Consider the following 144,179-nt stretch of genomic DNA (forward strand, 5'->3'; position numbering starts at 1 on the left):
GTTCGTGCTCTCTGCACCAATCTCCATAGTCGGAACGCAGACCTCTTATATGGTCAACCACAAACGCCAACAGTGCTTTCGTCTTGGTCACATCATTCTCCAAGTCAGTAATCACAGTCATATAACTCTCTAGACGACGCTTCAGCGACTCACACTCACAGATCAGGGCATTGTTCATTGACTCACATTCTTTCAGTTTCTCAGTGACTGCCTCCAGCTCGAACGATTGTGTATCCAGTGCACGCTGCAAATCCTCTCGCAACCCGTCTGATGTGCAACGGTCAGTCGACGAGCCTTCGTGTGCATAGTCGATGTCTTGCACTGGTGACGTGGATCGACCAACTGTTTCGCACAGGCGATGTGAAACCCGTTCGTACTCACTCATTCTGTTCGCCATTTCGGCGCGGTCAGCATTCGCCTCAGCATGTGCTGCACGCAATTCTCTCACCTGCTTCAACAAGAAACCCAGTGATCCTCTGACCTCATCCATCTCCATGCACACATCGTCCAACAGTGTCACGCGCTCTGAAATCTTACTTCGTAACAAGTCTACCTCTGTCATCAGCTCTTTGTTGTGCTTCGACAGTGCATCAGCTTCGTCCGTCACTTTCATCGACCGGTCAGGCACACGAGAACTAAGAGGCATCACATCCATTGGCTTATCTTCACACATCATAACGCCTTCCAGCTCACGCAGACGCACACTCAACTCTGTCTTGGCATTCTCAAGTTCGCAGATTCTGCTCATGGCCTCCTTCAATCGCGCTCTTAGGCTGTCTGTATTTAACAGGGCAAGTTCGGGATCGTCATTGTCTTGTTCACTCGGCGGTTTCGTCCAACTCTGAGTGGCGTGAATGGGCAAGACCACTTCCTCGTTCGAAACGCCCTCAACACACAAGTCCGTAGTTTGTCTGTCCATTCGATCAGGCACAATGCCTGACACTGAGTCGCTTGCAACAGTCTCCACCAGCTGCATGTCAGGAACTCCGGCAAACACGTCTGCCTCCACTCTGTCTGTGTCATCAACCTCTACCAACTCACGGACAACCACATCGGGCGCCTTTCTCACAGTCTCACAAGGAATCCACCAAGTTGTCTCGTTCACCATCATACGTGACTCCGGTTCCTGCACTTCGGTCTGTTTCATGCTCAACTCGAGCTGTGAACGCTCCAGAGCCGCCAACGTCGCCGCATTTTCCTCACGCAGATGGGCAACCTCGAGCTGCAACGTCGACACCAGGTCAAAAACTTCGTCGTCAATCTCCGTCTGCACACACTCCTCCTCCACAGCAGCAGCAGCAGCAGCAGCAACGTTCGGTCCACGACACTCCACGCACATCGTCGACACCTCTTCCTTGCTCTCCAACACATCCATATTTGCACGCATTATGTCCAAATCACGTCGTTCTGCCTCTACAGTCTCCCTCAACTCATTCACTTCGTCTCGTAAATGACGCTTCTCCTCTCTCAGATCCGCCACTTCACTCTCCTTCACAGTCAACAAACGCCGGACATCCATCAACGAAGCATCACTCTCCTCCACCGATCTAGACAGCTTCACTATCTGTTCATAACAAGACGTCAACTCTTCGCGCAGTTGACCAACCACATTCGACTCATCTTCACACAAACTTGAACTCACTAGCTTCTCTCTCGTCATCTCCACTGGACTCCTGGTCGACTGATCTACGGTCGACTGATCGGTAAATCCTGAAGTTGACAATGTGTCAGTTGCCAACCAAGACACGCTGTCTGTCGCTTGAGTCTCCACACTCACAAGTCTAGTCGGAGAACCAACCGACACACTGGGCTTGTGCTCGTCGTGTATGCATTCTGAGGAGTAGTCGCTCCAACCGTCAACAACCATGCAATTCGACTCGTCGTCCTCTGCATCTTTACCAACGCCCACGCTCACAGTCTCTCTCGTATCACTAGTGAACCCTGATGACAAAGCTATATCACGTTCAATCATACGATCTAGCACGTCAGTTCCCATGTCACTTCTGCACACTGTTTTTGCCAACCTGGCGTCCACATCGTCTGCCATATCCAACCTACTACGCAGTTCCAACAACTCTTTCATGGCTGTGTCGTGTTCTCTCACAATTTCGTTTACGCGCGACTCCCAGTCTCGACTGGCTATCGCCAACACTGTGTTGCAATGCTCTTCCATCGATGTCTCAAGCCGACACAATTGATCCCGTAGTGCAGAACACTCGTCACGAGAAGCAGACAGTTGACTCTCCAGATCTGACATTGCGCAAACCTTCTCATGTCTATAGGCCTCCAGTTCCTCTCGGGCAGTTGACGCCTGTTCGACTGCCTGACGAAGAGCTGTTTGCATCAACACCATCTCAAATGCCTGCTTATCACACAGGTCTCGACACTTGCAGAGCTCCTCAGACAGCTCACGGTTCCGGTCGCACAGTCTGCTCATCTCACTTACCGAATCCCAATCTTGTCCTCTCTGCATCGACGTCACTTCATGAGACTCTTGTAGTCGCACAAAGCTATCAAGCATAACAGTAGACTCCAAGTGTTCTGGCCATGTCATTGTCTCACACTCACGGTCCACGTGTTCAACCACACCATGGGACAACCCTGTTGTGACGGCATCTAAACACTCCTGCACTCGTTGTTCGTGCTCTCTGCACCAATCTCCATAGTCGGAACGCAGACCTCTTATATGGTCAACCACAAACGCCAACAGTGCTTTCGTCTTGGTCACATCATTCTCCAAGTCAGTAATCACAGTCATATAACTCTCTAGACGACGCTTCAGCGACTCACACTCACAGATCAGGGCATTGTTCATTGACTCACATTCTTTCAGTTTCTCAGTGACTGCCTCCAGCTCGAACGATTGTGTATCCAGTGCACGCTGCAAATCCTCTCGCAACCCGTCTGATGTGCAACGGTCAGTCGACGAGCCTTCGTGTGCATAGTCGATGTCTTGCACTGGTGACGTGGATCGACCAACTGTTTCGCACAGGCGATGTGAAACCCGTTCGTACTCACTCATTCTGTTCGCCATTTCGGCGCGGTCAGCATTCGCCTCAGCATGTGCTGCACGCAATTCTCTCACCTGCTTCAACAAGAAACCCAGTGATCCTCTGACCTCATCCATCTCCATGCACACATCGTCCAACAGTGTCACGCGCTCTGAAATCTTACTTCGTAACAAGTCTACCTCTGTCATCAGCTCTTTGTTGTGCTTCGACAGTGCATCAGCTTCGTCCGTCACTTTCATCGACCGGTCAGGCACACGAGAACTAAGAGGCATCACATCCATTGGCTTATCTTCACACATCATAACGCCTTCCAGCTCACGCAGACGCACACTCAACTCTGTCTTGGCATTCTCAAGTTCGCAGATTCTGCTCATGGCCTCCTTCAATCGCGCTCTTAGGCTGTCTGTATTTAACAGGGCAAGTTCGGGATCGTCATTGTCTTGTTCACTCGGCGGTTTCGTCCAACTCTGAGTGGCGTGAATGGGCAAGACCACTTCCTCGTTCGAAACGCCCTCAACACACAAGTCCGTAGTTTGTCTGTCCATTCGATCAGGCACAATGCCTGACACTGAGTCGCTTGCAACAGTCTCCACCAGCTGCATGTCAGGAACTCCGGCAAACACGTCTGCCTCCACTCTGTCTGTGTCATCAACCTCTACCAACTCACGGACAACCACATCGGGCGCCTTTCTCACAGTCTCACAAGGAATCCACCAAGTTGTCTCGTTCACCATCATACGTGACTCCGGTTCCTGCACTTCGGTCTGTTTCATGCTCAACTCGAGCTGTGAACGCTCCAGAGCCGCCAACGTCGCCGCATTTTCCTCACGCAGATGGGCAACCTCGAGCTGCAACGTCGACACCAGGTCAAAAACTTCGTCGTCAATCTCCGTCTGCACACACTCCTCCTCCACAGCAGCAGCAGCAGCAGCAGCAACGTTCGGTCCACGACACTCCACGCACATCGTCGACACCTCTTCCTTGCTCTCCAACACATCCATATTTGCACGCATTATGTCCAAATCACGTCGTTCTGCCTCTACAGTCTCCCTCAACTCATTCACTTCGTCTCGTAAATGACGCTTCTCCTCTCTCAGATCCGCCACTTCACTCTCCTTCACAGTCAACAAACGCCGGACATCCATCAACGAAGCATCACTCTCCTCCACCGATCTAGACAGCTTCACTATCTGTTCATAACAAGACGTCAACTCTTCGCGCAGTTGACCAACCACATTCGACTCATCTTCACACAAACTTGAACTCACTAGCTTCTCTCTCGTCATCTCCACTGGACTCCTGGTCGACTGATCTACGGTCGACTGATCGGTAAATCCTGAAGTTGACAATGTGTCAGTTGCCAACCAAGACACGCTGTCTGTCGCTTGAGTCTCCACACTCACAAGTCTAGTCGGAGAACCAACCGACACACTGGGCTTGTGCTCGTCGTGTATGCATTCTGAGGAGTAGTCGCTCCAACCGTCAACAACCATGCAATTCGACTCGTCGTCCTCTGCATCTTTACCAACGCCCACGCTCACAGTCTCTCTCGTATCACTAGTGAACCCTGATGACAAAGCTATATCACGTTCAATCATACGATCTAGCACGTCAGTTCCCATGTCACTTCTGCACACTGTTTTTGCCAACCTGGCGTCCACATCGTCTGCCATATCCAACCTACTACGCAGTTCCAACAACTCTTTCATGGCTGTGTCGCGTTCTCTCACAATTTCGTTTACGCGCGACTCCCAGTCTCGACTGGCTATCGCCAACACTGTGTTGCAATGCTCTTCCATCGATGTCTCAAGCCGACACAATTGATCCCGTAGTGCAGAACACTCGTCACGAGAAGCAGACAGTTGACTCTCCAGATCTGACATTGCGCAAACCTTCTCATGTCTATAGGCCTCCAGTTCCTCTCGGGCAGTTGACGCCTGTTCGACTGCCTGACGAAGAGCTGTTTGCATCAACACCATCTCAAATGCCTGCTTATCACACAGGTCTCGACACTTGCAGAGCTCCTCAGACAGCTCACGGTTCCGGTCGCACAGTCTGCTCATCTCACTTACCGAATCCCAATCTTGTCCTCTCTGCATCGACGTCACTTCATGAGACTCTTGTAGTCGCACAAAGCTATCAAGCATAACAGTAGACTCCAAGTGTTCTGGCCATGTCATTGTCTCACACTCACGGTCCACGTGTTCAACCACACCATGGGACAACCCTGTTGTGACGGCATCTAAACACTCCTGCACTCGTTGTTCGTGCTCTCTGCACCAATCTCCATAGTCGGAACGCAGACCTCTTATATGGTCAACCACAAACGCCAACAGTGCTTTCGTCTTGGTCACATCATTCTCCAAGTCAGTAATCACAGTCATATAACTCTCTAGACGACGCTTCAGCGACTCACACTCACAGATCAGGGCATTGTTCATTGACTCACATTCTTTCAGTTTCTCAGTGACTGCCTCCAGCTCGAACGATTGTGTATCCAGTGCACGCTGCAAATCCTCTCGCAACCCGTCTGATGTGCAACGGTCAGTCGACGAGCCTTCGTGTGCATAGTCGATGTCTTGCACTGGTGACGTGGATCGACCAACTGTTTCGCACAGGCGATGTGAAACCCGTTCGTACTCACTCATTCTGTTCGCCATTTCGGCGCGGTCAGCATTCGCCTCAGCATGTGCTGCACGCAATTCTCTCACCTGCTTCAACAAGAAACCCAGTGATCCTCTGACCTCATCCATCTCCATGCACACATCGTCCAACAGTGTCACGCGCTCTGAAATCTTACTTCGTAACAAGTCTACCTCTGTCATCAGCTCTTTGTTGTGCTTCGACAGTGCATCAGCTTCGTCCGTCACTTTCATCGACCGGTCAGGCACACGAGAACTAAGAGGCATCACATCCATTGGCTTATCTTCACACATCATAACGCCTTCCAGCTCACGCAGACGCACACTCAACTCTGTCTTGGCATTCTCAAGTTCGCAGATTCTGCTCATGGCCTCCTTCAATCGCGCTCTTAGGCTGTCTGTATTTAACAGGGCAAGTTCGGGATCGTCATTGTCTTGTTCACTCGGCGGTTTCGTCCAACTCTGAGTGGCGTGAATGGGCAAGACCACTTCCTCGTTCGAAACGCCCTCAACACACAAGTCCGTAGTTTGTCTGTCCATTCGATCAGGCACAATGCCTGACACTGAGTCGCTTGCAACAGTCTCCACCAGCTGCATGTCAGGAACTCCGGCAAACACGTCTGCCTCCACTCTGTCTGTGTCATCAACCTCTACCAACTCACGGACAACCACATCGGGCGCCTTTCTCACAGTCTCACAAGGAATCCACCAAGTTGTCTCGTTCACCATCATACGTGACTCCGGTTCCTGCACTTCGGTCTGTTTCATGCTCAACTCGAGCTGTGAACGCTCCAGAGCCGCCAACGTCGCCGCATTTTCCTCACGCAGATGGGCAACCTCGAGCTGCAACGTCGACACCAGGTCAAAAACTTCGTCGTCAATCTCCGTCTGCACACACTCCTCCTCCACAGCAGCAGCAGCAGCAACGTTCGGTCCACGACACTCCACGCACATCGTCGACACCTCTTCCTTGCTCTCCAACACATCCATATTTGCACGCATTATGTCCAAATCACGTCGTTCTGCCTCTACAGTCTCCCTCAACTCATTCACTTCGTCTCGTAAATGACGCTTCTCCTCTCTCAGATCCGCCACTTCACTCTCCTTCACAGTCAACAAACGCCGGACATCCATCAACGAAGCATCACTCTCCTCCACCGATCTAGACAGCTTCACTATCTGTTCATAACAAGACGTCAACTCTTCGCGCAGTTGACCAACCACATTCGACTCATCTTCACACAAACTTGAACTCACTAGCTTCTCTCTCGTCATCTCCACTGGACTCCTGGTCGACTGATCTACGGTCGACTGATCGGTAAATCCTGAAGTTGACAATGTGTCAGTTGCCAACCAAGACACGCTGTCTGTCGCTTGAGTCTCCACACTCACAAGTCTAGTCGGAGAACCAACCGACACACTGGGCTTGTGCTCGTCGTGTATGCATTCTGAGGAGTAGTCGCTCCAACCGTCAACAACCATGCAATTCGACTCGTCGTCCTCTGCATCTTTACCAACGCCCACGCTCACAGTCTCTCTCGTATCACTAGTGAACCCTGATGACAAAGCTATATCACGTTCAATCATACGATCTAGCACGTCAGTTCCCATGTCACTTCTGCACACTGTTTTTGCCAACCTGGCGTCCACATCGTCTGCCATATCCAACCTACTACGCAGTTCCAACAACTCTTTCATGGCTGTGTCGCGTTCTCTCACAATTTCGTTTACGCGCGACTCCCAGTCTCGACTGGCTATCGCCAACACTGTGTTGCAATGCTCTTCCATCGATGTCTCAAGCCGACACACTTGATCCCGTAGTGCAGAACACTCGTCACGAGAAGCAGACAGTTGACTCTCCAGATCTGACATTGCGCAAACCTTCTCATGTCTATAGGCCTCCAGTTCCTCTCGGGCAGTTGACGCCTGTTCGACTGCCTGACGAAGAGCTGTTTGCATCAACACCATCTCAAATGCCTGCTTATCACACAGGTCTCGACACTTGCAGAGCTCCTCAGACAGCTCACGGTTCCGGTCGCACAGTCTGCTCATCTCACTTACCGAATCCCAATCTTGTCCTCTCTGCATCGACGTCACTTCATGAGACTCTTGTAGTCGCACAAAGCTATCAAGCATAACAGTAGACTCCAAGTGTTCTGGCCATGTCATTGTCTCACACTCACGGTCCACGTGTTCAACCACACCATGGGACAACCCTGTTGTGACGGCATCTAAACACTCCTGCACTCGTTGTTCGTGCTCTCTGCACCAATCTCCATAGTCGGAACGCAGACCTCTTATATGGTCAACCACAAACGCCAACAGTGCTTTCGTCTTGGTCACATCATTCTCCAAGTCAGTAATCACAGTCATATAACTCTCTAGACGACGCTTCAGCGACTCACACTCACAGATCAGGGCATTGTTCATTGACTCACATTCTTTCAGTTTCTCAGTGACTGCCTCCAGCTCGAACGATTGTGTATCCAGTGCACGCTGCAAATCCTCTCGCAACCCGTCTGATGTGCAACGGTCAGTCGACGAGCCTTCGTGTGCATAGTCGATGTCTTGCACTGGTGACGTGGATCGACCAACTGTTTCGCACAGGCGATGTGAAACCCGTTCGTACTCACTCATTCTGTTCGCCATTTCGGCGCGGTCAGCATTCGCCTCAGCATGTGCTGCACGCAATTCTCTCACCTGCTTCAACAAGAAACCCAGTGATCCTCTGACCTCATCCATCTCCATGCACACATCGTCCAACAGTGTCACGCGCTCTGAAATCTTACTTCGTAACAAGTCTACCTCTGTCATCAGCTCTTTGTTGTGCTTCGACAGTGCATCAGCTTCGTCCGTCACTTTCATCGACCGGTCAGGCACACGAGAACTAAGAGGCATCACATCCACTGGCTTATCTTCACACATCATAACGCCTTCCAGCTCACGCAGACGCACACTCAACTCTGTCTTGGCATTCTCAAGTTCGCAGATTCTGCTCATGGCCTCCTTCAATCGCGCTCTTAGGCTGTCTGTATTTAACAGGGCAAGTTCGGGATCGTCATTGTCTTGTTCACTCGGCGGTTTCGTCCAACTCTGAGTGGCGTGAATGGGCAAGACCACTTCCTCGTTCGAAACGCCCTCAACACACAAGTCCGTAGTTTGTCTGTCCATTCGATCAGGCACAATGCCTGACACTGAGTCGCTTGCAACAGTCTCCACCAGCTGCATGTCAGGAACTCCGGCAAACACGTCTGCCTCCACTCTGTCTGTGTCATCAACCTCTGCCAACTCACGGACAACCACATCGGGCGCCTTTCTCACAGTCTCACAAGGAATCCACCAAGTTGTCTCGTTCACCATCATACGTGACTCCGGTTCCTGCACTTCGGTCTGTTTCATGCTCAACTCGAGCTGTGAACGCTCCAGAGCCGCCAACGTCGCCGCATTTTCCTCACGCAGATGGGCAACCTCGAGCTGCAACGTCGACACCAGGTCAAAAACTTCGTCGTCAATCTCCGTCTGCACACACTCCTCCTCCACAGCAGCAGCAGCAGCAACGTTCGGTCCACGACACTCCACGCACATCGTCGACACCTCTTCCTTGCTCTCCAACACATCCATATTTGCACGCATTATGTCCAAATCACGTCGTTCTGCCTCTACAGTCTCCCTCAACTCATTCACTTCGTCTCGTAAATGACGCTTCTCCTCTCTCAGATCCGCCACTTCACTCTCCTTCACAGTCAACAAACGCCGGACATCCATCAACGAAGCATCACTCTCCTCCACCGATCTAGACAGCTTCACTATCTGTTCATAACAAGACGTCAACTCTTCGCGCAGTTGACCAACCACATTCGACTCATCTTCACACAAACTTGAACTCACTAGCTTCTCTCTCGTCATCTCCACTGGACTCCTGGTCGACTGATCTACGGTCGACTGATCGGTAAATCCTGAAGTTGACAATGTGTCAGTTGCCAACCAAGACACGCTGTCTGTCGCTTGAGTCTCCACACTCACAAGTCTAGTCGGAGAACCAACCGACACACTGGGCTTGTGCTCGTCGTGTATGCATTCTGAGGAGTAGTCGCTCCAACCGTCAACAACCATGCAATTCGACTCGTCGTCCTCTGCATCTTTACCAACGCCCACGCTCACAGTCTCTCTCGTATCACTAGTGAACCCTGATGACAAAGCTATATCACGTTCAATCATACGATCTAGCACGTCAGTTCCCATGTCACTTCTGCACACTGTTTTTGCCAACCTGGCGTCCACATCGTCTGCCATATCCAACCTACTACGCAGTTCCAACAACTCTTTCATGGCTGTGTCGCGTTCTCTCACAATTTCGTTTACGCGCGACTCCCAGTCTCGACTGGCTATCGCCAACACTGTGTTGCAATGCTCTTCCATCGATGTCTCAAGCCGACACACTTGATCCCGTAGTGCAGAACACTCGTCACGAGAAGCAGACAGTTGACTCTCCAGATCTGACATTGCGCAAACCTTCTCATGTCTATAGGCCTCCAGTTCCTCTCGGGCAGTTGACGCCTGTTCGACTGCCTGACGAAGAGCTGTTTGCATCAACACCATCTCAAATGCCTGCTTATCACACAGGTCTCGACACTTGCAGAGCTCCTCAGACAGCTCACGGTTCCGGTCGCACAGTCTGCTCATCTCACTTACCGAATCCCAATCTTGTCCTCTCTGCATCGACGTCACTTCATGAGACTCTTGTAGTCGCACAAAGCTATCAAGCATAACAGTAGACTCCAAGTGTTCTGGCCATGTCATTGTCTCACACTCACGGTCCACGTGTTCAACCACACCATGGGACAACCCTGTTGTGACGGCATCTAAACACTCCTGCACTCGTTGTTCGTGCTCTCTGCACCAATCTCCATAGTCGGAACGCAGACCTCTTATATGGTCAACCACAAACGCCAACAGTGCTTTCGTCTTGGTCACATCATTCTCCAAGTCAGTAATCACAGTCATATAACTCTCTAGACGACGCTTCAGCGACTCACACTCACAGATCAGGGCATTGTTCATTGACTCACATTCTTTCAGTTTCTCAGTGACTGCCTCCAGCTCGAACGATTGTGTATCCAGTGCACGCTGCAAATCCTCTCGCAACCCGTCTGATGTGCAACGGTCAGTCGACGAGCCTTCGTGTGCATAGTCGATGTCTTGCACTGGTGACGTGGATCGACCAACTGTTTCGCACAGGCGATGTGAAACCCGTTCGTACTCACTCATTCTGTTCGCCATTTCGGCGCGGTCAGCATTCGCCTCAGCATGTGCTGCACGCAATTCTCTCACCTGCTTCAACAAGAAACCCAGTGATCCTCTGACCTCATCCATCTCCATGCACACATCGTCCAACAGTGTCACGCGCTCTGAAATCTTACTTCGTAACAAGTCTACCTCTGTCATCAGCTCTTTGTTGTGCTTCGACAGTGCATCAGCTTCGTCCGTCACTTTCATCGACCGGTCAGGCACACGAGAACTAAGAGGCATCACATCCACTGGCTTATCTTCACACATCATAACGCCTTCCAGCTCACGCAGACGCACACTCAACTCTGTCTTGGCATTCTCAAGTTCGCAGATTCTGCTCATGGCCTCCTTCAATCGCGCTCTTAGGCTGTCTGTATTTAACAGGGCAAGTTCGGGATCGTCATTGTCTTGTTCACTCGGCGGTTTCGTCCAACTCTGAGTGGCGTGAATGGGCAAGACCACTTCCTCGTTCGAAACGCCCTCAACACACAAGTCCGTAGTTTGTCTGTCCATTCGATCAGGCACAATGCCTGACACTGAGTCGCTTGCAACAGTCTCCACCAGCTGCATGTCAGGAACTCCGGCAAACACGTCTGCCTCCACTCTGTCTGTGTCATCAACCTCTGCCAACTCACGGACAACCACATCGGGCGCCTTTCTCACAGTCTCACAAGGAATCCACCAAGTTGTCTCGTTCACCATCATACGTGACTCCGGTTCCTGCACTTCGGTCTGTTTCATGCTCAACTCGAGCTGTGAACGCTCCAGAGCCGCCAACGTCGCCGCATTTTCCTCACGCAGATGGGCAACCTCGAGCTGCAACGTCGACACCAGGTCAAAAACTTCGTCGTCAATCTCCGTCTGCACACACTCCTCCTCCACAGCAGCAGCAGCAGCAACGTTCGGTCCACGACACTCCACGCACATCGTCGACACCTCTTCCTTGCTCTCCAACACATCCATATTTGCACGCATTATGTCCAAATCACGTCGTTCTGCCTCTACAGTCTCCCTCAACTCATTCACTTCGTCTCGTAAATGACGCTTCTCCTCTCTCAGATCCGCCACTTCACTCTCCTTCACAGTCAACAAACGCCGGACATCCATCAACGAAGCATCACTCTCCTCCACCGATCTAGACAGCTTCACTATCTGTTCATAACAAGACGTCAACTCTTCGCGCAGTTGACCAACCACATTCGACTCATCTTCACACAAACTTGAACTCACTAGCTTCTCTCTCGTCATCTCCACTGGACTCCTGGTCGACTGATCTACGGTCGACTGATCGGTAAATCCTGAAGTTGACAATGTGTCAGTTGCCAACCAAGACACGCTGTCTGTCGCTTGAGTCTCCACACTCACAAGTCTAGTCGGAGAACCAACCGACACACTGGGCTTGTGCTCGTCGTGTATGCATTCTGAGGAGTAGTCGCTCCAACCGTCAACAACCATGCAATTCGACTCGTCGTCCTCTGCATCTTTACCAACGCCCACGCTCACAGTCTCTCTCGTATCACTAGTGAACCCTGATGACAAAGCTATATCACGTTCAATCATACGATCTAGCACGTCAGTTCCCATGTCACTTCTGCACACTGTTTTTGCCAACCTGGCGTCCACATCGTCTGCCATATCCAACCTACTACGCAGTTCCAACAACTCTTTCATGGCTGTGTCGCGTTCTCTCACAATTTCGTTTACGCGCGACTCCCAGTCTCGACTGGCTATCGCCAACACTGTGTTGCAATGCTCTTCCATCGATGTCTCAAGCCGACACACTTGATCCCGTAGTGCAGAACACTCGTCACGAGAAGCAGACAGTTGACTCTCCAGATCTGACATTGCGCAAACCTTCTCATGTCTATAGGCCTCCAGTTCCTCTCGGGCAGTTGACGCCTGTTCGACTGCCTGACGAAGAGCTGTTTGCATCAACACCATCTCAAATGCCTGCTTATCACACAGGTCTCGACACTTGCAGAGCTCCTCAGACAGCTCACGGTTCCGGTCGCACAGTCTGCTCATCTCACTTACCGAATCCCAATCTTGTCCTCTCTGCATCGACGTCACTTCATGAGACTCTTGTAGTCGCACAAAGCTATCAAGCATAACAGTAGACTCCAAGTGTTCTGGCCATGTCATTGTCTCACACTCACGGTCCACGTGTTCAACCACACCATGGGACAACCCTGTTGTGACGGCATCTAAACACTCCTGCACTCGTTGTTCGTGCTCTCTGCACCAATCTCCATAGTCGGAACGCAGACCTCTTATATGGTCAACCACAAACGCCAACAGTGCTTTCGTCTTGGTCACATCATTCTCCAAGTCAGTAATCACAGTCATATAACTCTCTAGACGACGCTTCAGCGACTCACACTCACAGATCAGGGCATTGTTCATTGACTCACATTCTTTCAGTTTCTCAGTGACTGCCTCCAGCTCGAACGATTGTGTATCCAGTGCACGCTGCAAATCCTCTCGCAACCCGTCTGATGTGCAACGGTCAGTCGACGAGCCTTCGTGTGCATAGTCGATGTCTTGCACTGGTGACGTGGATCGACCAACTGTTTCGCACAGGCGATGTGAAACCCGTTCGTACTCACTCATTCTGTTCGCCATTTCGGCGCGGTCAGCATTCGCCTCAGCATGTGCTGCACGCAATTCTCTCACCTGCTTCAACAAGAAACCCAGTGATCCTCTGACCTCATCCATCTCCATGCACACATCGTCCAACAGTGTCACGTGCTCTGAAATCTTACTTCGTAACAAGTCTACCTCTGTCATCAGCTCTTTGTTGTGCTTCGACAGTGCATCAGCTTCGTCCGTCACTTTCATCGACCGGTCAGGCACACGAGAACTAAGAGGCATCACATCCACTGGCTTATCTTCACACATCATAACGCCTTCCAGCTCACGCAGACGCACACTCAACTCTGTCTTGGCATTCTCAAGTTCGCAGATTCTGCTCATGGCCTCCTTCAATCGCGCTCTTAGGCTGTCTGTATTTAACAGGGCAAGTTCGGGATCGTCATTGTCTTGTTCACTCGGCGGTTTCGTCCAACTCTGAGTGGCGTGAATGGGCAAGACCACTTCCTCGTTCGAAACGCCCTCAACACACAAGTCCGTAGTTTGTCTGTCCATTCGATCAGGCACAATGCCTGACACTGAGTCGCTTGCAACAGTCTCCACCAGCTGCATGTCAGGAACTCCGGCAAACACGTCTGCCTCCACTCTGTCTGTGTCATCAACCTCTGCCAACTCACGGACAACCACATCGGGCGCCTTTCTCACAGTCTCACAAGGAATCCACCAAGTTGTCTCGTTCACCATCATACGTGACTCCGGTTCCTGCACTTCGGTCTGTTTCATGCTCAACTCGAGCTGTGAACGCTCCAGAGCCGCCAACGTCGCCGCATTTTCCTCACGCAGATGGGCAACCTCGAGCTGCAACGTCGACACCAGGTCAAAAACTTCGTCGTCAATCTCCGTCTGCACACACTCCTCCTCCACAGCAGCAGCAGCAGCAACGTTCGGTCCACGACACTCCACGCACATCGTCGACACCTCTTCCTTGCTCTCCAACACATCCATATTTGCACGCATTATGTCCAAATCACGTCGTTCTGCCTCTACAGTCTCCCTCAACTCATTCACTTCGTCTCGTAAATGACGCTTCTCCTCTCTCAGATCCGCCACTTCACTCTCCTTCACAGTCAACAAACGCCGGACATCCATCAACGAAGCATCACTCTCCTCCACCGATCTAGACAGCTTCACTATCTGTTCATAACAAGACGTCAACTCTTCGCGCAGTTGACCAACCACATTCGACTCATCTTCACACAAACTTGAACTCACTAGCTTCTCTCTCGTCATCTCCACTGGACTCCTGGTCGACTGATCTACGGTCGACTGATCGGTAAATCCTGAAGTTGACAATGTGTCAGTTGCCAACCAAGACACGCTGTCTGTCGCTTGAGTCTCCACACTCACAAGTCTAGTCGGAGAACCAACCGACACACTGGGCTTGTGCTCGTCGTGTATGCATTCTGAGGAGTAGTCGCTCCAACCGTCAACAACCATGCAATTCGACTCGTCGTCCTCTGCATCTTTACCAACGCCCACGCTCACAGTCTCTCTCGTATCACTAGTGAACCCTGATGACAAAGCTATATCACGTTCAATCATACGATCTAGCACGTCAGTTCCCATGTCACTTCTGCACACTGTTTTTGCCAACCTGGCGTCCACATCGTCTGCCATATCCAACCTACTACGCAGTTCCAACAACTCTTTCATGGCTGTGTCGCGTTCTCTCACAATTTCGTTTACGCGCGACTCCCAGTCTCGACTGGCTATCGCCAACACTGTGTTGCAATGCTCTTCCATCGATGTCTCAAGCCGACACACTTGATCCCGTAGTGCAGAACACTCGTCACGAGAAGCAGACAGTTGACTCTCCAGATCTGACATTGCGCAAACCTTCTCATGTCTATAGGCCTCCAGTTCCTCTCGGGCAGTTGACGCCTGTTCGACTGCCTGACGAAGAGCTGTTTGCATCAACACCATCTCAAATGCCTGCTTATCACACAGGTCTCGACACTTGCAGAGCTCCTCAGACAGCTCACGGTTCCGGTCGCACAGTCTGCTCATCTCACTTACCGAATCCCAATCTTGTCCTCTCTGCATCGACGTCACTTCATGAGACTCTTGTAGTCGCACAAAGCTATCAAGCATAACAGTAGACTCCAAGTGTTCTGGCCATGTCATTGTCTCACACTCACGGTCCACGTGTTCAACCACACCATGGGACAACCCTGTTGTGACGGCATCTAAACACTCCTGCACTCGTTGTTCGTGCTCTCTGCACCAATCTCCATAGTCGGAACGCAGACCTCTTATATGGTCAACCACAAACGCCAACAGTGCTTTCGTCTTGGTCACATCATTCTCCAAGTCAGTAATCACAGTCATATAACTCTCTAGACGACGCTTCAGCGACTCACACTCACAGATCAGGGCATTGTTCATTGACTCACATTCTTTCAGTTTCTCAGTGACTGCCTCCAGCTCGAACGATTGTGTATCCAGTGCACGCTGCAAATCCTCTCGCAACCCGTCTGATGTGCAACGGTCAGTCGACGAGCCTTCGTGTGCATAGTCGATGTCTTGCACTGGTGACGTGGATCGACCAACTGTTTCGCACAGGCGATGTGAAACCCGTTCGTACTCACTCATTCTGTTCGCCATTTCGGCGCGGTCAGCATTCGCCTCAGCATGTGCTGCACGCAATTCTCTCACCTGCTTCAACAAGAAACCCAGTGATCCTCTGACCTCATCCATCTCCATGCACACATCGTCCAACAGTGTCACGCGCTCTGAAATCTTACTTCGTAACAAGTCTACCTCTGTCATCAGCTCTTTGTTGTGCTTCGACAGTGCATCAGCTTCGTCCGTCACTTTCATCGACCGGTCAGGCACACGAGAACTAAGAGGCATCACATCCATTGGCTTATCTTCACACATCATAACGCCTTCCAGCTCACGCAGACGCACACTCAACTCTGTCTTGGCATTCTCAAGTTCGCAGATTCTGCTCATGGCCTCCTTCAATCGCGCTCTTAGGCTGTCTGTATTTAACAGGGCAAGTTCGGGATCGTCATTGTCTTGTTCACTCGGCGGTTTCGTCCAACTCTGAGTGGCGTGAATGGGCAAGACCACTTCCTCGTTCGAAACGCCCTCAACACACAAGTCCGTAGTTTGTCTGTCCATTCGATCAGGCACAATGCCTGACACTGAGTCGCTTGCAACAGTCTCCACCAGCTGCATGTCAGGAACTCCGGCAAACACGTCTGCCTCCACTCTGTCTGTGTCATCAACCTCTGCCAACTCACGGACAACCACATCGGGCGCCTTTCTCACAGTCTCACAAGGAATCCACCAAGTTGTCTCGTTCACCATCATACGTGACTCCGGTTCCTGCACTTCGGTCTGTTTCATGCTCAACTCGAGCTGTGAACGCTCCAGAGCCGCCAACGTCGCCGCATTTTCCTCACGCAGATGGGCAACCTCGAGCTGCAACGTCGACACCAGGTCAAAAACTTCGTCGTCAATCTCCGTCTGCACACATTCCTCCTCCACAGCAGCAGCAGCAGCAGCAGCAACGTTCGGTCCACGACACTCCACGCACATCGTCGACACCTCTTCCTTGCTCTCCAACACATCCATATTTGCACGCATTATGTCCAAATCACGTCGTTCTGCCTCTACAGTCTCCCTCAACTCATTCACTTCGTCTCGTAAATGACGCTTCTCCTCTCTCAGATCCGCCACTTCACTCTCCTTCACAGTCAACAAACGCCGGACATCCATCAACGAAGCATCACTCTCCTCCACCGATCTAGACAGCTTCACTATCTGTTCATAACAAGACGTCAACTCTTCGCGCAGTTGACCAACCACATTCGACTCATCTTCACACAAACTTGAACTCACTAGCTTCTCTCTCGTCATCTCCACTGGACTCCTGGTCGACTGATCTACGGTCGACTGATCGGTAAATCCTGAAGTTGACAATGTGTCAGTTGCCAACCAAGACACGCTGTCTGTCGCTTGAGTCTCCACACTCACAAGTCTAGTCGGAGAACCAACCGACACACTAGGCTTGTGCTCGTCGTGTATGCATTCTGAGGAGTAGTCGCTCCAACCGTCAACAACCATGCAATTCGACTCGTCGTCCTCTGCATCTTTACCAACGCCCACGCTCACAGTCTCTCTCGTATCACTAGTGAACCCTGATGACAAAGCTATATCACGTTCAATCATACGATCTAGCACGTCAGTTCCCATGTCACTTCTGCACACTGTTTTTGCCAACCTGGCGTCCACATCGTCTGCCATATCCAACCTACTACGCAGTTCCAACAACTCTTTCATGGCTGTGTCGCGTTCTCTCACAATTTCGTTTACGCGCGACTCCCAGTCTCGACTGGCTATCGCCAACACTGTGTTGCAATGCTCTTCCATCGATGTCTCAAGCCGACACACTTGATCCCGTAGTGCAGAACACTCGTCACGAGAAGCAGACAGTTGACTCTCCAGATCTGACATTGCGCAAACCTTCTCATGTCTATAGGCCTCCAGTTCCTCTCGGGCAGGTGACGCCTGTTCGACTGCCTGACGAAGAGCTGTTTGCATCAACACCATCTCAAATGCCTGCTTATCACACAGGTCTCGACACTTGCAGAGCTCCTCAGACAGCTCACGGTTCCGGTCGCACAGTCTGCTCATCTCACTTACCGAATCCCAATCTTGTCCTCTCTGCATCGACGTCACTTCATGAGACTCTTGTAGTCGCACAAAGCTATCAAGCATAACAGTAGACTCCAAGTGTTCTGGCCATGTCATTGTCTCACACTCACGGTCCACGTGTTCAACCACACCATGGGACAACCCTGTTGTGACGGCATCTAAACACTCCTGCACTCGTTGTTCGTGCTCTCTGCACCAATCTCCATAGTCGGAACGCAGACCTCTTATATGGTCAACCACAAACGCCAACAGTGCTTTCGTCTTGGTCACATCATTCTCCAAGTCAGTAATCACAGTCATATAACTCTCTAGACGACGCTTCAGCGACTCACACTCACAGATCAGGGCATTGTTCATTGACTCACATTCTTTCAGTTTCTCAGTGACTGCCTCCAGCTCGAACGATTGTGTATCCAGTGCACGCTGCAAATCCTCTCGCAACCCGTCTGATGTGCAACGGTCAGTCGACGAGCCTTCGTGTGCATAGTCGATGTCTTGCACTGGTGACGTGGATCGACCAACTGTTTCGCACAGGCGATGTGAAACCCGTTCGTACTCACTCATTCTGTTCGCCATTTCGGCGCGGTCAGCATTCGCCTCAGCATGTGCTGCACGCAATTCTCTCACCTGCTTCAACAGGAGGCTAAGCGATCGTGTGTCGTCATTAGTGTGTGTGTTATTATTTCTTGAAATTATTCTGAATTGTGTATTTGTACTTTTTGTTGATTTTTTTATAGTTTTTTCATTGGCGTTATCCCGTTTTGACGCATCGGTCGGTTGATATTGCTGTTGTGAAAATTCGTTTTCTAATTTTTGATCGCACTCTATAATAATATCGTTTTGGTTTCTTTTAATGATGATTTCATCTTCTTTCTTGCTTTTCAGATTTTCTCCTTGGAATTTTTCCAGATGATTTCTCGTTTCTTCGTTAATTGTTATACTTGTTTCTTCTGAGTACCCTGTAACACTATATGCTTTTGTGTTCGAAGACCACTCCATATGCTTGTCTGTGTTGTTTACGCAGTCTTTCACAAGCCTTTCTGATTTTATACTATATGGTTCGACGGTTTCTAGTTCTTTACTTGATAAACTGCGCGACATTACGGGAATATCTGATGCTGATTCAGCGTATGTCATACTGCAGGGTTGTCTAGGTGGTGGTAGTATCAAAGAACTGATGAACATTTTTTCGTCTTTAATATCCGGAGGCATTCTCCAAATGTGCGAAATTTTATCTTGTGAGAAGTCATCATACGAAACTATGGTAACTTCTTCACAGTGACAAGCATGTGATTCACTGGCATCAATCCGGTTTTGTTGAAGTGACTTATCCATTTTTGAAGATGAATATGTGGCAAATGTAAACTTAGATTCATTTGCATTAGAATCAACCATCATCGGGTCGACAACGGATGGACTTAGCATCTTGAAACACGAAGCATCTAAAACTATCGACGATATGTATGACTTATTTCCATGAGCGAAGTTATCATTGAGTTTATTGCCTACCTCACTATCACTGGCTACAAGAAATTGGCCTGAATTAAGATCACTTTCGCAAGTCCCTTGGATTTCAGAGACCAGCGTACCACTTGAATAATTACGATCACTTTCTCTAAAATTAGAAAGATTACCAGAAGTTTCCACCAACATACTATTGACTTCTAAACGAGAATTGAAATGTCTAACAGGTGGAGGCAAATTAAAGCTCAAACGTTTCTTTGATGAATCACTCTCACAGATCAGGGCATTGTTCATTGACTCACATTCTTTCAGTTTCTCAGTGACTGCCTCCAGCTCGAACGATTGTGTATCCAGTGCACGCTGCAAATCCTCTCGCAACCCGTCTGATGTGCAACGGTCAGTCGACGAGCCTTCGTGTGCATAGTCGATGTCTTGCACTGGTGACGTGGATCGACCAACTGTTTCGCACAGGCGATGTGAAACCCGTTCGTACTCACTCATTCTGTTCGCCATTTCGGCGCGGTCAGCATTCGCCTCAGCATGTGCTGCACGCAATTCTCTCACCTGCTTCAACAAGAAACCCAGTGATCCTCTGACCTCATCCATCTCCATGCACACATCGTCCAACAGTGTCACGCGCTCTGAAATCTTACTTCGTAACAAGTCTACCTCTGTCATCAGCTCTTTGTTGTGCTTCGACAGTGCATCAGCTTCGTCCGTCACTTTCATCGACCGGTCAGGCACACGAGAACTAAGAGGCATCACATCCATTGGCTTATCTTCACACATCATAACGCCTTCCAGCTCACGCAGACGCACACTCAACTCTGTCTTGGCATTCTCAAGTTCGCAGATTCTGCTCATGGCCTCCTTCAATCGCGCTCTTAGGCTGTCTGTATTTAACAGGGCAAGTTCGGGATCGTCATTGTCTTGTTCACTCGGCGGTTTCGTCCAACTCTGAGTGGCGTGAATGGGCAAGACCACTTCCTCGTTCGAAACGCCCTCAACACACAAGTCCGTAGTTTGTCTGTCCATTCGATCAGGCACAATGCCTGACACTGAGTCGCTTGCAACAGTCTCCACCAGCTGCATGTCAGGAACTCCGGCAAACACGTCTGCCTCCACTCTGTCTGTGTCATCAACCTCTGCCAACTCACGGACAACCACATCGGGCGCCTTTCTCACAGTCTCACAGGGAATCCACCAAGTTGTCTCGTTCACCATCATACGTGACTCCGGTTCCTGCACTTCGGTCTGTTTCATGATCAACTCGAGCTGTGAACGCTCCAGAGCCGCCAACGTCGCCGCATTTTCCTCACGCAGATGGGCAACCTCGAGCTGCAACGTCGACACCAGGTCAAAAACTTCGTCGTCAATCTCCGTCTGCACACACTCCTCCTCCACAGCAGCAGCAGCAGCAGCAACGTTCGGTCCACGACACTCCACGCACATCGTCGACACCTCTTCCTTGCTCTCCAACACATCCATATTTGCACGCATTATGTCCAAATCACGTCGTTCTGCCTCTACAGTCTCCCTCAACTCATTCACTTCGTCTCGTAAATGACGCTTCTCCTCTCTCAGATCCGCCACTTCACTCTCCTTCACAGTCAACAAACGCCGGACATCCATCAACGAAGCATCACTCTCCTCCACCGATCTAGACAGCTTCACTATCTGTTCATAACAAGACGTCAACTCTTCGCGCAGTTGACCAACCACATTCGACTCATCTTCACACAAACTTGAACTCACTAGCTTCTCTCTCGTCATCTCCACGGTAAATTCTGAAGTTGTTAGTGTGTCTTTATCTAATGTGGATTTTGTTTCTTCAATTTTGGCTATTGTTAGATATTCTTTCTCTTCTTTTGACATTATAGTTGTTTGTTCAGTCTCTGTCTGATTAGTTAATTTTAGTTCGTTTATTATGTTTTTATTTGGATTTGTAGATGAATCAATAAGTGAATTTGGATATTGATTATGGTGATATATATAACATTCACTTTTTACCTTTTCATCATTTCTCTCGTAGCATTTATTTTCATACGTCTCGTCGCTATTATGTGGGACAATGTTATGTCCTGTTGAAATAGCTTTTAATTTATAGTCATAATCTCTTAATTCTTTGTTCAAATCTTCTATTTGTGATGCCTGCATAGCTATAAGTTTGCAGTGTTTTGTTTTTTCACTCAAGAGTTTATCTACTAGATGCTGACACAAAGATAGCTCTTCGTATATAACATGTAGAGCAGACTGAAGCTTTTCTGTCAAGTTCAAATCCGTGATTTCAGGTTTGTCATCTAATAATCTGTCAATTTCTTGGTTGAATGAATAATTATCCTGTTCAATTTGTTCAACAAAAGTATCTTGCTTTCTAATGATTTGTTGTTGTAGAATTTCCTGTAATTCAGTTAGGCGAATAAGAGATTGTTCAGCTGAATAAAGTGGATATTTCTGATCATATTCCTCTGTATTTACTAGTAAACGTTTTGCACTATGAATCGGAAAACTCTTATCATCAGTGAGGTAGTGATCAGGTGATTCATATTCAATTTGATTATCTTGATCAGGTATATATTGATTTAAATTTGATATAATTGTACTGACTTGATTTAAAAATGCTTTAGTCAAAGACTGTACATTGGATAATCCTCCATTATCTAGAATACATTGTAAACTAGTAAAATGATTATTAGATATAGCTAATTTAATATGATTTTCAATATCTAATAAATTGTTATGCAACATTTCTACTTCTCTTTCAGATTTCTGTAACTTTGATTGTAAAATTTCATAATCTTGTTTTAACTGAGATAATTCAAATGAACAGTTATCTGTTGTTAATTCAGTATTTAACATAGATTGATTATAAATTATGGTTTCATTTGATATCACTTCATTTGTTGGCCATAAACTATGACAGTATTCAACTTCATATAAATTTCTATAATCTAATGGTATTTGTCTATATGATGGATCAGTCAATCTAGGCAAATGATTAAAAGAATCAGTTTGTATAGATGAATCACAGACATTTTTATACTTATGAGAAATGTAAACAGATATATTAGATTTATATTCATCAAATGTTAAATTAACATATTTTAATTGTTTACATAATGTTTGATTAAAAGTTTGATATTGACTAACTAAATGATTATAAGAATCTTTTAAGTAATTAAACTTCCTTTGTAACTCACGTAAAGCTTCTTTTTCCAATGATGATGTTTGAATAAGATCATCTGTTGATATTATCTGATAAAAGAGAAGGAGAAAAAAAAACAATGTTATGATTACTATTCATGACAAGAGTATCCATAACTAGTTGTATATAAACTTAAGAACGTCATTCATTTTACAACAAGGAACAATTTCACACATTTAGTTACTGTGATCATTTCGAATCAATCAATAATTGGATATGTTAATGAATTATTTTTATAGTTGCCCCCAAATGCCCTGGTACGGCCGAGAGTGGGGTGAGTCCGCTCTCCCTCTCCAAATGCTCTCACATGGCCACGTGCATACAACCACTGACAGGGAATTCCTACTCACTACCTTCTCGTGGCATTACTGTTGTTTAGGAAATTGAGAGGACGAAAATTGAATGTCAGGCGCTTTAACCGGGTTGACGGATACGGAGGATTCACCTAAGGGAGTTGGAAAACCCTCATTCCAAACCAATGGTGCACACGGGCTGGCTCCAGGATCCTGAGGGAACAAATGGCGTATGAACCAATCATTGGTCGTCGGCTACCATGGGACTGCATCTCATTACGATGCTCCACTGTCTTGTGGATCAAACCTTTAGGTTGAAGGCTCCGGGTGTGGCACCCTCAGAAAACCACCTGTTTCGGTTTGGGCACTCGGGCAGCAACATAAGGAGATGCAGCCGCATGGCAGCCAGTCACCAACAATAGGTTCATACGCCATTTGTTCCCTCACGATCCTGGAGCCAGCCCGTGTGCACCATTGGTTTGGAATGAGGGTTTTCCAACTCCCTTAGGTGAATCCTCCGTATCCGTCAACCCGGTTAAAGCGCCTGACATTCAATTTTCGTCCTCTCAATTTCCTAAACAACAGTAATGCCACGAGAAGGTAGTGAGTAGGAATTCCCTGTCAGTGGTTGTATGCACGTGGCCATGTGAGAGCATTTGGAGAGGGAGAGCGGACTCACCCCACTCTCGGCCGTACCAGGGCATTTGGGGCAATACAAGAAACTTTTTAAAATAATTCGTGTTAGAAATTTATGAAACTGAATTACTCCATTGTTACGATTAGGAACGTGGAATCATGCAGTGAACCGTTCTTTGATTAGTTATTAATCTATGTTATGTTCGATTAGTGGAATTATTGATTACTTTTATAGCATAATTAGACTTGAATATACGTTTAATAATCACATAAGAAAACAGAAAGTATAAAATGTTAACTATAAAAAACAAAACAAACAAACATAAGGAGAAGTACTAATGGATTTATTTATTGTATAGGATAAATATATACAGTAATTCAGTTAAACTGAAATGTTTGTTTACTCTGAATCATTATTTAATATTACTAGACATTTCAAACAAAAAAATTATATGGTTAAGACAATCAAAATTGTATTTTACGATAGTCCTTTCTAGTGGATTGATATCATTTGGGAAACAACGAAACCTTGAATTGCTGACATGTTTCTACATATAGAGCTCTCGTTCAATAGATGTTCATGATGTAAAAAGCTAGTTCTTATTGACAGGAAATTATGCTAATTGTTCATGTTGAAACTAGAGATAATAAGTGTTTTTTGAATTAAAGTTAGATGGAGACTAACAATGAGATCCACAACACTCATTTCGTCGTATTTGAGACTAGTCAGCTGGATGTACTTGCGCCCTAGTCTAAATACTTACATTAAGACTCGAACTCAGTACATTTCGTTTCAAATTCCAAGGCATTTTATCCACTGGAATAAATTTGCATTCATCTGATGAGACCGGAACGCGAAGAGACGAGTATCCTGGATTTCAGTGTCAGCCACTATCCAACATCAATTTAAGCTTGAACCTAACTGGTATCAAGACCATCCGCACACGATGTACACATCCCTAAAGAGGCTAACTAGTCTCAGTGCTTAACAACTTCAAAATAACAGCAGTGGTTAAGTAGCGGCTAAACAAGTGATACACTAAAACCTAAAGGTTGATTAAAGTAAAGGAATATGGTTATTCATTTAGGATGGAACTCCCCAATTGACTCTAGACCTACACTTAGTGATAGCTAGCATTCTAGACTCCTCCGATGACTCAATTATAACCAGATAGTTGTGTCAATATTTTTAGCTGCGACTAAGTACTCTTTCTCTGTATCTTGAATTACAAGTATGCACAGTTGGAATGTAAAACTCAGATTTCATCCTGATTGAAAACATCGAAAAACAGTAAACAAACAGTTAACGTATTCTAAATTTGAAACCGTTATATATGCATCTTGTGAGGATCATCTCGATATAGTCATTATGGCACAAATTAATTTAGTAGTTTATGTATAACAGTGAAATCCAAGACGTACGTTTTGTCCTATTTGGTACTCATCAGCTAGATGCGTCTGTATCTAAGAGATAGTGTTCACTCTACTCAATAAAACAAAAAGTTTACATTTCCTTAACGATTTCTTTTGAAGTTTTATTGATTAAGATACAGGTTTGTGTACTAAACATAGTTTATCCTTTATAAATAACGATAATATAATAAAGGAAAAGAAACAAACTTACCTGATCATTCATTTGCTTAACCTGTTGTATATTCAACTGATGATTTTGATCTTTATTAATAAACAATGTTAACAGATCACTTGTAGATGTACACATATCTGTTAAGTAAATTGATTTTGTTGCATAATTTGTACAAGAAGATAACTCTTTCATTTTGAATGATTCCAAATTTACCTCTTCAATATCTTTTATTTTATGTTGATTAGAAGTTAAAGCAGTAATAGTCGACTGATCTGTAAGGCTAGTTATTGATGAAACTTCAACAGGTATAGACTTATCAGTTGCGGTTGTTCTATTGATTTCATTAGCAACTAATTCTGGTGCAAAATATGTTGCTGTTGTTGACAGTGAAGATTGTGACTCAACTAAACTAGATGATTTAAATGATGAAAGTTTATTATTTTGTATATACCATTGAAATTGTTCAATAATATTATATGCTTCATATAATGTATCATAATCCTCTTTATTACTAATCCATAATTTAGATTTATGTACATCTGTACTAAATAACTTTGATTCTTTCGATAACATTCCCCATAAACGTTGAAGTAAATTATTAATCGAATTATCAACCGGTATTGTTGTTGTTGTTGTTGTGGTGGTGGTGGTTGTTGAAATATCGATTGGCATTATTGTCGATTTTAATGGGAATATAGTTTGATCGTCTATTGATTTTATTTTTGGTATAGATTCATAAGTTTGAGAACTTGATCCTGGATCTAATAATAATAATGATGATGATGATGGTGATGATAATATACATTGAGTTTGATCTGTATCAGACAAATAAGTAATTATATTATTATTATTAGATGAAGAATTTGTTGATGATAAAAAATAATCACTAATCAATAAATGATGATTTGTTTCTTCTAATTGATTTTTTTGTAATTTTTCATTTAATTGATTTAATTGATATTGATATTGTTTGATTTCATTTGATAAATCAATAATTTGTTGTTCAGCATGATCTGCTTTCATTTGTAAATCTTTAATATTTGGATCAATAAATTGATTATTTAATTGATAAGAATTCATTGAAATAATACAAAAATTAAGTAATGCATTAAAAAATTGTTGACATACAATGGGATAATTCATTTGATGATTTTTTATTTCCCAATAATTTAATAAATTCTGTGTAGCTAAATTAAGATCTTGTAATTCAGATATGAATGATTGTTCTATTCTTTGAACTGGATTCATAGTAACTATGACATCGTTATCATTATTATTATTATTATTTATACCGGGATTTATGATTTTATCATTGATTTCTTTAGCAAAATGATGTAAAATAGAATCTGTGATATTAATATGAATATCTTGAGATATGGATTGAGTAATATGTGTTATGTAATCAGTATGAATAGAATTAGTATTATTAGTAGTATTATTATGAGTAGTATATTGTTGATTTAAATTAGAATTTGTTTCAGTTAAACGTGATCTTAATGAATGTAAATATTTAGTTAAATTAGCTTCTTGTAATTCATATTCAGCAAATATTCTATCATTATCTTGATATAATTTAAATAATTGTTCAGATAAATATTTGATCAATGTATCACGATGTGATAATTCAGCTTCTAAACAAGCAATCTAAATAAAGAGATTTGAGTGGATAGAATGATATAAATTCAGAAAAAAAAAGGATAGATGGACTATTTATTAGCTATAATAAAAAACGACTATATTCAGTTGTTATGTTCCGACAAGAATAATGAATGGTAACTTTTGGGATCCATTTCTGGACTAATACTACATATATTTTTATCATATAATTGTTATGTAACTAAACTATTCATATTCATATTCCTCTTATCACAAGCTTTATTTTGACCTATGAACTATTATGATACGATTTACTATTCTTGAGTTATACCCAGTATATTAATTACTACCTCCGACATTCACAGCCACATATGGCTAATTCTTGTACAAATGTTGTTTCATATTTTATTGGTACGTTGTGGTCTGTTTGATTGGTATATAAACTCAGTATGTTTGAAATATGAGGATTCATATTGTAGAGGCCCGGATTGGTGTTCTGGACTCAAGTGGCTGGGCTAGGTGGAAAGTAAGACTAATCAAGAATCTACGCTGCTCATACGGGTTTACGCGTCATTGATCCGATCGTTAATTTACTGCTTTCTAATCGGCGGTCACAAAATATAACATCAGTGTTCAACCCGAGGAAATAATGTATAGTGACTTAAGCTGAAAAGTAATTTAACAAGATGATGAAGGAATAAATGAAGTGTAAAGCTAACCATAGGAAAAGTCGTTTAAAAGAAATAAATGAGATTTAAAAAAAGGAAAATCAAAATTATGAAATGATATTAAATCGAAGATTTCAAGGAACATAACTATGCTACTTTGATCGATTTGGTTCACACTGATAAAGAGTGACCCCAAAGACTGATTTCATATCATGGTCAGAGTGTTCTTAGCCTTATTCAAATTATCTATCACGTTAGGTAGCATTGAGCAACAGATTAGCTAGTGGTTAAGTATACGTAACACAAATTACAAATATCTCTGTCGATAAAGATTGATGATATATTTAATCAGTTTTGCATTTTTACTCCTTCCGTGATGGTATCACATGTGATGAATGGTTCGGAGATACTGGATACATCTAGAAATTAGTTTCAATATTACAAATATACTAACTGAATATTTCCCTCTAAATCTTCAGGATAATTTTATCTTATAATTTGAACCTAATTATTTCATTTACTGTTTTTCAACTATATTTTTACCATTTAGCTTTCCATTAATACCGATACTTATTTGTTTTATGCTTTGTTAACTTCCGCTGTTGATTGAGAGCAGTAACAACTTAAATAAACATGCTTGTCCGCCAAATATTTCGTAAATCCTGAATTAGTAATCATCAGTCATGTAAGGAATAGTAGACATGTCAAGACATAAACAGTGTAATGTCACGATAAAGAAGGTTGATCAGACGACGATTATGTTTCAGCGTGAATGACTAGTTTATCAATTTAGGTTTTTACACTATTGAGAAAAAGGATATCAAGAAGACTGAAAAATTGAAATGAATTTCAAATGAGAAAATCAGAGAGATCCAAATATACAAGAACTAATTAGTGTTTGAATAATAATAATAACAGCTGAGACAATAGATACAAACCATAAGGTCAATTGTGGCAAGTGTTTACTAACTCGGAACAGATTAGATATGGTTTTGAAATGACGTACAACAAGATTATTTTCCGATGTAACAGTCACATAAGCAGAATAAAAGTAAAGATTTATATAGGTATCAGTATCAAGATTGGGACTTGATAGTTTCAAATAAATTGAGTATTGAGTAGAAAGTTAATAATAAATATATTTTTTGTGATATCTGCGAATTGCAGAGGTTCCTTCTTTCCAGTCTAAATGATAAGTGTTTTCAATATAACAATCAGCAACAACCAAAAATAACAAGTAGCGTTCATTACACAAGACATATCAGTGGCAACGGGGATTTCGGAAGAAATCGAAAAGACAAATCAATATCCTAATGAGTAGAAAAGTTATATTTCTAATGTTTCGTTACAATCTAAGCTGCTTTTTCAGAGCAAATAAATAACCAGACTAAATTGACACAAGTTTAAATATTACAATGAATTTATAGTGAATATCCACATAGAAACATGTGGTTTTGATTCACCATAACATATCATTGCTTTATTTATGAAAAAAAAAACAGGGTTCATTATTTTGAGAATCTTTATGATTAGCAACTAAATTTGATAACAAACCTAGCAACATTTGAATTTGAAAATTGAATCTAATCCAAAATACTAATTGTACACTTTAAAGATAACCAGTTAGTGATTAGAAAACTTATGAATGATGACATAAACCCGGTGCTTCAACTAGACAAAGGTTCTGGTATAATCCTTAAGAATATATACATAAAGTAAATCCGATTTCAGATAATTTTCAAAAATTTATTATTGGTAGATCTCATAAGGATATAACCAAGTTGATATACAGACAAATTATAAAGATGTTAAACGAAATTTTGAGAAACAGATGAATTTATAATTTCATTTATGATGAAATGGAATTAAAAGGATCCCCGTTAATTTTATTAATATCGCTGATTTGAGATACAGAAAATTAATGTTCCGATTAGATCGATATTATTATTCATGGTTGGCTCACTAGATGGTTAATAAAATATTTGAAACCCATTATTCATGGGAAACTAGGAATCTACAGCCTACAGGATTATCGTGAATTTACAATAAAGCTAGAAAGTTCGGATATTTTCGATATATTTACAGTATTATTTGATATGCCTTGACATTTGGCAAAGATTTCCTCCCACAAAGAGGAAACTTTTGATACTATAGATTAACATTATAATCTACCATTAAAAACTATGGGATTTAAATAGGTTCTGTTTAAATGTATTAAAGATGTAAAAATTCTGTTCCATAAAATTATGTGTCATTATACTTATGAGATCGTTATCAGTAGCCTGTTTAGCTAGATTTCAGCTGACATCTTTATGGAATACCTGCAACATAAAGCACATAATCGATGAGACAATATTTCTAATGTAGGCAGGTTGATAAAAAATACTTATACGCGTTACACCTAAAGTTACATTATGAGACATTTTATATGGGAAAATCAGAGCACACGAAATAAAATTAATTTAATTCTTCCCACGAAAGTTGGTATTCTTTCTTTGCAGAAGTTGATCAAAGAAAATAATTGAAGATGTGTTTTAACTATTTTAGATATCTACTTCATTTTTTTCAGCTAAGCCCATTATGTCATCAAAATTACTATGGAAAATTAATCTCGGAATTCAATGGACTCCAGATGGAAAATCACAATGATAACTTCATCACAAAACATTAGAAGTCGGTTTTATCTGAACTATCACAGTTAAGAATGCTTGTTTCCTATTGCCTGAATTTAAAAGTGATGATATCACTGACAAAAACCCTTAAACTAAACATTCATCCATTCAAGAAGTACGTATAAATATATCAGTCAGTCAGTTACAAAGTAGGATCGGGGACATATATGCATCGGTCCAAGTTGCCATACATCATTAATACAAGAGATGAACACCAAATTCATAGAAGCAGATACTTCAATGGCAATAAAAAAATTGCATACAATAGTATGAGACAAAGAGAAGGAATTAGTTTGTAGGAAGAATGGTATAAAGTAGTTTTAATCTCACAGTTTAAGGGGAAGACAGAGAGTGTATACACCTACGCCATTGCGATCGATTCTGAGTGATATCACACGAAATATGCAACGATTCGTTTCGATAGTCATGCGGACCCAAACCAGGTAGTCTACATCGGCCAACACGGCTCAGATCAGAGGTCAGTGACTTCAAGGACTGATGCCACGATTTGTTTGGCCCCTAACTTTCTTCCATTTGTCTCCGACACTAATCAGCATGGCGTTTCGTGGTAATTGGTGCTTGGGCATGCGTAACACATAGCCCAACCATCTCAGTCGATGAAGATTTACATCATCAACTGAGTTACCATTATTCCCTAATACCCTGCGTCCAACCACACTAAGACATCTGTCATCAATTACTAGTGACTTACGAGTACCTTCTACTATTAATGATTACGGTTCGCAGCCTTAAAGTAAAACAGAACAAACTGCAGCGCAGTATACTTGTTCCTTAGTTGATAGACGGATATTTCGCCTTCGCCATGGGTGACGTAAGTTGGCAAAAGCCCAACGAGCTTTTTGAATCCATGATGAGATTTCGGCAGACACCGACCCATTAGGGCTGGTCAGACTTCCAGGAAAAGTGAAGTTGTCGACGCGTTCGACTACTTTACTGCCTATCCTTAGTTCAGGTATTGAGGCAGACCAGTGCTGAAACAACAACTTGCATTCAAAGGGGAGAAACGCATCCCAAATATCCTGGTATTGATGCCCAGTGCTACCAAAAAACTGCATTTTATCAGCGTCTTCACTAATCAGGACTATGTCATATGCTTATTCTAAGCCACCAAGTGGTTCTCCTGATCGATCCCGTAAAATTCAGACGACGAGAACGTTGTTTCCATCAGTAGGTCGTCTATGATGGAATTGAACAAAAGTGGAGATAGTGAACAGTTTTGCCGGACACCACTTGAGGTCGCAAAATCAGATGAAAGTATGCCATAAGCTCTGACTCAACTGGCAGTGTTCGAGTAAAGAGCCCTTACAAGGCTTATGTACTTCTCAGGTACGCTCCCACAATAAATTGATATTTTTGATTGCTTCTCCAATAAGTAACATCAAGTTGTGCAACCTTCACTTGGTTATTTCATTGGCTATAACAAAACGCTTTTCCACTAAATATGTGATGAATGCTTGACCAATTTTTTTAGATTTATCTAGATTCTTACATTATTGTTACACGACTAAACGGACTTTTAAATTCTAGATAATCACTTCCATATTTCATGATATTTTCTAAATCTACACTTAATGACCTTAAGTATGGATTTTTATAACACCGATAATCTTTGTCACCTCATTTACTCAGTCGACGAATGTTCATTATCAAGTGTTATGTTATATTTCAGCACGAATGGTATTGTAAGACACCGATGAGAATATAAGGAAGATAGATTCAGATTACTTTTCTTCAGCTGTAACAGTTTGTTCGGGCTAATAAAGAGAAATAATTACGTGAAACACGTAAAAAGGTTTGAAAATATCCCTTTTAAACTTCACTTATTAAAACCAACTAAAACTGAGGGATAATTAATGTACAAATGACTTGAACGAATACACCTAAGCTGCACAAAACCATAAGTTTTGACTAAACTACTCTAAAGTAAGTGAAGGATGATAGATTTCTTCGATGAGGTTGGAACCGTTTCCAGTAGTGCTGAAGACAGTTAATGGGTCTACACTGGCTCTTTTTGGTGTAGAACCGCAAGAACAAATAATTAAATGAAAGCCGGCAAAAGTTAACCGTACCGATGAACATGTGTTACTCATCAAGTCCTCTTGATAAATGTTAAACCTCACTCATCCATTCAGAAAAAAAACAAAAAAACATCATTGAGTGGTTTATAACACAAAATAAGAATTTACAACGAATGTATTTTCATGGTACCGATAACAAACATTTTTCTGTTGCTTAGAAGTTCTTCATTCATCAATTTCATGTTGTTCGTACGCTGGAACTGGTTGTAAAATGTTATAATGATCAGTTTATGACAAGATAATGTGGTATAAAAGAAAGCTAAGTGGGACTGGGATCCATCAGTCTATTATGACTCCTTGGTTTGGGTATGAAAGATTGTTTTTGAGACGTAATTAAACGTAGCTTAAAATAGAAACCCAAGGCGATGCTGTTGTAATTTTCTTCTTCTTTTTTTAGAAATATGATAGAAAAGTTTTCTGGATGGAAGAATTTCGAATTTTTTTCGTTTGTATTGTTAACTGGACCGTCTCTACTATCATACGGTTTTCCTATTAATTATTTTTTTGTTAATTCTCTTCAAATGTGCTCTATTTTGCTCACAATGTCATCTATATTTTGTGTGGCGTACTCTGTTCTGCCGTGTTACGCCAAATTTTGTCCATGAATAAATGAATAATAGTTGCAAATAATTTGGAGCATATTGCATCTCCTAGAGGAATGAGAACTTTCTAGGAGATTTAATTTTCGACCAGTAGAATATAGGTTCGAACCACAATATATCAGTTTTGACAAGTAGTTGAGAAGTCTCACTGACCATTACAAGGTGTGTGTCATAATATTACCCGTATTAGCAACTGACAAGTAAAAACCACACGCTCATTAAACCGACTTCTAAGGAAATTCGCTGATATTTGGTTTAACCTTTCAGATGTCATATAAACTAAAAGTTTAAGAACTGAACCTATTATCTCAGGTAAACTTCCGTAATTCTGCTTCTTACGAATCTTCAACAAAAAGCCTTAAAAACCTGATATTACACAATCAAATATAAAAGTATTTATTTAAAGACACTGACAAAGTTACTCCCAAATATCCTATTACTGTGAAAACTAGGTAGAATCCATTCTATGTGCTCTCATACGACCACATGATTATAGTCACTTCTATGGACTTCTTACTAACTGCTTTACGATAGAGATATGGTAGAAATGAGAGTCTTATGAATCAACAAAGTTGATGGATGAGGAGGGTCCACAGAAAAACATTAACTCAAAATCGATTATGCATATAGCCTTTAGGATCATACGGATCCAAATAGCACACAAAACTAATCTGCTCACTGATTAACTTGAGGGCATAACCCTTTAATGAGCTGAACTACCTCCTTGATTAGACTTTACGGTTAAAAACTTAACAAAACAACCTAACTATTTTTAAAGGCTCGTTGTGTACTAGTTTACACGAATAATGATGATTTACAAAGCGAACAAAGATTATGGTTCACCCACCGCAAAAATCTTCAAGAACTAAACACAAAGTTGACGATTTTCATCCCAAAAAGGTTGATCTCACTTTAATTGAGAAGCAATAGGAAACTACAGCAGGTTTTCAAATCTCTTCTATTTTGAAATATGTCTAATAACGTCTCCAACCTCAAACTTGCAGAATTTTTAAGACCGCAACCAGTGATCAGTGTTGGACTGACGAACTGTCGTCCTACATATTTTTCATATAGCACCACTATATCACAAACTAACGACTTCTCCGTTTTCCCCAGCTTCTATCAGTGTCCGTAAATGATGTACTGTATGGGAGCTTCTGTGATGACATTCATACAACATGTTCAAGTTACTGAGGCAGGTTTCACAAAAAAAGTGACAATAAATAGCTGACTGTTACTTCATTTACTCTGTGCCATATCTGATAGCATCAGTGTAGTAAGTGTTATTTCTGACCGTAATTGAAGTCATAGTGGGTCGATAGAAGCCAGTCCTGTTAACCTTTCTTTTTTCTCCAGAGCCATCTCATAAACTGACCATTGCCCTTACTTTCTGAATTATTTGTCTATAAAGCCTTCAAGATATCAATAACAATCTCAGGCAACTCTTTGACAGCCATCCGACCACACGTAACATAGAACCTGACGCAGATGTGCATCGACTCAAGTTAATACACCACATCAGCACATCAAGAGAGAATTGTCAAGTCAAATCACAGAGTAGTAGTAATAGTGTCAGTTTTAATATACAAGACTGGATATAAAAAGAAAGCGTACAGGAATTAGGGACTCAGGGTTTAAGGAAAGACAGCGTGAATATATCTAAGCTATTTCGAACAATCTTAAAGCATAGTTTTGCAAGACGAATGAAAACCAATTTCGATCATTTCGTTCGAATTTTAGACAAACTTATTCACCGAGTATTTAAATAAGAGTTACTCTAAGAGTGGAAGCTGATGATACTACCCAATTTTCCGAACCGAAGTACGTGGAGCAGGATTCTAGTTTTCCACCTAGTGGCCCAAAGGCGAACGTTCTCGTCACTAAGTCACTTCTCCGACCCTTATGTAGCTTACTATTGCATTCTTTGTGGATGTGAGATGAATTGTCTCAAATGAAAGATATCTGCCTTGGTTGTAAAGCTCACAAGACCGTTTCTCTTCGTTAGATAATAATTTCGTTCAATTTTTAACCAAATATGCAACCTAATCCTCCTCCACTTCACTCCAATATTAGCATCCTATTTCATGTTCTGAATTTGCCATTTTCGATAATTGAACTAAATAACAGGTTTTCAAAATCACACAAAATTTTTCAAGCTTTTTTAATGATGCTGAAGATGGAAAGTTCTTTGTAGAACAGTGAACCAGAGGTTAAGACGTGAGGATTTCGACTACTGGGTTATACGTTTTATCTCCACATCTTTGGGCAGATGAGTAGTATGAACAGTCATTATACTGATTAGCAACCTACTAAGTAAACATTTACGTCATAAATGAGTAGTACTTGACCAAGATTTATAAACCAATTTTTTTTGACACCGACTCTGTAAACATCAAGATTTTACGTTAAGACCGTACAAACAAAGCGCTTAAAAATTAACGAAAAGCACCGATATAAATCATGTGCCCCAAAAGCGATACGGATTCCCCATATAATCAGTCAATATTTCAAGAACTCTTAATCAATTAAGAAACTCACCTCTGGGTTTGTAAAATCTTCTGAAGCCTGGACATTTTCAGTTTCCTGTTTTGAAGCTATAAAGGTATCATTTTTGACTGGAAATCTATATTTTGTTTCACGCTGAGAAAATATGTCTACACCCTTAGAATGTCCCGAATGCTTGGAACAGCAAGAGTTTTCAGTATCAATCACCGGATAAGGAGAAACTGAACGCTTGATTGGAGATTTTGACCTTTTAGTCAGTGATGTAGGACGTCTGACTGATTTGAGACTATGCCCCACCCTCACTGTTAAATTACGTTTATGGCTAATTGAATCATCATGGGTAGTACTTTTTGATCGCACTCTCATAGGAAAGCGGGACTGCATATCCTTAGTAGGTCTAATGTGATGACTAATTGGAGAGGTGTTTTGACGCTGAACAATAAAGGACCCAAGCTCTCTAACGGCATCCAACATTTTCTCACAAGCCTCCTGATTTCCTCTGAAATTCTAAAAGAAATAAATTCATTTCAACACTAACTCATACCTTTTTCGACTGATTTCTATATTTAGTAAGGCGGTCATTTTCCAAAATCTAACGGAAAATGTTCAAATATTTCACTAAAATTAGAGGTACCTTATTAACAGCAATATGTAATTTTTTCAAATGATGCTTAAAATTCTGTGACGATGAGTCCTGTTATGCAAAGAACTATAAGAATAAAACAGCAACTCACAACACATATGTTAGGAATATTTGTTTCAGATCTTTTATATAGAATAGGTCTTCTAACTAACTCTTTGCCCAACGTAACATCTGCAACACCTGGAGCATCAAAAGAAGTATCCCGGGTATTGCTTCCTCCTGGGGCTTTAGGTATTGAAGTTTCTGAATTAGTGTGGTATGTGTACTATAATTATTTTCGTTTGTTCAGAATATTTTGCTCACTTGTAAGTTTTCATCCCTAGATTCAGAGGAGCTCATGTTGCCACCATTCGAAAAAAGCAAGCTCAAACTTTTCTTCAGAGGATTAACCAAACCGAATCAAAGCTTTACAAACAACTTGACGCGTGGCTACTTCAGACTAATATATCAAATGAACCGCTCTACTAGTTTCCATGATCGTGAGATTTAATTAGCATAACTAAACACAAACTTGAGTAATGAGTACGGAAAATCTACCGGTCCATGCTATTGACCTTGATATCTGACACTCCAAAGATTTGTAGTGACCTACTTTCAATGGAAACGATTAATATTATTGTAACCAATTGCACCAGTGATTGTTTTACTGTACTTGCTTGTTCAACTGTACTAAAGACATACATTCTTTCTTCCGTTGATTGTGACCTTGCACGCACTTACGTTTGCTCAGTGATTCCGCTTGTACACCTTTGACACGATCTCGATATTCTTTCGATACCACGAGATCGCCAACAAATATTTCTCGCTACAACTTCCGATTGCTTTCTGATATCTGGTACGCAACCTTCTTGTAGTGGTGATCATAGTCAACCGCGACTCGACGCCAAACTACAATTTGTGAGCCAAAAAATATGGACACTTTTCAGTCGAGTCCAAATCTTCCAAAGAAGCCATTTGCGGTGAGTTTATTACTTATTTATCCACGTCTGTTGCACATTTTCAAATTGATATTTTCCAACGTTTATGATCGTCTCAAGAAGGCGGTCCTCAGACATTTCCTCCAATTGAGCGAGGAACGGTTGAGGACATTATTAGCACGTCACCCTTTGGGTGATGCTAACCCGAGCCACCTGCAAGCAATCTCTTGCAGGACTTACGGCAGCTGATTCCGAAATTTTTAAGGAATTGTGGCTCGAATCGTTACCAGCACACATCCAACCAACGATCACGGGCCTGCTCGAGGACGCATCACTCAACCTGGTGGTCCTCATGGCGGACAAAATATTGGCAAGGACCGACGACCGAGACACCTACATAGTTGCCTCAACATCACGTTCGAACGTGGATATCGAGGCTGGTCACTTCCCGGCCCAATGTGATAAAGGCGGTCGTACTCATACACGTCTTAACTTCCGAGACCGTTTCGACACACCCAAATCCTACGCCCCTCGAGCCACTTCACGCTCTCGGAAAGCCGCAACCACTCGCCCAACGATGACATCTTCCAAGCCACGCCGAAAGGCGGCTTCGGAAGCGAGTGGGGGTTGGTACTGGTTTCACCGCACCTTTGGGTCCGGTGCCCGACGTTGTCGTGACCCCTGCTCATACAAGGCGGGAAACTCCCGAACCGGCGAGTAAATGCAGCTGTGCTCGCTGGCCCTTCACCCCAGGTTGGCACGATTATCACGCTAACGCTAGGTACCTAGCAGATACTGGTGCCCAAGTTTCTGTCGTACCTCTTGATAACAGTAAGTCACAAGCTACGACACTTGTACTACGCGCTGCGAATGGCTCAGTCATTCCTACCTATGGTACACGACAACTCGCATTCAACCTGGGCGACCGACAACAGTATCTGTGGACGTCCATCATTGCCGATTTTCTCACAGCCATACTCGGTATTGATTTCCTACAGCATTACGAATTGCTAGTCGAATCACGTAGGCTGCAGCTAATTAATACCTCGTCGAACAGCAAATTCATGGGCCTCAATCCTCAAACAAACTGGTATCGAATCTTAGGTGTCTTTTATTCGCGTGACGATATATTCCACGCTTTATTCGAGAAATTCCCCAAATTAACTAAACCACTCGAGGAGATTCCATCGGTGGCCAGTCGTGTGGTACACCACATAGTCAACCGCAGGCCTCCAGCCACGGCAAAACCACGCCGACTGGCACTGGACAATTTGGCCTCCGCTAAACGTAGGTTTGACAATTTACTAGCTACTGGTATTATTCGTCCTTCTCACAGTCCCTGGGCCTCACCTCTTTACATGGTGCGCAAAAGGATGGGGGAACATGCAGCGACGACCGGGCACTAAACATTGTTACACGTTTTGATAGCTATCCCACCATCCATACACAAGACGTCGTGGCACAACTTTTTCTATGATCGATCTGGTACGAGCATATCATCAGATCCCAGTCGCTCTTGAAGATATCGAGAAAACCGCTATCACGACTCTTTTTGGTCTGTTTGAGTTCCTACGAATGCCATTTGGATTATGGAATCCTGCTCAAAATTTCCAAAGGCATATCGATAGCATAGTACGAAACTTAAATTTTGTTCACGTCTATATTGGTGACCTGCTAATCGCATCATAAAACGTAGATGAACATTATCAACATCTTAAGCTTATTCCAACGTCTTTCGGATAATGGCATAGTAGTCAACCCGGACAAGTGCTAATCGGGCAAACCACAAATAATGTTCTTGGGTCACACCATTAAGCAAGAGGGTATTTTACTCTGTGAAGACAAAGTACGTGCAATAAGGGAGTACAACGTGCCGTTCACACTCAAGGTACTGAAGGCACTTTTCGGTTTGGTTAACTTCTATCTACGTTTCATCCCACACGCGGCAGAACGGTCACGACCATTAACCAATTTGTTTCACGGCAATCCACGCAAATTAGAATTGAACGATTCCGCAAGTACTGCACTTTCAGAGGTCAAAACGGCTCTGGCTCAAGTCACACTCCCCGCTCATCCTGACCAATCAGCCACGCTTCGTATAGCGGTTGATGCATCGGATTTTGTTATGGGAACCGTTATGCAACAAAACATCTCCGGCAGTTGGCAACCTCGATAATTTTTCTCACGATGCCTTACTCCCACGGAGACGAGATATAACGCTTTTGGTCGAGAATTGCTAGCAGCCTATTGTGCCATCAAACATTTCCGGCACGCAGTAGAAGGTCGCAATTTCATCTTATTCACCGACCACAAGCCTTTAATGTATGTTCTGCATACCAAGTCTGACCGCTACCCACCACGAGAGTGCAGACATTTGGACTATATCTCTCAGTTCACGACAGACCTTCGTTACATTAAAGGCGAGTCGAACTATGTTGCTGATGCTCTGTCACGTATCCAAGTGAATGCAGTTACTTCACCGGTGCTCGAACTTCCTGCTATGACAGCCGCTCAAGCAAACGATCATTTTGTACAGGAGCACCACAATCTTCATCCCTTCAGTGTCAGGAAGAACCCCCAGCTACTAGCTCAGGTACCATCCTATGTGATAATTCAACCGGTCTTCCCCAACCCATCGTACACTCTGCTTAACGTCGTTCAGTCTTTGATTGCCTGCATGGACTGTCCCATCCAGGTATCGCAGCTACATTGCGTTTCATCTCTGCACGACCCGGCTGCTTGGTACGGAACGCATACGCACTACCGCTTACCACCCAGCATCGAATAATTTAGTTGAACGGTTTCATCGCCAACTCAAAAGTGCTCTTCTAGCACACGAAATCAACAACTGGTACAAAACCTTACCGCTTGTTCTCCTATGTATCAGAACGAGCTTGAAGGCAGATATTCAATGTTCTGCCGCTGAACTGGTATACGGCACGACAATGAGTCTGCCTGGGGACTTCTTCACACCGCTGAGCAGACACGATTTCGGTAAATCAGACTACGTCCAACGACTGTCTGCATTTATGCGAACGCTGCCTCCGGTGTCAACTCGAACACCACATCGACAGGTCGTTCATTCTCGAGAGTTATCTGCCTGTTCACATGTTTTCATACGAGTAGATTCGGTACGCAAACCTTTGCAACAACCTTACGAAGGCCCTTTTCGCCTGATCGCTCTTCACGAAACGACCTTCAAGGTTGATCAACATGGCCGCGTCGAGATCGTCAGTATTGATCGTCTCAAACCAGCACATGTCGATGACAGTGCCCTACCTGATAAGTTGAGACTCAATGCTGGGCCCATCAAACCTGCTGGCGGGATCACTATATCTACTTCAGATTCCGCGCTAGATGCATCAGAGACCTCACACTCACGTCCCGTTAAACAGCACGTATCATCTGCACCATCTACGGACGAGACGTCAGTCTCATGCCCAGATCAGCAGACAATGCCACCCTTGACTTCGGATGAGATTGCAGGCTCACAAAATACGAACGAGACTACCGTCTCACATTCCGGTCGCCGAGTACGGTTGCCCGTACGCTTCCGCGACTAGCTGCACAGTCAACAACCGATACGGTGTAGGGCTATTCCTATGCTACGTGCATGCCACATTCTTTTTTTGCTTTTTTTCTGTATCCTGAGCCCACGCCTCCGACCATCCCTGTTTGATTCCGTCGACTTCAGTCAACTTTGACGAAAGCTGGACTGGCCACCCACGCTGTTGTCAACGCACTCAGTCGATATTTTGGTCTCGAATGTTTGGCATACGCTTGGTCTCGAACTTTGTCGTTATGGTCGTTTCTGGTTCCTCGGCTCAACGTGGTTTCGTCCTGCGTCTGTAGCGCTTTCTGGTCCGGACCCCTACGGACGCAATCTTCAGATTCTGGATACAAACCAATCTGGTGTGGTACGCTAACTCGAGTGACAGATACAGCACGTTTCTCCTGGTACCGTTCTACGTAAATGACCTTCGGCGGCAACTCGAGGATCGAGGATAGCTTCCTGTTCCTCCAACCCTCTCGTCCTACAATCGGAGGGTTGCCGATCAATCCTACAAACAAAACGGCTACGTATCGAAAGTGTAAACCCTTTCTAGCGGGGTCCCCTGTAGTTACCTAGTTTTATCGAGAGAACGCGATTGGTTTAATGGAAACAATTAATAATATTATAACCAGTTCCACCAGTTGTAAGATCCAAACTACGGTTTGGAGTTAAGGACAGCTGTCTGGATGAATTAGATACGCGCCCTCGCCCGATTGAAACCAAAACAAGTAATTTGGTAAGATGATGGTTCTATAATTTATCATAAATTTAAGTGTACATTATTACCTAAACAAATATAACCACTCAGCTATCCAACCAATAATTGTTCAATTGACCAAATCTAAACTACAATAAATAAAAAAGTCGATAAAGGATGCAAGAAAATTACCAATCACCACAAATAAATGTTATTCTATCCTGTCTGGATAGATCACGTACAGATTCGTTCAAAAGGTAATAATTGGTCACTCTATAACACAGAGTGTTTTCAATTCTGGAAGAGTGCTTCAATTCACAACCAAAATGCACAATTCCAGTCAACACAGGTCAAGCAATCGAAAGCAGGAACAAACCAAAATGGCTGCCGCCCAGACTTAGTATAAAGTAAAACAACATAAGTGCAGTTCGGGAAGAAACACGGGGAATTAGTGAAAGTGTAGTAAAAACAAAAACTATAATAAAATACAAATATTAACAATTCAAATGTAGTCAAAAAGTTAACAATGTACAACTAAGAGGATCAATAGGACAAAGTGCAAAGTATATACATGGAGGGATTTTCACAAACACACAAAGCATTCAAAATGGATCTTACACCAGTGATTGTTTTACTGTACTTGCTTGTTCAACTGTACTAAAGACATACATTCTTTCTTCCGTTGATTGTGACCTTGCACGCACTTACGTTTGCTCAGTGATTCCGCTTGTACACCTTTGACACGATCTCGATATTCTTTCGATACCACGAGATCGCCAACAAATATTTCTCGCTACAACTTCCGATTGCTTTCTGATATCTGGTACGCAACCTTCTTGTAGTGGTGATCATAGTCAACCGCAACTCGACGTCACGCTGCAGACTCAGGCACTTTGTGCATGTATTATAATGACGTGTAAACTCAGTCACCTGCGATTAAATGTCGGATCTCATCTCATTGCGCATCGTTGAATATGAAACTAATACCTATTATTTATTTGCATCAATTTAGGAAAAACCTGTCTCGTAATAGATCGATAACTACGTTCAGTTCTGCATTTATCATTCCCTTTTCTCTTTTATTTGTAACGGCGTTTGATCTAATTGCGTCTCCAATACATTCGATGACTTTGTGATGATTTTGTAAAAGTCGATTGACAATTTTGCTTGCTTATTGCATTTTGTTGAGATTCTGAGGATTTGATAAAGCATAATGGGGAAAAGCCTAGTGTGGTGTTTGAACGGACTAATAATACGTTTGTACTTGTTGAATGCTAGATTTCGAATTCCAAATACATTACATTCGCTTGTGCTTGTGTCTTACTTCTTAATTCAATTGCGTTAATTCTAGGATTCCTAGTTCATAATACAGTTCAAATAATTCAAAACATTATACCTAGTCACTCAGCTGCACATGTAATGGTCCAAATGGTTCTTGACGGAAAATTGACTATGAACACCGCTACAGAAAAACACGTGCCAAATACATCCATAAAATCCCCGGGAAGCCAAATATTAGAAGGCATTTAATGGACCAAGTCGAGATATATTTGCTGGCGATCTTGTGGTATCGAAAGGATACCGAAATCGTGCCAGGATACAAGCTTGGTTACAGAACGTAACCGAATCCGCGCGAGTTCACAATCAAAGTGTAAGAATAATGTATGCTTTTTAGCACAGTTAAACAAAAGCACATTAAAAGTCACTGGTACAATTGGTTATAATAATAATTGTTTTCAATAAACCAATCGTGTTCTCGTGATAAAAGTGAGTCACTACATATCTGTGTTAAATGTTGAGTATCGATTTTCCTAGTTATCTGGTGTTCAGCTTTGAGGATTGTGCGGTTAAAATCAATAACATCACAGATTTGTCCGTCTTGTAGTTCGGGTGAGTGCTTTAGTCTCACATGAAAATGGATTCTGGATGCCAGCATCTATTATACTATCAAGTGGGTAATCTGTTGTTTGTGACGTCAAAAACAATGAGGAGAAAATTGTGGTCCTAAGACGAATAACGCGAAACTTAAGTAAACAAGTTTATTAATCAACAAACTAAGCGCTGAGAAGACGAAAGTGTAAGGATAAACCGATCGATGGATGTGGGTGTAAACGGTAGAATAGTAAGTCAGTGACTATGAGACCAGGTAATTTGCCAGGGAATTGTGGTCACTTGTGTTGAAAAGAACGATTTCTTTGTAGTTGATGACTGAGTTCGAATTCCGAATACAAAACATTCGTTCATGTTCACTTAGTACTTCTTGGTTAAATTGCGTTTTCTTCTGAGATACCTGCTTTGAATTATAAGTCAAATAAGTCTAATCATCACACTGGCGTCGCGATGGAGCCTGTGCTCGAACAGTCAGATATTCATTCAATTTCTGAGGCATATGAGGATTATTTGGAAAGGTTTGATATATTGCGCATGACCAAGAATGATGTGGAGGGTGATAAATTTGTGGCACATTTCCTTACACTTATTGGTGAAGTCTACAAATTATTAAAAATTTTAACATTTCCAGAAAAGGTATCTCACTTTCATATGAAAATCTTAAGGAACTACCACTAAATCATGTAAAGTTCACCAGTTTTGAACTTCGTGAGAGAGCGGACTTTCAAAAATTATTCGTCAGGACAACCAAAAGGTTCAGGAATCCATCCTTGAATTGCAAAGACAAACTACCAAATGCAGTTTTAGCACCCAACCTAATGTGCTGCTAAGGAATCGATTAATTGCAGGGATTAACATCCCACGTCTGTAAAGAGGGTTGTTGAGAATGCCGAACTGTTCCTTTCAAAATGCTAGAACTATATGTAGTAACTAAGAAACAGTGAATGAATTTGATATCCAGTCAACCAAAGTTTTTAATGCTCCGCTCAGTCGTCATGATGAAATACAATCTCAGTGTCCATCAAACTTGCGTCCGTTTAATGGTGATTCCTATTTTCATGAAAATATAAAAAATGATTCAACAATGACTTGGAAAGCAAACAACAAAGGTGAGATCAAGTTTGGTAAATGTTCATCCTGTGACAAATTTCATTCTCGTAATGCATGTGCATTTCGTAATGCTAAATGTTTTAAATATGGTAAGATAGAACACATTCAGTCAGCATGCGGGACTGCTGTTCATTTTGCTTCAAGTGGTACCAAACCTTGTAATTTAGATCCTATTAATTTGGATGTTCCTAATGATCATTAACCTTTACCCACCATTTCGAAAGGTAATGCTCACATTCAAAAGCGATTATATACATCCCTTGGTTTATTTCGTGACTATTGTGTACACAGGCAATATAGAGTTCATTACTTCATTCAAGAACTTGAAATCTTTAGATCCTAACGTTATTGTAAGACCCAGTGAAGTCTCAATATTGGGGATTACCGGACACAGACTGCCCATACCAGGATGCTGTGAATTGCAAATCAGAGATTATAATACTTCACAGATGTCTTGTGAATTTTTAGTTAGCGAAACAGAAGGGTCAGTACTAGGTTTTAAAATTTTTTTAGTTGCGTGTGCTAAGTGAAGTGAAGGTGTGTAAACTCAGCCTTTAAAACTTCAAGTACAGGGTGGTCTAGTGTACTTAAGAGACGAATAATTCATTATGGTCTTCGAGAAACAACGCACAGACATTGAATGATTTGTGTGCGAAAGGTATAATTAAAACTGTTCAGTCTTCAGTATGGGGTACTCCTATTGTTACGTAATTGAATTCGGACGACAAAACCCTACTTATTAAAGTTAGTAATGTGATTTTCTTGCACCCTGATAAAACTGAAGACAACTACAGAGGAAAAAGAAAAGGCCACAAGATCCACTGCGATATATGGATATATTTGTGTAGGGGTCAGACATAAATTATTTAAACCTGCGTTCGATATTATCGGAGAGGTTTTTGAAATATACATCCCAACTACCCTCATACATAATTATCGGCCTAATGAGAATAAGTGTTTAATAGGTATATTCCGTAGATTATTTGATCCGTTGAGACAAGCAAAGAAACGAAGTGAAGAGGGCGAAGATGAGAGTGCGGAGCGGAGCGGAGAAGACAAGTGAACCATATCTATTTGATCGACTGTGTCATCTGCAGGAATGTACTGCTAATTACGTATATTATTTCCTCTACTTAAGCATTCTACTTGGGAAGCATACTGTAATTGAACTAATACAATAGTTTGTAGATCATATTTGTAAAAATGACTTGTACCTGCCTTGGTAGAAATACATTATTATTTATTGTCGAACACATAAACTTATGGACACATAATAAATAATGGAAGCAATTAACATACATACACTCATACAAAAACAGTTAGGGTTATTAAGCGAACAAGGTCAAAATGTATCTTGAAAAGAATGTGTAACCAGGTCTACCGACTCATGTAGGGTCGATATAGTACTAGATACAACATTTTTGCATGTGCTAGTAGATCAAAACAAGCGAGAGCTTCATCAAGATTTCTTAAAAATACATGCAGTTTATCTACCATGCATAATTCTGAAGGACGACTGTCCTATATTAGTGAATGTGTAGAATAATTGTCCAATTCACTATTACTACAGTTATCCTCGTTACCATAATAGACCTAAGGCCAAAATTGTAGATTTGACTACCTGATCTATAAGGCACATCATATATATTGACTCGCCCTACTGTGACAACTAGCATCAACTAGAATCAACGTAACGTCTTTTCGACACAAAGTCGAGTGGCATTATCACGCGCTTAAAGACACCATGAGAATAACGCGAATATTCCAAGTATTGGTAAACTCAAAGATAAATCAAAAAGACGGCAGCAACTGATTAGGGAAAACACAGGATGTTTTAAAACTGTTGTTTCAGTTCTTAACGTACTCAAAGTGAAACTCCACGTAGAGATTATTTAGACGCTGAATAAAGTGGGACCAAAATTGAAGAATGATTTAGTATAGAGATTCCTTAACAAGCCACGTTATGATGCGTAGCAGTGACCATCCGCTAATAGTTTAACTTATGGGTCGTCCCCGTGCTCACAAATAGAAAAACAACCAATATTACGGAAAGTATTATCTCTGGTTCAAGTGAAGATTAATTTAATATCGGTGTGCCGGCTGTATTTGTTGATATTTAATTTAAATCGAATCAGTAGGCTAACTGAAGGAACGGAAGTATACATTACCGGATGAATTAGCAGGTTAGTGTAGTAGTTCAGAGTAAATAACGAGAGTGGACCTAAACGTTCTTTCCTAGACAAGTCCCAGGGCTCAACATTAAAGGTGATATTCAATGATTGGGTCAGTTCAAGTAACTTGCCAGTGAAGTGCCGTCTCATTATTTCCAACTTCAGCAGACAAGTCAGATTAAATAACCCCGCAAAAATTGAACATGGAAGATCGCAGAAGAGATTTGTTTGTTTGTTCATTTACCGTTCCATAATCAATTCTCAAATAATTGATAGATTATCTTAAATAAGCCCTACTTGACACAAAAATGAACACATATTTTGCCTATGAAGCTGGAATGTTAGAAGTCACGTAGATTGTAGACATACATCGAGAACGAAACTTTGGCGCTTGTTTATAATTTTCGTTGCATCTGAGTATACTCCTGCCTCATATATAGGACGAAAAACCTGTTAGGAGTAGTCATCTTATTTCATGACACTGAAGGCTTGTAGACATTTCGCAGTTTATTACTTACTGATCAGTTGTGCTTCAAAATTAGTGAAAACAAACTTTAGGTCATAGCAAGTTCTTGCGTTGCAGAAGCTTACAATTAGGTTGAATACCAATAATTTGTTTAGCAACCACCAGAAATTTAAGGCTGACCGTCTTCGGCCGGGGCAAAATAGATTGGGGAGAGAGCAGTTCAGTTGACAGCATGGAGCAGAACTATTGCTTACAGCAAGTGGAAAAGCACATAATACGGGCTGACGCGGGAAACTCCCTGAATTTATAGCTGGCAGAATTGTGCCCCATGATGTGTCAGTTTAACACTAAGGTTACCGTATAAAATACACAAATCCTCATTTGTAAATATGCAACATTATCCTTTGGGGGGTTAATCCATTTTTTTAGCCAATGGAATACACTTATCCTTCAGGTCATTTCTTGTCATCGATTCGGCTCGACATATCAGAGTGGTAACCGCTTTTGAACTCAATATTGAGAAGTGATTGCAATAATGTCCTCGGATACGCTAAAAATTGGTTTGATATAAAATATACTTCTACATGATATCGGTTGAATTCATCTACGACGATTAACTTACAATACATACTTTTAGTTAACGGTCACGTGAGCAAGTTCAAATCGAATAAACTGTACCATTATAAGTCATCTCATCTATCCACTTCAACAGTTTTCAAACTGAGTACCATTATCCAATACGTGGGAAAAATTCATAACAATCGAGACAGAGATGAGGTGCAAGGCGCTAAATTTAGAGCTCAAATAAAGTTGAAACGATTCCAATAGCACGATATACCGATAACTAGGGAGAACTGAACCTAATAATGAACAAATCCGATTTGTCCATTATATATAAATACAGTTAGTGTGTATAAAAAAATGCGGCGAGAAACAATGATCACACAACAAATGAATGTATTAGTTTATAATATAAGTGCATATGATGATAAGCATGAATCAGGTATGAAAATACAATGAATACAACAGTATGAGCGAACAGTACAGTGGAAATAACATGTGTACGTACATATATAGCATGCAGATAAGGAGACCGTAGAATGGAGCAACGATATATGACAAGGCAACATGTTTGCTGTTGTTAATATATAAAAACAAAAAGCAATAACATACTCCCGAAGATATCGTGGCACAACAACAGCGTATGACCAGTTGGCATTATTAAACAAAGCGTTAGTGAAATAAAGTGAATAGTCAAGCAGACAGCATATAGAAGAAAAAAAACTATATAACTTGTTTTGTTAGCACAAAAGAACAAAGAATTAGTAAAATGCAGTTATAAAATTGATATTAATTAGAAAGTTAATACAATTAGGGAAAACAAAGAATAATGTAGGTCATCTATCTTCAATAGAGCACATTTCACATGAGATGACATTTCTGTGTTAATGAGAAGAAACAAAAACAAAAAACAATGTAGATCGATAATACACAATAAGTAAAGTTGGTTTATAACAGTTCTAGTGACAATACCAGTGCTGACAATGACTAAACATAAGAGATATTTTACGCTAATAAAGTATCCACGAAGCACTAAATTAAAGGGATTTCATGTTAGGAGCCTAAAATCTATTAACCAAAACATGTTGAGTACTGTAAACATTGAAGACCTGCTCCCCTATTCTAAGTAAACGTAGTGAGGTGCATAGATATGATTATAAATGTATCTTCGACCGATAGGCCATTACGAAAACATGAGTTATTTCAGAAAAAAAAGAAACTGCCTTGATGTAAGGCAATATATAACTTGAAATCGATTAGAGGTAGCCCCCAAATGCCCTGGTACGGCCGAGAGTAATGAGAATCAGCTCTCCCTTTCGAAATGTTCTCACATGGCCACGCACATACAACCACTAGCACGGAAGCCCTACCCATAGCCTTCTCGCAACAGTATGTTGTTTACGAAATTGAGAGGACGAAGAGCGAATGTCCAGAGCTTTAACCGTGTTAGAGGACACGGAGAATTCACCTTGGGGGAGTTGGGAAACCCTGATTTCAAACCAATGGTGTACATGGGCTCCAGGATCCCAAAGAAACAAATGGCGTATGGAACAATTGTTAGTCACCGGTTACTACGGGATTGCATTTCTTTCTGTTGCTCCATTCCCTTGTGGATCAGACCTTTAGGTTAAAGGCTCCGAGTGTGCCCCCCCCTTAAGAAAACCACCTGTTTCGGTTTGGGCACCTCGTGTAGTATCCCAGTCTTCACACAAATCGAATGATTTATGTGGCGCATATCTATTTGATGCCTCCTTGCACCAATGTTTATGTGATTAAATAATAAATAATAATAATAATAGGGATAGGTAATCAAGCACCTATGGTGCATGCATATCCAGAAACTTAACAATAGACGAAGAAATCAATGCGGATTCTTAAAAGTTATACAATAAATCCAAGAAAGTTGTGATAGAAAATGTTGTAAAATATGTGGATAACGAAACTATAGTTTACTGACATTTAACACGACCATACTACTGATTTGAAATCGGTTTCATTAAACTCGATAATCATGTTCTAAAGCATGACACATATAATATTATTTAGATTTAAGATAAGGTATATGTATTCGAATAATGATAACCTATATTAATTAACCATTTTGACAACAATCATAATTACAATATAATTAATTATCAACTGAAATTAAACCCAATTAGTACACTAACCTCGTCATGAGCACGAACACCGGATTTACGATCAAAATTAACTCCAGGACGAATTTTTTCTCGTTTAACTGTGCATTTGGCTTGTTCCTTAAATGAAAATGATACAATTAGACATTTATATATATATAAATTCTCAAATAATCATTACTACTAAATCTAACCACAAAGATATTTAACATCACATAAAGCAGAGAGTGATAGTGTTTAATGTCCAGTTAGAATTTAATGATCAAAATGTCTTCTTATTTTGTGTACATTTACCTTAATCAAGGTTCCGAGAAGATTGACAATAAAGGCAACAAGATATGACTAAATGAATAAACATTTGAATATATAGAAGAAATATATGGAATGATACAGAATTCATAATAAATATGAGGGGTTTAAGTAAAATTATTTCTAGATTTCTTGCTTCTTTTTGTGATAAAAGACACCAGCAATTATCGTTTACAAAAACTGAATTGATTTTAGTTATAGTTTAGTAATAGGAAAAAAGTGAATTCGGTGGTAATTAGTCTTATCTTTATTTATTATATAGCAAGACTGTAAGTATTTCGGACGAACTAGTGATTAAGATTCCCAGTACGGCAGTGTGAAATATTTGCCAATAGATATTATCAGTTGGCAACCAATGTACAACATATACTTTGAACCAACTGAATATGGTGATAGGTGGAGTATATAACGTGTCAGTAAATAGTTCTTCTTCATGTTCGTAAAACCTAACCCATCCATGTGAAAGATATTCAGTGAGTCTGTTAGACCATTGCTGTCCTCGTAGACAATCAAACATCTAGCGAAATCACTGAGGTTCGGTATTCTATTTAACTAATTTAATCAATCAATTTAAAAATACAAAAATATCGAATTTCAGAGCTTGGAAATGTATTACGAATACCATCCCAGTAATTCAGATATGGCATAAATTCCCGACATTATAACTAATTAGGGGACGTATAGAAGTAGTCGGTTTGTGACAGAGTTGTGTTACAAAAAAGCTGTATGGAGATGTGTTCTTTCAACTTACTATAACTTTTGTAAGGATCCTATAGATAGTTTAGTTTAATGACAAGATGTTATCAAACATAGTCCACAACAAATACCAGTGAAAATTCAGCTGTAGTTTCTCCATACATTATCCATAGAAGTGAGAACTACCTTTTAACTGAAATATCATTATTGGTTGTGTATTTTTAACTGGACTGTTTTTCCTGTTATGTACCATTCATGACCCCAAACCAAGTAGTCTGCATCTACCAACATGGCTCAGACTAGAAGTTAATGACTTCAAGCACTAATGCCACGTTTCGGTTTGGCCGCCGCTAACTTTTTTCCAACCATATTCAACACTAGTCAGCATTGCACGTCGTAGTAATCGATGTTCAGACATACGTAGCATGTGGCCTAACCATCTCGGTTGATGAAGATCCATAAACTCATCAATTGATTTATCAACCTTCATAATATTATGTCTATTTTGTGTGGCAAATATACTTTTTTGGATATCAAGTCGTAAGAGAATTTGTGTACTTAATAAAATAAATAATAGTAATGTTTTAAATGGAAGTTAGTTTAATGTAAAAATTTGATTTCAATCAATCACAACAGTATAAAGGAATAATGTTGATTTATTTTGGTAATAAAATGTAAAGGGCGAGACTATAATTTATGGGCGAACCAATCAGATATAAGATAACGAGTCACGAGTTTGGGCGCGGAATTCACTCATACATTTGGCTAAATATAGTTTTGGCATTATAGCTGATGTCATTTCGTGATGAAAACTCTAAATCTAATTTTTAACCTTAAGCATCAACTGTCAATGAGAATTCCAATTGCTTTATAATCCTCATTTAGTTCTATTCAGTAGTTGTTCACTCTCAAGGTCACTTCAGCGTTGCTCAAAAATTATAGTCTCATCAATAAAAGATGAACATTGGTCTATTCAACTTCCGATAAATGAATAAAAAATTAAATAAGAATATCTACTGAAACCAAAATAAAATGTTTGACCCATTAATTAACACCTAAGAAAAATAATTAGTGCATTTTTTAGTCATAGCAACAACAAGAAACCAAAAAGGGTTCACAATATGGTGTTTAGATATATTGAAACAGGAACATACATGTTTACTTTTTAAAATAAATAAAAATCAATTGGACAGTAACAGGAATGAACATGTTTCAGTATTTAAACAAAATTACTTTATAATTTTATAGATTAAATAAAAGTAATAGTAAATATTGACTGATAGAATGATAATTTATAAACAAAAAAAACAAGAAAAAAACTTACTTCACCATCTGCATCAAGTAATAGAATTGTGACATCAGTGCCAGGATGAAAACTTTTATTCTTCATAGTTAAATCAGCAGGAGGATTGTGTGAATTGCCTTCAGCATCTTGACTCCAAATCTTAACAAAGTAAAAGAAGAAAAGGAATTTAGGGAAACAAGAAACAGATATTTCTATATAGATTATTAAGTATTTTTGAAGAACTTATTATCCAAGAAAAACACATCAATTATCAATCCTAATGTACATTTGTCAGTTTTCTACAACTAAGGTGGCTTATTTCAATATCTCAGCTACTTATATTGACATAAGTAGTATATAACATGAGTCAGGAATGTAATGTCTGGCAGCAGAAGATTGGGAAGATCAAGAAAGGAAGAACAGGAATAGAAACCAATTAGTATAGAAATGCAAGAACAATGAAGTCCGAGACAATTACTGAACATTTTGTAAATTAAGTATTATAGCATGGTTTTTCTATTTTACCACGTAACTCTGTAATGTTGTGCTAAATATAATCCGGTTGTCCTCACCTGTGTTCTCCTTCACTACACTTGTTCCTGTCATCTAGATATTTTAACAAGTTATCTGTTTTTGTTTGTTTGTTTGTTTTAACATATCATTGTGTCTGTTAATCACATAACCTATTCAGTTGCATTTATGACCCTTCGTTATATAAGTTACAAAAAAGCCCAACCAGAGACATCGTGGTAGCTAGTAGACAATAACATATTGAAAAGAATGAACATGAATTAGAAGTCGATTCCTGAGTTGCTAACATCTAACTGAGGATCACTCAATATTTATCAACAACATCAATCAAGAAATAAGAAAAAGAAACTTGTTGAAATATTTTGTGTTCAGTATTCTATTCTGTAACAAAAATATAATAATGAATAAAGCTAGTAATAATAATAATAATAATAATAATAATAATAATAATAATAATAATAATAATAATAATAATAATAATAATAATAATAATAATAGTAATAATAATAATAATAATAATAATAATAATAAACAAGAAATAAAAAGTTGATATTTTAATTCAAATTCAGTGTTTTAAGATATCCGAGAAGTAAAACCTAAACACGAAAATCAACTTACTGTGCATAATGCTCCAGGTTTTAAGGAGAAAGCCCGTGAAAATTTGAAACGAGTCTCGTGACCATCAGCTTCATGAACAAGTTCCCATCCACCTAAATTCATTTCCTAATAAAAACAAAAATGATCAATAAAACTCACATTTAAATCTGATAGTAAATAGTAAACTGGCTAGAATAACTAACCATGAAAACAGAAAAGAATCAAGAATGTACTCAGGGATTTGAAGATGATTGATAATTCCACTTACGATAACCTACGACCTCATGGGGCTCGTTTGCCATACGTGTATGGTTTACCAAAGATACATAAAAAAACGTGTTCCTATTAGACCTATTTTGTCAATTCACCCTATCACAGTGTTCCACGATGATTAGCGATCAAGTTGAAACCAGTTCGTCAACGACTAACCATGTACACATTAAAAGATTCATTCATCCACACGTCATTAGTACAGAACAGAAAGGAGCCTACATCAGATTCAAAGAATATACCCTAGAAAAGCATTTAGCAGTGCCATCTCACGACATCCAGATACAGGATATCAAGTCGACACACTGTCCTTCAAAGTGGTCATTAAACAACCAATCTTTTGGAATTTTCCGCAACCATAGTGACCAAACGTCTGAAAACTAGATTCATATGTCCAAAAAAACAGTAATAAGTCCTTACTTGCCCTGGGAACATTACATCCTTTTTATTGCATTATTCATTATTTCAAATCTTTCTCAAGTTTGATTACATCATTGTCATTTTTATTTAGTTCATAATTGACTGATTTCAAATTACATCTTGCATTATTACCATTAATCTGTTTTCAATTACATCATTACACAATCATCTTTATTTATTTATTTTAACACATAGATATTGGTACAAGAAGGCATCAAATACATATGCGCCATACAAATCTCATTTGATTTGTGTGAGGGCTGATACTGGCCGGGTGCCCAAACCGAATACACTCATCTAAGGTTTGTTAATTCAATGATTTCTGATCACCAGTTTAATGTCTTTTTGGAAATTTCCCTTTCATACTTTATTTATTTATCAGAAACAGTTTTTTTTTTAATGATCATATTAACTCTATTGAAATATTCGTTATATCATGAAACGCAAATTTATATCTATGAGTATGTTAGTGTCTATGAGAACTTTTGTTTTAAAATATTGTCAGTTTGAAAGCAGTTGATGAAAACCTAACGAAATGAGATAAATTCGCACCGATCTTTGTTTTTGCTCTCTGTAAGATAATAAAGGAAACTATGTGTATTAAAACAGATTATCCTCATAAATTAACTGGAATACTTTTATTAGGATCTGTGGTGTTTTGCAGTTGCTTCAATGATTTTAAGTGCCCTGTATGCCAAAAGATGGTATAAATCAATTTTACCTCTCAAAATGTTATTATGAAGCTGAGAGTTTATAATCTCTTGAAGGTTAGTCCAACTCATTGAAATATGAGCGGATAACAATCGCTTAAAATACGTTGATGAACATGGCAGGTTTATGAATATGAGCCTGAAAATATCAATTTCAAAACAATGATATAATTGAACTTCATGACAAGGGGAGGAAGGCGTGTATACTTAATTCGGTCGCCAGATACCATTACATTTTTATAATATTATTCCTGCATTGCTTCGTGGATTAGATCCTCAGTTCAGGAACTTGAAACGTGGGGACGTCAATTAAACAATGTACTTCAATTTGAGTGTCTCCTTTTAATCTATGCAGATTAAGGAACAGCAAAGTTTCTCTAGAATTCTAGGAAATCTACCTAACAAAGTTTGTTTCATCTTAAAGACTGGTATAGCAGATTTTGTCTTTCGATTTGAAGAGAATGTTTTGTGTACCTACCTACTTGAGGACACTACGGAGTCGGTGTCTGACTTTACAAACGGCATAAAAACCAAGATAACAGTGTTTAACTGAATTCTCGCTGAAAGTCTTTAATGTCGCTACTAGATTAAAAGATCCGCATAGCACACTAAACATAAGGATTTGAAAATGAAATCTTCAAAAAACTTCACAATGTGACTCAAAGATGAGTACATGACGCCGTACTTAGTGAATGAGTTAAACTATCTACTTAGTCAGGAAAAGAATGTGACCTGTACGCAATGGAGTTTGAGTTACATGGTTGAATAAACGTTTTAACAAAAAGCGTTGAACAGATATTGACAGATCAGACATCCAAGTATGGGAGAGGGTCAACTGAGTTGGAAATGATTATTCGGGGAGTGGTCTGACGAAACTTCAGCAAACCGTTTTTAGTTATGAAAAAATCGAAACCAAGTCACACTTTTTATCTGCTTTTGCTGTTTAATTACGAATAGTAATTGCACGAAGTCACGCATTCATTAAGGCGTAAAATTCACTGTGAAGTTTGACTGCTGAGTCAACAAGGTGGTTAGTGCACTTTCGTTTTCGCGCATAACGCCAATTGAGATTTCACTAAGTATAGACCATCTTTATGTGAGATCCTTATTTTTACTGCATCCAAACACGTGATAGATTTACACTGTCGTAATCAATTTTAAATCGCTGGCAGATATCAAGTTCACTTTCAAGACGGCGGCTTTAATTTATCCTTCCTTTTTAGTCATAACAGGTAAGCTTTTATGCACCAAAATTTACCTAAAAACTACCGATAATTAGTCAAGCGATACCGAAAGTCTGTTTTGTCGTAATACGCGTCTATAAAGCGTTAAACGAAGCTGATTTCTGTCAAGACTAAACCTAAAATGATCTGCTACTGATAGCAAAAACGCAGTAATGAGGAACACTTGAATGTTATTGAAAAAATGTAGCTCGTTTTACGTAAGTGGTCAGAAACATATTAATTATGTTCACGGAAGGATTTTGAGCCCGTAGTCTGACGTAAAAAAACGCGGTTTCATGATTTGAACCCTTAGAGAGCTAAATGGTTTTCAAGAGTGAAATATAACTCTAAACGTATCTTGAGACGTTAAAACACAAGTTGACGTAAACTTAGTATAGTATATGAAATTCCTAATCATTATTTTTAGTGATTATTTAGATTCATACTACTTTTTCTCTCTGAAAATTCCTATTTAAGATCACAAGTTAGTCTTACATCATTTGAAGAGTTATGTATTTTGATCCACTTGCCATGGGTATCTTGTTCCTTGAAAAATTCTACAGGTCCACGTGCAGTCGATGACACTCGGTAGGCAAATCTTGTTCGGGATGAACTGTAACTGGCTCCAGTTAGACTGGCATTCGACTCGTCACCCTCAAAATCTCCATCTACACGCCTGCGTTTGACCGGTATGTTGAACGGTGAGTCACGGGGAGCCGGTGTCAGGTTGAGTCTGTAAGACAATATTAAATTTGATATACTCCAGTAACCGACAATATTCACTGATGTGGTTTTTATATAATGCTAATGACAGAAATGTTGTTAGATGGAGTGAGAAAAACTAATAATACCTTTCCAAAGCTATTATATAGAATAATACTGAAACAAATAGTTATTCACAAGGTAGGACCTTGTACAAATATACGTTGATTTGAGTTATCACATCTTATACAAACAAAGCAAAACTGTAAAGTACTGAGAATAATAATACCAGCAACAATGTAATGTTATTATCACTACCCTTCACAGTCACTTTGTGAATACTACTAAGAACATCTCTATATTATGGGTTTCGTTTGATCATTAGTTACTTAATGAGTTTTGATGTGATCTCTTGATCCACTTACCTAACTTTAAACATTAGTCAGTTACATGTAAGATCTGGGATATGCATATTGGTTCAATTCGCCGTACTACATCAGCGCAGCGAGATGTCAGAGTAGAAGTTACGATACCAATAACAGTAGGAAAGGTCAACCATAGACAATATGGATCGAGAAAAAAGTATGAGATTACTTTGAAACTCGTGGTTTAAGGAAAGCCAAAAAGTGGATGCATCTGTGTCATTAGATGCGATCATGAGCAATACTCTAATTTGAGTATACAACGAGTAGGGTTGCTTGATGCTTGAATATGTTCGCATATCCGATTGAAGATGTGATATAGAAGGCTCGACTAGCTTTTACCAACTTGCGTCACTTATAGCGTAGGCGAGATATCCGTCTACCAACCAAAGGACGGGTTTACTGTGCAGCAGTTCGTCCCGCCCTTTTTAATGGCAGTGAAACATGGCTGGTAAGAGTAGAGAATATCCGTAGGTTACTAGTGTTCGATCATAGGTGTCTTCGAAGCATTGTTCGTCTATCCTGGGACCACTGAGTAAGTAATGCAGTTGTTAGGAAACGGGTACTAGGTAAGCATAGCAAATCACTTGATCAAGTAGTGAAACTTCATTAGTCGAGATGGCTGGGACATGTGTTACATATGCCCAACCGCCGACTGCCCCGACGAGCGATGTTTTATGGTGTATGGTATGAGTAGGTTGGAAGAAAGCTAGGGGCGACCAGAGCAAAACATGGCACAAGTCCATGAAGTCACTGACAAGTGAACTGAGCCATGTTGGTAGGTGTAGACTACCTGGTTGGGGACCGCGAGATGATAGCAACCGATGGTTAGAGACGTTGAAGGACACGGCTCAAAATCGTTTGCAATGGCGCAGGTGCATACACTCTTTGTGTCCTCCCAAATTTTGATCTCCTTATTCCTCCTTGTCCCTTTCTTTTTCCTCTTCCCAAATTTATTTCACTGGATTATATTCCTTGAATAACATCTTCAAACCCTAATCTTCCCGACTACTGCTTATACTCTTACTACCTCTACCACTATGGGATTTGAATCGATAACTGCATCTCTGTGCTAATGTGGTATGGCAACTTAAGCTGATGTACGTACGTACGAAGTTTCACGTTGAACGATTAACTGACTGACTGTGGTTTACTGATTATGTAACTCAACTGCAAACTATTGAATCTCAAGTCTACCATTGTCTGAATCTATTATGGTCTGAGTAGTATCAACATAAAACAATAAGACCCGAAACAAATATTCATTGATTCATGTTACCATAATTTAAACCACGATATCGGTAGGAATTGGCAAAATAACAGTGGCGTTGATAGTAACATTTCAGTATGGAGAATGTAGTTTGCACAAACCAAATGAAATCGACTAGTAAAAAGCGTGACAGCGTTAAGTTTCAAAGAAACTACGAATAATGAATGTATTTGCTCCACTACAGTCAGTTTTCAATCAAGTCATATAAACGTCTCGAGCACTGGTTCAAAGGATAATCACGCAGACCATAATACAAAAATCCACAATTCCTAACACAGTTCAAGTTAAGAGTGATTTCATGCAAGGATGACAAGTTTTAGTTTGACAGAGAACAATCTTTACAAAACTTGCTTTCATATCAACCAACAAGGAACGACAATGTAAACGGTGTTAGACAATGTGTAATACATATTGATGAGGTTTATTAACTTAATCAATTAATATACCATCTTGGCTGGTTACTCTGTCTAACCACACCAGTACTCACTTCGGGACACAAATCATCAGATACATCTAACCGAGCTATGCTTCACACATACAACGATCACCCTTTGTCTTTTTAAGGTGATAATTAATTCATCGTAAAGCAAATTTGCTCTTTGTGAAGAACAAACCATCATATCATGTGCGGGAGGGGTGTAAACAACCTCCTTGTTGGCATTTTCACAACAATCATGAGTAATATTCGATGTTATCAACGAAAATCAGTAGTGATGGAGATAATGCTTTCATTTTTAACTTTTCTTTGATCTCAATATTAATCTATTACTCTTATTCTACCATCTAAAATGTTTCCTTTAAACAACACCCCAGTTTAACTTTGCAATATTAACGTATATAATCTCAAACAGTTATGATGAGGGATAAGGACTTCGACAGAGGCACATTTATATGAGGACTTATGTCACATAATTGACTGACCAGTAATTTACCAATAATCTCTGGTTTTTAAAAACTCAGAAATAGAAATTTCTGGATTTATAGTTTGAGGAAAGTTATTGCTACCACTTACCTTGACTCTTCACCCTCTAACATTTTTCGATACATCAGTATTTCTTGATCTAACGCAATTTTTGTATTCATGAGGTCGGTAAATTCACGGAAACTTTCTTCCAATTCTTCTTTTAATCTGTTTACTTCCTGGCGTTGGAAAAGAAGTTGCGATTCAAAATCTTTCCGTTCATCAGTTAACTGCCGCTCAAGATCTGCTACTCGTCGTTGAAGCAATTCCAGCTCAGCGATTTTCTTGGATAAATCGTGGGAAAGTTCATCAGCACGTTTGCGAGCTATCAACAGCTCAGATCGCTGGCGACTAGCATCTTCTGCACTAAAATTAGCTGATGACTTCAACTGTCCCAGTTTGCTCTGTAACAGAAAAAAGTTAAGCATGCATGCTGAGATTTCTAGTTTGAATAAATCATCTACTAGTCAATAAGCCGAAAATATCTGCTGGCAGAAATTTATTGAATTGGTGAGATATTAGGACGTACAAGCACATAATTAGAACGACTCGAGCTCGGACGGATTTTACGCTATTCCACTGTTGCTCTAATATAATCATCACTCACTTTATTAATTAAACAGAAAATAAGACTTGTGTCTAAATGACACTCAGTTTTTGATTTCCGTCCCGACTGTAGCTGCTACCTTGACGTGGTGGTTGGGCTTGCCTATCGTGATGACCCAACCGAGCTATATTGGCTGGAACATATGTTCCAGTATGTTCTATCATGCCAGGCAGGTTGATTGGAGAACGGTAAGACTAAAGACAGGAACTCAAAGTCTAAGGTCGAAGTCGTACTACTGACTGTAGAGGGATATGACAGCAGTAAGGTGTTGCCCTGGTATGGCAACTTAAACTGGTGTATGTACGCACGAAGTTCCACGTTGTACTGATTGACTGACTTTTGGTTTCCGTATAAAACATTTGTTAGTGAACCAGGTTAAAAGGAATGCACCTGAAACAGTAGAAACATCGCGTTGAACCATATTACTTACCATCAGTGAGGTTGGTCAAAACTAGTGTTTTAAAAAACGAAATGTCTTAAAATGTACAAATCAATTGATCAAGAACTTGGGTACAAGCTAAAACACAGTGAGGGTTAATGACACTACCTGATTACCTAAAACGAAGTACGCTAGGTGAGATTCACACCTGGGACTCAGTGACTGAAAGTAGAACACTCTAACTATTAAGTCACTGCGATGAGACTATAATCTATGAACGACCTTTGAGCAATGCCAAAGTGACTTTGGAATGCTCACCTAACTAATAGGGTTGTATATTAGTGCGGTGAACTAGGATCGATATTTACAGCTGGACGTCAGGGTTAGGAATTAGACTCAACGTTTTCACAACAAACTGACATCAACTATAATGCCAAAATGGTATTTAGCCAAACGAGTGATTGAATTTTGCGCCAAAATCCAAGATCTGTTATCTTAAATCTAATTGGTTTGTCTATAAATTATAGTATTGTCAGTCACTGCTCCAAGTTGGCAGTGAGATGTGGATAAAAATTTAGGTCGGGAAGAAACAGGTTAGTGAACTATACTTCGCGAATAAACTACACAATGATGAAAATAAATAATTTCCCTCAAAATCAAGAAGAATAACTTGAAATTGGGATTATTCAGTAAAGAATTAATAACTTCTTAGTAATCCAACATTTGTGTATACATTTCGCTTTGAAAACTACTATATATATATATATATATATATATATATATATATATATATATATATATATATAGCACCGTTTATAAAAAGAAATAACGAGTAGAATAGGGCTTGAACATGACAGCATTGTTATTTGGAGCCAAAACTAATAGTTAATACGAAATAGCAGCCCTCAAAATTCACTCATACATAATAAATTGTATGAAGTCTAATTGAAATCCTACATGAATTTTGGCATCATAGCTTATTGTTTATGTTGTCGTGGATTTAGAAACCTGACCACGAATTTCGCAATATGTAAACAATTCATCTGGACAGTTGTCAGTAGCAATAAGTCAAGTACTGTTACTATAAACAAACAAGACTTTCACCGTGGGAAATGTCTACTAAACATCACTGTCCTCTCGCACCATGGGCGTTGTTTACGAAAATGAGAGGATGAAAAGCGAATGCCCAGTCGTTAGTCACCGGCTTCCATGGGACTGCATCTCCTTACGATGCTCCACTGCCTTGTGGATTAGACCTTCAAGCCGAAGGCTCCGGGTGTGGCCCCCTAAGAAAACCACCTGCTTCAGTTTGGGCACCCGAGCAGTATCACAGCCCTTACACATATCGAATAAGATTTGTGTGGCGCATATGTATTTGGTGCCTCGTTGTACCAATATCTGTGTTCAAATAAATAAATAAATAAATAACTAAACAACACATTTAATCATATACCTCAAACGTTTCTTCCATTTGTATTTTATACTCTTCTAATTCAGAAGCGGTTTGGTCTCGAATTGATCTTAGCTCCTCTGTTAATCGACTTTCGTATTCAGCTTGTTTGCGTCCTTCGACCTCTTCTTCAATGTATAAACTGCGTTCAACTAACTTTTCACGTTCCTGGGAGAGATTTACAAATAAGGCGGACTTACTTCATCGAATAACCGAGAACGGAAATCTAACTGCTCTTTAAGACCGAGGATTTTGTTTTCCAAATCAGTCCGAAGTAGTGTCTCGGCCTCAAGGTCTCGTTTCATTTCTTCGAATCGTTTTTCTAAAACATGGTAGTCACTAAGGAGAGGCTGTGAGATAAGATTTTAAAATTATTACAATCTACCTGGTAAGCATCATGATCTTGTTTATATTTACTCAGTTCCCTTTCAAGATTTTCTATCTTTCTCTGTAAATTACGATTCTCTTGATCTCGTTTGTTCGCCTTCATCTTTACGTCGTTCAACTCATCTCTCATTTGCTTGGAATCTAGCTCGGCTTTTGACTTTTGTTTAGCCAGATCATCAACCAAATTTCTTAAGGCTGTAATTTCATCTTCATATGTTTTCCTGGCTTCCTCAACTTTACTCTGCAAGAATTGTTCTTGAATATAATGCTAGTTACCATTCGTTCTTCTGTAACGGTCTGTATACGTCTAGTAAGCTTTTGTTTATCAAGCTCCAGTTTTCGAACGTAGTCGATGTAGCCCGCAAGGCGATCATTCAGATGGGCAAGTTCATCTTTTTCTTCAGATCGACTAATAGTCAAAGGGCTACTAGATCTTTCACTGCGAGAATAACTTTTGCGAGGACTCCCACTTGATGATGTATGGCTGCGTTCAATCGTAACGGATCGAGAGAACGATGTCGGACTACTTTCGTTTTTCTCAGATTCCACAGCTTTTTGTTTTCTGGCTCGAGCGGACATGTCACTAACTATGAAATTCGTTGTAATGCAAAGTAAAGTTAATGATCAACTTTGTAGAAACGATAAAAACTTATTCAATTCAACAGAAAGACAATTAACTATTGTAAGATAATCTAACGAAGTTTAGTCTACTCTTATTTTCGGGTAGTTATATGTTTATAGTATTATGGAGTTATCTAAGGATATACTTTAATCTTGAATATTTGAAAGTCATTTGATGATCAAATTTCATATGTACAGAAAACATGATAAACCCCCGTTTTTATGAGAGCAGTACTAATTGGCTGCTAAACAGAACCGAGAGATAAAAGTGACCTAATATCAAGTAATATTGGGACTAACACTAAATACGGAAACCACTGATATTCAAGAACAATTTATACGTTGAGCTATTTTCAGAGGTTATGAATGACAGAGATACGTTAGATGTGACTACCAGACAAAACGCACTGAACATCGTCAAAGTATATTCACTGAGTACGGCTTCTGCACTTGTATAGGTCACTTTGCGGAAATTGTAATATAATGATTTACTAAGTGAACTTTTCTTTAATATGAAGTCCGTAAAGAAACTTAGTAATAACGTTTAGGTTAGTAAACTTAGCTTTGAGTCAAATCACAGAGAACTATTGGTTTTATAAGATTCAACAGGATTCGTTGAAATGTTAGATACGAAAACGTATGATCCATTAAGTACTGTGAAGGACCAAGTGCAGTCAATAAAATAGAAATGTTGGTAAAAAAAATCCGCAACATGAGAAATAGTTCAGTTAAATACACATCCAGGAGATATTTTAGTTGAAGTAGTTCCCACTTTATAAAGAATTTATGGGAAAACTACAGCTGGATTCCCACTAGTTTCTTAATCTGGACAACATATGACGTCTGGTCACTGGCACAATGGTTCAACTCACCGCCTAGTGACCCACTCACTAGTAGTAAAAACCTTAGCAACTTGAACTGATACACACATGCTCTAGGCTGCCATACGCTATAAAGTGCAATTTAGTGGTCGAGGTTGCCAGATGGTGTAATTAGCAAAACGGGCGTGGGTATCATGATGTTTATGTCAATTTTCGGAAGCATTGAGCGATCGGAAAATGCCAGAGTTGGTGCGAACAATCTGTAATTTACAAAAGCTGTCGATATTTCGCACTAACAAAAACAAATGAACTATCTGTGAAGCTTTCCTGTTTTACAAAGGATTTTTTGCACTTGGGAACTGTTAATTCTTTTGCAGCATTTCCTTGTGTTGTGAATGCAACAACATAATGTCGTGATTGCCGTCTTTTTTACCCTTCACAATCAATACATTCAGACTCTCCCGGAAGTTACAACGAGTTTAATGAGCGTTGTAACACTAATAATAAGGGAAGATGTTATACACTATTAAAAGGTCGAAAGTCATCGAAATATGATGACTTATTTATTATCTTAAATCGACATAATTTTGACATGCACAGTTAAATAACTGGAGAACATAGGCACCGACAAAGGAATACTTACGACTTGGATAACGTGCACCGGGTTCTTGAGAATCCAAAAACAGTACAGGTTATAGAACATATAAACAACAGAAGTTCAAAAGAACAAAAACAGTAAATCTCAGAGTTTTGAGTAACCTTCAAATCCTATTTGCCTGGATAAGATAATATTTGCTTCCAGCATTTTTCTTAGTTTTATTGTTTCAGTTCATCTACAGGTCTATTTAGCACGCTACGCATACGAATTGGAAGTATGGAACTGCAGGTGACCGTATTGTCGTATTGCATGCTTCGGACTAAAGTTTAACGAATATAAATTTTTAGCTAAGGCTTTTCTAAGTGACCGTTTTTAGTCTTCAATCTTTGTTGGCAATGAGAGTAGTTCTATCGACCATTTGGTCTTTGAAATTTATAACACTGTAGGGGTCCAGTCTGGCTTTGAATGTTTCAACGGGTGCTGATACTACCACCTACCCTTCCAGTAATAGTATTTTATCTGACATGCTTTCCATGGGTCCATGATCCTTTATATCATCGGCGAAGAGTAGGACATATGACTTTGCTACAGTTGGTCATTTACACGAATTAAAAAAAGGAGAGGACCAGGGATTGTACTTTGAAGAGCTCCATATTTTACAGATTCCTATGCTGAAAGAGCCTTATTTGCCCGTACACTCTGTCCTCTGCCATTTAGAATGTCATTTATTCATTATATGATTTCATAATGGATCCGTAAACTTTCCAGTTTTAATTTAAGACCCAAGGGCATTAAATCCATTGTAGCGGTAAATAAATCCCCAAAATAAATAGCTCTGTAAGTTTTCGACATTGGATGCTGACCATATGTTTTAGTTGACTCATCTAGCTGAAGGCGCTCGGTCAGGCATCCGCACCAGATCACGTGTGGTAACGCCGTGCTCAACATCAACCGCAATCGCTAGCCAGATTAGATCAGAGAATTCCGATATATTGGTCATCGCCAAATATACTCTTCCGATCTCCTCGACTCTGTCTTTTGATTTCTCTTGGTGGGAACGAAATATATTAGAAGGTGTTACTGGTAGAAGCGTTGTGAAACACTGAATACCTGTGACATCATCATTGGTGAGACCGTCGTGATCTGGTACACCTAATTGCAACTGTGAGTCTGTTCCTTTTTGGGATTTTTATATATCATTGCCTTATTTTTTATTTTTTTTTTGAACATTGTGATTTTTTTCGTGTTTTTTCTTGGATATATATATATTTTCCCCTCGTTCATTATTGTACTTCATATTTCATCATGACTGAACAGACACCTAAAGTACTCAAGCTTAAGACCTTGTCCCCACCTTCGTTTCAACTGATGCCTTTCTGGCCCGACAACATCGAAGCCTGGTTTTGCTACGCAGAAGCCGACTTCTCCGAGCACGGCGTGATCGACAAACGTGCACAATTCCTCGCAGTAGTCAAGGCACTACCGCGCGAATTCAACAGGTACGTAACACCTAGTATGTTTACTAGTGATGTTTCCGAACCTTACGAAATCTTAAAACGCTCGATTCTTAAACGAGGAGACCTAACCGATCGACAAAAGTTAGATCAACTCTTCAATAACATCGACCTGCAACACGGTTCTGCGACAGACATGTTGCAACGGATGAGAGAGGTTATAGGCCCAAGAACTTTCGACGAAAATCTATTCAAACAACTCTTGTCAAAACTTCCCCAACAGGTGCAAGCAGTTCTGGTCTCGTTCCAGAACAACGCCTTAGACGAGCTAGCTGCATCTGCCGACCGCATTCTAGAAATTACGAAACCTACTACCGAGGTATTTTCAGTCAAAGAAAAGCCTCAAACGACTCAGAATGATATAACCGACTTATGTCACACACTCACGCGTTATCTTAGTCTTCGTGCCGACCGTAAGAGATCGCGCACACCACGTAGAAGCATTTCTCGTAAGCGATCTGTCTCTAGACCACGAGAGACAGATAACCTCGACTGGTGCTGGTATCATAACCAGTATGGAAAGTTTTCCAGAAATTGCAGAAAACCCTGCAATTTTCCCAACACGAAACCGACTGATTCGAAAAACAACTCGGGAAACTTCCAAGCTGGCACGCGTTAACGGCAACCGTAGCCGGCGAACATAGCCGTCTGTTATACGTCACAGATGTGACAACGAGAGTTCGCTACCTCGTCGATACTGGCGCAGAAGTTAGCGTTCTCCCAGCGTATCCTAACGACCGACTTCACGAATTGACTCTAAGCTTACAGGCGGCAAACGGAAAACCGATCGCTACGTATGGCAAAAGGTACGTTTACCTCAACGTGGGTTTACGCAAACCCATCCACTGGATTTTCGTCGTTGCAGATGTTTCTATGCCAACCATTGATATGGACCTTCTACAACACCACAATCTGATCATCGACACTCGCAAACGGAGGCTAGTAGACGGAAACACTAATTTGTCCGTTTGCGTAACTTCTTTTACTGGTTGCAGAGTATCCCCAGTCACAGTTAAGCATATGATAGACCCACTCTATCAACCACTACTCGATAAGTACCCTGGGATACAACAAACTCAACCGAAACTACCGTGTGTAACCAGCAACGTGACACATCACATCACGACTACAGGACCACCTGAATTTTCTAAAGCACGCCTACTAGCTCCTGAAAAGCTGAGGTTGGCGAAAAACGAGTTCGACCATATGATAGACTTAGGAATCATACGACCGTCAAGTAGCCCATATGCATCTCCGTTGCACATGGTCCCTAAAAAGGACAGCAACGATTGGCGTCCAACTGGCGACTATCGGCGATTGAACGCGAAAACCATTCCCGATCGTTACCCGTTGCCTCATATTCACGATTTGACAGCTACCTTGAAAGGTACAACTGTCTTTTCGAAAATCGACTTGGTTAAAGCGTATAACCAAATCCCTATGGCTACTGACGACATACCGAAAACAGCTATCATAACTCCCTTCGGACTCTATGAATTTTTGCGAATGCCTTTCGGTCTAAGGAACGCTGCTCAAACATTCCAAAGATTCATAGACGACGTTTTTCGAGGTCTCAACTTCGTACACGCGTATGTTGACGACTGTCTAATCGCAAGTCCGGACAGAGAAACACATCTCAAGCATCTGGATCTTGTTTTCGGACGATTACAAAAACATGGCATTACTGTAAACGTTCAGAAATGCCAATTCGGAACCGACTCATTAGACTTCCTGGGACACACTATCGATGCTCAAGGTATCCGACCCCTTAGAACCAAAGTGGCGGCCATTCTGGATTACCCAGAACCGACCACCGTCAAGCAATTACTCACGTTCAACGGCCTCGTAAGTCTCTATAGACGTTTCATACCCAAATGCGCATTACTTATGAAACCTCTGACCGACCAACTTCGTGGAAATGCGAAATCCATTAATTTGGACGACACCGCACGAAAAGCATTCTCTACAGTTAAGGAACTGATTGCTAAAGCAACAATGCTCGCACATCAGGACACCCGAGCACCCATTAGCATCGCAGTAGACGCATCCGACTCAGCAATCGGAGGAGTCTTACAACAATGGGTTAACAACTCCTGGCAACCCTTGGCATTTTTCTCTAGAAGGTTGCTAGACACCGAATCGAGGTACAGCACATTCGATAGGGAACTCCTAGCTATGTATTGTGCTGTACGGCATTTCCAACACTATATCAAAGACCGTGAATTCACTCTTTTCACGGACCATAAACCGCTCACTTTCTCGTTAAGCTCTCCTTCTAACAAGTACTCTCCCCGTGAGTCTCGACAACTGGACTACATTTCGCAGTTTACTTCAGATATTCAACACATCTCTGGAGCAAACAATGTAGTTGCAGACGCTTTATCTCGTATAACTTCCTTGAACAGTTTCCAAGGAATCGACCTTCTTAAACTCGCCGAGCTTCAAAAAGAAGACAGTGATCTTCAGCACGAGTTATCGTCCACAACACTTAAACTACGCATCAAACAGATTGGAACAGGTAAAGAAACCTTACTTTGTGACACATCTACAGGTAGGGATCGCCCAATCGTGCCGAAACATTATCGACGCAATGTCTTCAACACATTGCACAAACTTTCGCATCCAGGTGTTCGTGCAACCATCAAGCTTATAGCAGAAAGGTTTTGCTGGCCTGGAATGAATAAAGACGTGAGGGAGTGGGCACGCTCCTGTGTAAGCTGCCAAAAATTTAAGGTTATCAGACACAATAAATGTCCCTTAGGCTCGTTTAAAACTCCCGATGCTCGTTTCGACCATGTTCATCTGGATTTGGTAGGACCCTTACCAGATTCAAATGGATACGCTTACCTCTTAACCTGCGTAGACCGTTTCACTCGATGGCCAGAAGCAGTACCTATCAAGGACATCACTGCTGAAACCGTGGTCCGCACCTTCGTCGAACGATGGGTAGCAAACTTCGGCTGCCCTTCAACCATCACTACAGACCGCGGACGTCAGTTTGAATCTGAACTTTTCCGTCGTCTGACCACACTTTTAGGAAGCACTCGCTTCCGAACGACCGCCTACCATCCACAAGTAGACGGGTTGGTAGAACGTTTTCACCGACAACTGAAAGCTTCACTATCAGCTGCAAACGTTTCACAGTGGACCGACGCTCTTCCACTCGTCTTACTAGGTATCCGCAATGCAGTGAAAGCTGACATTGGATACACTGCGGCTCAACTCGTTTATGGAACGACACTTCGACTTCCAGGAGAATTCGTGGATCCTTCGTGCTCTTCGATGAACATGGATCTAACCTCCTACACGAACAGGCTTACAAACGCAATGCGTTCAGTTAAACCTGCTTCCACTCGACCTCAATCAACTGATGTTTTCGTTCAACCTGACTTTTGATATAGTACACACGTTTTCGTTCGTCGAGACTCGCATCGACGACCATTCGAATCAGCATACGAAGGACCCTTCAAAGTTCTTCAACGTGAATCTAAGTACTATATAGTCGATGAGAACGGAACCAACGATAGCATCAGCATCGATCGCTTAAAAGCAGCGTATTTAAAGGGAAATCCTATCTACGTGGATTTTCCTTCGGTACAATCGAACGACACGACTCCGACACTTATAATACCTCATCCGACAACCAACACACACGATGATACTTCGACAGTATCCGAAAATAAACTTAAAACGACGCGTTCTGGAAGAAGGGTGAGATTTCCAGAACATTTAAACGACTATTGCACGTAAGGCACTTCTCGACATTTTATATTATTTTTTTTAAAAAAAAATTTAATATGCCTATATGTTTATATTTTTATTTAAAAAAAACAAAAAAAACAAAAAAAATTTTTAACGCTATTACGTGTGCTTGAGTTTATTTTCCATTTTTTCGCCGACATTGTGTTTTTACGCACATACGAGTGTATTTCGACATGCACTTACATATTCTTTTTTCTTTTCCAGGACGGCTGGAAAAGAACGATGCAGTTTACGAGGAGTCGAAATTTTCGTTGTAACTTTTTCTTTATTTACTATGTTGTACCTCGGTCCCATATAGTAAGGAAAGACGACCAGACGCTGCTAAATTTAGTAAGCTATCAGAAGAGTGTTTACCAACGACAAACTCGTTGGGTTTAAACTTCTGGCTGGCCACGTCTTAGGGTCGTCACTGCCCCACTAGGGGGGGAGTGATCTGTAGCGGTAAATAAATCCCCAAAATAAATAGCTCTGTAAGTTTTCGACATTGGATGCTGACCATATGTTTTAGTTGACTCATCTAGCTGAAGGCGCTCGGTCAGGCATCCGCACCAGATCACGTGTGGTAACGCCGTGCTCAACATCAACCGCAATCGCTAGCCAGATTAGATCAGAGAATTCCGATATATTGGTCATCGCCAAATATACTCTTCCGATCTCCTCGACTCTGTCTTTTGATTTCTCTTGGTGGGAACGAAATATATTAGAAGGTGTTACTGGTAGAAGCGTTGTGAAACACTGAATACCTGTGACATCATCACCATGAACATTACATCCACAGTAATATTTTCGTCATTTCCTTCAGCTCGATCTTCTCTTGTATTGAGCAAATTTGTCAACCATGAAAGGCCTACCGTAAAACCTAGTTGTTCCCTCGATAAAAGATTGTTCCGTCCCATATAGTTATAAATAGCCATCCGAATATCCAATTCCATTAGTTTGACAACCACACTAGTTAGACTAACCGTTCAGTAGTTACAAACCAAATCTCTGCCCCCAGACTTATACACTGAACTGGTTGTTGTATCTTTCCTGTCTCTTGGAAGCCTGAATTGCCACAGAGACATCTCGAGCAGTATGTCTAGAGGTTCAGCAATTACGTCCGGCAGGCCTTTCATAATCCCTGGATGAATATTGTCAGGACCACCGAACTTATCGTGTTTGAGACGTTGGAGCAATCGTAAGGCAGTTCCTCTCTCAATAATTAGAGGATTCATCGACAAGCTGATATTATCATAATTAATTGTTGGTCTTTCCCCATAGCAGGGAGAAAATACTTTGCTAAAATATTCTGATAAAGCTCTGGCATTTGTTGGCATTCTTAGCAACGTCTATGGATTTTCTTCTATGACAAGTAGTAGGGTCCCATCGCTCCCTAAAGTTAGCCTCTTTATGTACGAGAATAAACAAGTAGTTCCCTAGCTTCGTCAATAAATCGCCCTGATCACCTTCATTATATAAATTACATAAATCGAACAAATTTAAAGTAGAGAGGCGAGTGTATATATGCGAGCGCATACAGAAGCAAATGTATAGTCAAATCGAATCAAGGCTCAGATAGGAAAGGCAAAGTCTAATAATAGGATCTGAGTATATATATATATATATATCGAAAACGGAACAACTCATTGGGGAATGTTAAAGTGATTGACATTTTAGCTAGAGAGATATGTGCGTAGACTGTCACATGTGATAATAACAGTACAAAGAAAGACAAACGGTTACTTTTCGAATAACATTGTCTCATAAATAAGTTAATAGAAGGGCTTGACAAAAATTAACCTTATCAAAATCGGTTGTAGGAGAAGTGCCATCACCCTTTCGGGCTATTTTTGCAATCTCCAAACAATCATTGTTCATAAGGTCATCTACTCTTACTTGCCAACGCATTACAAGCGTTCTTAGTTTTACAATTAACTGATCTATACTGTTCTGAGCTTGGGGAGATGAAGATCTAAGTAGTTTCCTGACTTGTTTAGTTATCCATGATGGACAGTTGTTTGATCCATGAGATACTTAGCATGGTACAAACGGATAAGTAACTAAACTAAATGTCGTGCTTCCTGAACTGTTGAGCTAGTATTTACCAGCCAGTCTGTTGTTGCGACCCGCTCATAAATGGCCAGTATGTTTGCTCTCAGCACATTTGGGTGAGGCTTAACCTGGCAGTATATCATGTCACAAGCCCTGAACATGAATGATGAAACAGCATGATAACTGTACGTTAGTGATAAGAGAATATTTAGATGGGCGATATCCTCGGTTTCATGAGTGATTACGAATTCTAGCAAAGATCCTTGGTTCGGATACTTGTTATACTAAGGTATTCCTCATTACTGTTATCATGAACCTGTGGCGGTATTGCTTTCTAACAAAACCATCATTGAAGCTGAGCGCATAATTGCAGAGAAAATATACATTTAACATGTAACGCGGAAAGTCAACAATGGTGAACGTGAGAACAACCGATCTGTATGTTATGGCTGAGCCATGACTGGACGAGTTGGTACAGAGAATTATTTGACTTTCACGTAAGATCTTATAGATTGAGTAGTCACATCATAAGAAATCTACATTTATTGGATTAGGTCTATTGTTACAGTAACAAATATAAATGTACTAATACGAACTAGAAAATAATCCAACACTGTCACTATAATGGACTACAACTAAATACAATTAAGACTGGCCACTGAAATAAAGTGCATTGTGCCGTGATGTGCAACATGTCTGAACTGATAAAAGGCTGGAGTATAAGGCCGGATGAGTGTTTGGTTATTTCGGAGGAATGACAGAGGAATGTTAAACTTTCGCTAACAATAGAAATATTTGTATCATCAAAGTTTCAGAGGGTTCATAACATTTTGCAGACACAGCCGTGTTGATATCATAAAGCTTTTAAATATTTGCTTAGCATTTTTATAATTCTAAAGATGATAAGATTTTTACGATAGTGTATTAAGGTGGCAAAACATTTGGAGTCGAAAGAATGTGGTTGTCAATACAAGTCCTTGAAGATGCCACATGTATTTGGAGTTTGACAAGGCTTTAACCAGTAATATCTTATACTATGAACCATACCCACCAACTGAAATCCAAAGACAGGGAAGGAGGTTCATAGATATATTGGATATGCTATCAATATATCGAGAATCGACTGATTTAGGCTGCTTAGCGATTGCAGGGTATGTTGAGCACGGCGTTCCCACTCGTGATCTGGTGCGGATGCATGACCAAGCCCCTTCAGCTAGGTGAGTCCATTAAAACTAATGTGGTCAGCATCCAATGTCGAAGACTTACAGAGATATTTGTTTGGATGATTTATTTACCGCTACATTCTGCTGATGGACGATTTAGTCTTTGGTTATCCTTGTAGACGGTATGTTAAAAGCACACAAAAAGTGGAAGAAGTAAACGATGCTCTCGTTCAAGTACTTTATATCAGTATCACTTTGCATAAATGCTGGTATTTGGGTAACTAAATTTTTGAAAACATACATGCCGTTTATTGTAGGCCTTCACACAAGGTTAAGTACCATTTGACGTACACTCAACGAAAACTGGGACTTAAATACGCTTTAGAAACTTTTTCTTCAAAATTTTGGACTAAGAAGACTGTCTTTGACATTAATATTTATTAGCTACAACCACTCTTCAGCTAAAAAGGTAAGTGAATTGTGCAAGTCAGTGTCATTAATAAACCACATTGTTGCTCCTAAATGTTGGTTCTTTTGTTTTACTTTATTCATCATAGGCGTAAATTTGGATGCAAAGTAAATGATTTTGAAACTTCAATCAGAATAAACAAATGTCAGTGGTCTCAAAACTGTAAAACCGCGTTGGCGGTTGATTTGATCAAAACCGATACAAGTGCAACTCGAATCAGTGTGGAGAATAATGTGACTTCTACGTAAGATCTTTTAGATTAGGTAGTCACGAGGTGACTAATCTACAAATCTCGAATTCAGTCTACCACTATAGTAGAAAGGATAATGCATTAATATCGAATTAGACCATAATTCTACGGGTTGACATGTTCGGGAACGTCCGTAAGTGGTGCCTCAATGTACATTAGGTTCAGTGGGACTTGTCTATTCCTCACTTCTCTAAAGTGATCTAATCACTTGTTCCACTGAGATCAAACCTCAGTGGTTAGTTTGACCGTTCTTTTTGATTGACCTCTCTGGTTCATTGAGACTGCCCAAGAGATTCTCCTTTGCATCATAGTTATCTCATATTTTCGTCTCCTTATTTGTCTGCTGTGGTTGCTAGGTATGCCACATATTACCTCTAACGGGTTCTAACGCTGACATTCAATTGTTAGTTTGCTTTCGTACATTCAGTCTGCACTGAAGCTTCCTCTAGCTCCGTTCGGTCATTGTTGGCTGCCGTCCTCTTGTTTTCAGTTCCTCAACTTTTCTGTGATAGCACGTTCAGGGTCGCGAAGTTATTTCCTGCAATGAGCTGGACAGAGTTACGGTGGGAGGGATAGTTGTACGCGTTCGTTTCCTCCTAATAGCTCAAACCAGTTTTCCGCCGTCCGGTATACATTGAGCGTACCTTACTACTGGTGAACACAGATACCCACCAATCAATTAAACATTCCATATTTAGGAGGTAGCTCAATTTCTGTTCACTTAGAATCAGGAACAAGCAACGGTCATCAAACATTAGGTTACCTAACGGTTTCTAACAGACATAAAAGTGGCCTACAGAAACCATGAAACTGACACAATGAATTAAGAATGACCGCATGTATCTGATGCTTTTTATGTTACACAAGTATTACTATAACGCTCCTAATAAATGGTTGTAAATGAATCAAAGGAATTTTTATATTTACTGAAATGTTCTGTTCAAAATCTATAGTTTTTGGGCAATGAGAACTTCCACAGCTTATCACTGTTAGGACGTTTAATACAGGCTCTACTGATATACACTTAACGAGTTCATGAACGCTTACGAAAACTATATCTCAACACCTACCAACAAACCTCATTTTCCAGGAAGATTGAAAATAAAAGGGTAAATAGTGAGTGTATAACAACTTAAGTTGATTTGTTAAGGGTTGACATCAAAGTTTCAAGTAAATTTCAGAACATTATGGCTCAGGTACTCATTCGCTCCCTTACTTTGTATAGGTTTTGTATTTTCTATTGTTTTATATCGAATGTTGAAAAGCTTTGTGTGTTTTAAAAGATAACCTCACGCTCCACTGAAACATCCGGTATCTAAATAAAAACATTCACCACCAGTCTAGTCACTTCTACCAATAGAACGTGGGGAGGGTAACCACCGGCACGAAAGGGGTAGCAAAGGAGCCACGTCAACATTTTGTTCGATTTATCATGCAACATTTAAATATTGGTGAAGACAGCTGTGTACTGCTAAAGTTATCAGGCCATCAGAATATCAAATCTCAACAGCCAGCTCATTTATTATTATTATCATCAGATTTACTCAATATTATGTTTTTGGTGCAATATAGAATTCTCAGAGCAAAGTATTTGATTCCGAATTGTTTTTGGGGATATTTTAGGGCTTTCATTATCTCACTATGAAGGTGGGGGCAAATGTCATGGTAAATAGGCGTTCTAAACAGTGATAACGTCCATTAATTTTTCGTTGATATTACTCGTTAAAGAGCTGGGTCAAACATCTTGTTCAAATCCCTTCACAATTTTTATGAGCACCCAGCTCTAGAAGGTCAATGTAGAATCCATAGGCTCATCTTTCTATAGCTCTATAGCTCTATAGCTCCTCATCATCAGTTTCCCTTTATTTATTTTAGAATATCACTCTTGAATCGTCATCATACCGGAATCTCTCGACTGTCAAATCTAGAATATCCCCACCCTTTAGTTCCTATCACCTGCGTAACGTACTCATTCCATACATCCTGAAGATGAAGAACATCTACCTGTACGACTTTGCAAGTATATCGTAATGAATCTGCCGATAACCTGATGCGCATGTCCATAAATACTTCTAGATGAGCAATTTTTCGTAACGTAGAATATCAGATACTTTCGTCAACGGTAGTTGAGATAGAAACGAACGGAAAAAATGTAAGACTCAACAGAAATATAAAATCTTCAAGCAGCTATGAGGAACAAGATATTAGGCGTACGTTCCAACTAAGAAAGTTATAGGGTCTGTGACGTAAATTATCAAACCGTTGGCTGCTGTTAACAACAGGGAAGTAAACTAAAGATACTGAAATACCTTACTTACTTACTTACGCCTGTTACTCTTAATGGAGCATAGGCCGCCGACCACCGATCTCCAACCCACTCTATCCTCGGCCTTATTTTCTAGTTCTATCCAACTGCTGTTCATTCTTATCATGTTTGTCTCCATTTGTCGGTGTATTTAGTTCTTTTTTGGTCTTCCGCTTCTCCTTTGACATTGACGATCCCAATCGAGAGCTTGCCTTATAACGCAGTTGGGTGCTTTCCTCAGTGTGTGTCCTATCCACTTCCAACACTTCTTCCTGATTTCTCCCTCTACCGGAATCCAGTTTGTCCTCTCTCGCAGTAGGTTGCTGCTGATAGTGTCTTGCCAGCGGACCCGAAGTATTTTGCGTAGACAACTGTCGATAAACACCTGTATCTTCTGGATGATGGCTCTCGTAGTTCTCCAGGTTTCCGCCCCATACATTAGAACTGTTTTTACATCTTCCAAATCTTCTCCGTCAATTGAGATTGGATTGGTGCATGCTGTGTTGTATCGGAGAATCTTGCTTTTTCCTTTGTGTACATTGAGAACTGCTAATCGTAATTACCTAGCTTGAGTGAACTGTACTCTGCTGAGACAAACTCAGCCAGAACTAATGTAGTTATCCAGGTAACGAGGACGAAACTAGACACAATTTAAAAATTTCGAAACAAGATAAATACTGTATAATTCAAATCTGCTTTCACCCTCACTCTATTTTTATAAATTCAATCAGTCATTTAGAAATAATGGAATTTAATGCAACTAAACGTTCAAGGTTTTCCTCCCATAGCAGTCTGATAAATTCTCATCTTTGGCCGCATATTGTTCTGAACGCAAATGAAGAAGCTTTCACTTAACGGGCTTCCATAACCAATAGCAGCGGATTACCAATATCTCTAAGTAAGGACCTAGATATATTAACAATAAGAGAGAAAAAAGAAAACGATTAGTAAATCATGGTGAAATACCATCCTTAGTCCTCAAGACTATGTCAAGTTTTCTCTTAAAGGTGTCCTGCGAAATCGCTAAGACTAGCTAAGTCGTCAGCGAATGACAACATTTAACTCCTCTTAAGGAATAGAAATGGTGTCTACAGTCCGTTCTGCTGTTTTGAGTCTCCATTTTCTGGGTGTCACCCCTAAGGTTTGTGTTGTGACTAAGTCTGAATAGGTGTTTGAGGGGATGCACAAAAGTTTTTAAGATGCTCTAAGTCGCCGCTGAAACGCCCGTACTATGAGGGCAAAAGGTTTAGAGACTGGAGGCGCCCACCACAAGACTTGAATTTGAGTTCCCGAACTGATTTCGTGGCTCGCTGTTGGATAAGTTCCAGAGTTTCCTCATCTTTTTTAGTGAAGGAGGAAATGTTACGTTTCGGCACTCTAAATGAGTTCTAATAAAACCGTTGAAGATTAAGTGGAAAGTCATTTCATCGAAATGGCCGAAAGTGATCTTCAGTGTTACCAGTGCAAGGTTTACCGGAATAGCGTTTCTGTCTCAGTTAGCGTAAGACTTCGGATCGTAGGGTACCAACACTCCTAGATCATTTCATCTTTGGATACCTCTAGCAAGGAGTTACATGAGCTGTATTCGTAGTCTGCAACATGTCTCGGATGAACTACCTTACACCTGGAAGTATTAAAGGTAAGTCCGTTGTTATCTGCCCAACTGTGATGTTAAGTCAGATCATCCAGAAGTGCCAGTTTATCCTCTTGGTTGCATACATCTTTCTACCGAGGTCAGCAGGTTGGTTATACAACAGTGACTTTCTATGAAACCTTGCTATTGGGGTGAAAAGAAGTTTATGGGTAGTAAGTAGTCGTATAGTCCGTCGCATATCAGGGGCTCCATAATTTTTGTGAGTGTAAAGAGAAGTGATTTATTTATTACTCTTTAGGATGCTTTAACTTGACAGGATTAAATTAAATTGAGAAAACGATAGAATTTGAATAGTTAAAATTGCTAAGACCGCAAACCATGCTTCGACTTCTGTCATTTATGAACAACCCAGGTCTTTGATTTCAGCTGCAAACCGCCGCGACCTTGTGACTCGTTTGAAGTTATACTCTCTAGCGGTTAAACCATGTGCTTGTGCTTTCGATCCCAGGATCCCCATAATTTGAGGCTTATGTTACTGATGGTTGCTGTTTATTATTCTCTTTAATAAAAGCAAGTGCATTGTGTACGCTTGCTGTGTCGTCGACTTACCTTTTCCTTTCACTTATTCCAGTCCTCGCCCATGCTACTCTGCATGCTTCGGTTGTACAAAGTACCTTCTGGCTAAACATAAACGACTACAACTCTCCTACTGGACCGTTTCATGAAGTACCTTGCGGTATTTCCACTCACTGAGTTAAATTCATATTTTCAATCGATTTCAACACATCAAGACTACTGTTTTTACTTTAATTGAACTACTTTCAGTTACAAAGGATTGTTCGAGAGTTGTTTAAGTGTTTAGATAAAAATCGGATTCTTCCTAAAAAGCAGCATTGATTTATAACAGGTTATTCATGTCTCGCAAACTTACTAGTAGCCCTTGAGTACTGGTTAGCTCCTGAAAATCAAATGTTGGCCAAGTAATATTGGCACCGGGGGCAACTTATATGTGTTGGTAATAAATTTCTTAGTTGGGCGTCAACATAAAATACGAGTTTGTCCCAAGTTGTTCAGCAGTGAGACTGTTTGGCAGAGTGCCTCAGTGCAGTTTTGGGGCCAATGTTGTTTCTACGGTATACAGGTAACTTTCCTAGTCTATCTGTTTTGTTATATACGGAGGATACCAAAATTTGGAGAGCGATAAAAAAAATGGTGACAGTTTTAAGCTTCATAATGACCTGCAGAAATTATGTGTATAGTCTAAAACTTAGCTGTTGCCGATAAATGCGTTGTAGTGCATTATGGTGTACATGGGTCATCGGATTGAAGATACATACACGGTGAATAACATTGAGCTACCTGTTGTCCAGATACAACGACCTAGTAGTCATCGTTAGCCAAGACTTAGAAACTACTGCATACTATCCTGCGGTAATTGAAAAAGGTTCTGTAACCATATGTTCAATACATAAACCATTTAGCCATTTCGATACTAAAAGATTTTTGAATTCATATTCAGTGTTCGTTCGCCCTAAATTTGTGAATCGCATGCAAGCAGCTAGCCCTTGCTTAAAAAATACAACGGGCTGTTGTAAAAGGTTCAAAGAACTGTAGCTAAGCTGATTTCCAGGACCGAAAGGCTCCTGTATGACAAAAAACGAGGTAAACTAGTCCTGTTTCCTTTGTCTAGTAGAATGACCAGAGGTGAATTGATCATAGTTTTTAAACTCACGATAAATTTGCGTTTGATAAGCCTTCATTTTTCTTATTTTCTAATACAGAATTCACGAGGACACTAAAACTTCATCTGATTATCGACTTTCTTATCGAATCATCAGGGAATGGAAATCCCTAACTCAATACGTGTTTGAAGCTTTGTCGACGTTTTCAAGAGAAAGGTAGATCAACCGAGACCACTATTCCCAGGAATAACACGAGCTATCTGTCCTTTCCAAACAAAAACTTGACATCAACCTACCAAAGGAGTTCTAAGTTATTTTTGTGAAATTGAGTTGATGGTTGTTTCTTTTTTTTTATGCAAACAGTTCAATTTTGGTCACAAGATTATACAATTGGTTGATCGATAATCTATCCCACAGAATCTAGTTTCTCATTATACTTCAAGATGTTGGTTTTAGCAGTGTGTCTGGGACTTTTTAGTACCTTCACTGTTTTAGTAGTCAGGTTTTTTTATTTGAAAGTCCAGTGTTGGTTTTGTGGGCATACTGCCTTCACATCGTGGAGTAAAAAGACATCGTTTGTTTGTCAACAATGTGGTCAGTATAATGGATTTAAAAGTGATGGTGATTACAACAAAGTTATACCATCTCAGTTCATTGCCGAGTTAAATCCAGTTAATTTCAATAAGGTGAGACCTATATTTACCCTTGATCTCTTTAGGCTCACGGTACGTTTTCATCACATTCTGATGTATTGTGCCCGGACTGTACACGTAATCAAAATACTATTGTCCAAAAGTTGTCGGAGTATACCCCGAAAAACGACAAGTCGGATGAGGAAATAAAAGAATACACTCGCCTGCTGGAGTTGGAATATGGTTTGTGTTCAAGTTGCTATCGAAAAGTTAATAATAAACTTAGGCAGGTAGGTTGCAATTTTTTATTGCATATATATTACATAGAGGTCACTCAAATCTAATAATTTATTTTAATGACTACTGTTAACGTTTATGATTTTATTGTCATTTTGTGAGGGTAAAACCTCCCACCCATTTGTATCCCCTTATCTAACAGTAAGTGCAATGCAGAGAACTGTAAAGAATTGGTGGTTTGTTTTTGAAGGAACCAGATGTTTTCGGGCGGTCGCCAAATAGAATGACCTTTAGGGACGTGTTGTTTTTCATTTCAACAAATTAAGTATCTATTCATATCGTTACTTTTTAAAGTACCTGGATTTTTAAGGTCTAGTTTATTAAAGCATACCGCCACCACAGTCTCGAATGTTGAGCCTCCTGTGTTGCACTATTGAATAAGAAAGTGCATTAATATCAGTTGTCAAATTCTAAGACATGAGTTTACTAGTCTCAATCATAATTATCCCAATTTTCTGGCCATTAAAATGTTCCATATGAGCATTCTTCGTTGAAAACACGTTACTGTAGTTCCTGAATAAATCCATCAAACGTCAAGCAACAATCTACGAATTCATAAAAATACTGGAACAACTTGCCTTCGAAGGGATAAGACTAATAGAGCTACAACTGAAATTCCCCGATTTATCCTGCTTTATTTGCTTTTGTTCTTTTTGACAAATGTCAAGACTGAAATAGTTTGAGACTAGATCGTGTTTTACCTCATTTCTGTCGTATTATATAACGCTACCTCTTTTGTCCCATAAAATAGAAATTTCGATAACTGTTCATCTGTGCCAGCTTATAATTGGCTTCTCAGCGCCTGAACTGTTCTGAAACTTCTAATTTTTATATAGTATCGTTGTTATGACTTGTTCGTTTTTACGGTGCTTTCAAGCGGAAATAAAACTGACAGTTCCACTTGCACTTCTATTTACCGTACTACAGCTTTGCGACGTACTAACATTAGTGCTGGTTGCGTCAGATTAATATGGTTAGATTGTCTGGACAGATGCTATATTAACCATCCACCTATTTAACAGGTTCCAATAAGTGAAGTATTCTTTGAATAAAACTATGGTGCTCGATAGTAGAAGAGATTTCGATGTATCACGGCCTTTGTAGGAGTTTCGGTAGAAGTAAACTACTACAATGATCTGTGAATAACATACCGACCAATTAAAAGGTGACATTTAGTCTTAAAACAATTTATGATAAGAAAGTAATAAAATTCTAGTGTATGTACAGATTTGATATGATTAGTGGATGTTTACATGTTGAATTGCTTATTATAGCCAGTAATATGAGGTTCGAGTTAGGATTCATGGTTGGCATTAAAGTGAGAGGATTTTCGGTAGCTATACTGATGCATAATGATAAAAATAGTCATATGAATTCATATCTCAAGAACTAAGTTACCTACAACAATTTATAAGTGTACCTTACCCAGTACTTTTTTATTATTTTTTGGCTCAGTGGATGAGTGCTGCATATTAAATTCTGGTTGGTTGGGAATTTTGTTTCATGCAACTCCTCTCTTTCACTGCATTTGTGGCTTTTGATTGTTATGACACTTGCGCTACATGGACATGTTCATAGCAGATAGCTGTGGATAACTCCAGCTATTTTAAATGAAATAATTTACAGCTGCACTAATATGTAACACTCGCCCACTCAATAAACAGAACAGTAACTAAAGTGTTGAACACACAAATGCCCTGGTACGTCTGAGAGTGGGAAGAATCAGCTCTCCCTCTCTAAATGCTCTCATATGGCCACGTGCATACAACCGCTGCCAGGGGAGTTCTACTCACTACCTCGCGGCATTATTGTTGTTTACAAAATTGAGAGGACGAACAACGAATTTCATGCGCTTTAACCGGGTTTATGGACATGGAGAGTTCACCTAGGGGAGTTGGAAAACTTTGATTCCAAACCAATGGTGTACATGGGCTATAGTATCCTAAGGGAATAAATGATGAATAAACCAATTATTGGTGACCGGCTACCATGGGACTATATCTCCTTATGTTTCTCCACTGCCTTGTGGATCAAACCTTTAGATCAAAGTATCCGGGTGTGAGACCCCCTAAGAAAACCACCTTTTTCGGTTCGGACACCCGGACAGTAACACAGCCCACGCACATATATACTCGGTGCCTCTTTGTACTAATGTTTATGTGTTTGAATGAATTCATAAACAAATACAAATTTAAATGACAATTACTTTACTCTGCTCTTTTCTTTTAATTATTTCATTGTTTCTTTCTCTCTCTCTCTCTAACAGTTAGATTGTAAATTATTACCAAGTTTCATTGAATGGTGGCATAATAAACAACGAACAATTTCTCTGACTAAAAATTCTATTTCATTAAAAGCTTATCGTAAAACTATTGCATGGTTTGAATTATTAATTGTTTTACGTATTATTAGTATCTTATGTTTGATATCCATTATTACTGGTCCACTTCTAATTGAAATCAGTAGACAAACATGCCTTATTCATATAACAACGAATAAGTCTTATCTATATAAATTTGTTGAATTAGTTTGCTCTGGTAATTGTCGATCTTATTCACGAAGATATTGTACTGAAATATTGACTTATTCACAACATTTCTCTCTTTCTAATATTGGTCAATTATGGTTTAATTTATTAATGTTTTGTTTACAAATAACACTTGTTGCTATGACTAGTTTAAAGCATGGTAACAAACATTATTCAATGTATTATGATGGTTTGAAATCACTCGTCTTATTGTATGATATTTCAATGCTTTTAATTTCATTGAATATTCTCTTATCATCTTCTTCAGTAAATATTGATAGTTTTAATCTAATGAATAGTATCACATGGTCTATTACTTCATTTACTCATATTACACTATTAGGTGTATTTGTTTTGTTTATTTCATTCATTATTATTATTTATGGAATTAGAATATGGTTATCATTCTTTCTTAAAGATTGTATGTCACAACAGAAAAAACTAAAAAGTACTTGGCCTAGTGATATTAAATTACCATGTTTTCAATCAACCGATAGTATAAGTTATTATTCAACACCAAGTCATTATTCTACAAATTGTACAATGAACTCTTTAAATCCAAGTAGAAAATCTCTTGAAGATGAATTAGCTGATACAAAATTATGTTCAACAAATAAATATGATAATATATTTCGACCGTCTGTTCTAAGTGGTGGCAGCGGCGGTGGTGGTGGTGGTGGTGGTGCTGGTAGTAATAATATTTCCCCTAGTGTTATTAGTTCTCAATACTCGAATGTGAATTCTCAACATTCATTTATATCTTCTAATTTATATTCAACTCGTTACAATCCAATGAAACAACACCCACCACCACCATCACAACAACAGCAACAACAACAAATGATTGAATCTTGTCGACCTGATGATGACAATTTAAGTTGTATGACAAGTATTAGTCATTATAAATCAAATAATCCTAATTGTTATACACTTGATTGTTATTCAAATAATCATTTACCTAATTATTTATCACAATCTAATATTAAACATAAAACTGTTTCATCAAAACGTAAACGACGAACTGGTCTTATACATTTTATATTATGTTTATTATTTGGTCGATTAGAAACATGGAATGATGTACGCTTAGAATTAACTTGTTTAGCAAATGCAGTATTCCTTAGTATTGTAATTTATTGTACATGTCGACTTATGTTTTGTCTTGTTAGTGTATTTGATGGTTAACAGACTTTTTGGAATTGTAATTTTAATTAGTTTTTTTTTTGTATTTGTTTATTACTGAACTGGTGTTATTTTGAAATGCCCCTGTTCATGATATACAGACGTTTGAGAAAAGATAATGCCAAGTTGTATTGATTGAATGTGAATGATCTATAAGTTGATTGACAGTGGTATTGGTTATTGGAAATTAATAAAAAAATACATTTGTACATGATTGTGCTTTGTTTTAATTTGTTCTTGTTATAACTTGTGGCCTGAGTGCCCTGCTAATGTATAACGTAATGATACCAACCCGATTAACGACGCATAAAACCCGTGAGAGGAGTCTAGAGTCCCTATTGGCCCTGCTTTGTGCTTAGCCCAACCAATTATGTCCAGAACACCAATCTCAGCTTCTGCAATATTAATCATTATATTTCAAACATACTGGGGGTATAGCTCAGTGGTAGAGCATTCGACTGCAGATCGAGAGGTCCCCGGTTCGTACCCGGGTACCCCCTTCACTTTCCCGACCGTTGTTGCTACCTTGACATGGTGGTCGGGCTTGCCTATCGTGGTGAAGCAACCGAGCTATACTGGCTGGAGAAACCGTTCCTCAAGGTCCTACCATGTCAGACAGGTCGGTTGAAGAGCGGTAAGACTAAAAGCAACAAACCCAAGGTCCGAAGGCGAAGTCGTACTGCTGACTGTACAGAGGTGTGACGGCAGTAAGGTGTTTCTTTCAGACAACCAGCATGACAGCGATGCTGCCTTCCCACAAGGAGGGGTGGGGTTAGAAAAGGTCGACCCTAAAAATGCACACCTCGCCTTATCCCTCGGATATCCGTCCCCGGCCGTAAGGTCCCAAAAACTACCGAGCTAACACAAAAATTACCCATAAAAAGGTCGTGTGTGACCGACCTCAAGCAGTTGTCCCTTGGGCACTGCGGTTACGCTCCCGGGTCACTAAGACCACCTCTAATCCAATTTCCTTTTCAGGTACCTCCAGAAGAACCCTTCGACGGTGTGGGCAACCGGGAAGTGATAACCGCCCTCATACCTCTAACAGCACTCAAGACCACTGTATTCCTAATCAACCTCTATCTTCACTTCCTATTACTCCTACATCGACTTTCACCTCTAAACTTCCTTCTTCGGCTTCCTCCTCAAATGTCGCCATAGCCAACGATTCTAGTGCTCAGAACATTGTCCCAGGTCTACTGAAACCTCGCTCCAAACTACACATTGGAGCCTTCAACGTTCGCACCCTATGTCAAATCGGTCAACAGGCTTCCTTGGCTAGAACCCTAGAATCTCGTACCATTGGTGTATGCTGTGTCTCTGAAACATGCATACAGGACTCCAGTGTGGTCATTGACTTGACCTCACCTCGGCAACACGGAGAGCCAGCGAGATACACCCTCCGTGTATCTGGTGACCTGACGGCCAGCTCTCGTGGACTGGCAGGAGTAGGGATAGCACCAAGCATGAGGGCAGAACAAGCACTGTCAGAGTGGATCCCCGTCAACAGTCGTCTATGTGCTGTTCGGCTAAACGGCTCCGTATGAACTCGGAAGGATAGGGATACACGTCGTTGCCTTTTCGTCGTTTCTGCCTACGCTCCCACTGACTGCAGCTCAGATGATGTGAAAGATGAATTTTACAGAAAGCTGTCCGAACTTCTTCAGAAAGCTAAACGCTCAGACATAGTACTCGTAGCAGGTGACTTTAATGCCCAGATAGGTAGTTTAAACCAAACAGAAAGGCATTTAGGTGGGTATTTTAGTATTCCGTCACAGCGAACAGATAATGGTGATCGTCTGCTGCAACTGTGCTCAGGCAATCGTTTATTTTTAGCAAACAAATTTTAAGCATAAGGAGAGACATCGTCTAACATGGCGACCCCCCACCAAACCAACGATGGACTCAAATAGACCATATTGCCATCAGTCATCGTTAATGAGGTATGGCAACTTAAACCGATGCATATATGTGCCTGGTCCTACGTTGTAGCTGACTGACTGACTCAAACATACTGGGTTTATATATTAACCAGACAGACCATATCGTACCAATAAAAATAGGAAACAACATTTATACATGATTTGGCCAAATGTGGCTGTGAGTGTGGGAGATAGTGATTGATAGACTGGATATAACTCGAAAATGGTTAATTGTATAATAATAGTTCATGGATCAAAATCAAGCTCATAATAAGAGGGACATGAATATGAATAGTTTAGTTATTTAACAATTATACGACAAATTATATGAATAGTATTGGTCCATAAATGGATCCCAAAAGTTACCATTCATTATGCTTATCGGGGCATAACAGTTCTGTTTAAGAAATTTCTAATTTTGTTTCGCAATTAATTAATATCAGGCGCTTCAACCGTGTTGGTGGACACAGAGAGTCCACCTAGGGGAGTTGGAAAACTTTGATTCCAAACCAGTGGTGCACATGGGCTGGCTCCAGTATCCTGAAGGAACGAATGGTGTATGAACCTATTGTTGGTGACCGGCTACCATGTGATTGCATTTCCTTACGTTGCTCCACTGCCTTATGGATCAGATTTCTAGGTCGGAGGCTCCGGGTGTGGCCCCCTAAGTAAACCACCTGTTTCGGTTTGTGCACCCGGGCAGTATCTCAGCCCTCGTACAAATCGAATGATTTATGTGGCGCATATCTATTTGGTACCTCCTTGTACCATTCATTAATATAAATAGGCAACCAAGTTGAGAGCATAGATTATCGTGGATTATACCACTGAGGATAACTATCCTCAAATCAAATAACTATCCTCCAAATGTGATGGTGATTTATTCTTGTAAGTATTATTCAAAATTGACATAATCGATGAATATAAATTTTCATTCATTTGGCTTAATGGTGATGCATGAGACTACATTTTTTTTGCGTTTTTAAGTAGACACAACAGTTTGTTTTGGTGAATATGATTGTAAGCACTTTATGCCGTGAGTATTTCATATAGTCAAATGTCATTTTTTGAAATTAGTTGATCTTCATACGATAGGGGTATTGTAATCCTTTGTGCAATACATGACCTTTTATTTTCTATGAACATTTTCATAGAGTTAAAACTTTCCGACAGTTATTCGAGACTTCTGATAGGGTAATCAAGTAGCCTGTTTTCATGATTGATCATTTGTTCATTATCGGGAAGTATTCTATGAAATCTATCGGCAGCCTGTATTATCTCAATAGAATTACTCCATTGTTTCCTTGATTATTGTTTGCTAACTGGATACCCGTCTAGTAGATTAGTCTTTTGCAATGTATATTTAATATAACTGATTGTTAGTAAAACGTTTCATCAGGTTTTCTTCATCCTTACATTAAGGAAGCCGAAGCTAGGTTCATTTTCTTACTCTAGGGTAAATTTTATCGATAGGTAACAGCTATAGATTACGTATTTAAGACATTATTCAAATTAGATTTATGATCGCAGATAACAAAAGTATTGTTTGCATACAAAACCAATCGCTTATTGCTTCCTAACTAACAATGATCCATGTTACAAAGATGCTTACGCAGATAACACACATGAAACAGTCACTTGACAACATTGTGTAACAATAATCATGAAGGTGCTGTTCTCCAGTCAACGCATAATTATCAACAGCCCAAAAGACAGACTATGGCGTTTCACTTGTTCTCTGTGTGTTTATCAGTGCACCTATTCATGTTGGGCAAGTTGTAATGGTTGTTCAGTGCGCATTTTGTGCAGGAGGGTTAAAAAAAGCTCTACGGTACATGGTTAAGGAAGCGGGTTAGTGGTTGTATGGTTTAATCGGCTTATGTTGACTGATATAAGTAGTGTATAACAACAGTCGGAAGTGGAATGCCTGCCAGCAGAAGATTAAAATGAGAAGAGGAAGGAAAGCGGAGAGTAATCGAGATAATAACAATTAGAAGAATAATGGAGTATATAGTAGACAATAGTCTAATCAACCGAGTGATTTTGTACTAAACAATTAGTTGGTTTCCTTCATCTGAGTTCTCGTTCACTACAGTCGGACTAGAAACTCAATCATAGAACGTCTTATCACGACAACCGATACAACCAAGACAGACCCATCGTTTAGTTATCTGTGAGATATCTTACTTTAACCTTCTCTATACACCGTGAAACCAGGACTTGGTGTACGAAAGAAAAGTACTCGATATCTTAATTTTCACTTATTTAACCACATTACTGAATACAATCTCATAATTATTACTCTTTTTAGTTTTCAACCGAACTCCTAAATACAAATGAAAGTTCTGTACGTTTATTTGTTTTTCCTTGCTATATTCATTTAATCGCTGTTATGTGAATATATATATGCGGCTGTACAACTTAAAGAATGAAATCTCCCAAAAGAAATCTTACCAAATCAGTCCTGTTTCCGAATAGACTTTTATATAATGCGATTCATATACAATGTTTAACCGTAGATAGTTAATTTTTCCGTCGGTAAACTAAAAGTTGGTACTTATAGCCAATAGGACACTGTTCAGTCATTTAAAAGCCGGCTATCAGAACATCTGTGTAAATATAATCTACCCATCCGTAATATCAGGTAACCGGTTGATTTAACATAAGCAATAGAAAGAAGGAGCTACCCTATTATCTTAAGCGATCATATTGAAGTAATTTCCATCGTTCTGATCCATCATTTAGTGGAAAGTAAAGTCGGTTTTGTTGATATTTGAGTCGAGCTCTATCTGTTGATGTGACCGGCATAAGATCTATGAGAACTCTTATTTTTATGTAGGACCAAATTACTTGCTATTGATTTTAACTTAGAAATTCGTTCTTAGTGGTTCTGGTCTTAGATTATCCAAGAAAGAGCTAACTAGTGGCAAAATGAGATGGAACTATTTTTATAATGAATTTAGCACTCTTCAGGTAGCCAACTGGCTGGAACTACTAAGTTGTACTGATTTCCTTATGGTTTCTTGCTTAGTATTATAACTAATGTTACGTCGTAATCTTACTCTATTTTCAAGGCAGATTATCTCGTAAACGACGGCTTTCATCGCAAGATATAAAAGTAATATCTGGTAGACTTTGTTTCTGTGATTAAGCAAATCTGATTTCGTGTTCCATGATTGCAGTGCATAAAACTTACGTCAGTAAAACGACCAAACGAAATTAAAATCTTTATTTGCCAATCAACCTAGTAAACATGAAATTTAAACCAATCTTATCTAAATAGTATTCATAACCAATACAGTTTCATTGTTAACGATCAACAGGTGAAAATGTTAGAAAGAAAATATTATTGGGCTTCTTCTTTAAACTAGTTTTCTGGTACAGAAACACCTTGAAGATAAATTGTAACTGGTCCAGGTTGTTTTTCTGAGGTTGTTTCTTTGCTTTGATCCGACTTTTTATCATTATTATTTTCTTCAGGACTTGTTTTCGGCCCATTTGATTTGATGATAACGAATTTCACTTTCTTATTTTCTAATGTACTCATTGTACTTGCTTGTGGTTCGGTCATGTTATTTGGTATTTTTGTCGGGATTACGTAGTATTTGGGCTCACTACTATTGACCTTTGTGATTGTGGTGTTGTTATTGATTTTTTTCGGAATTAATGGGATTCGGTTCACTTGTTGTTCTGTGTTATCTGTTGTCGGTATTACTGTCTGTACATTGGATACGTGAGCAATTATTGACTTTTTCGGATTTGCTGGTATTTTCGGTTGATACATATCTCCATTCAATGAAAGAATACCGAATGGGGGTTGATTATAGCGATTATTAAACGGTGTTTCTTGAGGTACATAACCACGTTTTGACTTTTCAGTATCCCATGGTTTATTTTGGTGATCAAAGTTTGTTTCTTTGCAGATGAACTCTTTCGGTTCATCACATCGCATAGCTTGAATGTCCCATTCTCCTTGACCATTGTTTTTCAAGTTACCAATAATACAACCCTGGTGCTTATTCAGGATTTTCTGCCAGTGGCCTCCATCTTTATCTGGAAACCGGCGATAATTGAAAGTTGATCGATCTAGCCACCGCAAAACGACATACTGATGATTCATTAGGTCTGCAGTCCCTCCTAGCCATATTTTAGTTAAACTGGTATCTCCAAAACATTTTGATAACATAGCCTATTTGTAATAATATAAAAAGTGTTTTCAGGTTAGTTAGCAAATGAATTTTAGTTGAGAAATCAGCGTTAATGTATGTACCAATCATGCTTATAGTATGGACTTCATATAGCATTAAAAGCAACTGTTTTGTGTTGTTGTGTTACATTAACCTAATTGCTATTTTAATGTTTTCTATTGTCTAGTTCTATATCAACCCCACATAGGTTATTCTAGCTTCCGGACACACCTCCGACTTATTCTTCATGAGTCACATTTGGATCTTGTCAATTGTTTGCTTATTAATTTTGACTTCTTATATCACCGTGTGTGTACCACTTACCCTATTCATGACATGTCTTCGGCTTATTTTTGTCTAGTTATAAATATTGAGTCACGCTTTATCAAAACGGGTTGGCTTACTCACCTTCTCTGCTTTGTTTTCTCGCTTTTCATCCTGTCTGTCCGGATAAACGGATACTTGAAATGAATTCATCCAATGCAACCTGTATTTGGTAGTTAATCAATAGTCAGTATTGTAGCGCAGTTGATATATGAACATGTTCCACACAAGTTGAGTGGGTAGCTTATTACTTAGTGTTCTGGGAACCAGTAGTGTGGCACATAGGGTTTTGAGAACAAAGACTACATTTGATAGAAGGTTCAGATTTCATTCCACTCGTCGTAGTATGATGACTAGTCTGTCGATATCTTCACTCACATAACATGAGTGTATATGAACACACACACACACACAGTTAGTATAGCTCATCCCGATCCCCTGTTTTACTAAGCATTCATTTGTTTTAAATGAAGGAAATATGAACATATAATATTAGATTTCATCCAAGTTCCACTAATCTTTGGCCTTGCGCTTAACAACAATCTGTTCATGATTACTACTTTCGGAATCATTTTTACTAAATGAGAATCACGGTATAAATCAATAAAATAAAATGAACACTGTCCTAATTGCTTCATCAAAGTGAGACACAAATTCACCTGTAGTTGACGAGCCATCCGAACCTATCGTTCGTATTACCACTAAAATCGATCATTTTATTTATATTGTGCCAGTTGAGTCAATGTAATTGGCTTGAAATAGTAATATCATAGGGAAACTTATTAAGTTATAAATATGGATACATAACTATTGACACAGAGGGGTACTGAAATATATATACACTAAATAAAGTAGTCATCACTTAATTTGTGTATGAGCTGAGACACTACTCGAGTGCCCAAAACAAAGTAGTTAGTTTCTTCAAAGGGCCACTCCCTGAGCTTTTGACCTGGAGGTTCCATCCACAAGGCAGTAGTGAAGCAACGGTAGGAGATGTGGTCCCATGGTAGCCGATGAGTAAAAATAGGTTCATACGCCATTTGTTCCTTCAGGATCGTGGAGCTCATGTGCCATATTGGTTTGGAATCAGGGTTCTCCAACTCCTCTAGGCGGGTCCTCCATCCCCCCATCAAATAACATGATAACATTTCATTTAAGGAATCCTTAAGATTACAGATTTTAAAGTATTCAACCAAAATCAAACTAAAAATCACTTGACATTATTCAGGAAACCCGTAACATAAAATTTCTAGAGTCTCATAACAATTTAACCATTTATGGTCCACCAGGGTGCTTGGTACCTGTGTAGTTACGCCACAGCATTGAACTGTACTATTCAGATTGTAGCATTAAAGCCTATACAGTGTCTGGTTCTCCTGTGAAGCGGGATTGAGTTGTATTGCTCGCGTTATAAAATTTAAGCTTAAGCGGTGTTTGGCTCTCTTGTTAAACACGACTGACCTGTACTGTTTGAATTGTCATGTGAACGTGTGGATGGTGTCCAGTCCTAAAATTACTCTGACCCACAAGGGTATATTATATAACTGTAACTATTAGTCATTATATAACAAGTTAACCATTTAAACACTTATCAGAAGACATCTATTCTATCACAATGATCTTAACCGGTTACATAGAATTTTATAAACTAAAGCAAACTAACCAATATTCTCACTTACCCATTCATCATCTGATTGTATCGATGTTAAATGTGATTCCGATGAAAATACTTGATTACAATATTGTTCAGCTTGATGAAATGGTAATTTCAAACCCAACACTTTTCTATATAGATTACCATGATATTTCATAGTTTTCACTTGTTCCACTATTGGTTCTTCATTATATTTTCTATTCGATTCTTGTATGGGATAATGAGAATTGAATGAATATGGATAACTGTTATGTTCTAAATGATTCGATGGATACCATATACATGTAATATAGAACATTTGCATAAAGAATACGGTCAAGGTACTTTTCATTCGATTCATGACATTCATTATGTTGTAGTACAAATGATAGAAATGAATATTGTATTATTCTTTCTATACTTTTGAGTAATACTTTCGTATCATTGAATTGTATTCACTACTTTTGATGATTCTTAAATACTACTAATATGAATACTATTACTACTCATAGTAATAATAATAATAATAATACTACTACTATTAATCATAATGGTAATACTTAATTCCTATTTGTAGAATTAATCACGATGTCAATGATCATTTCAATTTGATCATATGAACGGTAATCATAATCTTCTTATAGTATTGATTAGTTATGTAAAGGATATTTCATTGAACAGATAAGTTGAAATGATTAATATCTGTGTAGCTTTGGTTGTTATTGAGATGATAGAGAAGAATTGTAACTTAGATGAATGATTTTGATGAAGTTTTGTTCTTTGAATAGGATGGTTTAGTTGTAGAGCTAGTGTTAAAGTATTTTACTTCTACCTAAAATTTATGCTGATGATGTCGTTCAAAAGAACAATGAAAGCTCCATAATTAAGCTATCCAACTCAGAGAACAAAACTTTATCAATATAGTTGTTATGCTAGCTAAATAAAGTGTTGTTATTCCTATCTTCTAGATATTAATACTGTTGAACAGATAGTTCAGTGATTTAGAGGTTATAGGTTTGCGTGTACGAGACTGAAAGTCCTAGGTCCGAGTCCTTCTTGGTGTGGGGTTGTAGATACTTACTGCTATGCAGTTATATACTAGGATGAAAACGATTTTAAAGCGATGCTTCTAGGTTGTAAATGGCAGAAATTTAGCCTAGATCGACCAGACCAAAACATGACACAAGTCCATGAAGTCACTGACAAGTGAACTGAGTCATGTTGGTAGGTGTAGACTACCTGGTTGAGGACCGCGAGATGATAGCAACGGATGGTTAGAGACCCTGAATGACATGGCTCAAAATCGTTTGCAATGGCGCAGGTGCATACATTCTTTGTTTTCTCCCAAATTCTAATCTCCTGATTCCTCCTTGTCCCTTTTTTCCTCTTTCCAAATTTATTTCACATCTTCAAACCCTAATCTTTCCGATTACTGCTTATTCTCTTACTACCTCTACCACTACGGAATTTAAGTCGAAAACTGCATCTCTGTGCTAATGTGGTGTGGCAACTCGAACTGATGTACGTACGAATGAAGTTCTACGTTGTTACTGACTGACTGACTGACTTAGATCGAACTCATGAAATTAACTACTACAATCTCCACAAATCCCCATTCTATCTCCTACAGTTCATCAGTGCTAATTAACTATATGATTTTCGTTTTTCACTCAAATGCTGTGTAAAGTGATTACAGTTATCTTTGCCAAAAACCACTTGTTTAATTTATCTGGTGTTATTGTAACGAATGATGATTTGGTTAGGGTAATTCAATTCATTGTGTTATGCAAACTCCATGTACTGTATTTATAAAATAGGTAAACAATACATTAAATGCATTATTTGGATATCTTCTTTGAGTTGTCTCTTAAAAAGTCTATTGTTCCAACATCCCTGATTTTATTTCGACTGACTTCTGTTTTCCTTTCTCTTCTCTTTACATTTGTCTTCTGTTCGTAAGAATTCCACTTTCAATTCCTGAACCTCCAAATGCTCTCATATGGCCACGTGCATACAACCACTGCCAAGGAAGTCCTACTCACTACCTCACGGCATTATTGTTGTTTACGTAAGTGAGAGGACGAAAAACGAATGTCCTGGGCTTTGACCGGGTTGGTGGATATAGTGGATCGACCAAGGGGAGTTGGAAAACCTTGATTCCAAACCAATGGTGTACATGGGCTCCAGTATCCTAAGGGAACAAATGATGAATGAACCAATTATTGGTGACCGGCTACCATGGGACTATATCTCCTTATGTTTCTCCACTGCCTTGTGGATCAGACTTTTAGGTGAAGTGATCCGGGTATGGCTACCCAAGTAAACCACCTGTCTCGGTTTCGGCTCCCGAGCACTATCCCACCACTCACACAAATCGAATGTTTTATGTGGTGCATATTTATTTGGTGCCTCCTTGTACCAATGTGTAGATGTTTAAATAAATAAGTCCAATTCCTGGTATATACTACTTCTATCTGTTAGTATAAGTAGCATACACCACATTATTAGCATTCTTGATGTTATATTACGAAGTTGTGAACTGTGAAGTGCTAACCAAATTAAAATTAAGATCAGTTGACCATTGACCAAACTGGATATACGCTAGGCTCTATAATCGTTTGCATAAGATTTTGAAAATATTGTTTATTACATTCATTTGGTATTGTTTGCCTGTATCTTTCCATTATTGTTTAGGACTGCAATTGATCAGTCTCTTATTAGCATATGTGCATCCTGTGCGGATTGCCTCGATATAGCCTTAAGTCACAAGCTTCTTGAGAAAATATGGATAGTGGCTAGCAGTGGAATCCAGGACGCGCGTTTCGGAGTAAATATCAACTCTGTGATGTAGGTACATCCAACCAACGAGTTTCAAATAGGATGAAACGTGCGTCCTAGATTCCACTGCTAGCCACTATCCATCTTTACTTATTGTTTATGAGCTTTAGATAGTGTGAATTAAAAGAAACATGGAAATATTGATGATGATGATGATGATGATGATGATGATGATTATGGAAATACTTGACGACGACTCTTACAGAAATGTTCAAAAGTGAAACTAAACAATTTCCCAGTGATATCCAAGTTTTGTCCGTTTTCTTGTAGTGTAATTTCGTAAAACTCAGACTAATCAGTTCCTTTAAATCAAAAAAATTGAACATAGAAATTCGTTGCAAGCAGATTAGTCTTAAATTTCCCGTTTTTCTCTATCTTGTATCCTTACCTCTCTGCATGAAAACAGTATACTGTACTTGGGTGGGGGAAGTATTCTATGTCTTCACCAGCACAAGAAGGTGTATCACAATATCTGTTTTTTCCCGTTTACTCTTCTCATTTTTTTCGCATAGTCTGCCATCTCCTACAGAAATCCCACTACATTTACGCCGATTTCTGCTTTTTCAAATCTCCTTGAAATGAATAAGTTCTTGTCGCTTTTCAAACGATGGTCTTTTCTTAATGGTCTCAAACTTAATCCTTCTAAATGTCAAACTGTTAATTTTAGCATAAGACATAAACAGCACTTAAACACCTTGTTGGAATCCCATAAAGTTTGTCAGTCAAAGCATATAAACTCGACAATACATTATCTTACAGATATACAATTCAACGAACAGATTGTTAGAGCTGACCCAGATAATAACTTGTATTCTCAATACATATTGTTCATTAAAAGTCTTTGGTAGGATCCTTGTTAGCAGGCATAGAACAATTCACAACAATTTTATGAATTACTTACTTACTTACTTACACCTGCATAGGCCGCCGACCAGCATTTTCAAACCCTCTCTCTACTGGGCCTTCTTTTCTAGTTCTATCCAGCTGTTTTCCATTCTTCTCATGTCTGTCTCCATTTCTCGGCGTTATGTGTTATTTGGTCTTCCTCCTTACCTTTGGCCTTGAGGATCCTAATCGAGGGTTTGCCTTATAACGCAGTTGGGTGCTTTCCTCAGTGTGTGTCCTATCCACTTCCAACACTTCTTCCTGATTTCTCCCTCTACCAGAATCCAGTTTGTCCTCTCTCACAGTAGGTTGCTGCTGATAGTGTCTTGCCAGGGGACCCGAAGTATTTTGCATAGACAACTGTTAATAAACACCTGTATCTTCTGGATGATGGCTTTTGTAGTTCTCCAGGTTTCCGCCCTATACAGTAGAACTGTCTTAACATTTGTATTGAAAATTCTGACCTTGGTTTTGGTTGTCAATTGTTTTGAGTTCCAGATGTTCTTCAATTGTAGATATGCTGCTCTTGCTTTGCCGGATTTTTTGAATGGATACCAGCAAATATGACTCCTTAAGTTGGAATTCTACCTAATTATAAAGCTGAAATTCTTGGTGTTTAGACAATTTAGTAACCAACCTTATTTAAGTATGGATTACAAATTTATAGCTTTAGTGTCATATAAAAACTTCCTACAGTTTTATGGAGGGTAAAAATCCCTGAATTGTACATTTACATTATGACCTATGTAGTTGAATTTTAATTTACATGACAAATGAAGTATCATATCGTCATTTTACATAGTTGAAATTCTCCTAAAGTCTATCCAAATGAATTACAATGTCTTCTTGAATGAGTAAAAGCGAATTCTGGAAAATTAAAGATGTAGGGTCTGGTACTATTGTGGTGTGTGCTACTGATATCAACAGATATTAGTAGTATGTATCATCAATCAAAAGTGAAATGTCTGGCGGCAGAAGGTTAAGAATATCGGAGAAAACAGAACGAAAACAAAGAATGATTGGTGTGGAAACGAAAGAACAATAATGTCTAAGACAATTGATTGACATTTTGTAAGTGAAGTATTCATTGTATGGTTCTTAGATTTTAGTAATTTTGTGTTCGAATACATTCGATTGTCCTCATTTGTGTTCTTGTTTACTACACTATGTCAAGTTCATAGAGGTTATTCTAACCTCTGGAAAGATCAGTCTATTCATTCTTTTCAAGCCACTTCTTTACCCTATCACTTATTCACATATCAACCTTAACTGTTTTTATATGATCCTGGTGGAATTCAATTGTGTGCTGTACCATAAATGAATTGAGAAGCAGTATTCAGATTTAGGATAAACTCCTTAACTTAAGAACTTATACATCAGTCATTATGATCATAAAACATACTTGCCATTCAGACTTCATTTAGTTAATTGGAAAGTCTTAGTTGTTATTGTACTATACACTAAACAGTGATGAAGAAGTTCCATGGTTTAATACATAAACGATTCCTACTTTATCTTAAAAACGAACGTCAAGGCGGTTATACTGTACGGAGCTGAAACTTGGAGAACTACAACAACCATCATCAAGAAGGTACAAGTATTCATAAATGGTTGTCTACGCAGGATACTCAACATCCATTGACCGGATACCATCAGTAACAGCCTTCTGTGGGAGAGAACAAACCAGCTTCAGTTGAAGAAGAAATTAGGAAAAGATGATAGAAATGGATGGGACACCCATTGAGGAAATCGTCAAACTGCATCACGAGACAAGCCCTAACTTGGAATCCTGAAGGAAAGCGGAAAAGAGGAAGGCAAAAGAACACAACACGTCGGGAAATAGAAGCAGATATAAAAAGGATGAATAACAACTGAAAAGAGCTGTCAAGGATTGCCCAGGACAGGGTTAAATGGATAATGTTGGTGAGAGGCCTATGCTCCTTCACGAGGAGTAACAGGCCTGAGTAAGTAAGTATCAATTTAACTTAGTAAATATTCCATATCATATTTAATGATCTTCATTTGATTAAAATAGAAGATTGTAATGGAGTTTTGTTCTCTGAGCTGAGTGGTTTTGGTCGTAGAACTTTCATTGTCCTTCTGAACGATATCATCGGCATAAAATTCAGATAGAAGTGAAGTGTTCGACGTTTGTACTGATGATGTCGTTCAGAAGAACGATGAAACATCGACAAATAAACTATTTAGCTTTAGAGAACAAAACTACATGAAAATCATTCACCTGAGCTACAAATCTTATCCAACATCTCAAAGATTGTGTTATTGACTATTTGATTGTTAATATCAGATGGATTTTGCGGATATTATAGAAATTTCAGTGGTTAAGATCATGAGTCAGTTGAAGCTAGACCACCATGGAAAAACTGGAATCACTGGACGGTCGTTTCGTCCTATTGTGTGACTTCTCAGCAGTGCGCATCCACAACCTCGCCCCATGTGAGATTCGGTTGTTATTTAACAATACAATAGTTTGGAAAGTAAACTATCCGTTCTTTCAAAATGTCATCTATGATTAGGGTATATTAGTATAAGTTATTGATTTTCTTTATTTTCAAAGTACATACACAATGTATTAATGAAAATCTCCAAAGTGAGCAGTATTCCAGTAGAAACGATATGATTGTTAATTCCTAATAATAAGAAAAACTGGTGATTACGCAATCTTATAGATCTTAATGATTACTCGAATAGTACTTGATTATTCAATTGTTATAAAACTTAGTTCTAGTACAATTAAATGAAAGTCATATGCACAATAATAAGAACTAAAGATGTCTGGATTGAAAATCAAGAGACTTATATATTCGTAGATTGGTTGAAGTTAGACATGAATACTGTTGGATGCTGACCGGCTCATTGGTCTAGAGGTAAAGCGTTCGCATGCGAGACTGATAGGTCCTGGGTTGGAATCTCTCGGGACGGGATCGTAGGTGCGCACTGTTGACGAGTCACACACTAGGATGAAACGACAGTCCAGTGTTTTCGGATTTTCTATGGTGGTTCATGAATTCAACTATTGGATTATGTTCTATTAGAATATGTGACAACTCCAAAACCCGGACAAAGGAGGAAGGTTGGGCATGGGGTTAGCGACCCCATCTCGTAGAAAGCTAACTCGCTAGAAAAACGCTAACCAGAAAAAATAATCCAAACTATTTAAACTCTACCCTGGGAGTTTGAAGGTCTGCATTTAGAAAAGTTATGACGCCTTATGGTGAAAGCCGAGTTCCTTCGGAAGCCATAAGGTTGATGCTACTTCTGACTAACAGAGCAACCATTAATTTAGGTACATGGAATGCTCGTACAATGTGGGAGACCGGGAGAGTCTTCCGAATCGATGCAGAATATGTGACTGAATTGGAATGATTGCATTTTGTTGGGATATGTTTCCGCTTGTAATTAGCAAATTTAAGTAGAACATCAGATTCTATCTTAAAGATATCAACAGAATTATTCTTAATATTTTTATAAGTACTAAACAAATCGTTGACAATTTAAAAGGTATCAGTTTAGGGTTGTGAATATTATTGATTTTTGATTGAGATCACGAATGAATCGATTTTAGATCACCATGGAAGACCTGGAAGTATTGAACAGCCGTTTCGTTCTAGTATGGGACTGTTTAACAATGCGTACTCACGATTTCGCACGTGAACGTTTAACCTCTAGACTAGTGAGTCGACATCCGACAGTGTCTAACTTCAACCAATCCACGATATTGCGTGATCGTTCCTCATTGTGTTCAGTGAGTATCTGCCTCACACCAAACATGATTGAACTCCATTGGTCACGGCTCTTCACTAGAATTCCATGAAATCCATCTTGAAACTAGTCACTAGTGAGCACATGACTGACCTTGAGAGTGTCCACTTAATAACAAGAACCGAATGAGAGTTATAAACCAGTGTGAGGAATTAAAATTATGATTCACAGGTGATGTCTAGGGATAGTGATTAGATTTAGGGTTCTCATCACGAACTGACATCAATTTTAATGCCGAAACTCTATTTAAACAAATGGATGAGTGAATTTCGCTCCAAAATCCAAGATCCGTTATCTTATACCTGATTGGTTCGTTCATAAATTATAGCCTCGCCTTAAACTTTAATCTAAATAAATCATATGTGAAACGAAAGACAACCACAGGAAAAAGATAATAAGTTGATCCTCCCGGTGTTCTGAATGGTAGTTTGGGTAACAGGTAAATAAATTATATGGGTTATAGATCTTTTGTATGTATATTAGTTGGACTAGCAAATTAGGTATTGGATATAAGCTAAAATCATAACATGGCACAACTCATTTCTATCTGTTGTGACTTTTACCCGGTTAATTTACCATGTGATTTACTCGTCAATCAGAACACAACTTATATAATCTTAAAACTGTGCCACAACAATGACGTATTGACCGGCACGAGAAACTTAGAGTCCTTATTGGTCCTTACTGCCTAGCCCTGCCTGTTGAGTCCAGAACATAGCTTTCATTATGGGAATCATATTATTTCAAATATACTGGGTTTGTATACAAACAAACCAGATCACATCATACCATAAAATAGCAAATACCAGTTATACTCGATCAGGTCAAAAGTGACTGTGAGTGTGAGAAATTCGGGAATAACTTAAGAACAGTAAATCATATAACAGTAACCAATAGATCAAATGAAAGCTTATAATAAGTGAAATATGAATATACATATAATAGAGTTACTTTATAGTTTTACAATAAGAATATGATATTAGTCCATTAATAGCTCTCAGCAGTTACTCATAATTTAATCTTCATTAGGATATACCACTGTCTCTTGCTTGAATTACACAATAGATGCAAAAGTATTTAAACCTTACATCATTCATTAAGTTACGTTGATTTAAACGCATTCATCAACAAATAGTAAGAATATATTAAAAAACAGCTTAAAGTTTGTAGATAAGCTTCTCTGCCCCCAAATGCCCTGATATGGCCGAGAGTAGGGTGGGCCATCCCTCTCTCTCCAAATGCTTTCAAACGGCCACGCGTATACAGCCTCTGCCAGGAAAGTCCTACTCACTGCCTTCTCGTGACACAAGTGTTGTTTACGAAAATGAGAGGACGAAAAGCGAATGTTCGGAGCTTTAACCGGATCTCAAACCAATGGTGCACACGGTCTGGCTCCAGGATCCTGAGGGAACAAATGGTATATGAACCAATCGTTGGTCACTGGCTACTATGGGACTGAATCTCCTCACGATACTCCACTGCCTTGTGAATCAGACCTTTAGGTCGAGGTCTCCGAGTGTGGCCCCCTAAGAAAACCATCTGTTTCGCTTTGGGCACCTGGGCAGTATCACAGGCCACACACACAAATATGGTGTGCCGCATATATATTTGGCGCCCTCTTGTACCAATATTTATGTGTTCAAATAAATAAATAAATAAAATAAGCTTCTCTAAGATTATTTTCATCAGTTAAAACGTTTGTCTTAACCAGAGTTACTTCTCCCTCCCATAGACGAAGACACAGTTCTGGAACAGGATAGGAAATCTTTAATATGTATACTAATATAATTAAGCAAAATGGAACTAAGATAGAAGAATCTAAGGACGAGATGTTAGTAGTTGCTTGGGTAGTTATGAGACTAAATCGGTGTTTATTCGGTTCAAAATCTTAGATTGTAACTGATCACTAATCACTGGAGTTTATGTATTGCCCGATTAAGGTTCATCATTAATCTTCTGCTGCAATGGTCCAGAAGTGGAATCTAGAACTGAGCACTTCGCTATGATCAATTTCAGACTCTCGTAAAACTGATCTTTATCGACTTGATCGCTATGATTGTTGGGTACATAATACAGTACAATATTCATTGTGATCCCTTTCTTCTTTTTCTTAATGATGTTTTGATGGTTCTGTGTTCATAAGATTCACATTCTATAAGTGCTGTTCTTGCTTCTTTGGACAATAGTAGAGCAACTATCTAAGTGTGCAAAGCATTCACGTCTTTGTGACAGAATCTATCAATAAAATCTAAGAATAATACTTTAAATACTTCATTTGCAAAATGTCTAACAATCATCTTAAACTTGATTGTTCTTTCGTTTCCACATCAATCATTTTCTGTTGTCGTTCTTTTCTCTTCGATCTTCTTAACCTTTTGACGTTAGGTATTTTACTTTCGATTAATGATACATACTACTTATATCTGTCGATATCAGTAGCACACGCTACATCAGTAGCTAATAAATAGGTCTGCAATTAAGTAAACTTTAAAATAAGATTGAAAAAGTATGAAAAATAAAATAGAAAACGATAAGTCCTAGTGTGTCTTGTCTAATTTAGATTGAAAGGAGATAAAAGTTTTGAATTGAAAGTATCTTTCAATGGTTATAATTTATACACGATTATCTCCTAACAGTTAATACTTAGTGTTAGTATTCGAAGTGGTTCGAATCCCGCGAGGCAGGGTCGTAGATGTGCACTGCTGAGGAGCCACACAATAGGGCGAAACGACCGTCCAGTGCTTCCAGGTTTTTCACCATGCTCTAGTTTCAATTGACTCATGATCTTAACTATTGAAATTACTTAATGTTAGATTTTGATCTTATTGTAATCAAAGATTTTTGAATCAACATCAAAAGTTGGGAATGATGTAACTGAGGATTAATTATATTTAGTATTTTTCTCTAATCTGTATAGTTGATCAAATTCCTAAGTGCTTGATCTAAAATGTCACACATTTTGTATTTATGTTCTTAATATGTTGTATCCAGTAAACTAATATTGACTTCAATTAACTTTGTATTGTTTGTTTGAATCTTCCCATTGATGTTTGGGACTGCAAGTGATCAGTTTCATATTAGCAAATATGTATCCGGTATGGATTGCCTTGATATTGCCTTATATCACAAGCATTATAAATAGAGACGATGGCGGCTAGCAGTGGAAGTCAGGACGCACGTTTAGTCTTCGTCAGCCGGATGTACTTGCATCCCAGAGTTGATATTCACTCCAGGACTCTAACACGACACCGTTCACTTCAAACGCCATCGCGTTATCCACTTAGTTACTGAGTTCTGATACCCACTAGCTTTTGTAATGGGGTGAAGTTTAGTTCATTTATTTATTGGTTGTTTGAATGTTATGCAGTTATTCTGGGGCTACCAGGACTCAGTAGCTAAATAGATAACATAATGACGTTTGAAGCAAACGGTACTGCGGTTGTAGTAGTGGAATGTATATCAACTCTAGGATTAAAGTACATCCAACTGACGTGTCCCAAATAGGACGAAGTGTCGTACATCGTCGATTTCACTACTAGCCACAATCCATCCAAACTTACAATGATCAATTCATTTATTTATTAAGATCTATGTATAAAATAAGAACAAAATCCCAAGCGAAGTAACAATGATTTTGTTGACAGAGTATAATTTCGATTGTGATCATGAACCGATTGATGTTAGATCACCATTAAAAACCTGTAATCACTGGACGGTTTTCAATGGTGGTCTAACATCAATCGGTTCATGATCTCAATCAAAAACTTAATAATGTCCACAACCCCTATACTGAGAGTATAGTTTCATCGAAGATAATAAAGTATTATTATAGTATACCAGTATACAAAACTGGGGGTAACAAGGAGTGACATCATTACTTTGTAAAGCATTTTAACGATAACTGATCGTTTGCACATTACAATTTTTTTAAAGAATAGTTTCATCCGAATACATATGTATCAGAAGGGGTTTTGTGGAGATTGTAGTAATTTCAATAGTTGAATGCATGAGTCCATTGAAACTAGACAATCATGGAAAACCTAAAAGCACTGGACAACCGTTTCGTCCTAGTATGGGACTTCTCAGCAATGCGCATCCACGATCCCGCCCTCCACGAGATTCGAACCCAAAACCTATCAGTCTCACACGTGGGTGATAAACCATTAGACCACTGGGCCAGCCGGCATCTAACAATGGTAATGTCTAACTAAGAAGAAACGGCCGTCCAGTGGTTCCAGGATTTTTATTATGGTCTAGCTTCAATGGATTCATGTATTCAACTATTGAAATATCATCATACATAAGAAGATAGAATAAGAAAATAGTCTTAACCACTAAATGTCAACTATTTACACATATATATATATATAGACCTGGAAAAATTAAAGTATTTAACCATGTGTAGAATATCCATTAACAACAAAAAACAACAACAAAGAGAAAGTAGGGTACTGAATATTTCCCATGAGATTTATAATAATTGATATACTCAACTAATTCACAATATACTTATGATAGGCAGATATATAAGACAAATATAATACATCATTTAGTAATGAGATATAGTGAACTAGATAAATAATCTTAGAAATATTATCACCTTTTAGTGTAATGTAGCGGGTGAGGGGTAGTGGTGATGGTGGTAGTGGTGGTGGTGAAATTTTTGATGTCCAATTTAAGTTCCATCGGTATAATCTAATTCTCAAGAGAAATTATATCAATTTTATTCTCTTGTTTTATTCTTTATTATTAGTTGCCTCAAGTGATTAGTGATTTGATTAAACCATATTCATTTAGATATTTGTTGTTCTATACAAATAATTAGGTAAATATTTAAATGGTAACATGATTAGTATTATACATAATTCAAATCTATTGGTCAGATACTATCAGCAACAATCTACTATGGGAGAGAACAAATCAGATTCCAGTGGAGGAAGAAATCAGGTAGAAGCGTTGGAAGTGGATAGGACATACATTGAGGGTAGCATCCAATTGCGTTACAAGGCAATCCATCACTTGGAATCCTCAAGGTCAAAGAAGGAGAGGAAGACCAATGAAGAACATATTACACCGAGAAATGGAGACAGATATGAGAAGAATGAACATTGATTGAATAGAACTAGAAAGTAAGGTCTAGGACAGAGTGGGTTGGAGAATACTGATCGGCAATCTATGCTGCATTAAGAGTAACAGGCATAATTGAGTAAGTAAGTAATTTCATTAAGTCAACATTCGGGAACTTTTACACTTTCAAACAGTAAACAGTTTTTTTTGACAAAGAAAATAAACAAAATTTAAACCATAAAACAAACTTTTAGGCATCAGCACTAACAAATAAACTGTCAGAAGAAACTGGAAAACCAGTTTATAGAAACAAGTAATAGAGTATATACTTATCTTCAGCTAATGACATGTTTATTGTTATCCATCACATACATTAGAATCTGATGTACGGAGGACTCATGCATTTATTCAACAGAAGGATATTTCATCTTACTAAAAAGAACAATCTAGAAATCTATGATCAGTTTTCTAATTATTTGTTAAATATATTAACAGAACATAACACAAATTACAGAACGCCAACAGAATAACACGACATAAGACAGTAGAGCAACTTTAGGCGATGCTTTCCAATGGTAGGCGGTGACCAACGATTAGTTCATATGCCAATTGTTCCTTCAGGATACTGGATCCTATGTGCATCGTTGGTTTGGAATCAGGGTTTTCCAACTCTCCTAGGTGGACTCTTCGTGTTGACCAACCCTGTTAAAGCAACGGACATTCTCTTTTCGTCCTCTTGATTTCCTTAACACCATCCCGGTCATGAGAAGGCAGTGAGTAGGACTTCCCTGGAAATTGAAGGTTGTTAGGATAGGAAAGGAGAGTGGGATTGCCCTGTTTTTCTTTGAATAAGTATGATTTCAACATGACATTGGTTCAGTATAAAACTATTTTTTATTAGTGTGAATTTCATTCACTATAACATGTAGTATGTGTTTGTATTAATTCAATGGAAAATCCGGTTTCGCATTTCTCCTAATTCGATCATACATACTTGTTTTTAGACAGTAGATAAAATCTTCTATATGATTGTAGTGAAAGAGAACACAGGTGGGCACAATCGAATATCTTAGTAAGCCCCCAAATGCCCTGGTACGGCCGACAGTGGGGAGAGTCCGCTCTCCCTCTTCAAATGCCCTCACATGGCCACGCGTATATAGCCTCTTCCAGGGAAGTCCTACTCACTGCCTTCTCGTAGCAGGGGTGTTGTTTACGAAATTGAGAGGGCGGAAAGTGAATGTCCGGCGCTTTAACCAGGTTCCAAACCAATGGTGCACATGGGCTCTAGTATCCTGCGGGAACAAATGGCATATGAACCCATTATTCGTCACCGGCTACCATGGGACTGCATCTCCTCACGACGCTCCACTGCCTTGTGGATCAGACCTTCAGGTCGAAGGCTCGGGGTGTGGCCCCCTAAGTAAACCACCTGCTTCGGTTTGGGCACCCGGGTAGTATCACAACCCTCACACATATCGAATGAGGTTTGTGTGGCGCATATCTATTTAGTGCCTCCTTGTACCAATATCTTTGTGTTAAAATAAATAAATAAATATCTTAGTAAAATCTGAGGAACATACAGTAAATACTTTATTTGCAAAATATCCATCAATTGTCTCAAACTTGGCTATTCCTTTTGCTAATGTCGGTTAATCGTTTCAGACTTCATTGTTCTTTCGTTCTTTGTTCTCGTTCTATTCGCTTCTCTTCGATCTTCATAACCTTTTTGCTGTGACTTTAAGCCCGGCCAATCGAAATATGACTTATTCAATCTTACAACTGTACTAAACCAATGACGTCCGACCGGTCTGTTCAGCCTAGCGTCCTATTGATCCGTTGCTTGCCTAGCCCATTCAGCTGAGTCCAGAATGCCAATAACAGCCTCCACTATGCGAATCATTTATTACAAACATACTTGGTTTATCTAATAACCAGACGAACCTCATCCCACCATCAAATAGAAAATAACATTTATACAAGATCAAGTCAAAGTGACTGTGAATGTAGGAGACTGTAATCAATAAACTGGGTATCCTTCTAGTAAACTTAATTACCTACTTCATATCAAGAATAATTTTAATCCAATTTTTTTTAAAAAAAAACGATAGAAAAACTTACAAAAACATACAAACACTCATGTGAATTTAATACGGAAATGTGTTTCCATAAATCCCCATGGCAACTTGGAAAAACATTAGTCGAATAGAAAACTTTTCAAATAGGATTTTATTTTTCTCTCTATTTTTCTTTCTTTTTTTGAAAAAAAATTTATTATGGATTACTTGAGTAAATAAGATGATTTTTGTTTTCAAATTTGAGGAAATCTAAGGTTTTATATGAGTGAACAAATTGAAAAAATTGGATTGAGATCAATAACCGTTTGATGTTAGACTAATATTAAGAACCTGGAAGCCCTGGACGACTGTTTCATCCTATCGTGTGACTCCTCAACAGTGCGCATTCATGATTTTGCCTCGTGAGATTCGAATCCAGGGTCTTCAGTATCGCGCGCAAACGCTTAATCTCTAAACCACTGAGTCGGTATTCAACGGTGTTAATGTCTAACCTTAACTAATCCACGAAATTGCACGGTCATCTTCTATTGTACTGAGGTAGATATCTATTTATACTCGACACGGATTAGCTCCACTGATCGCAGCTTCTCATTAGAACTCCGAGAATCCCCTCACGAAGTTCGTCACAAATGAGCACATGGTAATTATCAGTATAGGATTGTGGAGATTATTTCGTTATTATTATTTTAGATAGAAAAAAAGTTGATAGAACAGTTTCCTGATATATCTTCAAGATCCCGCAGGTGTGACTCGAACTCAGAACTTTTGGTCTCGTATACAAATGCTTAATCTCTAGACCACTAAGATAGTATCCAACGGGTTTGAGTCCCTTTGGTTCAGGATCATGGATGGGCACTGCTGAAAAGTTCCATAGTAGGACGAAACGGTCGTCTAATGCTTCCAGATTTTCAATGATGGTCTATTATTGATTTATTCATGATCTTAATGAAAACTCAACAATCTCCACAATCCCTATTACTGATAACTTTATTCTCATTTAATTTCTAATTCTTTTGTTTTGATAGTAAAAACAGTATACTTTCTATCTTTCTATTTCAATTTCTTACCTCATATTGGTAAATCTTTTGCTTTAGTGTTGTTTTGCTGGTTTGTGATTAATTAAGAATATTTCAACATAGAAGTGATTAATCTTATGGGGTGGGTGGGGGAAATACTCATTTATAAAGTTGGAAATTGGTAGTTGAATACTAAGATGATACTTTAATAACTAATGAACTACGTTAATCCTTTTGCTTAATAGTTTCAAAGCATTTTGTCTTATAATTACATAATCTACGTTCTTACTGTTACTGTGTCGTTTGAAAAAGAACAAACAAACAATCTCAATATAGACATTATTACTTGAATCTACTTGATACATGCATGTGCACTTCAGGCAAATTTAGATATTCTGATTAGCTAGTCTAAAAAATGGCTGATGTCTATCGACCTGATCAAGCGTGTCTACATTCAAGGGTAAATAAGTACAGCGTAGGGAAAGTGCCTATACTCGAAATCTGGTCTCACAAGGATCTTGGGGTGATAGTGAGTCATAATCTTAAGATCATAGCCCGCTATTGTGAGGGATTTAGAACACTGTGGGCTTTAAGACAGACATTCATCAAGTTATATACGACTATGTTCAATACGGTATATACAACCTTGGTTAGAACTGAACATGAGTAGTGCGTTCAGGCTGCAAAGGACCCCATTCAAAAGGTGATTCAGATGTGTTGGAAAAAGTACAGAGGGCAGCTGCCCATACAATTACAGAATTCTGAGGTTTACCATATAAAGATCGATCACTTTGCTCTGTCCTACCGCAGATTATGAGGTGGCCTGATTTCGATGTATAGAATACTAAGAAATGAATTTGGACCTAATATAGCCTCTCTTTTTCTCTTTACTACGTTAGGACAATTCAGAGGACATAACAGGTGAGTAGAAAAGCCATCAACAATAAAAATACCTATGGCATACAGGTTTTCATATAGAATCATCAGTTCTTGAAACCTGTTACCCGAAGAAGTGGTGTCCGCACCTTCAATTGATTCATTCAGGAGAAAACTGGACACTCACAGAAGTATACTAGAAAAGGAATAAAATAGGCTGTAGGCCTTCTGTTCTTACTACACAAATCTGAATTCAAAGTTGATGAACGATGTTGATCTCTAACAAATTAGTCTAGAAATTAGGCGTTTACACACGAGACCAAGGATTTTTCGTTCGAATCCCGTGTGCGGTATCATAGATACATACTTCAGATGAGTACCTTTCTAGCACGAAATGAAAGTTTAGTGTTTCCAAGTTTCAATGGTAGTCTAACATTGACTAGATGATGATCTTAATGGAACTGAACAATCTCTACAACGCTATACTGGTAATTTTTTACTACAGAATTATCACAAGGGGATATCGTTCAAGGTTTGTTAATCACAATATAAAGTTTAAACTTTAAAAAAGTATCAGCAACCTACGTACCAAAGAAAGATTTTACATGGACATTGGTTTCAAATTGATAAAGCTTCAAAAACCTCAAGGAGAAGAATTTCTCTCTCTCTCTCTCTATGAAACCTTTCCTCACTTTAACCATAAAGTCAGTATTCTTCAGTCAACCGATGTTCAGCAATAATCCAAGTGCAAATCTCTTGTATTTGACCACTTTCATGTGTTTGCCAACCTACCTATTTTTTTTATCGACTAAGGCATATAGGTCACTTGATGTGGGTTTTTCCTAAGAAAATCCAAGAACATTAACCTGCATAGTTAAAAGAACGGCGTAAACATAAGCGTTATAAGTTTTATGATTAAATATCCTATTAACAGTGATCAAGTTGAGCTTTGAAAATCATTTATAAGCTAGACATTCTTAACGGATATTCATGATCTCAATAATCATAGGTCTTGGGTTCGAATCTCTCGAAGCGGGATCGTGAATGCGCACTACTGAAGAGACCCACAATGGGACGAAACGACCATCCAATGCTTTCAAGTTCCTCATGATGGTTGACTCATGATCTCAGCTATTAAAATCATATTTTCACTATCTTAGTAACAAAAAATAAATAAAATAACAATTTTTACTGTGATTTTGTTACTATGCTCACTAAATCACCATTTTTCTTTTCTTTTCTCTTTTTAAAATTGAAGCATGATATTTCTCTTATTCATAAATTTAATTTAAAAAATAAATGGCTACTGTAATGGAATAAGATTAATGTCTGTATTTCATGAATCCGCTTCAACTATTGACAATCATTCATCTACGAAACTACAATATATAGTAATGGGTATATTTTATAGGGGAAGTTTTTAAAATTTCAGTGATTGAAATCATGAGTCAATTGAAGCTAGACATTAACACCGTTGAATACCGGCTCAGTGGTCTAGTTGGTTAAGTGCCTGGCGCGAGACTGACAGGTGTTGGGTTCGAATCACGCGGGGTGCGGGATCGTGGATGCGCACTGTTGGGAAGTCCCCATACTAGGACGAAACGGCTGTCCAGTGCTTCTAGGTTTTCCATGCTGGTCTAGCTTCAATTGACTCATGATTTCAATCAGTGAAATTTCTAAAATCTCCACAAAATCCCTTCTGAAGTTTTTAAAAGCCTATAAAGATATATCATTGAAATAATTGATTTAAAAAGTTAAATGACAATAATGATCAAAAACAAAGTACTGATTATAGGAATGTATAAAGTGAATTTGTGACTGTAAGCAAAAAATCAGTTCGGGTTTCTTGTTTAGTGAGTTAGTTTTCTACGGGATGAGGTGGCTAACTTCATGCCAAACCCTTCTCCTTTACACGGGCTTTGAACTGGCAGTAACTTTAGAAGTGTTACAGGCCTCGACATACACAAAGGAAAAAGAAAGATTTTCAAATACAACACAGGGAACATCAACCTAATCACACTTGATGGAGACATTCTGGAAGATGTGAAATCTTTCATTTACCTTGGAAGCATCATCGATGGACAAGGAGGATCAGATGTAGACGTAAAGGAGAGGATTGGCAAAGCGAGGTCCTCATTCTTACAGTTGATGAACATATGGAACTCAAAACAACAATTAACCAATATCAAAGTAAGAATCTTCAAAAAAGCATCAAGACAGTTTTATTTTACGGTAATAAAACTTCAAGAACTACCACAACCATCATCAAGATTGTGCAAGTATTTATAAATGGTTGTCTACGCAAGATACTCAACATCAATTGGCCGGATACCATCAGCAACAGCCTACTATGGTAGAGAAGAAATCAGCTTCCATCTGAAGAGGAAATTAGGAAAAGACGATGGAAATTGATAGGACACTCATTGAGGAAATCACCAAAGTGAATCAGGAGACAAGCCCTAACTTGGAATCCTGAAGAGAGGTGGAAAAGAGGAAGGACAAAGAACATATTACGTCGGGAATCGGAAGCAGACATGAAAATGATGAATAGTAACTGGAAAGAGCTGGAAACGATTGTCCAGGAAAGGGTTGGATGGAGAATGCTGGTGGACGGCCTATGGTCCTCCGCGAGGAGTAACCTGCGTAATTTAGTAAGTAAGTACAAAATTATCTGTCACGTAGTTAAGTGCTGAAGACTGAGTTTACGAAGACAGTGTAATAAATCCCATAAGTAACGTGGATGTGCACTGTTGAAGAGTCCAATACTAGAACAAAACGGCTGTCCAGTACTTCCAGGTTTTCCATGATGGTCTAGCTTTAATTGATTCATGAAGTCAACCATTAAAATACCGAGTTCTTTGGTCAATTGTAAAAATCATACATTAAATACTTCATTTGCAAATTATCCATTAATTGTCGGTCATGATTTTTCCACTTCTTAATTCCTTTCTGTTTCGCTTACTATTCTCTTTAACTCGATCTTTTTAGCCTCATGCTGCCAGTTTTCCACTTCCAACTGGTGTTACATACTAATTATGTCGACAGATATAAAGTAGCAAACATCACATAACTATTATGAATAAGAGAATGAGGATTGTTTGATAATCAATATCCTGTTTCTACCTCCCCTATATATTCTGTCAAAGATTTACAAATATAGTTTGTTATGTCCCGACAACAATAATGAATGGTAACTTTTGGGATCTATTGATGGACCAATACTAAATGTATATTTCTATTGTATAATTATTAAGTAACTAAACTATGCGTATTCATATTCCTCTTATTATAAGCTTTATTTTGACCTATAGACTATTATTATAGGATTTACCATTGTTGAATTATTCCCTGTCTATTAGTCACTGCCTCACACATTCACAGCCACATTTGGCAAAATCTTGTACAAATGTTGTTTCCTACTTTATGGTACGATGCGGTCTGTCTGGTTGGTATACAAACCCAGTATGTTTGGAATACATAATTCATATTGCAGAGGCTGAGATTGGCGTTCTGGACATAACTGGCTGGGCTAGGCACGAAGCAGGACGGACAAGTTCTCTAGACTGCTGCTCGCACGTGTTTTACGCGTCCTTGGCCCGATCGATAAGTCACTGCTCTCTAATCGGCGGTCACAACTTATAACATAGTTCAATCATCAATTTGATTAGATGCACCATTCACGTTTTCCTGATTAACGTTTTATCTAGCAAAATATTTGTTCATTGTGTATACATTAAGGGCAGTTGTGAAAAAAATCATTCACAAATACCTATATTTACATGAATGTATTAACCCTGTTATACAGCTCATTTGTAAACGATTTCAGAAATAACCGAAATAGTGCCCGCAGGTCTTCATTTAGAAAAGTTATGATGCCTTATGGTTAAAACCAAGTTCCTTCAAAAGTCACGAAACTGATGCCCCTTGTGACTAACAGTGTAACCATTAATTTGGGTACATAGAATACTCGTACAATGTGGAAGACCTAATCTGTTTCATCTGAAATTCCAGACGTACTATTCACTGAGCTATCAAGTTCAAATAATCATCTAAGTCTTCAACAGTTATAAGAATATATAAATAGATAGACTGTTAAGTTCTTCCATTATTGATATGTAAGATACATTTGATCAACATCAGGATATTTCATTCATACATTTTATCCCTAACAAGCATAATCGACTAATCTAAACTTCTATGCATCAATAACATTTTATTATGATAACTTGAGAGAAGATTTAATCACAATTATGAATGGTTATATTCATAGACATGTTTATATCTTCATTAGTTACGTGATATTTTTTTCTCTCTTTAGCTAGAAGAATCTAGTATCAGAAGGGATTTTTCTGGATATTATACTAATTTCAGTAGTTCAGATCATGAATCAATTGAAGTTAGATCACTATGACAAAACTGGAAGCACTGGACGGCCGTTTCGTTCTATTGTGGGACGAGACTGGTACATCTTGGGTTCGAATCTCGAGAGGCGAAATTGTGGGGGCGCACCACCGAGGAGTCTCACAATGGGACGAAACGGCCTTCCAGTGCTCCTAGGTTTTCCATGGTGGTCTAGCTTCAATTGAATCATGATCTCAACCATTAAAATTACTATAATATCCACAAAATCCGTTCTGAAATTAACTTTCAATGGGAAAATGCTGAACAAGAAAACAGTGATAAGTTATCTGTCAATTAGTTTAACTGAAAATATCATGCCATATATGCTGACAAGCATACGAAAAAACTATTTTCATCTTGTCATTCTGCCTCAGATGTATTTGTTGTAAATTGCAATTAATGATGAATGGCTTTTAAATTGTTCAAAATGTGTTCTACTAATGTCAACAGATATAAGTAGTATGTATCATCAATCGAAAGTGAAATACCTGAAGACAGAAGGTTGAGAAAAGAGAAGAGAATGAGAACAGAGAGTGATTGATATAAAACAACCACGTCTGAAACAATTGATAGATAGTATACAAATAAAGTGTTTACTGTATGATTCTCAGATGTGAGTAATTTCATTGTCTCCGCCTGAGTTCTCATTCACAACACTATAATCTACTATATGTCATTTCGATTTATTTTCTTATAATTTTTGAGTATAAAAAAAGAGTTTATGATAGGTAATTCGATTTTCACCTGTAGCTCAAAACAACTGTCAACTAACATCAAAGTCACAATTTTCAATACGAATCTCAGCACAGTTCTACTCTATGGGGTGAAAAATTGGAGAACCACGAAAATCATCATCCAGAAGATACAAGTGTTTATTAACAATTGTCTACGCAAAACTCCTCGGATACGTTAGCCAGACACTACACTATCAGCAACAACCTACTGTGGGAGAGAACAAATCAGATTCCAGCGGAGGAAGAAATCAGGAAGAAGCGCTGGAATTGGATAGGACATACATTGAGGAAAGCACCCAACTGTGTCACAAGACAAGCCCTCACATGGAATCCTCAAGGCCAAAGGAAAAGAGGAAGACCAAGGAGCTCATTACGTCGAGAAATGGAGACACATATGAGAAGAATAAACAACCATTGGATACAGCTAGAAAAGAAGGCTCAGGATGGAATGACTGGTTTGGACAAATTTAATAATAAAAACACCCTTTTCAGCTTTTTCTTCTTGTGAATGTGTATCTTACCATTTATAAAAGAAAGTTGTTCTTTCTATTACGATCGAACTATGAAGGGAACACAACAAAACTAACTTCACAATCATCTACACTTGAACAAAGTGAAGAACAACAGCGACAACAACAACAACAACAACGACGCCGATGACAACAACAACAGTGACCATAAAAACCCTCAGATAAATGTAGGCAAAGAAAAAGAAATTGGGCAATAGAAATTGAGCAAATTGATTTATGTATATTATTTTTACTATTATTATCACCATATATGTCTTGTTAATCAATCAATAAATCGATATCATATCATGGTTACTATGTAGTTGGAGAATCGATCTGATAGGATGTTCTATTATTTAGTTGTTTATATGTACAGCTAACTGATGAGCATTATTATTATTATTGAGAATTCATTTAAATAAACTTAGTTAAATAGTGATTACCAAGATGAAACTGAGGCTAAAGAAGCATTGGAAAATTAGACAAACCATAATACAGATGTTCAACATAACCTTCCTTTGACTTATCAACAAACTCAACCAATTTTGAGATAACTTTTAACAATAGATTTCAAGTCTTACAGGATCGACTGAAAAAAGAAGATACTACTATGGAGAATAACTAGGAAGAGATTAAAGAAGTACTAACTTCAACATGTCAGAAGGTACTGGGCCGAAGAAAGCATCATCGTAAAGAATGGATCCTTATGGAAATCCTGAACAAGATTCGAGAAAGAAAGAACTAGGAGATGGCAATTGACAACATTCTAAAAAGATCAGAGAAAGCCAAGGCACAAACTAAATACACTGAAGTAAACAAAACAGTAAAGAGAAATATTAGAACTAACAAGCAGAAAAACATGGAAGACCTATCAAAAAGCTAGAAGAGAAGGAAGTATAAAACAATTTTATGACAACAAAGAAACAAGCAATGAATTATAGTAAACCATAGGGACTGATCAAGTATAAAGAAGGCGAACTAATCATTGAGATTTAAGAACAGACAACCATGGGTAGAACACTTTGAGGAATTCTTTAATACACCAGTTACATTGGATACGATGGATATCGGAACAGCACACACAGACCTCTCTATAAATGCCAATCCACCAGCGATCAAAGAAATCAGGATGGTTATCAAATAAATCGAGAGTAATAAAGAAGCGGGACCTGATAATATACCACCTGAAACACTTTTAACAGACAAAGAAGCCAATGGAAACGTAATCCACGTTTTATTCAGAAAGATTTGGGAGCAAGAACAAGTACCGACAGATCGGAAAAAAGGATACCACATCAAGATACCAAAGAAAGAAAATATCGGTAAGTGTGAGCACTACAGAGACATCACACTACTATCGGTACTAATAGAAGTTTTGAACAATGTTGCTGAACCAGATGAAAGATTCAGTAGATGAATAACATCGAGATCAACAAGCTGGATTCCGTAAGCATCGGTTGTGCATAGACCAAATGATGACAATAAAGATTATCGTTGAACTACCAAGTGAATGAAAGTCGTCACTATACACCAACTCCCTTGACTATAAGAAAGCATTTTACATCATTGATAAGTGAACTATGCAGAACCTTATTCGACATTCTGGTCTACCTACGATCGTCAACATAATACGGAATTCATACAACGGGCTACAGTGCAAAGCCGTGCATACAGGACAGTTGACAGATACATTCAAAGTGAGGACCGGAGACAGACAAGACTGCTTACTCTTACCCTTTGTCTTTCTTCTGGTGGTTGACTGGATCATGAAGACCTTGACATCTAAGGGGAAGCACGGAATACAATGGACAACGTGCATGCAACTAGACGATTCGAACTTCATAGATGAACTAACTTTTCTATCCTATACACAACAAAAAATTCAGGTGATTATAGCCAGTGTATCAGCAGCCTCTGCATTAGTAGGCCTCAACATACACAAGGGAAAAACCAAGATCCTCAAATGCAACACGGAGAACACCGATCCAATCACACTTAATGGCGACACTTTGGAAGATGTGGGATCCTTCACGTACCTGAACAGCATCATCGGTGGACATGGAGGATCGGATGCAGACGTAAAGGTGATGGTTGGCAAAGCAAGGTCCACATTCCTACAATTGAAGAACATATGGAACTCAAAACAACTTTCAACCAATATCAAAGTCATAATCATCAATACGAACGTCCAGGCAGTTCTACTGTATGAAGCCGAAACGTAGAGAACTACTACAATCATCATCGAGAATGTACATGTATTTATAAATAGTTGTCTACGTAAGATACTCAATGTCCGTTTACCGGATTCCATCAGTGACAGCCTACTATGGGAGAGAACAAATAAGCTTCCACCTGAAGAGGAAATTAAGAAAAGACGTTGAATGTGGATAAGACACTCACTGAGGAAATCACCTAACTGCATCACGATGCAAGCACTAACTAGGAATCCTGACAGGAAAAGTGGATTCGGAAGACCAAGGAACACGCTGTGTCAGGAATCGGAAATAGACATGAAAATGCCTATAGCCACTATAGAGCATTCACAGTATGTAAATGAAGGAAATATTTGATGATGATCTGATATCCACTGATTAACTTTACCTAAGAAATACAATATATTTGATTTTGTTTGATTAAAATGAACTAATATTGATTTTACACAAATATAAAGCTTCAGTCAGTCCATCAACTACAACGTTGGACCAGGCACAGATACGCATCGGTTCATGTTGCTATACCTCATTAGCACAACAACATGAACAACGAATTCATAGAAGTAGTTACTTCAGTAGTGGTAATATATGAAAGAAAGATTGTATATAAGGACATATTACAGGGAGAAAGAATTAGTTGGTAGAAAGAAACATGTAAAGCGATTTTAATCTCATGGTTTAAGGGCAGACAAAGAGTGTATACACCGACGCCATTGTGATCGATTAACGTAGGTATAGTATAGTAAATTTGTTATTATTCAACGTTACAGAGCACACTTTCTTTCTGTTGTTATCGTTCAACAGGACGATGTGGTGTTCTATGACATCGAACAAGTTTAATTTTGAGGGATTGAAACTTCATTGTAGAATTTCAAGTAATAATGAAACATATCAAATGAATATTGAATAAAGTAATAGGAAATACTGACGTTTTTTAGAAATTTTTCCAGAAAACGGTTTGTATTATCGATAAATAGTTTATTTAATAATTGAATTCATGAGTCAATTGATGCTAGACTATCATAGAAAACCTGGAAGCACTGAACGGCTGTTTCAGCCCAACATGGGATTTCTCATCAGTGCACATCCACAATACCGGTTCGCGAGATTCGAACCCAGGACCTATCAGTCTCGCGCGCGAACGATTGATCTTTAGGCCATTGTGCCAGCCGGTATATAACGGTGTTAATCTAACTTCAACCAATCTACGAAGTTGAGCAACACTTCCATTATTGTCTTCAGTGATTTACTATTTCACAACATACCCTGTCGAACTCCACTGGTCACTGCTTCTTACTAGAACTCCAGTGCTTCCAGGCTTTCTATGATAGTCTAGCTACAATATAAATTACTACAATCTCCACAAAACCCCTCTCTAATTAAAATAGTTTGTTGTAAGTTTATATGAATATCAAGAACTGTAAAAATCATGCATAGACATTAACATCGTTGGATGCCGACTCAGTGGTCTAGAGGTTAAGCGTTCACGCACGAGACTGAACACCATGGGTTCGAATCCCTCCAGCAGGATCGTGGATGCGCACTTTAGTGCTTACAGGTTTTCAACGGTGGTCTAACATCAACCGGTTCATGATCTCAATCAATTTAATTTCATTTGGTTAATTGGTTATGTTTAGTTATCTATATTCCTTTGTATGAGATAAACTCTTTGAAAAGTAATTTCATTTGTGATATACTCAATAAAAGCATTTCTTATAACATACAGATACATAAATGTATCAAGGTATTTTACACATCTGGTCCTCATATTGTTGTTCTACTTTGTACTTTTATCTATAATACTAATGACTTTGAATAGGAGTCAAACTATTATAAGCGAATTCACTTGGTGTTGTTTGCTAACAAAAGACTGATCAATTGCAGCCCTTGACAACAATGTGAAGATATAAGCAAATAGTACGAAGTGAATTTAAACTTCACCACATTGCACAAGCAAGTGGCTATCAGGTTTCAGTAGTTAAATGGATCATGTTTAAAGCGAACGGTACTGGGTTTGAGTCCCGGAGTGGACAACTCTGAGGTGCAGGTACATTCATCTGACGAGTCACAAATAGGATGAAGTGTCGCGCGTCCTGGATTCCACCACTAGCCACTATCCGTCTTTGCTTACTGTAATCAAAATTATTAATATATGATGTTTAAAATAAGATTTAATTATTTCACTACGCTTGTTTTGCCAACAATGAAAACAATATGCTTTGTAGATATTTAGCATAAGATAATAACTGATCAGTCAGTTCTTTGATTTACTATATACATTTTCACCAACTTTCATGAACAAATGGTCATAAACATAGAACCTCATGTGAAGTGAATATACTACAAGATTGCTATGCTTGAAGTGATTACGCGATCACCTAAAAATCGGCGAACGGAACGAAGGATCAGCAACACATCAACAAGACAGCTGTACTATCCCCATCCATCCTAGCCCCGCTAACTAGAGGGAGAATTCATATGACGGAAATTCTATTTCTCAAGCAGCCAAAATCATGAACAACAACAAGCACACAACTCAACGGTATATATATAGCATAAAAATGTCCTTGGGAAACATCACAAAATAGTATATTAAAAGAGGCAACGAACGAATGGCATTTAGAGTCCCTTCGAGTGGGAACTACAATCTGAAGGTAAGAATGGGCGGTTTTGGCGTAGAAACGAGAAATTCAAATTCCCAGAATAGAGTTACAAAAATAAGATGTTTACCAAGTGAGTTCTGAGGATCTAGCATCCTGAACAAAGATAAGCCATCATTTATGGATACTGGAATCTAAATCACCGACTGATCTTACTTAAACCACCATTGAAAACCCTAAAGGATTAAACAGATATTTCGTCTTAGTATGAGATTGAGTAGTGCTTATTGATGACCTTTCCATAAGAAATCGAGCCTAAGATCGATCTCATGTGTGAATTCTTAGTCTTAGAACTACTAAGTCGATATTAAATGTTGTACATGGCTCAATTTAATCAGTTCATAATACCACATAACCATCTTTCATTGCCGGACTTAGAAAAAAAAACAGTCTCATGGTCTACACCATTGATACATTCATGATATACACTATGTAAATTCTTAAATCTCTAAAAAAAACTCGTTTCTGACTACACAAGAAAACATCACGTATTAGTTGTATTTCTAAGGGAGAATAAAATACTTTATTTAATAAGAAAAGTAATAAGATCTAAATGAAAACCTAAGAAATAAGATATTGGTTACTCTTCTTCTTTGTTACCATGACTATATGTACCATGTATGTATATATACAGACTCACACGCACACGCACACACACACGATCGTGAACGAATGGATAACAAAACTAAATGGCTTTTTTCTTACTACAGATTTTAAAAACGATACATTAATGGGAAAATGTCTTTTTCACATGAATTGTATTACAAAGATGTATATAAATATATCTTGTTACATAATATCTTCTTTGATAGTACTTATACGATTCACTTGGTGTTGTTTTTACTTGTATCTTCCCATTGTTATTTAGGACTGCAATTGTTGGTATATATGCATCTTGTGAGGATTGCTTCACAAGTTTTTTTAAGCAAAGATGAATAATGGTTAGTAGTGGAATCCAGGACGCGCATTTCGTCCTATTTGGGACTCATCAGCTGGATGTATCTGTATCCCAACTCGCGCCCTAAATTCCATTGCTAGCCATTATCCATATTTGCTTAAAAAAGTACTTATTACTATGTTTAATGATATAAATGAATATAGGTAAAAGAATAGGTTGTGTATACATTAATCCATTTAGATAATAATGACTTTGTATTGTATAAATTTTGTCTTAATTAGTGTAACAATTCATTCAAGTATAAATTGAAGAGAGATGATGATATTAAAATGTAATAAAATGAATGTTTAGTATGGTCTTACATTGTGACGCCAATTGAATTAGTATGATGATCAGTTATTAATATTGTAGGGCTAGCGAAATGTCGCTAAGCCCTAGCCAAATCATCCGGCAGTTGGGTCATTGAATATCGAACAAATCATCGATCCATGTCAAGGTCAAGGACAACCAACGTGCATCAGTTAATCGTATGCCATGGACTGGGCCATGCAGCAGTGGTCTTACTCTCGCTTGTATCTACTTTAACTAATATATTACTGTAATATTATCCTCTGTGTTGTACAGTCTTCAAAGCATCTATGGTACCTTGATACATCAATGGGGTAGTCCACGTAAAGTGATGATCACGAGGTGTGACATCAAAGTTAGCTAGTTTGTCACACCATTCACGTCTAACTCGAGTAGGCCTCCGATCATTTCAACATGGATTATCTACGATGGTGATCTACGATATATAACATTCCTGCCACCTTCATAAATAATCATCGACTTAAATCGTCTTAATGAATAAGTCAAATACAAGAATGAAGTTTGAATATGCATAATTCATATAATCATCAATTGGTATAGACAACCAAAGAGACGGAGTGAAGAGTAATGAAATAATGCGCAATAGACAAGAAGAGTGATCCAATCCTTTCTGATTATAATCATCATGTACTCAATAATGACTATCTCCAAGACTTATTTCCTGGAGTTCTAATGAGAAGCAGTGACCAGTGGAGTTCAACCAGGTCTGTTATGAGATAGTAACTCACTGAAGACAATAGTGGATGTGTCACTCAATTTTGTGGATTAGTTGAAGTTGGACAATAACACTGTTGGATGGCATCCGGCTCAGCTTTCTAGAGGCCAAGCGTTCGTGCGCAAGACCGATAGGTCCTGGGCTCGAATCCTGTGAGCAGGATCGTGGATGCACACTGCTGAGTCCCATACTAGGACGAAACAGCCGTCCAGTGCTTCCAGGTTTACCATGGTGGTCTAGCTTCAATTAACTCATGAATTCAACTATGAAATTTTTTTTGTCTCTTTATAAAAGTTTCGTGAGTAATTCCAGGAATTTTGTTAGTTGAAGAAAGTGATCTTTAGCTCTTTATTGAGGACATATTCATAAGTGGAAATTTCATTTCTATAAGGCATATGAAATACTATAGTTATGTAAACTGTAGTGTCGGTTATTATGTTAAGCCCATATACCTTGTTCCACCTTTCGGACAGCCCATTCTATTCATTCCACTTGAGTCATATTCTGACCTTCTTAATTGTCCGCTTATCAATCTTGACTTGTTTTTATATGAGCACGTAGGTGTGTGTACATTTCTTATCCCATTACTCATTACATGTCAGTAACTTACTTTTGTGTAACTATAACTATTGATTAACGGTCGGTTAAAAGGGGAGTTGGCTTACCAGCCATCTCCACTCTGAGTCCTTTCTCTTCTCTCTATTCCATTTGCTTTATATTACAAAATATATGTATTCACAAGTCCATTCTCGTTATTCGACTTACTTAATTCCGTTATTGACTAACATTATTTAAGTCGATGATTATATACGAGGATAGGCGATAACAAACATTCATTACGATCATCTTGGAGTCAGATCAACGGGCCACTAAAAAACATTAAGATATATTATTTGTTATAATAGGTTATAATTTATATTTTATATATATAGTAACATCATTTTAGGTTTGCACAATATAAAAAAGGATCCAAGTTACTTGATGAACTCCTCAATGTTCTGATTGGAAGAATAAAACCAGATGGAAATGTCACTGTGATCATCGATTGTTACCATATACAATAATTGTGTTGATAAACACCTTTATATTGACTATGACCAAAATCACAGAAAAAAAAAATGTTTACTATTCAGTATAATCATTCATTTTAGTTCTTATAAAATATTCTTTCTATTTTATATTTATAGTTGAATTTACATAAATAATCAGTTAATTAGTAGAGAGTGATCCAGTTTGTTTAAATTAGTAACTTTGACAAAAATATCATATGGGGTGGAGATGAACAGAATTGTAAATTGGATTTTCAACTTTTGGCAAGAAATTCAAATAGCGACACAAAAAAATAGCTGAAAAGACAAGGAACGTGGAAAGCTGACCACCATTGCTTATCAACATGGCGGATACAATAATTCCCTCTTCATTCTGATTGGTTGCTAAGCTGATTGCCACGTTTACGAAATCGAGTTGCGTTTAATAGCAGCTCTCTCTCTCTCTCTATATATATATATATATATATATAGAGAGAGAGAGAGAGGGAGGGAGGGAGAGAAATAGAAATACCTTTTTATAGTGGTCGGAATGTTTGGAATGATTGTGACTAATTACTTTTGTCACTATGGCTTAAAAATGATAATGTTCAATCTATCGAATAGTTAATATTTTCTTGGTACATTTTGTAATATGCTAAGTAACTCAGAACTTATCCTATAAACTTACTTAAATATTAATCCTGAAACAAATTTTAACCCAGATACGGTAGGTTTTATGGACGCATTAATCAAACAGCGCCTCTTGTTTGTTTTTGTTTCACGTGCATACAACCATTGCCAGAGAAGTCCTACTCATTACCTTCTAGTGGCATTATTGTTGTTTACGTAATTGAGAGGAAGGAAAGCGAATGTCCAGAGCTTTTAACCGGCTTGTTGGATACGGAAGATCCAACTGGAGGAGTTGGAAAATCTTAATTCCAAACCAATGATTCACATGGGCTTCAGGATCCTAAAGAAACAAATGACGTATGAACCAGTTATTGGTGACCGGCTACCATGGGACCGCATCTTCCTATGTTGGTCCACTGATTTGTGGATTGGACCTTTAGGTCAAAGGTCCGAGGTGTGGCCTATTAAGGAAACCACCTGCTGTGGTTCGGGGCACCCAGGCAGTATCCTAGCCCTCACACAAATCGAATGATTTATGTGGCGCTGATCTATTTGGTACCTCCTTGTACCAATGTTTATGTGTTTAAATAAATAAATATAAATAAACGAAACAGATTCATCCATTTGGCTACGGAGAATTTTCGCACTACTGTTAGTGCTAGTTAGTGATGAATACCCTTAATTATCTAACCATAACCAAGAACAATGTAGAAACCCTGTTGGAAAATCCTTTTTTTTTAAATGGCTAAGAAAGACGAATAATTTATATGCTAATGGGTTAACTTATGAAATAGTTTAATAGATTTATGAAATATGTAAAATGTCTTTACAGCTGACTAGTCACAAATAGGACGAAATGCGCGTTCTGGATTCCACTGCTAGCCACTTTTCATCTTTGCTTAAAAAGCTTGTGATTTGAGACTATATTGAAGTAATCCTCACAGGAAGCACATATGCCAACATGAGACTGATCAATTGCAGTTCTAAATAACAATGGGAAGATACAAGTTAAATAACACCAAGTGAACTTTGCTATATTACTGTTTTTTTTTTTCTATTACTTATCCATTTACAAAGACTATAACCTGATTTAATGAGATCTGGCTGAAAATCTTTCGCCATTAGTTTTAGTTCTTTACCATACTGTATATTCTTCATGTTGTTTGTCGTGAAATTCATGATGATATTCTTGTTAGACTACATCTGTTATTATATATGATGGCTGGCGGGCGGTAGAATCCACGATGCTCTTTTCGTCTCATATTGAACTTGTCAGCTGGATGTACGTACATCATTATGTATCAAATTGTCTAAACTCTTTTGAAAATTGTCTTCTAAGAGGGATATCGTCAGATCAGCTCAAAAATCTTTAAATATTTGAAAGACCATTTGTGAGATAAATAAAACCTCACCTGAATGTTTGGTCTTTTATATGCACTTCGTTGAGGAATGCTTTTTAAATAACAATTGTAGACCTCATATAGAGGAGGTGACATCAGCTATTCAGTTTGTTGCACACCACAACAAGATCAATGCTCATTCCACTACAGGAAAGCGATGATAGTCCTATGTGATGAAATCGTTCATTATAAGATTTGTCCTATAATCCTATGTTTCAAATCTTCACGTTTGTATCAAGTAATTTGCATCTAATGTAATGAGTTTTAAGATTTAGAAAAATATGGTTCCGAAATAATCCGAAGAAAAGTTCAATGGCCTACCATGGTAGTAGATTCTTTCGTGATTAGTGTTAGTTTTCGCACTAACTCTAGTACAGAATTAGGTTTATCATATTTAACAGCAATATTCCAATATCGCTTAACCATTGTATCCTGCTTGCGTACAACGTAAGGTAAAAGAAATTGGATTGAATTTCAGCTTTCATTACTTAATAGGCTGTTAGTGTTAAGCTATTAAAGTGACTATGTACAAGTCAATACTCAATGTTTTCTACCATGAGTTAAGTCAGCTGACACTAAATCTATCTTTTCACGAAGAATTTAGGATTGGATTCTTGTAACAGAACTCTGAAGGGTAGGTAACGGTCATTATCGCAGAGTTCAAACTGTTATATGTATATTCATATTCCTTTTATTATAAGCTTCCATTTGATTTATTGACTACTACTATATGATTTACTATTCTTATGTTATTACCAATTTGTTAGTTATAGTCTCTCATACAGTCACTTTTGACCTGATTGTTATTTCCTATTTCATGTTATGATGTGGTCCAGTTTGCTTGTATATAAACCAAGTATTATTCTGTGTGCTACTGTTGTCGACAGATATATGTAGTGTGTATTGTCAATCGAAAGTGAAATGTCTGGAGGTAGAAGGTGAAGAAAATCAGAGAGAAGAGAAAGCATGAATACATTATTTCATAACATTAATGATGTGAAGAAAATTCCAAATAACCGGTTGTATGTACTACTTATGTTGATATAAGTAGTATATAACACCAGTCAAAACTGGAATGCCTAGGAACAGAAGGTTGGCATTATCGAATCAAAGAGAATTGAGAAGAATGTGTGATTTTTATAGAAATGAAGGAATAATGAAGTCTGAGATAATCGATGGACATTTTGCAAATGAAGTATTCAATGCATGGTTTTCATATTTTATGAAATACCCTTGTAATTCCCTGTTGTCCCTACTGGTATTTTTGTTCTATCCCGACGAGAATTATGAATGGTAAGTTTTGAGATCTACTTCCAGACCAATACTATACATATAGTTTTATTGTATAATTGTTAAGTAACTAAACTATGCGTATTCATATTCCTCTTATTATAAGCTTTATTTTGACCCTTAGATTATTATTATACGATTTACCATTTTTGAGTTATTCCCTGACTATTAGTCACTGCCTCACACATTCACAGCCACATTCGGCTAAATCTTGTACAAATCTTGTTTCATATTTTATTGGTACGTTGTGGTCAGTTTGATTGGTATATAAACTCAGTATGTTTGAAATCCATGGTTCATATCGCGGAGGCTGAGATTGGTGTTCTGGACTTAACAGCCAAAGCTAGTCAGAAAGCAGTACCGATAAGGTGTCTAGCTTGCTCGTACTTGTTTTATGCATCATTAGTCCGGTTGATAAATCACTGTTCTCTAATAGGTGGCATCATAGGAGCTAGAAGGCTACAAGATATAACAGTGTTCTCGTTCGTCACAAACCAATTATTCTTTTTTGTATTTACTTACGCCTGTTACTCCCAATGGAGCATAGGCCGTCAACCAGCATTCTCCAACTCACTCTGTCCTAGGCCTTCTTTTCTAGTTCCATCCAATTCTTGTTCATTTTTCTCATGTCTATCTTCATTTCTTGGCGTAATGTGTTCTTTGGTCTTCCTCTTTTCCTTTAACCTTAAAGATTCTATGTGAGGTCTTGTCTTGTGACGCATTTATGTGCTTTTCTCAATGTGTGTCCTATTCAATTCCAGCGCTTCTTCCTGATTTCTTCCTTCGCTGGAATCTGGTTTGTTTTCTCCCACAGTAGGTTGTTGCTAATAGTGTCCGGTCAACGGGTCGGAAGTCTTTTTTTGTATTTAAGTAACTACAAATTTTGGAAATCACTGTACAAGACCTTACTGTTTCTTTGAAATTCATGTAAGCTAAATATGAGGACAGTCTACGAGTGAACTTGAAGAAGCCTTAAGAAGGTCAAAAAGAGTCGAAGATATTCCATCCAATCATCTTCTCAGTTTTCATTGAATAATGTAAGAGTGTAAAAAAATCAATGTGTTCTATAAAGTTAATATAGACACAATCAATTCGGTTAGTTGTAATATGAAATATGAATGTTAAACTGTATAATCTGAAAAAGGAAATTTCTCAACTTCATTTCCTTCATATGATCATATGATGTCTATATTTCATCATTACACATTTCCATTTTATGCTTCATTGATAAAGGTGACTAAAAATTCAAACTACTTTACTAAGTTTCACAGATTGAAATCACGAGTCAATTGAAGCTAGACCATCATGGAAAACTTGGAAGCACTGGACGGCCGTTTCGTCCTATTATGGGTTTCCTCATCAGTGCTCATCAACGATCGCTCACCCCGCGAGATTCCAACCCAGAACCTATCAGTCCCGCGCGAGGCGCTTCACCAACTAGACCACTGAGCCGGCCGGAATCCAACGGTGTTAATGTCTAGCTTCAACCAATCCACGAAGTTCAGCCACCGTACACCATTGCCTTCAGTGAGTTCCTATCTCACAACAGACCTGGTTGAACTCCACTAGTAATAAGTATGAAATGATATTGTAGTAGCTTTTGTTTGTCAATCGATCACCTCGACAACCGTTATTATATCAATCTCAACGGTGTTTTGAAATCAGAAGGCATAGAGAAGCGTCAACTACAGTTCATTAGCGGATAGCTCAGATCATAAAGCTATAAGCATATCGAGCTTAATTAAGTCGAATGAATGTATACGAGCAATTACATAGGCAACTTTATAGTCAAATTGTATAAGGACGCTGCAAGGCAAAGCAAAGGTTAATGATAGGATTTGAGGGTGAGACTATAATTTATGGAGGATCTTTGAGTGACTCTGAACTGAACTTGAGGGTGTTCACTTAATAACCAGGACTAAGTGGGGATTATAAAACTGTGTGAGGAATTATAATTATAATTTACAATTGATGATTAAGCTTAGGAATTAAATTTCGGGGGGTTTTCATCATGAACTGACATCAATTATAATGCCTTAAACTCTATTTATCCAAATGGATGGATGAATTTCACGCCAAAATATGGAACCTGTTATCTTATACCCTATTGGTTCGTCCATAAATTATAGTCTCACTGATTTGATTACATATATAAATGGGGAACAGCATGAATCATTGAGTGATATTTAAGCAATCAACATTTTAGCTAGATTCTGTCATGTACTCTACTTGATCATAACGGCATAAAGAAATATGCGAATTGTTACTAGGATAGTTGTTATAAAATATAATTCAGCATTTTATTCCACAATCAAATGACAGTCAATATTACACACATTTATAGTTAAGATTATCCAAAGGATATTTCCCTACATAAATAAAGCTAATATGATCTATACTAGTTACAGATCATTAATTGTTTTATATAATTTCAGATCTTGACTTCGAATAACTAGATCAGATCATTTGATTTCAGTAATAAGTTTGCAATTTAACTAGATACCTATGGATTAAATAATCCAATTAGAGCGAAACTATAATTTATGGACGAACCAATCACGTGTAAGATCACAAGTCTCACATTTTGGCGCGAAATTCAAACATACATTTAGCTAAATAGAGTCTTAGCATTATAGCTGATGTCAGTTCATGATGACCCCCCCCCATCTTATTATGAGACTCCTCAGTAGTACGCATACACGATTCCACAGACCTTAGATAAATATACTTAAAAATAAAGAATATAAATAATATAACAATGATGATACTTCATTTGGTATTGTTTAATTGTATCTTCTCATTGTTGTTTAGGAATGCCTCGATATTGCCTTAAATCACAAGCTTTTATAAACAAAGATGAATAATGTCTAGCAGTGGAATCTAGGATGGGCGTCACTTCGTCCTATTTGAGACTCGTCAGCTGAATATACCAGCATCTTAGAGTTCATATTCACTCCGGAACTCAAATCTAGTACCGTATGCTTCAGACACCATCGCGTTATCCACTTACCTACTGAGTCGTGATAGTCACTTGCTTATGTAATGGGGTGAAGTTTAAATTCACTTGATATTATTTGCTCGTATCTTCCTATTATTGTTTAGGACTGTCTTTTGTTAACATATGTGTATCTTGTGCGAATTGCCTGAAATCTCAAAGTGAACATCAACTCTAAGATGCAAGTACATCCAATTGACGAGTCCTAAATAGAACGCAGTATCGAGTATCCATCTTTACTTATAACATACATGATATTTTATTCATTCAAAGACAACAACAACAACAACGACTACTGTCTATTTGTTAATCAATTTTCTTTTACTCATATCCCTAATATTTACTTCACTTTCTTCTGACTGGTCAATGATAATCTACAGGTAAGTAGTATTATACTCCATTAGATTATTTTGTCCAGTTAGAATAAAGTAAACGTTTAAATGATGTATTTTTCTATGCTGATGATTAGTTGTTAATTCATGTACTCTCTCTATATATAGTTCTTAACTAAAACAAAGTTAAGAGAGAAGTCGTATAAGGGGAGGAGGTGAAGGAGGAAGAAAAAGTTTCTATGTACCTATCTATCTATCTATCTATATATGGATAGAGAATAAAACTAAGGGAGAAAGAATAAGATAAGATTGAATTTATCCATAAACATTTATTGATCTCTATTACTTTAGTTCACATGTAACATACCATTAATGTATGTTCATTTCGATATGTCTATCGAACAAGACCTAATAAGTTAATCATCATTATTATTATGCTATACTATCTGTACTCAATAGTTTATTCGTTGAAATGAGAATGAAGCTGTATGGATTTGTTCTTGTTCTTGTTCTTGTTTTTAAATGAAACTTAAAAGGTTTTCATTTCGTCTTTAGTTTACTTCATCAGTTTTGTTAGATCTCATTGTTATAGTTTGTTAGAAAATTTTTTTTTAAAAAAAAGCACATTTGGATAGTAACTATTCATATGGAACATAAAATGATTTATTCTCTACTTAGAAACATAAAAGTTTTCATTTCGTCTTTAGTTGGTTTCATCAGTTTTGTAAAATCAAATTGTTATAATTTGTTAGAACATTCAAATGAAAATATTTGAAAAAAAAACAAACACAAATGTTAGTTACTAACCCTATTAAACATCAAATAATTGATTGTCTATTGACCTAGCAACTATAATATGAATATTAATTTCAATAATATATTAAAATTATATCGTATTATTTATTTAATCAATTTAATATTGATTCAATTTCAAATGAATTATGTTGTAAAATCAATAAATATCGATTATACTAACAATACTACTGTTAATACTACTTATAATGTATATAATAATAATAATGAATCATTTTTAGAATATCAAATTGAATTCCATTTAAATGATAATACACCGATGAATTTTTTAATTGGAAATATTTTTATGACAAATGATACTAAACAGAAATATCCCCATGATCACAACCACCACCACCACCACCAAGAACAACAACGACCACCACCACAACAACAACATGGCAACATATTTATTCGTTCTATGCTAATTCCAGATACATATTTTCAATTAACTATACAAGGTGATTTATATACACGTCAAGAAATTGATCGTGATTTCATTTGTTATCAATTGAATTGTTGTTTATTAGATTATTGTCAAATGAATATTGAAGCATATTTATTTAAAATGATAACGAAACCAATGAAAATTCAAATTATGATTATTATTATAGATGAAAATGATAATAGACCATTATTTCCTAAATCTAATACAAGGAATAACGACAACAACGACAACGACGACGATGACAACGATAGCGACGACGACAACAACAACAATGAAACTTCAATTGATGTTTATGAATTGATGATACCAGAATCTGCTTCAATTGGTAATTGTTATACATTACCTATGGCTATAGATAGAGATTCTCCACGTTATGGTATTAAACAATATCGATTACAATTAATCAATAATCAATCAATCAATAATGTCATGATTAATCATTTCAATTTAGAATCACCATTTAGTTTAATTCATCCAAATAAATCTAATGAAGAATCACCTCAATTACAAGTGAATTATATATTAGATCGTGAAATGAAATCGATTTATTATTATCAATTAATTGTTGAAGATTATGGTCAACCATCATTACAATCGATTATGATATTATTGATTAAAATTACTGATATTAATGATAATCCACCAATATTTATCAATAATACAACAGGCACAATAACTCCTATTCCTCATAGGGATAATCATAATATCTATATTATGGAGAACTCTACAATCGGTACCAAGATCTTACATTTATATACTGAAGATTTAGATGAAGGTGAAAATAGTAATGTAACTTATTGGATTGATTGGAAATCAATATATAATCATTTAAATCAATCAATTATTCAATCAATTCAATCAAGATATACATTAAATCCATTGAATGGTGAATTATTGATTTCTAATTTATTAGATTATGAAAATCAATATGAACGTCAAATGATCTTATTAATCAAAGCTATTGATAATGGTATACCAAAATTAACATCAACTATAAGTTATACAATTCATTTAATTGATATAAATGATAATGAACCAGAAATTGATATAGTATCTATACAAACTACTGAAATCAACAATCATAATAGTAGTACTAATCAATATGTAGAGAATATAAATGATTATCGATTATTTTATGAAAATGATCCAACTCCACAATTATTACGATTAATCACTATTAAAGATAAAGATGATTGTTCCATGAATAAAATACATTGTGAACTCATTCATCAAGAAGAAAATCTTACTGATTTTCATTTAATTCATTATTCTAATTCTGTTTATGGTTTATTAAATCAACATGAATTTGATTATGAATTAGATACAAATAGTACAGGACAAATTTTAGTTGGTATACAATGTAAAGATTTAGCTGAACCATCAATCATTATTAATAAATGGTTTAATATAACATTAGAAGATTTAAATGATAATTGGCCACAATTTAATCAATTAAATTATGAATTTCATATTTATGAAAATGTACCTAATCATACAATAATTGGACAAATTGTTGCTATGGATATAGATTCTGGTATCTATGGTCAATTAAAATATGAATTAAGATCAGATAATTTACAATTACTTAATTTAATTAAAATTGATCCTGTAAATGGAATAATAACTACAAATAATTTATTAGATAGAGAATTGATTAATATTCTTCATGTTTTTGTTACTGTATCAGATAATGCAGGAATTGATGGTGGTGGTGATGTTGATGGTGGTGATGGTGGTGGTGATGTTGGTGGTGGTCATAGCAACATGAATCATAATAGAACAGAATATTTCAAATCAACAATGAAAACAAATACAACAAGTGTAAAAATTCATTTACTTGATATTAATGATAATTCACCTCAATATATTGGTCCATTAGAAATACATATTGAAGAGAATTTATCAAAAGGTACAATTATATTGAATCAATTCCATTTTATTGATCCAGATTTAGAAGAGAATTCAACAATTAGTATTCAATTAATTGATTATCAATCTTATTCTTATTTACCTAAACTATCTAATGAATTCAGTAGTATCTATGATCATGAAATGAATAGTCATTCTATTCTATCCATTGATAATCAGTCAAGATTATTTGTATCTGGTTTACTGGATCGTGAAACTCAAACTCAATTTATGTTAAAATTGATCGCTTATGATCATGGTCAATTCATACGTCATACATGTACCATTACTTTAACATGTTTCATTGATGATATAAATGATAATTCACCAGAATTATTATATCCAATAAATGGTAGTCTTTTATTTGGTATATATGATCAATTGAATTGGTTTAATAATAAACAATCTATATCAAGCATACCAATGAATATTCCATATGGTACATTAATCACTACGATACATGGGAAAGATCCAGATGCTGGTGAAAATGGTACTATCATTTATTCTATAGTACCAAGTAAAATCTCTTATTTAAAACAACAAATAACAAAACAAGATCTTCAATTCAATGATCAAGACATGATAAATAATCCTAGAAGTCATCTAAAGATGAATGAACAAAACTTAAACTATCCAATAGATCACAATAGAAATTACTTAGATATTCATGAAGGATTTTTTTATTTTACTATTAATGAACAAACAGGTGAATTAACAACATTATGGAATAATCATAATGATAAACAACAAATAAAAAATCAATCATCATTATTAATTAATAATCAATCAATCAATATCAATCAATTACCTAAATTAGGTTTATATATAATATCGATTAATTTACAAGATAAAGGAATACCACAACATACTACTGAAGTGATCTTTTATGTTAATATTAGTGAATCTATGAAAGATTCATTATATGATCCTTATATAAGTAATAAAATAATATTGATTTTAATTATGATATGTATTTTAGTATTATTGATTAGTTTAATAGCTACTATAATATGGGTACGTTTAAAATCAAATAATCAATTATTAAGATCTATATCAAATCATTCTTATAAAGAATATAAGTCAAGAATAATCATTTCCCCAGAAACACATCGTTTAGTCAATATATCTTCTATCAATAATATAAACTATGAGAAAGCTTTAATGAACTTGAATCAGACAATATATTTACCTTCAGATATATTAACAGGATCACAAATAAAATGGAATATTCCGGAAGAATATCCTACATCAAGAGGATTATATGATGAAACATTGGTACGAGAGACATTCATAATTAATAGAGATGAGAAATTACCATCTTATATACAACCTTATTATAATGATCAATTATCAATACATGTATATCCTTATCATATGAGTGAACCAACTGTGACATATCCTAATAGAAATGAATGGATGTCAACAACAACAACAACAACAATAAATGGATATAATCCATATCAAGAAACGTCATTGATCATGAAACATTCTAATGAACAAATGCTAAATATCATACATATGGATTCATTGACTGATAGAATAGAGTTATATGGTAAAGATATACAACTATTAAACAATGATATTATATCTACTCATTTAACAAATATCAATAATCAATATAATAATAGTATATGTGGTAGTGATAGTGGTGTAGATAGTGGAACAGGAATCATTATAACCTCTGATACATATTTACCTATAACATCATATGAAAAACCTGTTACTAATAATATTGTTCATGAAAATCTACAAGAATTACATCATATAGTTAAATTGTCACCTAGTAACAATACTACACCAATAATACAATCGATTCAACAAGAGAAGTATGTTTAATAGAAGAAAACACCAACGATTTCAAAATGAATCTTTTCCCAGTGTAATCTGTTTTTTGGTAAGTTTAATGATTAAGTTTACCTTTTACTTATGCTTGTTACTCCTTGTGGAGGAGTATAGGCCACTGATCAGCACTCTCTATCCAACTCTGTCCTGAACAATACTTTCTAGCTCTTTTCAGTTGTTATTCATTCTTTTCATGTCTGATTCTATTTCCCGACGTAATGCGTTCTTTGGCCTTCCTCGATTTCGCTTCCCTTCAGGATTCTAAGTTAGGGCTTGCCTCATGATGCAGTTTGGTTATTTCTGTAATGTATGTCCTATCCACTTCCAACGTTTCTCCTATCTACTATAATCTACATTAAATGATTGTTAAATTTTAATGTTGAAAACTAATCAGTAATATGATCCTTGATAATTGATTGTAGGAAAATTGATTGATAATGGAAATAGTTCTTTATTTATTAATTTATTATGATGATATCAAGTACATTAGGAATGTGGTAATAAGAATTAAGAAGCTTTAAACGATAGAGTTCAATCCTTGTTGAGTCCGAGATAGTTATCTACCTCAGACAATGAGAGAAGGATTGCACAAGATCATGGATCGATTGAAGCTAGACACTAACATTGTTAGATGTCGAATCGATGGTCTAGATATTAAGGATTAGCATGCACGATTGAAAGTCTTGAGTTCGAATCCTTTTGGTGAAGGATCGTGTATGCACACTGTTGAGGAGTCTTATACTGGGACGAAACAACCGTTCAGTGCTTTCAGGTTTTCAATAGTGATCCAGCTTAGATTGACTTATAAATTAAATTTTTAAAATCATAACAATTCATACAGGATATTTAAAATCATAAAGGTCTATAAACATCTGATAAGTGAGTTATGTAAGTTATTAATAAAATATAAATAAATAACAGCTTAATTCGCTTGGTATTGTTTGTTTGAATCTTTTCATTGATGATTAGGACTGAGAATGATCAGTTACTTACTGGCATATGTGCATACTGTGCGTATTGCCTCGAAATAGTCTTCATTCACAAGCTGTTATCCATCTTTGCATATAATGCTTGTAAATTGAGGCTATATCAAAGCAGTCCCAAACATTAGTGGGAAGAAACAAGTAAATAACATCAATTGAATTTAAATTTCACTGCATTGCACAAGCAAGTAGTTATCAGGGCTCAGTAGGTAAGTGATATACGCGATGGCGTTTGAAGCGAATGGTACTGAGTTTCAGTCCCGTAGTGAACGCCAACCCTAAGATGCAGGTGCATCCAGTTGACGAGTCCTAAATAGGACATAGTGTCTCACATCTTGTATTTCAATGCAAGCCACTATCTGTCTTGGCAAATAACAGCTAAGCTTGGAGGAAATTAAGTGGAAGTTAATCTATAGTTTGCATTTCGAATATGCATTGAATTGACTTCAGTCTATTTATTAATGTGCTTGGAATGAACAGTAAAGTATCTTATCAAATTACTCATGACTAACTTTTGAATCATATGAATGAATACTTTAAAGCTTATACTTTATCAAAAGGAAATTATGAGATGTTATTCCCAGATACAGAATAATTCAAATGTAGTTGAATGAATATTGAATAAAACCTAGATAATAGACTCTATATAATACAGTATTATAAGACAATGTCATGATAATAGTTAGATATTCAGAAATAGTTACTATTTAATTACTTACTTACTCCTGTTACCCCTCGTGGAGGAGCATAGGCCGCCTACCAGCATTCTCCAACGAGCCCCTAATTAACCATATTCACTGTTAGTGATCAGACAATTTTAAAGTTTTTATGAAAGTCAAATATTATCGTGGTAGAAGTTATGGTCATAAGTGCAGTAGAAGTAGAATTAGTAATAGTTGTATTGGTAGTAGAATAAGAAGTGGAAGTACGATCATTATCAGTCTAAGTATTAGCACTAGTAGCAGTAGTGTGGTGTGCTCTACTTATGAGGATAGATACAAGTAGTATATGGTAAGAATTGTGAAATGCTTACTATGTGAAGGATGAAATAAATAGTAAAGGGAGAAAAACACGGAGAGCCGTCGTTAAAATAACAAGATTGGAAGAATGATGGAGTATGTATAAGATGAATCAAGAAAGATACTCAAATGATGAATTGAATGTAAGATTTTCACCTTTTACTAAGACATTGTATAATTTATCAAAACATTTAATCAGTTTATCGTACCTGAACTTTCATTCACTACAGTGATTGTAGTAGCTGTACTAACTAGTATTTAATGGAGGAAGGTCATTTTTTTAAAGAATTGCTAAAATTAATGAAGGAAAATAATCCCACGAGGCGGGATCGTGGATGCGCACTGCTGAGGAGTCCTACAAGAGGGAGAAACGGCCTATTAGTGTTTTCAAGTTCTCAATGATGGTCTAACATCCAACAGTATATGATCTCAATCGAAAATTTAATAATTTCTACAACCCTATACTGATAATTCTAAACATTACGATTCACAACTAGTAAGTAATATATGATGAAGAAAATCATCTATATGATCTCAAATAATCCATAAATGTGAACATAGATTCGAATTAATATGATCCAAACACCACAATTATAGCAACTATCATTTTATCTTTCTGTAAATCGGAATGGTAAGAAGAAAAAAACTGAACGATTTATGTATCATATCAACCTATTCATCCATGAAAATACAATAATTATACATTATCGATATCAAGTAAAGTGATGATGTGATGAACGATGGAATATTTCTCACCATTCAGTTTTTTATCATGATTGTGCTTAACATATAATGAGACTATCATTTATGAAGAATTTTTGACCGATGTTCACTCTTGATGACGAAACTCTTGAAGATGTAGAAATCTTCACATACCTGGGAAGCATCATCGATGAACAAGGAGGTTCAAATGCAGACGTAAATGCGAGGATTGGCAAAGCAATAACAGCATTCCTACAATTGAACAACATATGGAATTCAAAACAACTGTCAACCAATATCAAAGTCACAATCTTCAGTACCAACGGAGCTGAAATTTGGACAACTACTACAACCATCATCAAGAAGGTTCAATTATTTATAAATGGTTTTCTATGCAAGATACTCAACATCCATTGGCCGGATACCATCAGTAACAGCCTACCGTGGCAGACAACAAACCAGTTTCCAGTTGAATAGGAAGTTAGGAAAAGTTGATGGAAATGGATAGGACATATATTACTCAAATCATGAAACTGCATCATGAGGCACAGAATCCTGAAGGTAAGAGGGAAAGTGGAAGGCCAATGAACATATTACATGAAGAAATAGAAATCAGACATGAAAAGGATGAACAACAACTGAAAAGAGCTAGAAAGTATTGCCCAGGACAGAGTTGGATGGAGAATGCTGGTGAGCGGCCTATGCTCCTTCAAGAGGAGTAACAGGCGTTAGTAAGTAGGTAAGTTTGACAGATATTAAAGCGGCTTTGAGAATAGTCACCAAATGACTAGAGTTAAATGAGGGTTATAGAGTAGTTTCAAGAGTGAACATTATGATTTTCAGTTGATGGTTAAAGTTAGAAATTAGATTCATTGTTTTCATCATGAACGTTTTTCGATGTTGTAAGTGGTCTCATTATATCGATACCAACTTGCTGATGTGGACCTTCTTTCATCATTGGAACTAACGGTGTATAGGGTATTTGTTGAGATGACTTGATGGCATAGCACGTGATACAATTCTTACAGAATTCATCTATGTCTTCATGGATGGATGGCCACCAAAACCTTCGGCAAATCGTATGATCAGTCTTTCATTTTCTCGAGTACCCGAGTACTCAGTGTACCTGCTCCATAATATTCTGAACTTGTACACATGATACTATCAACAGTGGCTGCTCTGACTCATGTGAGTAACGTCATATGTAATGATTTTTAATAGTGTTACAAAATGAATGAATGAATTTCGCGCCAAAATCCAAGACCAGTTATTCTAAATCTGATTGGTTTATCCATAAATTATGTTCTCGCCAGATAATACTTTCCAACCGAATAGCTAAAGCTTATATATCTAATTATATAATTTTTTGTCTATCCTTACTCTCTATCCAATATATGAAATAAATGTATATGTTTTTATGTTGAGAAAAGAATTACAGTATCATTCTTATCAGAAGAGGGTTTTGTGGAGATTTTAGTAATTTCAATTGTTGAGATCATCAATTAATTGAAGCAAGACCATGGAATACCTGGAAGCAATCAAAGGCCGGTTCGTTTCATTGTGAGACTCCTCGGTGGTGCCCATCCATGAGCTTGTCTCTCGCGGTTCGAACCCAGGATGTATCAGTTGTAGGATAGGAACTCACTAATGACAATGGTGGATGTGTAGCTTAATTTCGTAGATAAGCTGAAGTTAGACATTAACACCGTTGGATACCGGCTGGCTCAGTGGTCTAGGTGGTCAAGCGCCTGGCGCGAGACTGATAGGTCCTGGGTTCGAATCCTGCGAGGCGGGATCGTGGACGCGTGCTGCTGAGGAGTCCCACAAATAGGACGAAACGGCCGTCCAGTGCTTCCAGGTTTTCCACGGTGGTCTAGCTTCAACTGATTCATGATCTAAACAATTGAAAGTATAATTCTTGTTTCGACCTTATTGATTAAGGCTGATATTACATAAGATTGGTATCTCATATGGAAGACTTTGCTGAAATTGAATTCTATCAGCTTAATAGTTTAATTTCGATATGTGATTTCATGATAGGATTATTTGGGAATGAATAGTTTATTTCATTTGTTCAGTACTCTGAAAACCAAGTATCGATCTTTAGAACACATGTACATAGATTCATTTGTATATCGATCTATAAAATTCACTAATCGGTTACAAGATTTTTTGAATTGGACGGACCAATATTTTTTAAAAAATCTATCTATTTCGAATCTCGTAAGGCGGGATCATGGATGTGCACTGCTGAGGAGTCCCACAATAGGATGAAACGGTCGTCCAGTGCTTTCAATTTTTCCATAGTGGTCTAGCTTCAATTGACTCATAATTTCAACTATTGATATTACTATCTATTTCGATCAATTTGTAAAGGTTTGATTTTTCTTGTTGTTTGAACACATAAATATTGTCAGAATGAGTTTTTGTGGAGATTTTAGGAAATTTCACAGGTTGAAATCATGAGTCAGTTGGTAGAAAGGAGAACCGAATACATATGTCCCACACAAGTCAATTGGTTTGTGTGTGGGCTGTGATAGTATCTGGGTGCGAACACCGAAGCTGGTGGTTTACTTAGGGGACCACACCCGGAGCCTTCGACCTAAAGGTCTAATCCACAAGTCAATGGAGTAACGTAGGAAGATTCATTCTCATGGTAACCGATGATCAACAATAGGTTAAAACGCCATTTGTTCCCTCAAGATAGAGGAGCCCATATACACCGTTGGTTTGTAATCGAGGTTTTCCAACTCCCCTAGCTGGACTCTCTGTACCCACCAACCCGGTTAAAGCCACGAACATTCGCTTTTCGTCCATTCAGTTTCGCGGACAACACCCCCGCCACGAGAATGCAGTGAGTGAGACGCGTGGCCATACTCTTGGCCATGCGAGAGAATTTCGAGAGGGAGAGCGAATTCTCCCCACCCTCGGCCGTACAAGGGCCGAATGGCAAATTTACAAATGATACAGTCGATTATTATTGTTTTAAGATGGATATGAAAGCCAGAAACTCGTGTATGAGTTGCTATCCTAACAACAATAAGCTCAGGTAATTATGTCATCATTAGTTTAGAATCAAATTTGATAATTTGCTTCTCAGCATACTGTATCCTCAATGGTTTTAATGTTGATCTAGAGACTGTTTCACAAGTTGTACAAATTATATTGTTTTGTGGCTAATAGTAGAATCCACGACTCCCATTTCATCTTGTGTAGAAATGTTTAGCTGAAAAAGCCTGAATTACAGTTTTATTTGTTTTTTTTTAAACATCGGAACTCGAACTCTGTACCATCCATCTGTTCTACCCAACTTAATACGCAATGAATTCATCGATAGCATACGTACTAAGTTCATAATTGCCAGAAAGCAATAATGAAAATTCAACTACCTCCAACCACCATCTAATCTCAATATATAGTGCCCGCAGTGTTGAGTCATCTAGACTAGTGGCCACATTGCAACATGATCGATAGCATTCGATCTGCACTAATAAGGACTAGACACGCATGAGATTGATCGCCACCCCGTGATCAATCAATTGTGAAAATTCAATTCTCTATACCAACAACGAGAAGAATCAGTCCCTGATAAAGTGAATAAGATTCAAAATTTAATAGATCAATAGACTGGGTTCATATTCCTAAGTTAACATCAATACTAACCTATATGGTTTTGACATAATGGAAGTCACTATAAACGGCTTCAAAAGACAAATGTTACTTTAAATAATTTATTGAAAGGACCTAAGAATGATTGAATATAGATCCAGTTTAAATCAATAAAACATTGATTATTTTCAAATGATTAGTAAATAAGCTCTTATCACTTATGTTACATAATAATAATACATTAATTGAATACAATAGAATGTTTATCATCTGAGAGGAGTTTTGTGGATATTATAGTAATTTATTTGTTGAAGCTAGATCACCATGGAAAACTTGGAAGCACTGGATGGCTGTTTCGTTCAATTGATTCATGAATTCAACAATTAAATTACTATAATATCCACAAAACCCCTCTCTGATCATAATCATCATATCCTCACTGGTGACGGTCTCCAAGAGGTATTTCCTCGAGTGCTAGTGAGAAGCCGTGACTAGTGGAGTTCAACTGAGTCTTTCGTGTGATAGTAATTCACTGATGACAATGGTATATGGTGGAGCAACTTCGTGGATTAGTTGAAGTTAGACACTAACACCGTTGGATGCCGGCCATTTCAGTGGCCTAGCGGTTGATTGATAAGTCCTGGGTTGGAATCTCGCTAGGCGGTATCGTGGATGCTCACTGCTGAGGAGTCCCACAGTAGAACCAAACGGCTGTTCAGTGCTTCCAGGTTTTACATGGCTGTCTAACATCAATTGACTCATGAATTCAACTTTATGAAATGAGTATTATGTAAATACATTCGATCACTTGACATGATCAATTAGAGGCTAATTAGACATTTGTTAATGAGTAATAATTTGACTTGATTAGACTAGGCACATAGGTACTGCCAGCATACATAAAAACAAGTGAAATGGTTGTTGATTGTAAAACTAAATATCTTGGTTACTTACTTACTTACTTACTTACTTACTTACTTACTTACACCTGTTTCTCCTAATGGAGCATAGGCCGTCGACCAGCATTCTCTAACCCACTCTGTCCTGGGCCTTCTTTTCTAGTTCCATCCAATTCTTGTTCATTTTTCTTATGTCTATTTCCATTTCCCGGCGTAATGTGTTCTACTTTGATCTTCCTCTTTTCCTTTGGCCTTGGAGATTCCATGTGAGGGCTTGTCTTGTGACACAGTTGGGTGCTTTCCTCAATGTGTGTCCTATCCAATTCCAGCGCTTCTTCCTGATTTTTTCCTCCGCTGGAATCTGGTTTGTTCTCTCCCACAACAGGTTGTTGCTGATAGTGTAGTGTCTGGCTAACGTATCCGAGGAGTTTTGCGTAGACAATTGTTAATAAACACATGTATCTTCTGGATGATGGCTTTCGTAGTTCTCCAGGTTTCCGCCTCATACATTAAAACTGTCTTAACATTTGTATTAAAAATTCTGACTTTGGTGTTGGTTGACAGTTGTTTTGACCCCCAGATGGTTTTTAGTTGTGGATATGCTGCTCTTGCTTTGCCGATCCGCACCTTCACATCTGCATCAGATCCACCGTACTCATTAATGATGCTGCTCAGATGTGTGAAGGTTTTTACATCTTCTCCGCCAATTGTGACTGGATTGGTGCATGCTGTGTTGTTTTTTCCTTTGTGTATATTGAGACCTACTGCTGCTGAGGCTGCTGCTACACTGTTCGTCTTCTCCTGCATTTGTTGTTGCGTTTGCGATAGAAGGGCCAGATCATCTGTGAAGTCTAGATCGTCCAACTGCATCCTAGATGTTCAGTGTATCCCATGCTTCCCTTCAGATGTTGACGTCTTCATGGTGCAGTTGATCACCAGGAGAAAGAGAAAGGGTGAGAGTAAGCAACCTTGCCTAACACCGGTCTTCACTTCGAACGAATTTGTCAACTGTCCTCCATGCACAATTTTGCAGTGTAATCCATCATATGAACTCTGTATGATATTGACTATCTTCTGAGGCACGCCGTAGTGTCGAAGAAGTTTCCATAGTGTTGTTCTGTCCACGCTATCAAATGCCTTTTCGTAGTCAATGAAGTTGATGTAGAGTGATGAATTCCATTCAATTGATTGTTCCACAATGATCCGTAGAGTTGCGATTTGGTCTGTACACGATCTATCCTTACGGAATCCTGCCTGTTGGTCACGAAGTTGGGCGTCTACGCAGTCCTTCATCCTGTTTAACAATACCCTGTTGAAGACTTTTCCCGGTATTGAGAGAAGAGTGATGCCCCTGTAGTTATCACACTTGCTGAGATCGCCCTTCTTCGGTATTTTGATCAGTAGTCCTTCTTTCCAGTCTGTTGGTACTTGTTCCTCATCCCAAATCTTATTGAAGAGAATGTGGAGTATCCTTGCAGTTGCCGCTACGTCTGCTTTTAGTGCCTCTGCTGGGATGTTGTCCGGTCCTGCTGCTTTGCCACTCTTGATTTGTCTGATGGCCATGCTGATTTCTTCAATTGTTGGTGGGCCAACATTGATTGGGAGGTCCGTGGGTGCTGCTTCGATGTTGGGTGGGTTCAGTGGAGCTGGTCGATTCAAGAGTTCATCGAAGCGTTCTACCCACCTGTTTTGTTGCTCTTCAATGTTGGTGATTACCTCGCCTTCCTTGTTTTTCACTGGTCGTTCTGGTTTGCGGCGATTTCCAGAGAGTTTCTTTGTCGTGTCATACGCTTGTCTCATGTTCCCTTCTCTTGCAGCCTTTTCCGCCGTCGTTGCTAAATCTTTCACATATTTACGTTTGTCGGTTCTGATGCTCCTCTTCACTTGTTTGTTTACTTCTGTGTATTCAGCTTGTGTCTTGGCTTTTTTTGCTCTTGTTCGACTGGTATTGATTGCTGCCTTCTTGTTCCTTCTTTCTTGAATCTTATCCAGTGTATCAACAGTGATCCATTCCTTGTGATGGTGCTTCTTGTGACCCAGGACCTCATGACATGTTGAAGTGATTGCCTCTTTGATCCCCTTCCAGTTGCTCTCCATAGTAGTTCCTTCTCCATTGAGTAGATCATGAGAGGCCTGGAACTTATTGCTGAGGACTATCTTGAATTTGTTGAGTTTCTTAGTATCCTGGAGAAAGGCCGTATTGAACTTTTGTGATACTGTCCGCCCCGTTGTCCAGTGCTTCTTGAGTTTCAATTTCATCTTGGCGACCAGTAAGTGATGATCTGATGCTATATCAGCTCCTCTCTTGGTTCTCACGTCCTCTATAGTCCTCCTGAACGTTTTGTTGATGCAAATATGGTCGATTTGGTTTTGTGTAGAGTGATCCGGTGAAGTCCATGTGGTTTTGTGTATGCGTTTATGTGGGAATATGGTGCCGCCTATGACCAGCTTATTGAAGGCACATAGATTTGCAAATCTCTCACCATTTTCGTTTCTTTCTCCCAGTCCGTACCTTCCCATGATGTCTTCATATCCAGTGTTGTCCGTTCCAACCTTGACATTGAAATCTCCCATCAGAATGGTCAGGTCCTTTGTTGGGCACTTCTCGACGATTGACTGCAGCCTATTGTAGAATTGATCTTTAGCGTCTTCATTGTAGTCGTTGGTAGGCGCATAGCATTGGATGATGTTCATTGAAATGCCCTCTTTCTTTGTTTTAAACGAGGCTTTGATGATCCTTGGTCCATGAGATTCCCATCCTATAAGTGCATTTTGCGCTTGTTTGGACAGCATCAATGCAACTCCTTGTGTATGTGGTGCATTTTCTTCTTCATGGCCGGAGTATAACAGGAGCTCTCCTGTAGTTAGTCGTTGTTGTCCAACTTGTGTCCAATGTGTTTCACTGATCCCAAGTACCTCTAGGTTGTATCTTCTCATTTCTGCAGCAATTTGGAAGGCTCTTCCGGTGTCCCACATTGTACGAACATTCCATGTACCTAAATAAATGGTGGCTCTGGTTGTCAGAAGGGGCATCGGCCTCGTAACCTCCGAAGGAATTCGGCTTTCATCATGAGGCGTCATAATTCTTCTAAATGAAGACTTTCTGACTCCCAGGGCAGAGTTTAAAAGGTTTGAATAATTTTTTCTGGTTAGCGTTTTTTTAGCGAGTTAGTTTTCTACGGGATGGGGACGCTAACCCCATGCCCAACCCTCCTCCTTTATCCGGGACCGGCAGTAGCCCTCGGAGGGATTCCAGGTGGAGTTATCCTGGTTACTACTAAATTAAAAAATCTATTTGCTTATATACTGATTCACAATCTTTATTTGAATATTATTTATGCTAACTAGTCAATGATTTCAGCTTACAGTAGTGTAGAATTTGTCCTTTCTTGAAAACCTTGTAATTTTCGCCCCTATTATGGAATTTTTCAACATCGTGGATACACAATGCCAAGTGGTCCCATACTAGAACGAAACAACAGTTCAATGCTTCCAAGTTTTCAATAGTAGTCTAACATCAATCGATTAATAATCTTAATCAAATTAAAAAAAGGAATATACTACTTATTTGAAATATTAAGACGACAGATTATTGCAAAAGATTGCTCCATGTTGGCTGTATGTCCTGTTTGAACTAAGTGGTCTAAGATGGAGCTGTTAACAGTTTTGACTACACCATTGCTTAACCACATGGAGAGATGCTCACGAGCCTGAATGTACAAGTTCCTAGAACATCTGTCAATATAACTTGCTCCACAGGATCAGTTGAATTGATAGATACAGAAGAAGGTGGCTAGCCTAAGTAA

At 38.4% G+C, this 144,179-nt stretch overlaps 5 protein-coding genes across 6 annotated transcripts in view; 2 read left to right on the forward strand and 3 right to left on the reverse strand.

Annotated features, from left to right (window-relative positions):
* Nucleotides 1-14,708: 14,708 nt before the first annotated feature.
* On the reverse strand, nt 14,709-36,563 carry LMNB2_4 (Lamin A C; the record flags this gene model as incomplete). The annotated part of the gene is made up of 8 exons (XM_051218927.1): nt 14,709-14,725; nt 16,336-22,975; nt 25,479-27,083; nt 35,615-36,088; nt 36,126-36,173; nt 36,216-36,275; nt 36,316-36,489; nt 36,528-36,563. The coding sequence occupies 8 exons, from the start codon at nt 36,561-36,563 to the stop codon at nt 14,709-14,711; spliced, it is 9,054 nt and encodes a 3,017-aa protein (XP_051068669.1).
* A 7,039-nt stretch (nt 36,564-43,602) lies between these two features.
* LMNB2_1 (Lamin A C) lies at nt 43,603-64,097 on the reverse strand. Of its 2 annotated transcripts, XM_051212756.1 has the most exons (11): nt 64,029-64,097; nt 62,220-62,530; nt 61,942-62,184; nt 61,757-61,906; nt 61,560-61,724; nt 59,172-59,524; nt 56,261-56,498; nt 53,164-53,268; nt 52,054-52,173; nt 49,758-49,844; nt 43,603-48,468 (listed from the first exon to the last, which is right to left on the reverse strand). In XM_051212756.1, exons 2-11 carry the CDS (start codon nt 62,520-62,522, stop codon nt 48,451-48,453), a joined length of 1,782 nt encoding a protein of 593 aa, XP_051068670.1. In that variant the 5' UTR covers nt 62,523-62,530; nt 64,029-64,097; the 3' UTR covers nt 43,603-48,450. The 2 variants fall into 2 exon arrangements, with proteins under 2 accessions (XP_051068670.1, XP_051068671.1); XM_051212757.1 differs by having other exon boundaries at nt 47,970-48,468; nt 61,942-62,530.
* A 13,405-nt stretch (nt 64,098-77,502) lies between these two features.
* Nucleotides 77,503-83,980, forward strand: MS3_00004787 (uncharacterized protein). The gene is made up of 3 exons (XM_051212758.1): nt 77,503-79,439; nt 79,472-79,675; nt 81,949-83,980. The coding sequence occupies exons 1-3, from the start codon at nt 79,197-79,199 to the stop codon at nt 83,392-83,394; spliced, it is 1,893 nt and encodes a 630-aa protein (XP_051068672.1). The 5' UTR covers nt 77,503-79,196; the 3' UTR covers nt 83,395-83,980.
* A 4,700-nt stretch (nt 83,981-88,680) lies between these two features.
* Nucleotides 88,681-91,908, reverse strand: MS3_00004788 (uncharacterized protein; the record flags this gene model as incomplete). Its single annotated transcript, XM_012938378.3, has 2 exons — nt 91,504-91,908; nt 88,681-89,502 (listed from the first exon to the last, which is right to left on the reverse strand). Exons 1-2 carry the CDS (start codon nt 91,825-91,827, stop codon nt 88,681-88,683), a joined length of 1,146 nt encoding a protein of 381 aa, XP_012793832.1. The 5' UTR covers nt 91,828-91,908.
* Nucleotides 91,909-128,841: 36,933 nt separating this feature from the next.
* The window catches only part of PCDHGA1 (Pcdhga1p), a 17,026-nt gene continuing 1,688 nt past the window's right edge, over nt 128,842-144,179 (forward strand). Inside the window, exon 1 of the mRNA XM_012938381.3 lies at nt 128,842-133,213. Coding sequence (XP_012793835.2) covers nt 129,028-133,155 — 4,128 coding nt within the window. The 5' untranslated portion in view covers nt 128,842-129,027 and the 3' untranslated portion in view covers nt 133,156-133,213. The remainder of the gene's footprint in view (nt 133,214-144,179) is intronic.

This window comes from Schistosoma haematobium, chromosome 3, assembly GCF_000699445.3.
Source record: "Schistosoma haematobium chromosome 3, whole genome shotgun sequence".
Classification (NCBI taxonomy): Eukaryota; Metazoa; Platyhelminthes; class Trematoda; order Strigeidida; family Schistosomatidae; genus Schistosoma; species Schistosoma haematobium.

What these genes read in the sequence shown, in the direction of transcription:
- LMNB2_1 (XM_051212756.1), bottom strand. Translation starts at nt 62,522, where the DNA reads ATGTCCGCTCGAGCCAGAAAACAAAAAGCTGTGGAATCTGAGAAAAAC. An exon ending in CCGTTACAGAAGAACGAATG is followed by an intron (nt 62,185 to 62,219) that starts GTAACTAGCATT and finishes CAATTCTTGCAG; the next exon opens with AGTAAAGTTGAGGAAGCCAG. An exon ending in GTTCTCGGTTATTCGATGAA is followed by an intron (nt 61,725 to 61,756) that starts GTAAGTCCGCCT and finishes AATCTCTCCCAG; the next exon opens with GAACGTGAAAAGTTAGTTGA.
- MS3_00004787 (XM_051212758.1), top strand. Translation starts at nt 79,197, where the DNA reads ATGTTGGTTTTAGCAGTGTGTCTGGGACTTTTTAGTACCTTCACTGTT. An exon ending in ATCCAGTTAATTTCAATAAG is followed by an intron (nt 79,440 to 79,471) that starts GTGAGACCTATA and finishes TGATCTCTTTAG; the next exon opens with GCTCACGGTACGTTTTCATC. An exon ending in TTAATAATAAACTTAGGCAG is followed by an intron (nt 79,676 to 81,948) that starts GTAGGTTGCAAT and finishes TCTCTCTAACAG; the next exon opens with TTAGATTGTAAATTATTACC.